Source organism: Taudactylus pleione, unplaced genomic scaffold, assembly GCF_031769625.1.
Source record: "Taudactylus pleione unplaced genomic scaffold, aTauple2 ptg000092l, whole genome shotgun sequence".
Taxonomy (NCBI): domain Eukaryota; kingdom Metazoa; phylum Chordata; class Amphibia; order Anura; family Myobatrachidae; genus Taudactylus; species Taudactylus pleione.
The window spans coordinates 7,631,530-7,775,708 of record NW_028284494.1 but is presented as its reverse complement, the minus strand read 5'-3'; the positions used below and the strand labels follow the sequence as shown (position 1 = coordinate 7,775,708).

The 144,179-nt window shown below is 45.6% G+C and overlaps 2 protein-coding genes across 2 annotated transcripts; both read left to right on the top strand.

The window, feature by feature from the left end:
- Positions 1-44,311: 44,311 nt before the first annotated feature.
- On the top strand, positions 44,312-114,734 carry LOC148527157 (granzyme A-like). The gene is made up of 5 exons (XM_088469417.1): positions 44,312-44,377; positions 64,479-64,620; positions 70,412-70,550; positions 92,695-93,021; positions 114,523-114,734. Exons 1-5 carry the CDS (start codon positions 44,323-44,325, stop codon positions 114,682-114,684), a joined length of 825 nt encoding a protein of 274 aa, XP_088325543.1. The 5' UTR covers positions 44,312-44,322; the 3' UTR covers positions 114,685-114,734.
- Positions 114,735-115,080: 346 nt separating this feature from the next.
- LOC148527156 (granzyme A-like) lies at positions 115,081-134,734 on the top strand. The gene is made up of 5 exons (XM_088469450.1): positions 115,081-115,135; positions 116,199-116,343; positions 120,577-120,721; positions 130,647-130,913; positions 134,582-134,734. The coding sequence occupies exons 1-5, from the start codon at positions 115,081-115,083 to the stop codon at positions 134,732-134,734; spliced, it is 765 nt and encodes a 254-aa protein (XP_088325576.1).
- The last annotated feature ends 9,445 nt before the right edge of the window (positions 134,735-144,179 follow it).

Sequence of the window (144,179 nt, the reverse complement as noted above, 5' to 3'; positions counted from 1 at the left end):
ACACCACTTAAAAATTGGAGAAAACGTGAACATAATCTAGAGAGGACACAAAGATATCATAGAGAAAGGACATACTCAAAAGATAGGAGAAGACGAAGTCCTTCACAGAATAACAGAAGACAAGTCTCTTTTAGTAGGAGGAGAAATAAGGAACGGTACATATCCACCTACCCATCAAAATATGGAATGGAGGTTTCCTCTCATTCCCCCAGGTGGAGATATGAAAACAACTTTATCAAAGAATGGAAATATGGAAGATCTAGATATGACAATCTTAAAGGGAAATATATACCCAGCTATGAAAAAAAACCCAAGATACAAGGGGCTCCAACTAGGATGGAAGATGAAACTTCCAGAATTTCAAAAAACCACAGAGATACATCAAGACTTCCAGAGCTATATGAGAGAAAAGGTGATACTCCCTCAACGTCACAAAGAAACTATGAGGGGATAATTCAGGAGTCACCAAAATTTTTGGAACTCCTTTCCCCTTCCTCTTCTCCTTTTCTAGAAGAAAGGATAGTAAGAGAGGTTCCACCGCTTATAGAAGAAAAATGGACCCGGAAGGGACAACGATTGAGAAGGAGTCCAAAGGCAAGACGAAGAATCTAAACAGTTCATCTCAAGGAATGCAAAATAAGAAGATGAAAAGAGTAAGAAGAGGATGTAGAGCTGGAATGAAAAAGAAACATCATATGAAGAGAACTCAAATACCAACAAAAAGTGGAAATGAGGGCACATCACCCCCACATACAAAAAATTTTTTAATTTAAGTAGCCAAATTTTAACTAAGGATGAAGAAAGGATTCTAGAGAAGGGTCTGAAGTATGCACCTACTTCTAACGTCAACCACTTTGAAAAATTTGTGGACATCCACAAATTTATAAGAAAAATTTGTCTAAGGAAATTTTTTCCTATAAAAGATAAGGAAAATGAGAAGAAAGAAATGGAAACAAAGAGAGACGAGATAACCCAGAATAAATATAAGAAAAAATCCACTTTTTATCCCACTCATATAAACGGAAATTTCATAGACACCTTCTCCAAAGTAGTATTAGAAGAATTGGATGCAATGAAAAAATCCAAAGTTAAATTTAATCTAACGAAAAAGGAGAGAGAAATCATAAAAAACCTTGGTGAGGATGAAAACATAGTCATTAAGCCCTGTGACAAAGGGGGAGGCATTGCTATTATGAACAGAGTTGACTATGTTAAAGAAGTGGACAGACAGTTGGGAGATACTTCCACTTATATTAGACTCAAAAATGATCCAACTCAGAGAATTAAGGAAAATTTACTCAAATTACTCAATGAACATCTGGAGAAAGGGGGTATTTCAAAGGATGAATTTGATTATATAAACATCGAGAATCCGATTATTCCTACCATATACATATTACCCAAAGTGCATAAAAGCATTACCAACCCCCCTGGGAGACCCATCATAGCGGGTATAGACAGCTTGACATCAAACTTATCATCATTTATAGATGAGATTTTACAACCACTAGTAACAGCTAACCCTTCCTATTTGAGGGATACAAGGGATATCCTGAAGAAACTAGATGACTGTACGTGGACAAGAGAGATGTGGTTAGCCTCAGCTGATGTCACATCTCTGTACACTTGCATTATACACGAGAGAGGATTAGAAGCTATTAAATGGACTCTAGAAAAAACAGAATTATCAATGGAGAGGAAAAATTTTATACAAACAGCCATTAAGTTTATACTGGATAACAACTATTTTTTGTTTAACGGTGAATTCTTTCTCCAACGTACAGGCACGGCGATGGGGACTAAATTTGCCCCAAGTTACGCTAACTTGTTTATGAGCTTCTGGGAGGAGACCAGTGTGTATAGCAGCGTAACTTGGGGCACTAACCTTATGAGATGGTACCGTTACATCGATGATATAATTTTATTGTGGAAAGGGACAGAGGACAGTCTCGTCCACTTCTTTTCAACTTTGAATGCTAATGAGGTCAATATCCATCTCACCCTGACGCATAGTCAATCTGAAATAAACTTTTTGGATCTAACCATTTATGTGGAGAAAGATAAAATACAGACTAAAACCTTTAAAAAACCAACTGACACTAACTCTTTCATCCCCATAGATAGTCAACACCATAATAACTGGCTTAGGAGAGTACCTAACAGTCAATTCCTAAGGGTAAAACGAAATTGCAGTAAAGAAGAAGTGTGCAATGATCAGGTTCTGCAAATGAAGAAAGATTTTCTGGCAAAACGATATCAATTGGAAAGTCTAAACGAAGTAATAGAGGAAACATCCAAAAAAGAGAGATCTAGTTTATATGGTGACAATAGGATGAACAAAAGTACCAAGAATAATGAAAAATTACAATGGGCAGTGATTACTGGTTATGATTCCCAATACAAAGTGATAGAAAAAATATTCCGCAAACATTGGTATCTTCTACAAAGGGATCCAACATTATGGGAAATCATTCCAGATCATCCCACATTTGTCTACCGGAAGTCCAGAAATTTGAGGAATATTCTAGTGAAGAGTATGTTACCCGTACCAAAGAAAAATCTCATACGCACAGAAGGCTTCCACAGATGTGGGATGTGTTTGGGGTGTAGAAACATTAAAGATAGTAATACAAAATATACTGAAATACAGATCAACAACATTGAATTTAAAATATGTGATTTTGTGACCTGTAATACCCCCAATGTTATTTATGCTGTGGAATGCACATGTGGGTTGACTTATATAGGGCGGACTACAAGACCATTAAAAGTCCGCCTATCGGAACACTTAAGGAACATTAAAAAAGGACTTGTCACCCACTCTTTATCTAACCATTTTAAAAATGTGCATCAATGTTCAATTCAACACATTAAAAGATTTTTAGGGTTAATACATGTGAAGCCAACTTGGAGAGATAAGAATGTGGAGAATAACTTGGCCAAGACAGAAATTAAAACAATTTTTAAACTTAAAACTCTTCAACCAAAGGGCCTGAATCAGGACTTTGAGTGGAAATGGTTTTTATAAGAATCAATCTTAATATACACGACATATCACCTTCTGCAGATTGTATTTTTTTAAATTGGAAATACACTGGTTTACATGTTAATTTAAATTTCTAGAAGTTTTCTGATATGTATTTTAAGATTATTTTACTGTGTGTACTGACACTACATTTCATTTAATAGAATCATTAAAGTTATCGATATCACCTGTGAAAAACATCAAGTCATAAGAAACTCCGTTTTATTAAGAAAAACTACATCCCCCAGAATCCTATGAGATAGGATGGTGACTTCCGGTGCTTTGTCGGAGAACTTAATTGACTTGAATCCTCTCACTGCACAGATGGGAGGGTCCGGCACTTACATCACCGGAGAGGGATATGAAGATACTGAAGAGCGGCCGACTGTTGTTGTTTTCATAGTGAAAAACGAACGGGGACACACAGCGCAGACCGGAAGGAGAGGAGACGCCATCTTTGAAAACATATGTGGATATGTATATAAACAGAAGAGTAAACACTCACCTTCATGCCTTGATAAAGAGAAGTTGTTCTCGAAACGCGTTGGCCTGGAGGGTGACTTTCTCACGGGGACCGCTGCGGTGGGTGTACACGCTTGAGGTAGGTGTTGGAGAATTGCATATTATGATCCAGTGTTTTGCATAAATTGGGATCCGGACCCCTTTTATCTCCGCACCTAGATTGCCTGAGTCTGTCACCACGCAGCTGATCCCTCTAGAGAACGTTTTTGTATCTATTTGTATTTATGGAATCGTTGTTTACATTAAATTATATTTATTTTTATAAACTACTCGTTATCCTTGGATTGCGGGAGGAATGATACATGTTCTACGCAAAGAAAGTTAGCAAGACATTTGGAATGAAAGATACCTTTATGGGTTGCTTACTACTAGAAGCTTTGTGAGTACCGGTACGCATTCTGCCTTCAAATTTCATCTTGGGTGAAAGATACCTTTACATACCTTTTCTTGTCATGAATATGTAAGTCTAGGTGTGTGTCCAGACTTGGTTCCATGAATTTGGGCTTTAAAATACCATTACAAAGAATATACCCATCTCTTATTCAGTGAGTTGGGGTACGCCTGCTTTTTATACACTATTGGATGATGTAGATACCCATATATAAAACTATCTGGAATGAAAGATACCATGATGTGGTGTTTTTAACCAGAAGTTTTGAGTTGTGTGCACTAATATTGGACGATAGAGATAACCATATAGGAGCACACCCATCTCTCAATCAGTGAGTTGGGGTACGCTTCAGTTCATACCTTTACCATTGTTCTTCAATGAGTATGATGTGTTCCATTATCTAATACATCATCACACTGATACTATATACACCCCCTATTTTTCCATGTGTCCACGGAGCCTCTGGTAAAAAAAAAAAAAAAAAAAGGGAAAAAAAGAACAATCATCTTAAGAGGGACATTATTAGCTCTGCATTTACGGATAAGTATCCAACCTTCTTATTTATTATTAATTTGTGATAAAGCAAGTAGCGCCATCCTTCAATTTTTTGTTTCTTCAGTTATTACCTGCACTGGCGAGAGGGGGAGCCCCACACGGAGACTGCACGTGGGCCTCTCCTTTCTTAAACCACCCCTGTTGAGGGTTAGGGTTTATTGTTAAGAGACTTCACCACTAGTTTTGATGGAGCAGCTGGTGTTCTGACTGTCATTTAGTTGTCAAGAAGGTCACACAGACTGAAGTCCTAAGTGGGAAGAAGCAGACCAGAAATAACCATACCTACACCATGAGACTCCCAGATCTTGGGCGGTATCGGTGGCTTGATGACAGGATTTGCACTGAATAGTAACTCGTCTCTCCCACTTTATCATTCTGGGAATCACAATTTTGTATAGAAGGGGTGGGACCATGATGATGCAATTGTAATACCCCGCTATGGGGCAGATTCAATTGGGCATAAGGTTTTGCGATGAAAAAACCTTGTGCCCCTCGTGCCCAATTTTGGAATACCGCGGGTATGTGCGCTCCCAATACCGGTGGTATCCAATGAAAAATAAAATAGGGCCCGCAGGGTTTTTCTGCTCTGAAAACCCTGCGCCGCGTGAAAAAAAATTATTCTTTACTCACCTGCCCGGGGGTCTCCGCGGCTCCCGGTGGCTGCTGGTAGGCTCCAAGGGCTGGTGGGAGGGGTAAGGGCTGCTGGGAGATGTAGTTCTCCCAACCCCCATTAAGGGGGGCTACACTAACACTGGGGGGGGCACATACACCGGGAGTCACACACACACTCACTCATACACACTTTACAAACACCACACACACTGACATACTCACTCTGCTACAGAAGAGCCGGCTCCCAATGCTGGATGCAGAAGAAGATGCAGAAGACAGCGCTGCAGAAGGTAATTATGGACTAATTAAGCCGGGGTCCCAGAGCAAGTCCCACTGGTTTTATCTAGAATTAATGAATTTAGGAAAAAAACCTCTCGGCTCACAAAAAAAAAAAACCAACACGCACCTTATTGAATAGCAAAAATCCCGCACCTACAGGAAAAAACTCGCAGGTGTGGGATTTTTGATATTCCCGCACCCAATTAAATATGCCCCTATGTGAGATATTATGTAGGACATGAGTTTGCATGAGTTTGTCACTTCACAGACAGCCCACAATTCCCAGCAGGTCATGAGGAGGTCACATGAGCAGTGTCATGTGGTGAGAGATGTGACAGATGGAGGCAGCGGTTGGTCAGGGCAGAGCTAAGGGTGTCAGGAGGCGCACTGAGGGTGGCCATTCCAGGGAGTCCTGAGGTAACGGTCCAGAGGTAGGAGCTGGGCTTTGGAGGTGCTGCTGGACACATCTGATAGGCAGAGAACGGCATAACCTGTCAGCCCCTGAACAGCACCCTAGACCTCAGACAGTCTGGAGCCACAGTATCTGTGGAGGAAGGTCTCTGTGAGTGACAGCAGCAGATGTAATAGCCGGCGGACCCGGAGGAGCAGCTGGGTGACCGACAGAAACCTGCACGCTGGGTAAAGACTAATCAGCAGGTCAAAGCGCAGCCTCCTCTATTTAAGTAGACTTAACTATAGCATAGCAACCCCTCAGACTGCATCCAAGCAGACAGCTAATTATTAGATAGAGCATTTCTCATCAAAATGACTCTTAATGAAAAGGAGCCTCCTCACTGCTGCAGACAGAGGTACAGCTGCATTATTCAAAGGGAGTCAGATACAGTTTACTAGTAGGCGCAACTTAGCCCTGAGTAAAGTATTTTTATGGAAGTACAGGGTACAAGGAAGAAATAAGGTGCAGTTGAGCTCTACAATTACCTTGGAATGGGGCTAGCCACTCAGCTGCAAGAGAAAGTATACAAAGTATACAAAACGGCCAATGATAGTAATCCTCAGCAGCAGCTCTAATTCATCTTGTTAATATTATCAGATACTGTTTCCAGATGATCAACTTATTAATAAAATTGTCCAAATATATTAATGACTGTTCCTCATCAGAGATTGCTAAGAGAAACCATAGTTATATACTTGCTGCTATCAGTTCCATGTTGCCAGCAAACTGTAGCCTCAAAGCGCTGCTCTTCAATTAGTAGAGACACCAATACAAGAGAAAAGGTCGGATAGCTTAATAATAATAATAATTTTATTTATATAGCGCTTTTCTCCTAAAGGACTCAAAGTGCTTTACATTTACAGTACAAAATACAAAACAAGCTTAAACAAGGGACATTAGTGAAATGCTTGGGTGAATAGGTGAGTCTTGAGTCTATTTTTGAAGGATTCTAGAGTGGAGGCCTCTCGAGCTGTGCGGGGAAGTGAGTTCCATAAGGTTGGAGCCACAAAACTGAAAGCTCGACCCCCAGATGAATTCCGTGAGATTCTAGGTACTGTTAATAGTCCTTTGTCAACGGATCGCAGTAATCGAGTGGGACAGTAGGGAATCAGAAGCTGCTTCAGGTACCCTGGGCCATGGTCATGAAGGGCTTTGTAAGTTATTAATCCAATCTTGAAAGCAATTTGCCATCTGACAGGCAGCCAGTGAAGGGAGTAGAGAATGGGTGTTATGTGGCTGGAACGGGGCTGGTTGGTTAATAGCCTGGCAGCTGCATTTTGTACCATCTGCAAGCGGTGTAATTCTTTTGCTGGGAGACCGAGGTAAAGGGCGTTGCAGTAGTCTAGGCGTGATGATATAAATGCATGTATGACTTTAGGCAGATCTCCTGAGGGAATTAAGTGCTTGATTCTGGCTATGTTCCTCAGATGAAAGAATGAGGATTTGATTGTGGCTGATACATGATGTTTAAGTGTCAAGCCACTATCCAGGACAACACCAAGATTCCGCACATGTTTAGTGTTTTGTGATTCTGAACCCCCAAGCATAAGTCCTGTTGGTGGGCTATGCTGTAGCCCTGTCCTGTGACCTATCATAAGAACCTCTGTTTTATCAGGGTTCAGTCGCAGCCAACTGGCACTCATCCACTCCTGAAGCTCAGATAGGCAGCCATTTAGGGTTGCTATTGGGTCATTTGTACCTGGAGCAAAGGACAGGTACAGTTGTGTATCATCTGCATAGCAGTGGTAAACCAGGCCATGACGTCTGATTATTTCACCCAGAGGCTGCATGTATACTGCAAAAAGCATGGGAGATAGTATAGAAGTGACACTGGTGATGAAGAGTTTACTCCAGAAGAAACTCTCTGTGACCTGCCAGTGAGAAATGATTTGAACCATCTAAGGACTGTGCCATCCAGTCCACAGAAATTTTTCAGGCGCTCAAGTAGAATCCCATGGTCCACAGTATCAAATGCTGCTGAGAGATCCAGAAGGATTAAGATTGAACAATCACCTCTGTCTCTTGCCATCAGAAGATCATTAAGCACACATACCAGGGCTGTTTCAGTGCTATGTCTTCTCCTGAATCCTGACTGGAATGGATCATAAATATCAGGTGGGTTTCCAGTTGCATTGCCACCACTTTCTCAATGAACTTTCCTAGAAAAGGAAGGTTTGATACTGGTCTATAGTTGGTCATGCAGTCGGGGTCTAAATTAGGTTTTTTAAGAAGTGGTCTAACAATTGCTTCCTTTAGTGGTTCTGGAAAAATGGCTGTTTGCAAAGAGCATTCAACTATTTTTGCAATTACAGGGCCAATAATGTCTATACACCCTATGAGAAGCTTGGTTGAGGCAGGGTCCAGATCACAGGTGGTGGGTCGCAACATTCTGATAATTTTAACAATGTCTTTTGCATCCATTATGTCAAAGCTGTTCCAGGGAGACTGGTGGCTTACCTTGGCAGGCTTGGTAGTTTGGCACTCCTTTGATGGAACTGTGGGGATTCCAGCCCGGATGGAGGATACTTTATCTGCAAAGAATTTTGCAAACTCATTGCATCTTGACTGGGAGAGGGTTTCATCATGATGCAGGCATGCTGGTTTGCAAAGCATCTCCACTGTACTGAAAAGCTGAGCCGGCCTATTGTTTGCTGCCTTGATCTCATTTGAAAGGAACTCTGTTTTCTTACGGGTGACTGTTGATTGATATTCTCTTATATGTTTGATTAGTGTTAACTTATCCTCTACCAGGTTCATCTTCCTCCATCGTCTTTCAAGTCTACGCCCCCTTTTCTTGAGTTCACTAACACTATTGTCAAACCAAGGGGCTTGACGGTGTGGTATGAGGGGTCGTATACGCACAGGGGCAATTATATCCATTGCAGCTGTCACATCCCTGTTATAGTAATGGACAAGGGAACAAGGATCTTCACAGGCCCCCATTACCGCAGAAAGATCCAGGTTTGCTGCAAGAGCCTGGGAGTCATGCCCCTCCTTGGACGATACCTTGTCAACTCCATGGATAAAGTTCTATTTTGAGGGGTTGCAACGGAGAAGTGAATTGAGTGGTGATCTGACCACGTGACTGGATTTATATTTAGGTCAGAGACATCTAATGATACTAAGTGTACCAGAGAGCATCATTCTTCAGCACAAGAGACCTCAAACCATATATTAGGTGCTGTTTCTAGCAACTATATGTGTACAACAGCTTCAAAGACACATCTGGTCTTTGTTAAATATATTAGGTACTTTCAATATCTATAGTAGATGAAATGTGATTTCATTATATAGTTTGTTGTTAGCTGTGTTACTATTTTCAGACATCTTTTAAATTATTCATATTTGCATGGATATTAGAGATGTGCGCCGACCCTCATGTTTTGGTTTTGGTTTTGGATCTGGATCTCCCCTGGTTTTGGATCTGGATTGGCTTTGCCAAAGCCTCACCTCCGTGTTTTGTTTTCGCGTTTTGGTTTTGGTTTTGGATCTAGATTTTTTTCTTGAAAAATAAAAAAAAACAGCTAAAATCACATAAAATGGGCCTTTTTTTGTTCCTACAGTATTAATAACCTCAATAACATTTATTCCCACTCGTTTCCAGTCACCTCACAGCTCACAAGGGGACCAGGAAGTGTGCTTTCCAAAAGTAAATAAACAATTGACTTAAATAATGCTTTGCAAATCTTCTATAAAGGCATTTCCCAACCTGTAGAGGGACATAAAAAAAAACATAGTTAGTTAGTGGCCTTCAAACTGCCATTGTTCCCACTGTCCACTTAACCATATGAGATATACTGTATATATTGTGAACAAGCGGAACATTTCAGACCTAAGGTTTCATTATTACGTTGTGTCTGCGCCATGCCTGCTTGCTGGGAGTTGATATTTTTCATCTCAGAAGGGGACCATGAAGCGTGCTTTCCAAAAATAAATAGACAATTGACTTAAATAATCCTTTGCAAACCTTCTGTTCTGTAACAGAATTTCCCAACCTGTACAGGGACATTAATAGACACAGAGTTAGTTAGTGGCCTTAAAATTGCCATTGTTCCCACTGTCCACTTCTCTTAGATATGTGACTGAATGTAGAAGGCCAAAAATTGGGTAGACCACACATGGCTTATTGCTCAACCATGGTGACTGGATTAGTGTCATAAGGAAGAGGAGGCTGCAAACTGGGTGTCATGTTATGATTTGGCCATATGGGGTATGTTGCTGTTAAGGCATCAGTCTGGTTATCAGTGGACACATTATAGTTGTTGTTATTCTGGGTTGCCATCTCCTGAAGGGTGTTTACCAACATACAGAGACTACCTACCTTTCAGCTCAGGCCTCAGGCATAGACAGTTCCTGAGGAACAGAGCTCTGTTCTCTGGACAGAAGCCAAATAGGTGGGAGCCCCTGTTCCAAGTCCAACATCTGAAGCTCTTATCTCTCCACATCATCTATGATAGAAGAAAAAAAATGTAATTGGGGACATCTAGCTCCTCTTTCTGTACCCTGCTTACCCTTTTGGACAGGAAGTCCAGGATGGATGGTTTGGAAGAAGAAGGCCTAGCAACAGATGGGGATGGTCATTATCAAGACCTGGTCCCACCAGTGGGTGTAGTCTGGGAGGTATTGGTTGGCATGCAGGCAGCGGAATAACAAAGGCTTCCATGTTGTCTGTGCTTACTATTCCGTATTTCAGTTTGTGATTTAGGTAGGAATAAAGTCGGCTACAGAATACAGTGACAGAATCACTGGATGTCTTAGTGCATTCAGGCCAAATATGATCCATGAATTCCCAGACAGATTCCAGACAGATGAATCATTTGCTTGTAATAATCTGAGGCTATCTATAACACCCACCTTTGCCAGTAATTACCATACACTTTGAAGGCTGTAACTTTGAACTGCTTTATAGAAAACATCTGAATGAAACCTTTCCACACTGCAGAACATGATGGAGAAATCCCTTGAAGTTCAGCACCTAGAGCATCTTTTTTCATGTTCTCTGAGGCCTCTCCTGACTGTGAAGAAAGATTCTCCACACTGTAGTCTTCCATTGTGACTTTTTAATGGTGATTTCAATGTTGTCCACTGGCTGAGATCCATCTCATCTGAGGGTTGGGTTTTCCCCATGCAAATGAGACAATTCACATCCAGAAGGTGACTCTTATGTTTAGCCGTGGTGTCAGTCTCTCTTTTGGCAGAATTAGGCTTTAGTTTCTTACAAATATAGGCTTTAGTTTTTTAGAGCATATAACTTTATAAGCTGTTAGGATAACATTTCTGCCATGTTTAAGATTTAAAAAAAAACTTTTTGTAACCCAATAACTTAAAAAAGAAGTTTTCATTGCAATATTCACGCAGCCCCTTGACAGACAGCAGCACAGCACCCCTGCACATCTACGCCGATGACAGTGACAGCCAGGAGTAAAATTGATCATAAATGAATTTAAAAACAATTCATTGGGTGCAGCCCCTGGCTGTTAAATTGATCATAAATTAATTTAAAAACAATTCATTGGGTGCAGCCCCTGGCTGTTCAATTGATCATAAATTAATGTAAAAACAATTCATTGGGTGCAGCCCCTGGCTGTTCAATTGATCATAAATTAATTTAAAAACAATTAATTGGTTCCTAAACCAACCATAACATTAATTTAAAATGTCAGGCAGCAATGCCCCAACCAGCACATGATGCAAAGGAAAAAGGTGCAAAATGGAATAGTCCTTGGGCACTCCCACCCACCCCTATTTTGTATACGAAACAGTACAGTTTAACAAACCAATCATTTCAGTGACAAGGACTGTCAATTGTGGCTGAAATGATTGTTTTGTTTGGACCCCCATAAAACAAGCTGATCCCATACACAAACTGGCTTTACATTACAAGTTGTTCTTGTCCTCGTCCTCGTCATCCCCATCAGTGTGTACATCCACTCCTTCACACAATAATAATTCATCCCCGCTGGAATCCTCCATAGGCGCCTCTGTAATTTTTTTGTGTAATTGTTTGTAGAGGTCTTCCTCGTGGAATTTGTAATTAATTTTAATGAACATCATCTTTTCCACATTTTGAGGAAGTAACCTCCTACGCCGATCACTGACAAGGTTGCCAGCTGCACTGAAAACTCTTTCGGAGTACACACTGGAGGGTGGGCAACTTATGTAATGCAAAGCCAGTTTGTGTATGGGATTCCAAATTGCCTCTTTTTCCTGACAGTACTAAAAGGGACTGTCTGACATGTTTATTAGGATGTTATCTCTGAAATAGTCCTCCACCATTCTCTGAATGGAAACCATATCACACTTAGTCACGGTAGAAGACATGTCACTAGTAGGCAGTTCTCTCAGGCCTGACTAGACGTCATTTTTTGGAGAACAATCTGCATGACCAGCAGGCATTTTGTAAGGAAAATTGAGTTTTTTCCTGGCAGCTGTTGAAACTGTAGGAGGAGATGAAGGCATTTCACATGCGGCTGCGGCTGCAGTTGACAATTTTTTGACCAACAGCTCTTTGCAGAGTTTTAGATTTTGGTCTATTGGAAAAAAACTCACAATGTAGGACTTAAACCTAGGATCCAGAATGGTGGCCAAAATATATTTTTCAGATTTCAATAGATTGACGACTCATGGATCCTGGTGAAGTGAATCAAGGGCTTGATCCCCCAGTCCGACATACTTTGCGCTAACGCTCCATTTCAGAGTCTGATGAGGGGAATGACCTGACTCAAGCTGGCAGTGTCTGAACTAACTTCTTGTGTGGCAAGTTCAACGGGCTTGAGAACCTTGCACAGCACGGAAATTATTCTCCACTGAGCTTGAGTAAGGTGCATTCCCCCTCCATGGCCTATGTCATAGTCCATTATATAGGCCTTGATGGCCTTTTGCTGTTCCTCCATCCGCTGAAGCATATAGAGGGTAGAATTCCACCGAGTTGCTACCTCTTGCTTCAGCTGATGGAAGGTCAAATTTAATAGTACCTGCTGTTCATGCAATCTTCGACAAGCGGTCGCCGAATCTCTAAAATGTCCGGATATCTTGCGAGCAACCGGGAGCATCTCCTGCACGACCATGTCACTTTTTAAAAAATGTTGCACCACCAAATTAATTGTGTGAGCAAAACATGGGACGTGTTGGAATTCACCCACATGTAATGCTTTAACAATATTGGTGGCATTGTCCGAAATCACAAATCCCGAGGAGAGTCCAAGTGGGGAAAGCCATTTAGCAATGATTTCCCTGAGTTTTTCTAAGAGGTTCTCAGCGGTATGCCTCTTAGTGAAACCAGTTATACAAAGAGTAGCCTGCCTCTGTATCAGCTGTCTTTTGGGAGATGTTGCTGCTGCTGTTGCTGTTGAAGGCAATACACCTACCCAGTGGGCTGTCACAGTCATGTAATCCTTAGATTGCCCTGTCCCACTTGTCCACATATCAAGTGGACAGTGGGTACAACAGCATTTCTGAGGACATTAATAAGGTTTTTTTAATGTCCTTGTACAGACTTGGAATTGCTGTTCTAGCAAAGTGGAATCTAGAAGGGATCATGGCAACCGCGGACACACTTGCACTCTCCTCTGGGATTTGTGATTTCAATTTCTCAGGGCACACAGTTGGTTTTTCCAGAGCTGTCTTAACAACTTTCACATTTTTAATTGAACCACCACCACTACTACTACTACAAGCAGAAGAGCTATCAGAATCAGTAGTCTTCATAAAGGAAGAAGGCCAAGCCCTTATCCTTTCCTTGCCACTTTGTGTAATGAATGGCATATTGTACATTTTTTGTTTATCTAAAGGCAAATATCCTTTACATTTTTTTTTCTTAATTTCAGTAAAACTTGCTTTACCATATCGATGGCGTGACTTAAGCCCTGGGGCATGGGCCTTCCTAGAGGTCGAGGAAGTTGACGGCCTTGCACTGCTGGCGGCAGCTACAACATGTAGTTCTTGTCCTTGCTCTCCTATCATGTGACAGCCCTCCATATTTTTTCTGCAGTCTAGAAGCACTGTCACAATCACCAATAGTTTAGCCAAGGTGCGGTTACAAAATTCACACACTTGCAGTCGTGCGCACATACAAAAATATTAGAAAAAAAAACAAATGATGATTTTTATTTTTTGTCAGCTCCAGAAGAACTTGGCCCCAGAGTTTTTTTTGGAGCAGGACTGTAGTCGGGCAGCAAAAGGTTGCAACTTGCATTGCTGGCTGAATATTGTGCGCTACTGCCGTTAAGCCTAACATCCACGAGCACACAGAAGAAAAAAATATAAGACACTTTTATTGGGGTTTTTTTGGAACACGACAGTAGTCAGGCAGCACAAGGTTGTTGCAATGTGCGTTGCTGGCTGGATATTGTGCGCTACTGCGGTTAAGCCTAACACGCACGCACACACAGAAGAAAAAATATAAGACACTTTAATTGGGTTTTTTTTGGAGCACGACAGTAGTCGGGCAGCACAAGGTTGTTGCAACGTGCGTTGCTGGCTGGCTCTTGTGCACTACTGCGGTTAAGCCTAACACACACACACACACACACAGAAGAAAAAAATATAAGACACTTTTATTGGGTTTTTTTTAACATGACAGTAGTCGGGCAGCACAAGGTTCTTCCAACGTGCGTTGCTGGCTGGATATTGTGCACTACCGCGGTTAAGCCTAACACGCACACACACACACAGAAGAAAAAAATATAAGACACTTTTATTGGGTTTTTTTTTAGCACAACAGTAGTCGGGCAGCCCAAGGTTGTTGCAACATGCGTTGCTGGCTGGCTCTTGTGCACTACTGCGGGTTAAGCCTAACACCCATGTACACACGCAGAAGAAAAAAATCTAAGAGACTTTTACTGGGTTTTTTTGGAGCACGACAGTAGTCGGGCAGCACAAGGTTGTGGCAACGTCTTTACTGGCTGGATATTGTGCGCTACTGCGGGTTAAGCCTAATACGCACAAACACAGAAGAAAAAAATATAAGACACTTTTATTGGGGTTTTTTTGGAGCACGACAGTAGTCGGGCAGCACAAGGTTGTTGCAACGTGCATTGCTGGCTGGCTCTTGTGCGCTACTGCGGTTAAGCCTAACACCTACAAGCACACACAGAAGAAAAAAATCTAAGACACTTTTACTGGGGTTTTTTGGAGCACGACAGTAGTCGGGCAGCACAAGGTTGTTGCAACGTGCGTTACTGGCGGGATATTGGGTGCTACTGTGGTTAAGCCTAACACCCATGAGCACAGCAGACAGCACAGTGATAGTGACAGCACAGTGACCAGAGACCGGAATGGATCAGCAGACAGCACAGTGATAGTGACAGCACCGTGACCAGAGACCGGAAGGATCAGGAGACAGCACAGTGACAGCACCGTGACCAGAGACCAGAATGGATCAACACCAGCCCAGGACACAGCAGATAGCACCAGCACCTCTCCCAGCCCTACACTACCCACCCTCCCTGTTCAGTCTCCACAGCCAAAGTGGAAATGGCGTCCGTCGCGTGGTCCCTTATATACTACATTGATCATAGAGACGAAAGCTCGCGAACCGCGAGATTTCCGACTCTATGGTTTTGCCTCAGTTTCGAGATCCGAGTAAGGCGGGAACCTCCGAGCCTGCTTGGATCCAACTCGGATATGCTAAATTCGGGTGGGTTCGGTTGTCTGGGAACCGAACCCGCTCTTCTCTAATGGATATATATGTTTTGTGTTATAAGCACAATAGTATCTTTATTTGTATATGCTGGAATACTGGTGATGATGCATCTATTAATGTAATATTATTTTGTATGAATTACATGTAAATGTTTAAAGTTTGAATTGATGAGAAGCTGTTATTGGGACTGTGGTTATTCAAACTAATCGGAAAAATAATCTTTTTGAATAAAGTGAAACTTATTCGGAAACCAACTGTTCTAATCCTTTGTATCTGGAAAACATTCCTTAACTCATTGTTGCACCAATAGAGGCACAAGAACTTGCAAAGAGTGGTACATACCATCCGGTTGGAGCTTTACATTGCACCCCCTTAGCACCCAATTAGCGGGATATTACACAATCACTACTCCACACCCCCCCCCCCCCACACACACAATTCCCATCTGTCTGCAGCCCAAATATCAGTAAGTATTGAACATCCTAAGGCCTCATAGCAGTATCTGTTCCCCAGAGAAACCGAAGATCAGGATTTTCTTCTTCAGAGTCCACAGGGAGACAATGGGGTGTAGGTGCTACTTGGAAGACCGGACACCAACAGCAAAGCTTTTTTCTATCCCAGGATGCTCCGATGCTTTCCCCTATAACCCGCCCACAGCCTGAAGGCAATTCAGTTTTGTTGGTGTCCTCCAGGAGCTGGATCACTGTTAGAACAGTGGGACTGCTTTTTAGCAGCCCAAGCTTTATTTTATGATTTATTTTTATTTTCATGTTTTACTACAGAGCAAGCAGTGCTAGACAGTCCCCTGGACGTCTACACTGCTGCTCCATCACCCCTCCACGGAGCCACGACTCCAGCCATTGGCTAGGTACTCTCGGCAGATGATCTAGCTAGTAGGGCTCCTGTGACCCCAAACTGCAGTCAGGACAAGTAAGATGGGTCCCCGCTTGCGGGGCCCCATGTCTATATGTAGTCTTACCTCCGGTCTCAGGAGACAGACCGGAGGCGCTGATGTGGACACCGGTTCGTCCGGGACTCAACTAGACCACCAGAGCATAACCTATACTGGCGCAGGGGACATGAAATATCACCTGGAAATCATGTGTTGGAGTTTCAATAAAGGATTTATTGAAATCTATGCTGTTGAATCCTCTTTATGTGAGGAAAATTACAAGGTAACCTTAAAACCTGAAGGGGTATTAAAAAGTGTTTGTTTTAAACATATCAAGAGGTGTGTACCTTAAACATCAGGTGGATGGGACATTTCTATCAACACCTATTCTTGGATATACAAAATCCCTCACATTGGGTGGATCAACAATCTTTTAAAAATACTACACTATGATTGTTTCCTTTTGTTCTCATTATTTTCTCTGAGGTAAACATTAGGCTACCTGTACAGCCTTTCAACAAATGTTACAATAGGTGAGACCCTTACCTAGTAACAGTGGCATCCCTCCCCACGATGTCACCCAGTGTGGGGAGGGACGATAAGCCACACCCTCTTTTTGTAGCTCGCAAAAAGGGGGTGTGACCACATGAGAAGGGGGCGTGGCCATGTGGCCCAAACCCCCGTGCCTATTACTTGGGGGGAAATGGGGGTGCAGGAGGTCCCTGTGTGGAGTGCCGGCCGGCTCCCTCAGTGACAGGAGCCGAGTGCTGCACTTAATGCTACAGTGCAGCACCCAGCTCCTGTCAGTGAGGGGGAGTCTGCACCTTTGTGTCACCCCTCGGACCGCACCCACCTTGTGACGCCACTGCCTAGTAAACCTACTAAGTGTACTGTGTTATCTTCCCAGTCCACCCAGATTCCGTGTTATCATCTGGGGAGGCAGAAGACGCTGACCTCTCTTACTCTGACTCCCCCTCGGGAGAGTAGGAGCCCCCCTCTAAATTGAATATACCTGCACTTGTGAGAGATGTAAAATCTATTCTTCAAATAGAAGAGATGGAACCCACTTCTAAGGCAAAAGAGCCACTCTTGAAGCGACAGATGGTAGTTTTCCCGGAGTTTCCTCACTCTGATCAGCTATCTGATCTAATGAGTGAAGCATGGAATGTGCCAAATAAAAGGTTTCAGCTACCTAAATGCTTGATTTCTCTTTACCCTCTTCCAGCTACTGATTGCACTAAATGGGAAGTTCCCCCTGCAGAGAATTCCAACGTGACACGCTTCGGTAAGAACTATGGGTGTGCACCGGCCACTTTTCGTGTTTTGTGTTTTGGTTTTGGATCTGGATCTTTCTTCGTGTTTTGGATCTGGATTGGTTTTGCCAAAACCACCCCCGTGTTTTGGGTTCTGGGTTTTGTGTTTTGGATCTGTAATTTTTGAAAAAAGCATAAAAACAGCTAAAATCACAGAATTTGTAGGTTTTTCTGCTCCTATGCTATTATTAACCTCAATAACCTTAATTTCCACTCATTTCCAGTCTATTCTGAACACCTCACACCTCACAATAGTGTTTTTATGTCCAAAAGGTTGATCCGAGGTAGCTGGATGACTATGCTAAGCGACACGAGTGGGCGGCACAAACACGTGACCCATCTAGGCGTGATACTGCAGTGGCAGACAGGATGGCAGTTTGAAAAACTAGGCCCCAAACTGTACATAATGCAAAGAAAAAAAAGAGGTGCAAGATGGAATTGTCCTTGGGCCCTCCCACCCACCCTTATGTTGTATAAACAGGACATGCACACTTTAACAAACCAATCATTTCAGCGCCAGGGTCTGCCACACAACTGTGGCTGAAATGATTGGTTCGTTTGGGCCCCCACAAAACAAGCTGGCAATTAATCTGTCCCTGCACAAACTGGCTCTACGGAGGCAAGATGTCATCCTCATCCTCCTCATCCATCGATTCCTCACCCTCTTCAGTGTGTACATCCTCATCCTCACAAAGTATTAACTCATCCCCACTTGAATCCACCACCACAGGTCCCTCTGTACGTTCTGGAGGCTGGTCTCCCTGGAAGAGCTGATAATTCATTTTGATGAACATCATCTTCTCCACATTCTGTGGAAGCAACCTCCTACGCCTTTCGCTGACAAGGTTCCCGGCTGCACTAAACACTCTTTCGGAGTACACACTGGAGGGGGGGCAACTCAGGTAAAATAGAGCCAGTTTGTACAGGGGCCTCCAAATTGCCTCTTTTCCTGCCAGTACAGGTATGGACTGTCTGACATGCCTACTTGGATGCTGTCACCGATGTAATCCTCCACCATTCTGTCAATGGTGACAGTATCATATGCAGTGACAGTAGACATGTCAGAAATTGTTGCCAGGTCCTTCAGTCTGGACCAGATGTCCAAACTTGGTCCTGCCTGCCCTGCATCACCGCCAGCGGGTTGCTTAGGATACCTAAGTTTTTTCCTGGCAGCCCCAGTTGCGGGAGAAAATGAAGAAGGAGCTGTTGACGTGTCACGTTCCGCTTCAGCTGACAGTGTGTTCACCAGCAGGTCTTTGCACCTCTGCAGGCTTGTGTCAGCCGGAAAGAGAGACACCACATAGGCTTTAAACCTAGGATCGAGCACGGTGGCCAAAATGTAGTGGTCTGATTTCAACAGATTGATCACCCTGGAATCCTGGCAAAGCGAATGAAGGGCTTCATCCACAAGTCCCACATGCCGAGCGGAATCGCTCCGTCTTAGCTCCTCCTTCACTTTCTCCAGCTGCTTCTGCAAAAGCCTGATGAGGGGAATGACCTGACTCAAGCTGGCAGTGTCTGAACTGACTTCACGTGTGGCAAGTTCGAAGGGCTGGAGAACCTTGCACAACACGGAAATCATTCTCCACTGCGCTTGAGTCAGGTGCATACCCCCTCCTTTGCCTATGTCATAGGTGGATGTATAGGCTTGTATGGCCTTTTGCTGCTCCTCCATCCTCTGAAGCATATAGAGGGTTGAGTTCCACCGCGTCACAACCTCTTGCTTCAGGTGATGGCGGGGCAGGTTCAAGAGTGTTTGCTGGTGCTCCAGTCTTCGGCACGCAGTCGCTGAATGGCGAAAGTGGCCAGAAATTTTTCGGGCCACCCAAAGCGTCTCCTGCACGCCCCTGTCGCTTTTCAGAAAATTCTGCACCACCAAGTTTATTGTGTGAGCAAAACATGGGACGTGCTGGAATTTGTCCAGATGTAATGCCCGCACAATATTGGTGGCGTTGTCAGATATCACAAATCCCCAGGAGAGTCTAAGTGGGGTAAGCCACTGGGCGATGATTTCCCTCAGTTTCACTAAGAGGTTGTCGGCGGTGTGCCTCTTACTGAAACCGGTGATAAACAGCGTAGCCTGCCTTGTAACGAGCTGGCATTTCTGAGATGCTGCTACTGGTGATGCTGCTGCTGTTGCTGCGTAAGGTGATACATCTACCCAGTGGGCTGTCACAGTCATATAGTCCTTAGTCTGCCCTGTTCCACTTGTCCACATGTCCGTGGTTAAGTGGACATTGTGTACAACGGCATTTTTCAGGACACTGAGGACACTTTTTCTGACGTTTCTGTACAGTCTCGGTATCGCCTGCCTAGTGAAGTGGAATCTAGACGGGATTTGGAACCGGGGACACACTACCTCCATCAATTGTCTAAATCCCACTGCACTAATGGCGGATACCGGACGCACGTCTAACACCAACATACCAGTCAAGGCCTCAGTTATACTTTTTGCTTCAGGATGACTGCTGTCGTACTTCATCCTCCTCGCTAAGGACTGTTGGAGGGTCAATTGTTTAGTAAAAGTAGTGGTGTTCCTACTTCCTCTCTGGGATGATGAACGACTCCAAGCAACAGCAACAGCAGCAGCGGCAGCAGTAGGCGTAGCAATGCAGGATCCTCCGGAGGAGAGTCAGTCATGCCAGTGACATGGCCTGCAGGACTACTTCCGATCCTGACTAAGGAGGAAATTGATGAGGAGGGAGTTGACGGTGTGGTTTGCAGGCGCTTGGATACAACAGGACAACGGGATTTAGGTGTCCCTGGACTGCTTACGGTCTTAGCCAAAGTTTCTGAACTTGACAGTAACTTTTTATGAACGCGCTGCAGGTGCCGTATAAGGGAGGATGTTCCTAGGTGGTTGACGTCCCTACCCCTACTTATTTCACCTTTACATATGGCACATATGGCAAGACAGTTGTTGTCCGGATTTGGATAGAAATATTGCCAGACCAAAGAGGTGGAATGTTTGGTCTTCTGCCCAGGCATGACCGTGATGGGCTTTTTCATCCCACGGACAACAACTGTCTCCCCCGGAGCCTGATTTAAACAAACCACATCACCATCAGAATCCTCCTCGCCAACTTCCTCCTCAGCGCCAGCTACACCAGTATCCTCATCCTGTTGTACTTCAACAGTGACATCTTCAATTTGCATATCAGCAAGTGGACTGTGGATGCTCCTTTCAGCACTTGCAGGGGGCGTGCAAATGGTGGAAAGAGCCACCTCTTCCCGTCCAGTGCTGGGAAGGTCAGGCATCGCAACCACCACCACACTTGGACTCTCCTTGGGGATTTGTGATATCTTCTTAGAAAGCACAGTTCTTCGCTGTGCTTTTGCCAGCTTAACTCTTTTGATTTTTTTAGTGAGAGGAGGGCTTCCATCGTCATGTGAAGCTGAACCACTAGTCATGAACATACTAGGGATCGACCTTAGCCGTTCCTTGCCACTCCGTGTCGTAAATGGCATATTGGCAAGTTTACGTTTCTCTTCAGCTGATTTAAATGTTTTTTTCAAGGTCATTTTCCTGAACTTTGTCATTTGGGATTGTATGTGCCCTCTATTATGACATTGGGCATCGGCCTTGGCAGACGACGTTGATGGCATGTTATCGTCTATGTCATGACTAGTGGCAGCAGCTTCAGCACTAGGAGGAAGTGGTTCTTGATCTTTCTCTATTTTATTTTTATCGGAGAAAGTTTGGTCCTCCATTTATGTTATATCGATTTGATATATACGTGCGGCTAAACACAGAAAATATTTCTTTATTTTTGCTGGAGAGTAGTGCACTTTGTGGGTTACACCAGCCTTTAAGAAATGAGCCAGCTGGCTCTTTACTTATGGGACACAGGCGCACGCTTGGCGCTGCTCCTTTGTTGATGCACGTGCGGCTACTGCGCACACAATTCACAAACACAGAAAATTATTTTTTTTTTGGTTTGGACTGGAGTGTACTTTGGGGGTTACAGCACCCTTTAATGGTCAAGCCAGCCGGCCCTTTACTTATGACACAGGCACACGCTTGGCACTACTTTGTTGATGCACGTGCGGCTACTGCACAAACAATTCACAAACACACAAAAAATATTATTTTTTTGGTTTCAACTGGAGTGTACTTTGGGGGTTACAGCACCCTTTAACGGTCAAGCCAGCCGGCCCTTTACTTATGACACAGGCGCACGCTTGGCACTACTTTGTTGATGCACGTGCGGCTACTGCGCACACAATTCACAAACACAGAAAATAATTTTTTTTTTGGTTTGGACTGGAGTGTACTTTGGGGGTTACAGCACCCTTTAACGGTCAAGCCAGCCGGCCCTTTACTTATGACACAGGCCCACGCTTGGCACTACTTTGTTGATGAACGTGCGGCTACTGCGCACAAAATTCACAAACACACAAAAAATATTATTTTTTTGGTTTGAACTGGAGTGTACTTTGGGGGTTACAGCACCCTTTAACGGTCAAGCCAGCCGGCCCTCTACTAATGACACAGGCGCACGCTTGGCACTACTTTGTTGATGCACGTGCGGCTACTGCGCACACAATTCACAAACACACAAAAAATATTATTTTTTTGGTTTGAACTGGAGTGTACTTTGGGGGTTACAGCACCCTTTAATGGTCAAGCCAGCCGGCCCTTTACTTATGACACAGGCGCACGCTTGGCACTACTTTGTTGATGCACGTGCGGCTACTGCGCACACAATTCACAAACACAGAAAATAATTTTTTTTTTGGTTTGGACTGGAGTGTACTTTGGGGGTTACAGCACCCTTTAACGGTCAAGCCAGCCGGCCCTCTACTTATGACACAGGTGCACGCTTGGCACTACTTTGTTGATGCACGTGCGGCTACTGCGCACACAATTCACAAACACACAAAAAATATTATTTTTTTGGTTTGAACTGGAGTGTACTTTGGTGGTTACAGCACCCTTTAACGGTCAAGCCAGCCGGCCCTTTACTTATGACACAGGCCCACGCTTGGCACTACTTTGTTGATGCACGTGCAGCTACTGCGCACACAATTCACAAACACACAAAAAATATTATTTTTTTGGTTTCAACTGGAGTGTACTTTGGGGGTTACAGCACCCTTTAACGGTCAAGCCAGCCAGCCCTTTACTTATGACACAGGCGCACGCTTGGCACTACTTTGTTGATGCACGTGCGGCTACTGCGCACACAATTCACAAACACAGAAAATATTTTTTTTTTTAGTTTGGACTGGAGTGTACTTTGGGGGTTACAGCACCCTTTAAAGGTCAAGCCAGCCGGCCCTTTACTTATGACACAGGCGCACGCTTGGCCCTACTTTGTTGATGCACTTGCGGCTACTGCGCACACAATTCACAAACACAGAAAATATATTATTTTTTTGGTTTGAACTGGAGTGTACTTTGGGGGTTACAGCACCCTTTAACGGTCAAGCCAGCCGGCCCTTTACTTATGACACAGGCGCACGCTTGGCACTACTTTGTTGATGCACGTGCGGCTACTGCGCACACAATTCACAAACACAGAAAATTATTTTTTTTTTGGTTTGGACTGGAGTGTACTTTGGGGGTTACAGCACCCTTTAACGGTCAAGCCAGCTGGCCCTTTACTTATGACACAGGCGCACGCTTGGCACTACTTTGTTGATGCACGTGCGGCTACTGCGCACACAATTCACAAACACAGAAAATAATATTTTTTTTGGTTTGGACTGGAGTGTACTTTCGGGGGTTACAGCACCCTTTAACGGTCAAGCCAGCCGGCCCTTTACTTATTACACAGGCGCACGCTTGGCACTACTTTGTTGATGCACGTGCGGCTACTGCGCACACAATTCACAAACACAGAAAATAATTTTTTTTTTAGTTTGGACTGGAGTGTACTTTGGGGGTTACAGCACCCTTTAAAGGTCAAGCCAGCCGGCCCTTTACTTATGACACAGGCGCACGCTTGGCACTACTTTGTTGATGCACGTGCGGCTACTGCGCACACAATTCACAAACAGAAAATATATTATTTTTTTAGCACTTGGGGGAGCACCCCTGATGGACAGAGCACCCCCTGGACAACACTACAGCACCCCTTTAGGACTGGGACACTGCACAGGACTTTGGAGTGGACACAGCCCCTATGGAGAACTGACTGCACAACACAGTCCAGCCAGCCCCTATGGACTTTGAAGTAGTGGACACAGCCCCTATTAACAACAGCAGCACAGCACAACACAGCCAGCCCCTATGGACTTTGAAGTAGTGGACAACAGCAGCACTACACTACACTACACAGCCCTAACTCCCACCCTCCCTCTTCACTGTCCACAGCCGAGTGAGAAAATGGCGCCGACGCGGGTACCTTATATAGGATCCAAAACCCGCGAGACTCGGAAGGCGGGATGATGACGTTTTGCCTCGATTTCAGATCCGAGTCAGGCGGGAAAAGTCGAGCCTGACTCGGATCGGACTCGGATCGGGGGGGCTCAGGGGGGTTCGGATTTCAGAAATCCGAACCCGCTCACCCCTAGTAAGAACGCTACCTTTCCTATCCATAGAGCAACCTCCTTAAAGGAGAGTACGGATAGAAGGATTGAAGTTTGCCTGAAGTCTATATACTCTATTACAGGAGCTATTACTCGGCCTGCCAGGGCTACAGCCTGTGTGGCAAAAGCCATTGAGAGTTGGGCCCAGGCCCTAGAAAATACATTCCCTCTGATGCTTCGAGGGAACAGCTGTCCTACATCTCTCACATTAGTGATGAAGCGGCTTTGGATACTGGTCTCCTAGCTTCCAAGGCATCTGCTACTTCCGTGGTAGCCAGCCGTATCGTTTGGCTTAGCTCATGGAAGGCAGACTCGGACTCTAAAAAGGTTTTGGAGTATCTGCCTTACTCTGGGGAGATCCTGTTTGACCCAGAATTGGACAAGATTGTGTCTACCTTGGCAGCTTCTAAGACGGTGTTCTTGCCCTCTGCATTTACTATGAAGCCTCTGATGTCATCCTTTCATCATCATGGGAAAGCTAAAGGTTAACCCTTTCCACGGCAGTCGGCATCCACAAAGGCCTCCAAGCCTCGGACCAAACAGGCCTGGGCTACTAAACGTCCACCTACCAAATCTGAGGACAAACCTTCAGCCTGATGGGGTGGGCCTCTCCTTGGGGGCTCCCAGGGTGGGAGGCCAACTTCTTCAGTTCGCCCAGTTCTGGCATCAGACCACCACAGATGCCTGGGTACAAGAAGTGGTCTCCCATGAATACGCCATCTCATTCCTGAAGCGGCTCCCCAGCAGTTCTTTTGCACAGGATCTCCAACGTACCCAAGCAAAGCCCTGCTCCTCCAGAAGGCCATTCAGTCCTTGCTGCTCTCGGGTGTAATAATTCTGGTCCCTTCATCACAGCGAGGGACCGGTTATCATTCTAACCTTTTCTTGGTTCAGAAACCCAACGAGTCTCATCGACCTATTCTCAACCTCAGGTCTCTGAACAAGTTATCAGGGTGCCCAGGTTTTGTATGAAAACCCTATGCTCTATTGACCTGGCTATTTAGCCTGGGGACTTTATGGTGTCTCTGGATATTCAGGATGCTTACCTACATGTACCTATAGCACCCTCTTATCAGCAGTATCTCTGGTTTGCTGTCCTACAGCAACATTACCAATTTCAAGCAGTGCCATTTGGGCTTTCTACAGCTCCTCTGGTATTTACAAAGATCATGGCAGTTATGGCAGCCTAGCTTCTTTGTCAGGGGATCAAACTACTTCCGTACTTGGACGATCTCTTACTCTTAGCAATTCTTCACCGCCATCTACAAGTAACAATTGCCTTTCTACCAGAGTGCACAGGTTACTCCACAGTCGCTGAGTGTCAATTCACTCTGCAATGCAGACCTTGGGATCCATGGTGTCTACCTTCAACATGGTGATCATTCAGTTCCACACCAGGTGCCTACAACACCTGATCTTCTTTAGGTAGAATGGGCTACCCTATCTGCTCAGATCCCAAATGATGGGCCTCTCTCCGGAGGTTCGCCTGTCCCTATCCTGGTGGCTAAAGATGTGCCACTTATAACAAGGGTCACCCCTTTTGGATCCTGGACTGGGCAATCCTCACCATGGAGGCAAACCTCTACAGGTGGGGTGCAGTGACCAGCAAGCACTCCTTCCAAGGATGCTGGACTCAAGCCGAGGCTATCTTACCAATCAACATCCTAGAACTCCGAGCCATCTACAAAGCTCTCACTCTGGCTCAGGATATTCTTCAGTGCAGGCCAGAACAAGTACAGTCTGAAATCGCCATGGCAGTGGCCTACCTCAATCACCAAGGAGGCACTCAAAGTTGGTCAGCAATGGCAGAAGTGTCATGCATTCTCACATGGGCCAAACACCATCTCCCAGCCATCTCCTGTTCATCCCAGGGATTCTCAAAACATATGCTGATTTTTCTCAGCCACCACGACATGCATGCAGGGGAGTAGTCTCTAAATCCAGAAGTCTTTCAGCTCCTGGTGGACAAATGGGGTCTTCCGGACGTGGACCTTATGGCCTCACGACATAACCACAAGCTTCCAGTGTACACGGCCAGGACAAGGGACCCTGACGCAGACTTTGTGGATGCATTATCTGTGATGTGGACCTTCCATTTGGCGTACCTCTTCCCTCCGGTCTCCCTTCTTCCTCGGGTTGTTCAGAAGTTCATGCAAGAAGGTTGCACGGTCTTGTTGGCAGCTCCGGCTTGGCCCAGATTCCATTGGTACTCTGACCTTCAAAGTCTCTCCATAGACGCTCCTCTCCAAATTCCTCTATGACCAGACCTGTTGTCTCAGGGTCCCTGTCAACATCCGGACCTGGCCCATCTGTCTTTAACAGCTTGGCTCTAGAGACATCCCTCCTAAGGTCTAAAGGGTTTTCTAGCTCTGTGGTCCAGACCATGCTCAGAGTGCGTAAACCGGCCTCTGCCAGGATTTATCACCGGGTGTAGCATACATATTTCCAGTGGTTTGCTACTAGAAACTATGACCCTCAGGTTTTTAGGGTTTCAATAATCCTTGCCTTTCTTCAAGCTGGATAGGATCTCGGACTCTGTCTAGCCTCTCTAAAAGTGCATGTCTCTGCTATGTCCATCAGGTTCCAGCACAGAATTGCTCCTCTGCCAGATGTTCACCCCTTCCTGCAGGGTATTCTCTGTAAACAACCTCCCTCTGTCCCTTCTGTGACTCTGTGGGATTTGTCAGTGGTTCTCCATGCACTCAGGAACCTCCATTTGAACCCTTGGATTCAGTAGACAACAAATGGCTCACTGCGAAGGCTCTTTTTCTTCTGGCTATAGCATCTGCCCATAAGATATCGGATTTAGGGGTGCTCTTCTGTCGCTCCCCATTTCTGATATTTCATCCAGATTGGCTTCCTTCCCAAGGTGGTCTCTCATTTCCACCTTAATGAGGAAATTGTGGTTCAGACTGGCCTTCCTGTGCCGGCTACAGTATCTCCTCATTCTACTCGCTCTGTGGGTCCCTCATGGGTAGCCCGCTATGTTGCAGCTGCCGGACAATTAGGCAAGGCGGCCACGTGGTCTTCTGTCCACACCTTTCTTAGGTTCTATGCCTCTCATACATTTGCCTCTCAGGATGCTTCCTTCGGGCACTGGGTTCTCCTCTCTGCTCAGGAGCATCCCCATCCTTGAAAAACTGCTTTGGGACATCCCCATTGTCTCCCTGTGGAGCCCTATGGACCCTGAAGAAGAAAAGGAGCATTATGGTAAAACTTACCCTTGTTAACTCTCTTTCTTTGAAGTCCATAGGGTCCACAGGGTACCTGCCCTGACGCACCTGGCTTCTATGTATTAATTTTCTTGGTCACTTGTTTCCTTCTCTGTGTGAGTGTGAATCCTCAGTGTACCAGTCTTCCTTCTCTCCTATCCTGCTCCTGCCTTGGGCTTGTTAACAAAACTGAGTTGCCTTCAGGCTCTGGGCGGGATATAGGAGGAAGGACCGGAGCATCCTGGGGTAGAAAATATTTTTGCTACACCCCATTGGTTTCCTGTGATCCCTATAGACTTTGAAGAAAGAGAGCTAACAAGCGTAAAGCTGCCCACACACATAGCGATCTGCACACGATCAGCCGATGTGTACGATTTGTGTACAATTTCCCTTGAAACTCTCCCCAGCAGCTCCGCACACGATCACCACACGATCTGCACACGATTTGGTGTCCAATCTTCAAACGATCTCTCCTGCATCCAGACTTTTACATTGTATCACCTCCTAGATTGTCAGATCTGCCCTACTGCACGGCAGATCTTACGATGCGATGTGCGACCAGCGGGGATGCGCATTGCATCATGAACGTGAATGGGGACTCACAATTTTCTCACGATTTGGCCATATTTTACATGGTCTGTCATTCCAATGCGTCGGAATCGGCCAGATCGTGTAAAATATCGATATGTGTGTGGGCACCATAAGTTTTTCCATAACTCTCCTTATTTCACAGGATGCCAGACAGCTGTTAAACTAAAACTAAACTTTACACTGATATATATAGGCAAAAGTGTATGTTTGTTCCAAATAGATTTAATTGTCTAATAGTGCTCTTTACATATATGTCTGGTTGCAGGCTGTGGTGAGTATCTTATAAACTGGTCATGTCACTGTTTGGGACCAATAGATACTAGGGGGTAAATTTACTAAAGCAACAGTTTTCAGAAGTGGAGATGTTGCCCATAGCAACCAATCAGATTCTAGCTATTATCTTCTAGAAGATGCTAACATCTCCACTTCTAAAAACTCTCAATTTGGTAAATATACCTCTAGATGGGAATTACAACATACCTGCCAACCCTCCCTCATTGTCAGGGAGACTCCCTGAAATAGCAGCAATCTCCCTGTCTCCCTGAAGAGTCTACCAATCTCCCTCATTTCACCTTACCCCCATTATGATACTGTTCTCTAAAAGAAAAAACAGAGACATATACATTCAAATGGGATCATTAGTATAATTTCCCTGCATTGGTTATAAGGCACAATGATCCCTATGGCTATACATGCATTTTCTGAGAAGTATCAGTATATTTTCATCAACAAGTAGATCTTACTAACTGCTTTGGGGCTCATTTACATGTGGATGTAATTCAATTTTATGACACGCCTCTCAGATATAGCAGTATACGCCCATATCTGAGAGCGCTCGTAGGTGTTGCTTTCACAATCTCCCTGAAGTGCTTTTTCAAAAGTAGGCAAGTATGAATTACAATAGTAATGACAAACAAACTGGTAACCATGCAGCATAAGAATTCTCATTCAGGGCCCAATTCAGATTTGGGAATACAGTTAGAGCAAGTAACTGTATATATGGATAACCCATGTGGCAATGCAAGGGGTGCAAATACAGACATTTGTTTTTGCATGTGGGGTAAATACTGGTTGCTTTTACATGTAGCCCACAAATGCTGGACAGCTTTATTTTTACACTGCAATTTAGATGACAGTTTGGACACGCCCCTCCCAAATCTAAATCTCTCTACATATTTTACATCTGCCCCACCTACAGTGCAGCATAGTTTTACCAAGATACACAGTTACTTGCTCTATCTAAAGGGGCATATCCACTAATAGACAAAGAAACGAGAGCACGATTATGACATTATTATTTATTATTATTATTATTATCCTTTATTTATATGGTGCCACAAGGGTTCTGCACCGCCTTACAAAGTACAGAAACAAATGAGCACACAAGACAACAGTTATTAACAGTACAGACAATGCAGGACAAGTACATGATTTATAAACAATGCTACATAACACCTAAATAAGCAGCAGGGTGTCAGTAACCAAGTTTTAGGTGCCATTGTAAATGAAAGTACATTGTAATCATGCTGTTGTTTCAGTCTGTGATGTGCCTACACTGAACGTTCAGTGATCATCAGGTTGACCAGCATGTACAAGCGATGATAGATGTCAAAAACGACCAGCAGGCACACGCATTGCTGGTCGTTTTTTACTTTAAAATGCCCGATTTGCTGCCGATTTGGGGGCGATTAACAAGCGAATGAACTATAATGACGTCGTTATCATTCAATTGGCCTGTTTAATCGCCTAGTGGATACGCGCCTTAAGGCCCTGATTCATAGTTTTCCCAACTTTGAATCATACCCTTAGCTGCATGTCGGTATGATCTGTACCACTAACGACTTGAAAGATGTCTTTCAGTGAAGTCATCCTGCCACATCTCTGAACGGGATGCAGTCAGGAAGCCGACGGTCGAAATGCCGACCATCTGCTTCCCGACTGTGCAATCCCGACAGGGGCTAGTGATAGCCGTCGAAATTCCGATGCCTATCATTATCCCTATGCCGGGAGTCTGATGCCCAGCATACCGAATGAAGGTAAGCCGGGCGGCGAGCGCGGACAGCCATGGTGGGGGAGGGTTAGGTTAGGGGATCCTGGGGGGACTTAGGGTTAGGCACCCCCATGGGAGGGTTATGGTTAGGCTAGGGGAAGGGGGGATTAGGGTTAGGCACCCCTGGGGGGAGGTCAGGGTTAGGCACGCCCCTGGGAGGGTTAGGTTTAGGCTGCGGGGAAGGGGGGGTTAGGTTTAGGCACTTACAGGGGGGTTAGGTACCCCTTAAGGTTCATTAGGGTTAGGGGGGGAAAGGTTAGGGATAGATAGTTACTTACCTCGTCATGATCTTCACTGCTGTCGGTCTACTGGCGTCGGGATTTCAACCGTCAGACATAGGTCCAGCGGTCATTTATACCGATCCCCTCTGTGCAGGCAAAGTTCACAATATCGTGCAAGTTCGCCTGCATGTACGGACGATCATGGATATCGTTATCAATCATGCGGGAATGCACATCGTTGGTCATTCGCTGCATAAAAATTAATGATATGAACGAAATATCGTTGAACGATATCATTCATAGATATCGTACCGTGTGTACGCAGCTTAAGTCCCTCAGTGGTATCTTCATTCTTTAGCTGCCTTGGTTGTGTTCAATATCTGATGCTGTAGGTCATTGGCCAACTCTTAATTATTTATAAATGGGGCATATCACCATTACTTTGATGCATTATTTTTTTTTCTCTTAAACTGACTGAAAAATACAGATATTTTTATGTTGTCCGATGATTAATCCTTCGATAGTGATCAGTATTTACTGTAATATTCTAATCTTGTTCTGCGATGTGGTATACTTCATGTTCCCCTATTTTTTTTAACACATTTAAGTAGGAAACCTAAGGATGACACACAGGTTTCTAATGAAGTACTCTATCTCACACGTTTTAGGGGAACATGATAGTGCCAGATATGGGCATTGCTTCTTCACACTGTGTCTTATATACTTTTATAAACTAGTAAGGTAAGGTAAAAGGTAAAAGTTATGTTTCCTTGTTCAAAAAGAAGGGCACAGTTTGATCTAGAGATGAGCAGGCTCGGAGCTCAGAGATCCAAACCAACCTAAACTTAAGAGATCCGAGTCAGATCCGAGCCGGCTCGGGTTTTCCCGCCTGAATCAGATCTCAAAACAAGGCAAAACGTCATCATCTCGCTGTCGGATTCTCCTGGGTTTTGGATTTTATAAAGGTCCCGCGATCAGCGCCATTTTTCATTCCGGCTGTGGAGAGTGAAGAGGGAGGAAACTGTGCTGTGCTGCTGTTGTGCATAATTGAGGTTGTCCTGTCCATAGGGGCTGGCTGGCTGTTGTCCATAGGGGCTGGCTGGCTGTTGCTGGCTGTTGTCCTGTCCATAGGGGCTGGCTGGCTGCTGTCCATAGGGGCTGGCTGGCTGTTGCTGGCTGTTGTCCTGTCCATAGGGGCTGGCTGTTGTCCTTAGGGGCTGGCTGGCTGTTTTGAAATTTTCCTGACCATGGGAGCTGGCTGTTGTCCATAGGGGCTGGCTGGCTGTTGTCTATATATTATTAATCCATATAAGGGCTGGCTGACTGTTGTCCTGTCCACAGGGGCTGGCTGGCTGTAGTCCATAGGGGCTGGCTGGCTGTTGTCCATAGGGGCTAGCTGTTCTGCTGTGTTGTCCAGGGGATGCTCTGCCCATCAGGGGTGCTCTTCTTCATCCCCAGTGTAAAAAAAATAAAAAAAAAATTTTGTGCATATTATCCACACCACCAGTGTGAAAATAAAAACTTTTTTTGTGTGTGCATGTTAGCCTGTCACACCACCAGTGTGAAAATAAAAATAATTTTTTGTGTGTGTGGTTGGTTGAGTGCATTAGCTGCAACGTAGCTGCGCTATAATTGCTTGATGACACTGCTGTAAAACTGCAGTGAGTATGGAGAACAGTCACATGACAGGAGAGCTAGAACCACATACCGACTGAAAAAAGATTAATAACCTAAGCGCTTCTAATGGGACAATCTTAAAATATCTTACTTGTCTGAGGTGAACTGCAGCAGATCTAATTAAACCCTTGTGGGAGTTCAAATCATGAAAATTTTTGATAAAGTCACGTGGTACGTGACGAAACGCCTCAAAGAACTCCCATACCACACGGCACTAGCCAAGCGCTGTCTGCACAAGTTTGACCCATGTTACAGGACCTGTGTTTCTTATGTTGGCCATGGATTTATATCAATAATCTCTCTCTATCAATTTGGGATTGTCAGTATATATTATACGTTTTTTTATCGTGCTGCTGCTGCTATTATGCTGACTGTGGTTTGCATACAAATAATTTCTCTTTACAACAAAAGAGGTTTCTACATCAATTTCACGGTTTGCAACTAATCCTGCTACTATCCTGTTTTGTTTAGTTTTTATACATTAGTTTTATATATTGCGGTCACAATTTATATATGTATGTGGTTGATATACTGTATTGTGATTATATATATGCATATATACATATACTTTGATTAAATATATCATAAATATTTATGAGGTTTTTGACCATTGTGTCCTAGTTATATCAACTGGCATCTTGCTTATTTTAGGTATTCAGCGCAGTTCATACATTTTAAGTTAGAACCACATACCAGTCTGGAAGCTGCCGGCAGCAATCATGATGACGATGTAAGGCCGTCAACGTCATCTTTGACGACCGATGTACCAGGGCTTAAGTCAGGCCAAAAAGTCAGGCTAAAAAAAAATCAACTTTTACCCTGTTAAAGAAAAAAAATCTAAAGCTGAGTCAGCTTTAGAGAAACAAAATATTGGCAATATGCCATTAACTACATGAAGGGGCAAGAAAAGGATAAGGCCTTGGCCTTTATTTATGACTGGTGGTTCTAGTTGTGATGATTTAAGCCCCTCTGCTTGTAGAAGAGGTATAAAAATTTAAAATTGTCTCTGAAAAGTCACAGATCCCCGAGGAGAGTCTAAGTGTGTCCGCGGTTGCCATGTGTGAGCCTGACCTTTCTAATATTGTACTTGAAGAGGATCATACTTCCAACATTTGTGTGCCCTCTGCAAATGTGGGGATGAGCAGCACAAGTCAACATGCTAACATAGAAATTGAAGATGCTTCTGTGGAATTGCACGAGGAGGATGAGAAGGATATTTTTGTAGTTGGCGATAACAACAAGGATGAGGAGGATGTTGATGATGATGAGGATGTTGATGCCGAGGATGTTTGTTCAAAAACTGTAAATCAGGCAACACTTGTTGCCCATGGTGGGAAAAATCCCATTGTTGGCATGCATGGGCAAAGGAGCAAAAAATCCACTTCTCATGTCCACGCAAATCCAGACAACCTTTGCCAAGCCCTTTGTAACCATTGCCATGTAACAGTGAGTAGAGGTAAGGACCTTAACAATATAGGAACCTCCTCCCTGTTACATCACTTGCAGCGCATTCATAAAATTGGAAAGGGTATTTAAAATTCTGAAACTTTGGGGACAAAAAAACAATCAGTCCAGTGTCACCTAGCTGCTCCCTTCTATGTGCATCCAAGCGCCTGCAATCTCCACCACCAACACCTGCATCACCATCAATATCCTCATTTGTGATCGGAAGTAGTCCTGCATCCAATTTCATAAGGACTGACTCCTCTCCTGTCAGTTTTTCCTCAGAAGGATCCTTGAGTGTTATGCCTGCTGCTTCTGTTACTATGAGTGGATCTTCATCCCAGAAGGGGACCAGGAAGAAGACTACTCCAGCTATGCTGGTATTAGATGTGCGTCCAGTATCTGCCATTAACGCAGTGGGTTTTAGACAGTTAATGGAGGTCCTGTGTCCCCGCTACCATGTCCCTTCTAGATTCCATTTCTCTAGAATAGCAATTCCCAATCTGTACAAGGACATAAAAAAACCTTATTAATGTCCTCTGAAATGCCATTGTGCCCACTCAGGGCTGGCGCTACCACTAGGCAAACTTAGGCAGCTGCCTAAGAGCGCCGGCCCTGCAGGGCGGTAGTGTGGACCACACATAAGTGCAGTCTGCACTACCTACTATAGGAACAAACACACAGCCGCCGGCGCCGGTAGCTGTGTGTTTGTTTTAACAGCCGATGAGAGTCAGACAGACTCTCATTGGCTGCTGCACCCACTGCTGGAACCGGGCTGGAGCTCATTCATGAGCTCCATCTTCCGGCTACTGCAGTGAGCGATGGGAGAGACGTCATGATGTCTCTCCCATCATGCAGAGCGCCCGCGTGGGGGACAGAGGAGCAGACGCCGGAGTGGGGATTAAGGTAAGTGGATTTTTTTTTCGTTATACGCGTGTCTGTCTGGTGTGGGGAGGTTACTACTGGGGGCACTGCTGGGGGGAGGTTACTATTGGGGGCGAGATCACTACTGGGGGCACTGCTGGGAGGAGGCTACTACTGGGGGCACTGCTGGGGGGGAGATCACTACTGGGGGCACTGCTGGGGGGAGGCTACTACTGGGCCACCGCACTACTACTGGGGGCACTGCTGGGGGGGAGATCACTACAGGGGGCACTGCTGGGGGAGGTTACTACTGGGGGCACCGCACTACTACTGGGGGCACTGCTGGGGGGGAGATCACTGCTGGGGGGGAGATCACTACTGGGGGCACTGCTGGGGGGAGGCTACTACTGGGGGCACAATTACTACTGGGGGCACTGCTGGGGGGAGGCTACTACTGGGGGCATTGCTAGGGGTACTATTACTGGGGGCACTGCACTGGGGGGGTTGGTACTGGGGGCACTATATAAGAGGCACTGCACAGGGGGGGACTAGTACTGGGGGCACTATATAAGGGGCACTGCACAGGCGGGGGCTACTACTGGGGGCATTATATAAGGGGCACTGCATAGGGGAACCACTACTGGAAGAACTGCATAGGGGGCCACTACTGGGGGCACTGTATAAGGGCTTGTGTAGCTATCCAAGGGTGGGGGGGGGCACAAGGCTGAAGAAATGCCTACGGTGCCAGGAAACCTTGCACCGGCCCTGTGCCCACTGTCCACTTAACCACAGATATGTGGACAAGTGGGACAGGGCAAACTAAATATTACATGACTGTGACAGCCCACTGGATAGGTGTAATGCCTCCAACAGTGCAAACAGCAGCAGCATGTAACAAATGCCAGCTCATTCAGAGGCAGGCTACTCTGTGTATCACCGGTTTCACTAAGAGGCATACCACTGAGAACCTCTTAGAAAAACTCAAGGAAATCATTGTAAAATGGTATACCTCACTTGGACTCTCTTTGGGATTTGTGATTTCTGACAATGCCAGCCATACTGTGCGAGCATTACATGTGGGTGAATTCGAACACACCCAATGTTTTGCTCACACAATTAATTTGGTGGTGCAACATTTTTTTTTAAAATGACAGGTGCATGCAGGAGATGCTCTCGGTGGTCTGTAAGATTTCTGGACATTTTCGGCATTCAGCAACTGCGTGTTGAATATTGGAGCACCAGCAATCTCTAATCTTTGACACGCAGATTGCCCTGCCATCAGCTGATGCAAGAGGTAGTAACTAGGTGGAATTCTATCCTCTAAATGCTTCAGCGGATGGAGGAGCAGTAAAATGCCATGCAAGGCTACACTACGGCCTATGAAATAGGGAGAGGAGCGGGAATGCACCTTAGTCAAGCTGTCAAAAACGGATAATTGGCAAAGACAGAATCTGTTTGCAATTGGAATCTGCGCAATGCTGTCTTGTAAAGAGCCAAGACTCCATCTTAGAAATAAAATCTCACAGCACTATTTTGTAAACAAAAGGTACATAGTCAGCCTTCCTCAAACACATGCAGACTAAACAGGGAGGCTCCGACAGCACAGCTGGAAGCCTCCTTCCTGTATGAGAATTAAATTCACTGCATAAACACATTTTGCAATTTGCAGTTTAAGAACATCAGAAAAATACATGTGTGCTTGTATATGTGTGTATATATATATATATATATATATATATATATATATATGTGTGTGTATATGTGGCCCATTTATAATATCACACAGACTTATATTTGAAAAGTAGCAAAATTCCCTGCAACTCATACACACAATGTTAAACAGAATACAGTCAGTTTTTTAGTGATCCTTCCCAAAATCATACTGGCATGGCCACACACAGACATAGATGCCCTTCCAGCTTAGTGCTGCTCGCTGAGTGCCCCACCGACCCTCAGACGCACAACGCAATTCAGTGGTGTTTTCCCCGCATACATACATTTAAAAGCAATGGTCCCGTAACGCAAAAAGGATAATTAAGAAATGAATGTTTTCTGTAACTATGGCTTAGTAAATGACAATTGAACTGTGTGTGGAACCGTACTGATCGACTCTGTTTCTACAGCATTCCGGTGACATCAATATGAAGATCAGAGCATGCGGCTATGAAATATGAATGTTAGAGAGAATATCTATTTGAAATGTTGTTTTCCATAGCAGCTTAGATTTGCATGTTGGGGGATACAAAAGGAGGTTGGAGACCTTTTGTATCCATTTGGAATTGTCCAATAAATGCCCTGTAACAGATTTCTCCAAAGGACTGGTTAATCCAGTCTAATCAATAGAGCTAGCTAGCTGAGAGTAGAATCTAATTAACAGTAGTTTCAGATAACCAAAAGGATACTCCCTTTCTGATGACCTCACAGGTAAAAGGGGGCGGGAACATAGCATGCACATCCTGAGAAAACACAGTTTAGCAGAGGCACTTGCAGATTTTAGAAGGAAGAGAGAGGTATACTCCCTCACCAGACAACGGAAGAATGGGTCTCAGTTCCTCTGGGTTGTTATAGCTGAGTATAAAATGTGCAATATTTATCCTATTTGGGTGTCTGTAGCTATGTTAGGTGTTAATCTGTTATTAGCTTAGCATGGTGTGTGGTTTGTAGTTTTAAGGATATTCATGAGTCTGTGTTAGCATACAGTGGATGATATGTTATCTAATCTGTACTCTTCATCTACACTGTAGGGTACAATAGTCTGTTGTTAGCATGCAGGAAAGGGATTGATTGTGGAATTGTTGTGATATTTGTGAATGATTGATGCTGGTTGATTGAGATCCTCTGATGTGTTCTGTGTTGGGGCCTGCCATGTGTTCTGTGTTGGGGCCTGCCATGTGTTCTGTGTTGGGGCCCTGCCATGTGTTCTGTGTTGGGGCCCTGCCATGTGTTCTGTGTTGGGGCCTTGCCATGTGTTCTGTGTTTGCCTTCCCATTTGTTTATGATTGATGCTGGTTGGAGAGATGAGCTTTGTGTGTGCTGTATACTCATGAATGTGATCATAGGGTGGTGTCAGTGTTGTATCGTGGAGGTTGAATTGATGGCAGCTTTGAATGGTCGTGGGTGGTTGCCGTGTGGTGTTGTGTGAGTCAGATGGGTATGTTGTCTGCGGTTTGTTGGAGATGGCTTGCCTCCATGTGGGGTGAACAAGGGAAATGGTGATTCTGCCCAGTTGTGGTGTTGTGTGGGTCAGATAGGTATATTGTCTTTGTTGTGGTTGTGGTCATTGATGGATGATTTGCGGAGTTGCAGCTTGGTGCAGGATGGAGTTTGCCTAGGGATCATGAGGCTTGCAAACAAAGGAAAAACATGTGCTTCGGCCCTTCCCCCTCCCCACGGTCTAGTGACTACTGAATGAGGTCTGTAGTAGGATGGTATTGTTGTATATTGGAATCAGCTTGTGTGGTACATGTTGGAATATTAAATGGTGCAGTGTTTGCCTGATGTGTTGGCATATGATATCCAGCGTGTATATTTAATTAACTATGGCATTATGGGAGATTTCAATGAGGTAGCTTCATAATGGAGTTTGTTTGTAGACCATGCGGTTTGAACAATAGGGCAGGAAGCATTCCCAACCCCCCCTCACACACAAACAAACACACATACACTCCATCACCAGCCATCTTGAACATGCGCTCTCAGCAGACATTGATATATCTCTCATTGTATTTTAATATGTCTCTTTCTCTCTCTCTCTCTCTCTCTCTCTCTCTTTCTCATATTGCTCATTGTATTTTGATCTTTAATAACCGTTTCATGTATTTTAACTGTACCTTATGACCTAATGTTTGTACAATTTATTTGCGCTCATTATTAGATCATAGCGTTGTAACATCTGTACTTTTACCTGAATAATAATCTTTAGCGCTTCGGACCGCTATTCAACTGTCTCGGTATTTCATTAATGGTATAATCAAAATAGCAACATCTTGTGGTTTTAGAAGGTATAGGCAGGGTTTTGTCTTAGAGGTTTTTAGGCAGGGTTTTGTCTTAGAGGTTCTAGGCAGGTAAATCTTAGAGGTTTATAGGAAGGAATATATTAAAAGGTTTATTTACGAAATTAACAAAGCGCAGTGGAGAATAATTTCCATGTTGTGCAAGGTTATCAAACCCTTTGAACTTGCCACATGTGAAGTTAGTTCAGACACTGCCAGCTTGAGTCTGGTCATTCCCCTAATCAGACTTTTGCAAAAGCAGCTGGAGAACATGAAGGAGGAGCTGAAACGGAGTGATTCCGCTAGGTATGTTGGACTGGTAGATCAAGCCCTTCACTTGCATCACCAGGATCCAAGGGTCATCAATCTCATGAAATCAGATCACTATATTTTGGCGACCATACTTGATGCAAGGTTTAAGTCATACCTTGTGTCTTTCTTTCTGACGGACATAAATCTGAAAAGATGCAGAGAGCTGTTGGTGAAAAAATTGTCAGCTCAAGTGGCACGTGACACGGCATCTTTTCCACCTTCAGTTTCTGCAGCTGCCAGGAAGAAACTACATTTTCTTAAGAGACCCACTGCTGGTGGTGATGCAGATCAGTCAGCAAAAACTAATGACACCTGGTTGGGTCTGAAAGAACTGACTACAATTAGTGGCATGTCTACCGTGACTTTGTCTTATATGGTCACCATTCAGAGAATGGTGGATGACTATTTTAGGGATAGCATCCAAATAGGCATATCAGGCAGTCCGTTTCACTACTGATTGGAAAAAGAGGCAATTTGGAGTCCTTTACACAAACTGGTTTGCTGTTCTAAAGTTGCCCACCCTCCAGTGTGTACTCTGAAAAAGTTTTCAGGGCAGCTGGGAACCTTGTCAGTGATTGGCGTAGGAGATTACTTCCCCAGAATGTGGAAAAGATGATGTTCATCAAAATGAATTACAAATTTCATGAGGAAGACCTTTACCAGCAATTAAGTAAAAAAAACTACAGAAGTATCTGTAATGGTGGATTCCAGCAGGGACGAATTAATATTGTGTGAAGAAGTGGATGTACACACTGATGGGGATGACAATGATGACATCTGATCTTACCTATGTTGTAAAGCCAGTTTGTGTATGGGATCATTGCCACCAATGTCCACTGCGCATTGGCAGCTTGTTTTGTGGGGGGTCCAAACAAACCAATCATTTCAGCCACAAGTGAAGTGATTGATTTGTTAAACTGTGAATGTCCTGTTTCATATATACAATATAAGGGTGGGGTTTTTTTAAAGAAAATTCTGAACCAATTGCTGCTTGTTGTGTCAACCTGGCGGCACAAGTCACACAACAGTGACATTCAGCCAAGGGTTCTCAGCCCTCAAGGCTGTTACACGGCGAAAAGGTCGCATCCTGCTTCACGGCCCAAAGGCCACCTGTTGTCACTCCTCACCAGCCCTCAAGGCTGTAACAGTCACAACTTGCCAAGAGATCCAGCCCTCAAGGTTGTTGCAGGACTGGTTCCTTCCTAATCATTGCTCTGTATTAAAAAAAAGGGGGGAATAGCTGTGACTCACGACCAGAGACCGCTGCTATGTGCTATCTCAGGTTCACCCCAACCTAAATACACAACCTTTATACAACAGGAGATAGTATCAGTAGCGCAGTCTCTATAGTAGGACGTGTGAGACGTCCACCTCTATCACAGAGAGTCTCTTCACTCCAATACGGGATTTTTTCTTTTCCACATATAATGGATAGAACTCACCATATGGTATATAATAACGTTCACTGAAAGGTTTCTTTTATACTTTCTCTCTCTTGAGGCACATCATACTTGTAAGGGTATATGGACAAACACTCACCATTTATCCCCCTTGGTTCTTGCACATATTGGTTTCTTTAAGGACCACTTTTCAGTTTTCATGGAAGATTGGAACAAGCAAGGCTTCTCATAAAAAAATCTTTAATTCCACTTGGAACCATAAAAAACAATCATCCATACAGAAACCTATAAAATATAAAATATCCACATAAAACAATGTAAGAGCTACAGGTGGCAATGAAATGTCCGCAATAAGGGCCTGATTCAGAGGCGCTCACTATTTGCGAGCGCTCGTTCTGAATCAGGGCGGATTTAAAAGAATAAAACTCTGCCTCCAGTCTGCTCGCATAGCTGTGGATGACCACCCACAGCTTGTGCAGGTGGCCTGGCGATGGTCGCGATTATCATGACCATCAGGCTTGCGACAAGACCCTTGTGGTAGGGTCTCGTCTGCCGCAAGCCCAAATCACAAATGATGTCAGTAGGGCCGCAAACAAATGGCAGGCGTTCCTTAAGGAATGCCTCCGTTTGTCCAGCCACCCCCCCTACCCGCCTACAAAACGGAGCAAGCTGTCAATCAACTTCGATAGCCGCCCTGTTTTGTAGCAAGCCCCGGAGCGAGTGAAGTTCTCACTCGCTCCGGGACCCACGCACATGCATTGCGCATGCTGCGGACATTTCATTGCCACCTGTAGCCCTTACATTGTTTTATGTGGATATTTAATATTTTATTTTTTTCTGTATGGACATTTGTTTTTTATGGTTCCAAGTGGAATTAAAGATTTTTTTAATGAGAAGCCTTGCTTGTTCCAATCTTCCATGAAAATTGGTTCTTAAATAAACCAATATGTGCAAGAACCAAGGGGGATAAATGGTGAGTGTTTGTCCATATACCCTTACAAGTATGATGTGCCTGAAGAGAGAGAAAGTATAAAAGAAACCTTTCAGTGAACGTTATTATATACCATATGGTGAGTTCTATCCATTATATGTGGAAAAGAAAAAATCACATATTGGAGTGAAGTAGACGTGAAGAGACTCTCTGTGATAGAGGTGGACGTCTCACACGTCCTACTATAGAGACTGCGCTACTGACACTATCTCCTGTTGTATAAAAATAGCTCTGTATTCTACTACTACTCAGCCTGGAGGCTGCATCAACAATTAACTATCAACTATCAATTCCTCAGCCAGTGTCTGCACCAATTATCAAGTGTCAACTCTTCTTTCTTCAGCCAATGGCTGCACCAATTATCAAGTATCTATTCTTCTTACTTCAGCCAGTGGCTGCACCAATTATCAAGTATCAACTCTTCTTACTTCAGCCAGTGGCTGCACCAATTATCAAATATCAACTCTTCTTGATTCAGCCAGTGGCTGCACCAACTATCAATTCTTCAGCCAGTGGCTGCACCAATTATCAAGTATCAACTCTTCCTACTTCAGCCAGTGGCTGCACCAATTATCAAGTATCAGCTCTTCTTAATTCAGCCAGTGGCTGCGCCAACTATCAATTCTTCAGCCAGTGGCTGCACCAATTATCAAGTATCAACTCTTCTTACTTGAGTCAGTGGCTGGTCCAACTATCAACTAACAATTCTTTTACTTCAGCCAGTAATTGTATCAAATATCAACTATCAATTCTTCAATCCTTAAGGGGTACCCCAATCATAATCTTTGCACAGTCCTCAACTCTATTTATCACTCAGTTTTGATTCCGCCTAGGAATCGTGACAGCCAGCTAGCTGGATGCAACCTTTTGGCCCTTAACCAGATGAAAAAATCAATATTGTGAGCTGTGAGGTGGTCAAAATTGACTGGAAATCAGTGAAAATAAATGTTATTTAGGTTAATAATACTGTAGGAACAAAAACAGGCATATTTTATGTGATTTTAGTTGTTTATGATTTTTTAAGAAAAAATCCAGATCCAAAACCAAAATAGAAAAACAAAACACGGAGGTGAGGTTTTGACAAAACCAATCCACATCCAAAACCAGGGGAGATCCAGATCCAAAACCAAAACATGGGGGTCGGCGTACATCGCTAATTGATTTACTGACCAGTTAGGCTAGCATCCTACTAAACTGACAACTATCTGAAGTGCCCATTTCACTCCATAACATTCAAAGGGATTGAGAAAGTGAGGCTATAGAGACTGGAGAACCTGGGCATCTCTGGGGGACCGAAACTGAAAGGAAGGCATAACCAGTTCTCTAATATGGCATGGCTACAACCCTCGTGGTATACGATTTTTCCTGAGGGCATCATAGTTTCATATGTGGCCATGTGCCACTAGTACTGACTGCCACTGTCTGTCCTGTTGGGCCTGGGAGCATAATCACTGTGCCGACGTAACAGTGGCTGGGGAAAAGACCTGCAAAAAACCATGAGACCTCCTCCTTTGCACAATGCGGGTCATAGTCAGTGTTGCAATCCAATGGGGGTGGGGGAGGAGTAAAGCATGCCATCCCACCTCCCTGCACTGGCTCCATTTTCAAAAGTAAATGGGTTCATATATGGATTATAAGAGACATGTGGTGTAGAGTTATTGCATATAAGGGTCATGTGCAGGGACCTTATGGCATAAAACTGGCATTTGGAGAAGTGTGATGGCATATAAGGGTCATGTGCAGGGACCTTATGGTATAAAACTGGCATTTGGAGAAGTGTGATGGCATATAAGAGGCATGTGGAGGGGTCTGATGGCATAAAAAGGACATCTGGAAGCAGAGCTGGATTAAGGCTTTGGGGGGCCCGGGGCACTTAAGACAGGGGGGCCCTAAAGTCTAAAATTAAATTCCTAAGGGATGGAAAACGGCACTCGGTGTTTATTTACAGAATTTGAAATATACAGCGAGCCGGGGTCGTATAGCAAGTTGTATATTTCAAATTCTGTAAATAAACACTTCGGAGTGCCGTTTTCCATCACTTACGCTGCATCTACTGTACCTGGCACCCTTGACAAAACTTTGGACACTGAAGTGCCCATTACCTCTATACGTATGTATATATATATATATATTAATACACTGTATATTGATTTTATATATATATATATATATATATTACATATATATATATATATATATATATAATACCCCAGGTTCCGTCCATAGTATTAAGCAATACACAGCAGGGAATGGTTGGTGGCACTTACAACATATATAAAAATAAGGTCCAACCGACCTATATAGTTAAACATTTCAGTCTTTATAGACTTTTTTTCTGGAACTGAAATGTTAAACTAAATAGGTTGTTTTTTTATATATGCCGTGAGTACCGCCAAACATTCCTTGCTGTGTGTGTGTGTGTATATATATATATATATATATATATACACATATATATACACACACACACACATACTATACATATGTGTATATACAGTATATATATATATATATATATATATATATGCACACACACACAACCACACATTCAAAGTAATGCTACCTGGAGCCTTAATTTATTCAATTTTAATTGATAACTAAAAAAAGTCACTACTCTCTGTCTTACTGTATCTGCTCTCTTGAGATGATGATCCCTTTTGCTGGCAGACAGCGACACAGAAGAACTGCACAGCGCGTTCTTCTTTCTCCTCCTCGGGTGATCCTCCATGTGCAGCTGTGCCCGTGAAGCCCCCTCCTTCCCTGCAGCCTGCACGCCGGCCGGCCAGTCCCTGAAAGCCTGCTGCCTGCACAGCCCTTTTCATTGAACGCGGCTACCGGCATCCCAGCAGCAGTGCTCTGCGTCGCCGCGCCGTCTGTATGACGGCTATCAGTACAGCTGCCGCTACTGGTGTACACTCTGCTACAGGCAGCGCTTCAGATCGGATCGGTAAAAAAGATCCGATCTGTGGCAGGGGGCCCTCTCAGAGAGGGGGGCCCGGGGGTACTTGCCCCCAGAGCCCCCCCCTTAATCCGGCCCTGTCTGGAAGGGTTAGATGGCTTTTTTTTTATGAAAATATGTATGATATACACACTGTATATTTCATAAACAAACAAAGCATTTTATTATATAGACGACTGCATTTAAAAAGAAACAAATAACAATTTCTACTTTCATATGGATGGTGTATTATCCTTTTGAATAATAGTGGGTGGTGTATTATCCCTTTGAGTAAGGATGATACATTGAATACTGACTGAAAGTGAAACCACTCCCTCTACTTATAGCAGATAAAGCTCTGGGTGTGTAGTCTGCATGTGTCTTTGCCCAGGCAGGAGAGCTGATGTGAATATGATTCTCTTCTGGATCCAACATCTTCTAGTAGCGTTTCTGCTCCTGCAGAATTGTAAGTTACAGGTGACTTTACATCACTTAATGATGGATATTGATTGTTCTTAGTTCAATATATTTTTTAAGGTTAATATGAATTTGCATTTATTAATAACACTGTCAATACACAATATTCTTTAGTGTAAACAACACTTCATTATAATATTACATTGTGTTCCAGTAGTGTAATGGGACTTTCATATTTACTACTAAAACTTTCAACCCATAACTCTATGTTTTCTCTACATTGTCATGTCTTGTACATGTACATTTACTACTAATATTTACTACTAACACTACTAAGACTTTCAACTAACAACTGTAAACTTTCTTTAAGTTATCATAGTGCATATATATGTATACTAGCTGAAGTACCCAGGGTTGCCTGAGTTTAATTCTTCAAGTTATTAAGTTATCAATGAGTTGGATGTAACTGTTAACATTTTAAAAATAATTAGCAGCTTAGCATGTCTTCCAACACACCCATGAGGAAGGTTCTGCCCGGCGCACTCTACTGTGAGGTCTGACCGAGACCCTAACCACTCCATTAGGCATCCCAGATCAATTGCTACCCTCTGTGAAGTTTTCATCCATATCCATCCAGTGGAAGGTCCAGAACAGGCTCCCCAGGTCAAAGTTCTGCTCAGTGTACACCAAGGGGAGGTCCAACCGGGACCTCAACCCCCTAGTATGTCTTCTGGGATCCAATGTTACCACTGTGAATTTTTCATCCAAATCCATCCAGTAGAAGGCTCAGAACAGGCTCTCCTGGTCAGAATTCTGCCCAGCGTACACCAATGGGAGGACCGACCAGGATCCTAAACCACCTAAAACCTGGCCAGGGTCCAACTGGACCACCTCGCATTGGTTTCATCCCAATCTGTGCAGGGGTGTATGAATACATAGCTGGACATTTAATTTTATTCTTTGTTCTTAGGAATGGGTGTGTAATTTATATATATATATATATAATATATTATATATATATATATATATATGTCCAAGGGTGCCGCACTCAGAGCATTATCATCAGATGCGTATTTTATTTATTTTTGAAATTATTTCTTTAAGGTCTTCTTGTATCTAAAACTAGTTATATAAATTGAGAATGATACAAAATTGAGTATCATCTGAAAAAAGCAATGTATACATATTTAATATACACAAAAACATAAAGGGCCTGATTCTGAGTTGGATGGACACAATGCGCCAACAGCTGCAACATGGAAATGTACTATCTTATGCTATTTCCATCCGTAGCCAGAACCAACATGCTTGACTGACAAATTATTTTCATCAAAACCGCACAGAAACTAATTAAGTTTAAAGATTATTTTTTAAAATATAATTAAATATTTAATTTTAAAAAAAATTTACCCAGGGGGTGTTATACACCCTCCCAACCCCTGTGTCCATAGGACCCCACTGAAATTTAATCAAAATATCCCCCCCAGTGTAAAAAAAAAATGCCCAGCAATATTAACCTCCACCCCCCTAGTGGTAATGGGACAGATGTATCAAAAAATGCAAAAAGATCCAGTTTCTTTCCGTCAGACATTGTGTATTTATCTAAAGGGGGAATGGTTGGACAGCGCTCACTCACCTGATCTGTTCGAGGCAGCAGCAGGGACTTATAAGAGGAACCTCTGGCTCTTATTAAGTATATAGTAAAGGGGGGGGTAGTGCCCGCGCTTGCCCACAGTTGATGGTATCGTATTCGTAATAAGTTTAGAATTCTGGAATACGCTCAAACACTGAGGTTGTATTCAAAAGGTATATTTAATGAAAATATTGCTATGACCTTGTGTATTACAAATACTAATAAAATCAATGGTGTTGGTAGCAAACAGACAGACACTTTTACTAGACAAGACAACACATAAACATATATACATACATGTATGCAGATGCATAATAAGACCAGAGCAGACTGGCAAAGAGGAAGAGGTGGAAAAGAGAAAAAGAGAGGGGGGGGGATTTGAAAGACCAAAAATGCTGTGATGAAGCACTTGCTTCTTCACACCATTTTTTGTCTTTTTTTTGGCTACCAACACCATTGATTTTATTAGTATTTGTAATACACAAGGTCATAGCAATATTTTCATTAAATATACCTTTTGAATACAACCTCAGTGTTTGAGCGTATTCCAGAATTCTAAACTTATTACGATACCATCAACTGTGGGCAAGCGCGGGCACTACCCCCCCTTTATTGTGTATTTATCACCATCTTTTCGCTTTTTTTATAGTCATATGTATCATTTATTTTCAGCAAAAATGGGAATTGTGATCATTTTTGCATTGTAGTTTTCGAATTAGATAATGGGAAAACTATTGTATACAGGTTGAGTCTCCCATATCCAAATATTCCGAAATACGGAATATTTCCGAAACACACAATTTTTTTTAGCATGACTGAAATAGTGAAACCTTTGCTTTTTGATGGTTCGATGTACACAACGTTTGTTTAGGCACATCATTATTAAAAAATTAAGTATACAATTACCTTCAGGCTTTGTGTATAAGGTGTATATGAAACATAAATGAATTTCATGTATATACACAAACATTGTTTGAGCCACAAAATTATTGAAAATATTGTATAAAATGACCTGCAGGCTGTGTGTATAAGGTGTATATAAAACATAAATGCATTCTGTGTTTAGATTTGGGTCCCATTCCAAAGATATTTCATTATGTTATGCAAATATTCCAAAATACGGAATATTCCGATATCCAAAATACCCCTGGACCCAATCATTTTGGATATGTGAGACTCAACCTGTAGTTGATTTTTTCATATTCAGATTAAAAAAATAACAACTGCGTATGCTGTATTTCAGTTTTGGACATGCGCAGTGAATGGAAGTTGGCATTCTGCGTGATTGACAAGTGGAACTTTAGTGGTTCTTCAAAATAAAGGAATCCCTTGTTACTAGATATCCCCTCCACTTTAGTTTCTCCTGACTTTACCTCCAAAAAACTTCTCCATCTCTTCCATGGGTCTCATATATATATATATATATATATATATATATATTTAAAAAAGCACTATTCCATGGCACTCACCATTCCTAGATTTGGGGTTCAACATGGTATGTGACCACATTGCTTAAATAGAAATCACAGGGGCTCTGCACTCACCATAATAACTAACAATAATAGTAAACAGTGGGGTTTTGGTTCACGAATTCATGAATTGATCAATGCATTTAAGCTTGCAATAATAGAGTAGGGACTTGCAGTAAAGTGAGGTCCCTTGACAGGGGCTGCAAGCCTCGAAATTTGACTTCATGCACCCCGGAGTGCCGTTCACACGGCATTCTGGGGCGTGATATTGGGAGTGATGTCGGCAGTCCAGTGGCGTAAGTTCATCCCAGACGCAAGTTATAATTTGGTGACCACCCCTAAAAAAAAAATGGAAAATAAATATGGTGCATATCTATCTCATAGGTATGCGTTCAGCATCCCGGCGGTCTAGATGCCGACGCTTACCTTACCAGCGCCAGAATACCAAAAGCCAGAATCCCAACCACTGGGATGCTGAAGGGTGGGGGGGAGGGTTAGGTTTAGGGGTAAGGGTTAGGCACTAGGGGGAGGGTTAGGATTAGGCACTAATGAGGAGGGTTAGGTTTAGGATGTGGGGAGGGAAAGGTTAGGTTTAGGCACTAGGGGGGAAGTTAGGTTCAGAAACCATGGAGGGAGGGTTAGGATAGGGAGAGTGGGAGGCTTAGCATACCGACTACCAAATGTCAGTATGTTAACCCTGTTGGGATCCAGGCGCCGGGATTCTCACCACCTGGATCCCATCTATCGGTATTACATACCGATTGCATCTCATATCTATCTATCTATACTAGGGGTGTGCACCGGCCACTTTTCGTGTTTTGTGTTTTGGTTTTGGATCTGGATCTTTCTTCGTGTTTTGGATCTGGATTGGTTTTGCCAAAACCACCCTTCCGTGTTTTGGGTTCTGGGTTTTGTGTTTTGGATCTGGATTTTTTCTTAAAAAATAAAAAAAAACGCTAAAATCACATAAAATGGGCCTTTTTTTGTTCCTACGCTATTAATAACCCCAATAACATTAATTTCCACTCATTTCCACTCTATTCTGAACACCACACACCTCACAATATTGTTTTTAGGCCAAAAGGTTGCACCGAGGTAGCTGGATGACTATGCTAAGCGACACAAGTGGGCGGCACAAACACGTGGCCCATCTAGGAGTGGCACTGCAGTGGCAGACCGGAAGTCAATCAGCGTTATGGTGCCCATTTGCATGTAGCACGAACCCGGGAGATCCGTGCTACATGCATCTGTGTGATTGGCACAGAGCAATGACAGGTCCGTGAGACCCGTCTGTGCTGCTGTGGTAAAAAAAAGAAAAAAAACCTGTGTAAAAAAAGAAAAAAATGGCGTGCACCCCCCCAAAAAAGAGCAACCAGCCCCGGGCATTAGTAACCCAGTGCTGGGTGTGCTTAAATACAGGGGACAAACGACGTAGGGGTCCTCTGTACTTAAGCACAACCAGCACCGGGCTAGTCAGAACCAGTGCTGGTTGCCAAAATACGGGGGACAAATGACGTAGGGGTCCCCCGTATTCTGCGCAACCAGCTCTGGGCTCTGATCCGGTCCTGGTTCTGGAAATACAGGGGAAAAAAATTAGTAGGGTTCCCCTGTATGTTCCAGAACCAGCACTGGACTTTTTCTAGCGGGGGGCTGATGCCACAGCCAGGGGAGCCCTTTCATCGGGCCCCCCAGCCGCAGCATCAGCCCTGACCGCTAGTCAGCCCAGGCCGGGGATCCCTGGAGAGCTGGGGACCCCCCCAATAAAGGGGTCACCCTCTCCAGGGCACCCCAGGCCCAGGCTGATAGCCCGGGGCTATCCCCGCCACCCCTGGTGGCGGTGGGTGGTGGGTTGATTGTGTGGTGTGGTGTAAATAAAGAATATCAAACATTGTCTTTACAAGTAGAACTGCAAGTCCCAGCTAGCCTGCCCCGCATGCTGGTACTTGGAGAACCACAAGTACCAGCATGCAGGGCATTAAGGGCCCACTAGTACCTGTAGTTCACCTGTAAAAAAAATGTTTAAAAAAACACAGGACACACACACCGTGACAGTATAAGTTTATTAAACATACATACACACACACACACACATGTACACATACTCACCTATGTAACCTGTAGCATCGGTCCACTTGTCCGGTAAAGTATCCATAGGGGACCTGTGAAAAAAAACATACTCACCATCTCCTATGCGAGGTTCTGTCCTCTTCGTTCCAAAGTAGGCATCCCCGAACTTGGCAAAAAAAAAAAACGAAAACGCGATCCACGAACTTAGTACCGTTCTATAGAACGGTACTTCCCGAATGAGAGCTTAGCGGCGGGGTTTCACCATGGAAACCCCGCTGCTAAGCGTTCATTGGCTGAGAGAGGTCATCTCCCGTCTCTCAGCCAATGAACGGCTCCCTCCATTGTAGTCAATGGTGGGAGCCACAGGGTAAACTTTAATAACCTTGCGGCTCCCACCATTGACTACAATGGAGGGAGCCGTTCATTGGCTGAGAGCCAATGAACGCTTAGCAGCGGGGTTTCCATGGTGATACCCCACCGCTAAGCTCTCATTCGGGAAGTACCGTTCTATAGAACGGTACTAAGTTCGTGGATCGCGTTTTCGTTTTTTTTTTTTGCCAAGTCCGGGGATGCCTACTTTGGAACGAAGAGGACAGAACCTCGCATAGGAGATGGTGAGTATGTTTTTTTTCACAGGTCCCCTATGGATACTTTACCGGACAAGTGGACCGATGCTACAGGTTACATAGGTGAGTATGTGTACATGTGTGTGTGTGTGTATGTATGTTTAATAAACTTATACTGTCACAGTGTGTGTGTCCTGTGTTTTTTTTAAACATTTTTTTACAGGTGAACTACAGGTACTAGTGGGCCCTTAATGCCCTGCATGCTGGTACTTGTGGTTCTCCAAGTACCAGCATGCGGGTCAGGCTTGCTGGGACTTGCAGTTCTACTTGTAAAGATAATGTTTGATATTCTTTATTTACACCACACCACACAATCAACCCGCCACCCACCGCCACCAGGGGTGGCGGGGATAGCCCCGGGCTATCAGCCTGGGCCTGGGGTGCCCTGGAGAGGGTGACCCCTTTATTGGGGGGGTCCCCAGCTCTCCTGGGATCCCCGGCCTGGGCTGACTAGCGGTCAGGGCTGATGCTGCGGCTGGGGGGCCCGGTGAAAGGGCTCCCCAGGCTGTGGCATCAGCCCCCCGCTAGAAAAAGTCCAGTGCTGGTTCTGGAACATACAGGGGAACCCTACTAATTTTTTTCCCCTGTATTTCCAGAACCAGGACCGGATCAGAGCCCAGAGCTGTTTGCGCAGAATACGGGGGACCCCTACGTCGTTTGTCCCCCGTATTTTGGCAACCAGCGCTGGTTCTGACTAGCCCGGTGCTAGTTGTGCTTAAGTACAGGGGACCCCTATGTCGTTTGTCCCCTGTATTTAAGCACACCCAGCACTGGGTCACTAATGCCCGGGGCTGGTTGCTCTTTTTGGGGGGGCACGCCATTTTTTTCTTTTTTTACACAGGTTTTTTTTTTTTTTTTTACCACAGCAGCACAGACGGGTCTCACGGACCCGTCAGTGCTCTGTGTCAATGACACAGATGCAAGTAACACGGATCTCCTGATCCGTGCGTGCATCTGTGTCATTGAAATACACAGCAGCACAGACGGGTCTCACTGACCCATCTGTGCTCTGTGTCACTGTCAGTTACACAGATGCATGTAGCACGGATCTCGTGAGTCCGTGCTACATGCAAATGAGCACCATAATGCTGATTGGCTGAGAGCCGTGACAGACGGCTCTGTCAGCCAATCAGCACTTTGCCCATTAAAGGCAAAGGCATTTTTTTTAAAATGGCCGCTCGAGGCAAAACCTCGAGATCCGACAGCAGATCTCGAGGTTTTGCCTCGGGAGAGGGATCCGGGGCAGACAGGGAGATCCGAGCTTGGGCTCGGATCGCCCCGGATCCCCGAAGTTCGGGTGGGTTCAGTTCTCAGGGAACCGAACCCGCTCATCCCTAATCTATACACATGCACAAAAACATTTAAATAGAATATATGAATTTGTTTCTTTTTAGGGCTATTTAGTATTTACAAAAATTTCAGGATATCCCCCCAAAACACCTTTTTTCGAAAGATACATTCAAGGGATTCTATAAATTTAAATGAATCTGCATTTCGGAGACTGGACCCGGTAGCTAACACTATCTCAAAGTGGTGTTAGCTGCCGTTGCCTATGGGCTACAGATTGCAAAAACTACCTGGAGAGGGGCGTATTTATAATGGGGGCCCACAGACCGCACACCCTGCACTTTATTAAATATACTTACCTCTCCATCGGCCCAGTGCTGGCTGCAGCTCTGCAGAACTCACTGGGAAAATAGCGGCTATTTCTCTGGTGATTTGCGCATGCACAGTAGAGATATCCCGTGAATGTGGCGTGGACGCTATGTTCCTGGAGACCTGCGCATGCGCAGTAGACTTTAGCACAATGCAAGAGTCTACTACACCGGCGAAGAGGAGGGGGCCCGATCGGAGCCTGCACATGGGACCCCTCCTCTCTTAAAGTGCCTCTGGATCCCCTAGCAACCCTCTTGGCACTCTCCACTCAGACCATGCATGGACAGTAGTGCTGAAGGAGAAGTGAAGGGATTGCATTAGGGCTATGTATAGATCCCCTTCAGTCCCTGCCGCAGTCACAGACTGCCACATCACTCCCAGGGGACCTGAGAAGGAAATCCATGCAGAATAGATTTCCTCTATTACATAAGGGGGATCCAGACATGCAGCATTAATGCATGAGATGCAAACCTGGCCAGGTAACGCACTCCTGGCTGCGGCCGCATCTCATACATTAGTGCCAGGCAAGTGGTTAATGTCTATTATTCCTGCATCCTGTCTTCATACATTTTGAAGTATGGCATCTGTGCTATTAATCCATTGTATAAACTTTTATGTGCAATATACTGACTGTTTTGCATGTCTCTCCTTACTGCCACATCATGGACTCCCTAGTCTACCATCCCTCCGCTGTCCCCCTTCTTCCCAATCCCACTTACCCAGTATCTCTGTCCACTTTGACCTACCTTGCCTTTTCTTTTCTCTGTAATCACCCACTGCATTTTACACTTCTATGAATGGCTCATCCTGCCCACTGTAACCTATGTAGTGCACCCCAGATGACCGCCCCACCTGGCACTTTCAAGGGCAGCAAACTTTTTTATTAATGCAGTGGGTATCTTGCCAGTCACTGTTCATTTTATCATTGTACAGATATGCTCAGCTATAGTGTTGCCGATGGCCCCTGTGGCGGTCACATTATGTTAATTTATCCAAGACTTACCTCTCATAAGGTAAGTCCTTAATAAACTGACAAAATATTTTAGTATTAGGGACGTTAGGGACCCATCTTATGGGGTTCACCTTGACATGGTGGATGGGCAAATAATTTTGGCCAAACTTGTACTAAGAACCTCACTTATACTCCATTTTAATTGTAAAGTTTATCAGGATTATTTTGACTATCATTGTTCTTAGTACTCAGAGTGTGCACCTATGTTCTTTGTCCCTTGTATTGTACTACAAGTCTCAGCATGGTAACACCTCTTATTATGTTTGAAATTAGGGTGTGCAGTCGAAGCCCTCTCCCCCTCTCCAATATCCATGGCATGTAATACACATCTTCACCACTGGGTGGCCAGTATTCCACTGATTAAAACTACAGTGGTGAATAATACAGCAGTGGATAGATATGGCACAACAGAATACAATACTACAGTAAGCCCTGACAGACAGGTCAATCACATACAGTACTGAACAGTGTAAGCAGTGTCTTTAATACAGTATACAGGACTGTAGTAATTCTGCACGGCGGGCTATTTTATGAAAGACTTCCCATATGATTACGGCACTGTAGACAGTGGTGTGCAGCACTCACACAGTGATGACATGCCTTGGAAATTAGTGGGGCCTGAGCAGCATCGTATGAAATTATCACATTACAAACTGAATTACAAACTGCTCATGCTTTTTATATGGCACACTTGTGCACAAGCAGTTTGTAATTCAAAGACACCTCTTTCTGGGCTGAGATTTGTAGTTCAGTGATAATGTCATACAGCACTGCTCAGGCCCCACTACTAATTTCACTGTGTGAGTGCAGCACATCACTGCAGAACAATGTGCACAGCGCTGACTTTTCTAATATGAGGTGTTATTGTGCTGATACGGGTATCTAGCATAATATACTATAATAATGATGGCAGAATGAATTTATAAATTGTTTTTCAAAAGTGCACACTGAATGATTTATTCCTTTATTACACACTCAATTACAGCTCTCAATCCATGACAACTATAGCGTACCGAATGATAGGTTCAGGCAGCCAATCAGTGGGCGGTACTACAGACGTCCCATTGTCTTTTTTTACGCATCCGCAGAGCAGTTTAGGAAAAGTGACATCTGGTGGAGAGAAAGTTGTATTAGACTCTCCGGCTTTTCCAGCGCTTCAGTACATTACGAAGTGACTCAATACGTCATGACACAGCGCGACTAGAAGGGCATGCTACATGGCATATGGAGCAAAGATGTAGCAGGTGTCATGACCAGGGTTTCTCATCATGGTGGTCGGCGGGTGATACCTGTGAGGATGCTGTGGCGGGGGGCATCTGGCGGTGGTGCTGGTGCCTGGCGGGGACCATTGACTGTGCGTGGTACTGTTTGGGCATATTGTCACTCTGTGCTGGTTAGGCCTGGCGGTGTTTCCGTTCCGCTTCGGCATGGGCACCCCCATCTTGCTTTCAGCCATGTGACCTAGTCGGCCAGTCCTGGCGTGTCACATGCTCACTCTCTGTCCAGTCACGGCCGAGCACTGGGTACTTAGGGGAGGTCAGAGCTTCCTTTAGTTGCTAGTGCAATGTGTTTCTCAGCGCAAGCTGAGAGAGAGTTCCTGAGCTTGTCCCCCTGCCTGTTGGATTTCTGCCTAAGCCTGCTTCTCCTAACCTGCTCCTAACCCTGCTGAATTCCCCTGCCTCCTCCTATTGCCTCTCCCATTGCCTGAGTACCTGTGTCAGCTGTTTACCCTGCACCCTGCCTCCACCTGCATTTTCCCTGGACATAATTTCTCAGCCTGCAATTCATTTCAGCCTGCAATTCACTTCAGCCTGCCATTCACCTCAGCCTGCAACTCACTTCAGTCTGCAAACTCATTTCAGCCTGCAATTCATTTCAACCTGCAATTCTTTCCAGCCTCACAAACCCTGGAATACTGGACTACCTTCTGTTATCACTACCTGGACTTTTTCCCATTGTTCACTACAGTTTCTCTAGTGAACTTTAGTGCTATACCCGAACTTTTTGTTTTGCCACATTCATGTCTGTTAAGCCACTCATTAAAAACTCCACGTTTATTTTTAAATCTGCTTCAGTGTCTGCTCCTTTTACCACCCCGGGCCCACAACTAAACCAGAACCTCACAGTTTGCACGGGCCCAATGGACTCGGCCACTGGACAGGAGTCTGGAGCGGATTTATTCCAGTGCATCGCAGGCCGTTTGGAAAACCTGGAAGCTATGCAACACCAAATGGCCCAGTTCCGGCAAGAAATGACTAAACGACAGGATAACACGTAACCGTCTCTGTCTACCCCTAATGTAACAGTTGCTACACACGCTCCTGTGTCTGAAAATATGGGGTACAGGGTATCCCCCCGGTTACACCTTTTTATGCCAAGTAAATTTGATAGCAACCCCAAGCTTTGTCGGGGGTTGCTGAATCAGTGTGATATACATTTCACCTTACAGCCTGATAATTTTCCCACTGCAAGAACTAAAGTGGCCTACATTATGTCACTGTTGTCTGGCTCAGTCTTGGATTGGGCTTCCCCACTCTGGGAGCGTTCAGATTCTTTGCTGGATAACTATACCAACTTTGTGTCATCATTCAGGAGGATTTTTGATGAGCCTGGGCGCACCGTATCAGCCTCATCTAGTATTATGTCACTGAAACAAGGAACCCGTCCTTTCAGCCAGTATGCCGTACAGTTTCAGATTTTAGCATCAGAGCTCCAGTGGAATACGGAAGCCCTCACCTCAGCTTTTTGGCATGGGCTTTCTGATCGACTAAAAGATGATCTAGTCACCCGGGAGCTACCTACTAATCTGGACGATATGATCTCTCTCTGTAACAAGATCGATCTACGCTTCAGAGAACGTCAAGCGGAAAAGCATAGTAATGATCGGCAAAGATCATTTACTCCTCCTTCTACAGATGAAGAGCCTATGCAGGTGAATCACACCCATCTCTCCAAAGAGGAACGCCAGAGAAGAATATTAAAAAACCTCTGCCTATACTGTGGAGAAGCCTAAATCAGGATGCCCGTTCCTAACTGACCCCGGGGACATCAAGTTAGGAGTAATGAGTCCGTCCCCAACCTGTAAAGATTTCGTATTAAACCTAGCCTTAGATTTCAAGTCAAAACCCGTCTTTGTTGCTGCTTTGTTGGATTCCGGAGCGGCTGGAAATTTCATGACTTCCAGTTTAACTGACAAACTACTGATTCCTTGTTCTTCTCACAAGCATTCGATTTCTTTGACCGCTGTAGATGGGCGGCCTCTGACTAATGAAGTTGTCACCAAAGAAACTCAGCCAGTACTGGTCCGTATTGGAGCACTGCATTCTGAGTCTATGAGATTCCTAGTGATTACTGAAGCCTCTCAAGATATCATCCTAGGGCTACCCTGGTTATGCCTGCACAATCCCAAGATAGATTGGTGCTCTATGCAAATCCTTTCATGGGGAGCTGACTGTCAGAAATCCTGTCTTCCTAAGATACAACCTGTAAGGAAAACAGTCTCTTTAACACCACCGGCAATTCCCAAAGAATATCAAATGTATACTGATGTTTTTTTCCGAACAACAGACTAACATCTTACCTCCTCACAGAAAATGGGATTGCCCCATCGATTTATTGCCAGACAAGATGCCTCCTCATGGTCGCAACTATTCTCTATCCTTTCCAACGACCAAAACTATGTCTGAGTACATTCAGGAGAATTTGGAGAAGGGGTTCATCCGTCCTTCCACCTCTCCTGCCAGAGCTGGGTTCTTTTTTTTTGCTAAGAAAGATGGAGGCCTAAGACTATCGGGGTCTTAATGTATAGAGGGTCTGAATGATATAACGGTCAAGAATCTGTACCCACTTCCTTTAATCACAGTGCTATTCGATAGAGTCAAAAGATCCATCATATTCTCAAAGCTAGATTTGCAGGGGGCATATAATCTCATTCGAATCCACGCAGGCGATAAATGGAAAACCACTTTTAATACCAGGGATGGTCATTTTGAATACCTTGTGATGCCCTTCGGATTATGTAATGCCCCTGCTGTCTTTCAAGGCTTTGTAAATTTAATTTTTCGGGATTTACTTTATATCTCAGTAGTTGTTTACTTGGATGATATATTGATTTTCTCATCTTCTCCAGAAGAACATCACAAACATGTGAAGGAAGTGTTATCCCGTCTAAGGAAAAATCATCTTTTCTGCAAACTGGAGAAATGTGTCTTTAGCGTACCCAGTGTGCCATTCCTTGGCTATGTCATCTCTGGTTCAAATCTAGAAATGGACCCCAAGAAGGTTCGGGCAATCCTGGATTGGTCCCAACCTCAAACCTTAAAAGCCATTCAGAGATTGCTCGGATTCGCCAACTATTACAGACATTTTATCAAGGGATTCTCCTCTTTGTTGGCTCACATCACGGCTCTGACGCGTAAAGGCGCTAATCCTGCTCTATGGCCACCTGAGGCAGAGACAGCCTTCCAGCTGTTGAAGCAAGTGTTTATTACAGCCAGTTCTAAGACAACCAGACTTGGATAGACCCTTCTTTTTGGAGGTTGAAGCATCATCAGAGGCAGTGGAGGCCATCCTATCTCAGCGCTATGAAGACAACCGAGTTCTTGTGGATTTTTCTCCAAAAAATTTTCTCCTGCAGAAAAAAAACTACACCATAGGAGAACAAGAGCTCTTGGCAGTAAAGTTGGCACTAAAGGAATGGAGATACCTGTTAGAAGGGGCTAAGTTTCCCTTTACTGTTTTCACCGACCATAGGAACCTCCTCTTCCTCAAAAATATCCAGTGTGTAAGTCCTCGTTTGGCCCAGTGGGTAATCTTCTTTGCTCACTTCCAGTTCACTCTGACCTTCCGTTCTGGAGCTCTTAATCAAAAAGCAGATGCTTTGTCAAGATCACTCTCCTGCAACAATAATTCTGAAATCTTATGCAGTACTCCCGTGCTGGAGTCAAGGGTGTTTGCCACCATACAAATGCAACCACCTACTGGGAAAACCATTGTGGCCACAGAGTCAAGGGAGCAGCTTCTTACGTGGTCTCACTCCTCACAGTTTGCAGGCCATTCTGGTACTCGGAAGACCCTGGAGCTTTTGAAAAGAGCCTATTGGTGGCCATCGATGAAAGCTGATGTCTTGGAGTTCATCTCATTATGTACCTCATGTGCCCAGCACAAATCCTCGCATCAAGCCCCAGCTGGTGAGTTGTTGCCCCTGCCTGTCTCATTGCGTCCATGGACACATCTCTCCATGGACTTTGTGACTGATTTGCCAAGTTCCCAGGGTTATACTACCATCTTGGTCGTGGTAGACCAATTTTTGTCCATTACATTCCCCTAAAGAAACTTCCTACTGCTTCGGATTTAGGTCATCTGTTCGTCCAACATATTTTTCGCCTCCACAGTCTTCCGGCAGAGATAGTCTCTGATCGTGGAGTCCAATTCATGGCAAGGTTTTGGGGAGCTCTGTGTTCCGTTCTACAAGTAAAATTAAACTTCTCCACAGCTTACCATCCACAGAGAAATGGATCCACGGAAAGAGTTAACCAAGACCTTGAAACCTTCCTAAGGATTTCATGTCATCCTCTCAAGACAATTGGTCTGAATTATTACCCTGGGCTGAATTTGCACATAATTCTTTATATCACTCCTCCACTAATCAAACCCCGTTCCAGATTATCTACGGTCTTCATCCCCGAGTCCCTGAGTTCCAAAGCCTACCTGCCTTTGAAGTTCCAGCTGTGGACGACACTGTACAGAGGTTTGCGTCAAATTGGGCTCAGGTACGTGCTAATTTAGAAAAGGCATCCTCTCATTAAAAGCTTCAGGCAGACAAGAAATGGAGAAAAGTGCCCTGCATGCAAGTTGGAGATCAGGTTTGGTTGTCTACCTGGAACCTACGGCTCCATAAAGTTTGCTCCACGTTTTATCAGACCCTTCTCCATCACCGAAATAATTAATCCTGTAGCTTTTCGCCTTCAGCTACCTTCATACTTAAAAGTCCCAAACTCCTTCCACATTTCCCTGCTCAAGCCTCTCAGAAAGAGGCGTGGAATTTGAGGTCTCTCAGGTCCTGGATTCCCGTGTCCGCAGGGGTTGTTTACAGTACCTCCTGGATTGGAGGGGTTACAGCCCAGTAGAACGCTGCTGGACTGATGCCTGAGACATCCATGCTCCCGCACTCGTCAGGAAGTTCCATGCTGCTTATCCTGAAAAGCCTGGTGAGTGTCCTGAGGCCACCCATAAAAGGGGGGGTATTGTCACGACCAGGGTTTCTCGGCATGGTGGTCGGCGGGTGATACCTGTGAGGATGCTGTGGCGGGGGGGCATCTGGCGGTGGTGCTGGTGCCTGGCAGGGAGCATTGGCTGTGTGTGGTCCTGTTTGGGCATATTGTTACTCTGTGCTGGTTAGGCCTGGCAGTGCTTCCATTCCGCTTCGGCATGGGCGCCGCCATCTTGCTTTCAGCCATGTGACCTAGTCGGCCAATCCTGGTGTGTCACATGCTCAGTCTCTGGCCAGTCACGGCCGAGCACTGGGTACTTAGGGGAGTTCAGAGCTTCCTTTAGTTGCCAGTGCAATGTGTTTCTCAGCGCAAACTGAGAGAGAATTCCTGAGCTTGTCTGCCTGCCTGTTGGATTTCTGCCTAAGCCTGCTTCTCCTAACCTGCTCCTAACACTGCTGAACTCCCCTGCCTCCTCCTATTGCCTCTCCCATTGTCTGAGTACCTGTGTCAGCTGTTTACCCTGCACCCTGCCTCCACCTGCATTTTCCCTGGACATTATTTCATTTCAGCCTGCCATTCACCTCAGCCTGCAACTCACTTCAGCCTGCAATTCACTTCAGCCTGCAATTCATTTCAACCTGCAATTCTTTCCAGCCTCACAGACCCTGGAATAGTCTACTACCTTCTGTTATCATTAACTGGACTTTTTCCCATAGCTTCACTACAGTTTCTCAAGTGCACTTTAGTGCTATACCCGGACGTTTTGTTTTGCCACATTCATGTCTGTTAAGCCACTCATTAAAAATTCCACATTTATTTTTAAATCTGCTTCAGTGTCTGCTCCTTTTACCACCCCGGGCCCACAACAAAACCATAACCTCACAGCAGGACACAAATGTATTTCCATGTATTGCCTTTATTTTTGGCATTGTGAAGAGGGGGCAGGGCCACGATGACACGACCGTGCGGTCATGGCCCTGGCCCCACCCCCAAGATTGAGTCATTGCCCGGTCACACACCCCGCTGTATGCAGGCATTCAGCTCCCTCCCGGAAGGAGGGAGCTGAATGTCGGCAAGTATGCATTGTACTGCCCTGTACTGTATTGTTATTTTATCCCTTGTATTTTAGACATTAAACATATTTACACTGGTTGTACAGTGCTCCCAATTTTTTTTACTTTGTTTCTACATTTGTCAGGGGTTTGCCACCCCCATTTGTTGAGCTGCGATTCTTTACTCTATAACAGACTAACAGGCAGCTGCCGAGAAATTTTATGCTGGGCTTACTGAAAGCAAGAAAATACGAACTATTGTACATCAGAATGCATAGAAGGCCACCAATAGGATCTTTTGATAAGTTCCAACGTCTTAACGCCTGTATGGCTGGGGAACTTGGATGAGCCCATAATAGTAGTAGTTCAGGAGAGAAGAACGTTTTCCCTAGAGGAGATGTAAGCACATCAGTAGCAGCAAACACAGTAGGCTTTAACATTGGATACTGTTCAGGAACTTCTGAGTTGTCCTCGGGGTTCATGTACTGAGATAAGGCGTCCGCCTTACAATTGCAAGAGCCAGGATGGAAGGAAATTTTAAATCAAATCGGGAAAAGAACAATGCCCACCAGGCTTGTCTGGGCGTGAGGCATTGGGCAGTCTTTAGGAACAGAAGATTTTTGTGGTCGGTAAATACAGATATTGGGAAATGGGCACCTTCCAGCAGGTAATGCCATGCTTCAAAAGCTAATTTGATGGCTAAAAGTTCTTTCTCACCAATGGGATACTTCTTATCGGCAGGCAAGAATTTCCACATGGGTGTAATTTTTCTTCAGATCTCTGTGATAACACCACCCCTACTTCTTCAGAGGATGCGTCCACCTCAAGGATAAAAGGTTGAGTGACGTCAGGTTGGCAGAGTACAGGAGCTGAAATGAAAGATTGTTTTAGTAGCTGGAAGGCCGACTTTGCTTCTGGGCACCACTGCGTTGGGTTGGCACCCTTACGGGTTAATGCAGAGATAGGAGCTGCCAATGTAGAAAATCCTCTAATAAATTTCCTATAGTAGTTAGCGAAACTCAGGAATCTTTGATTGGCTTTTAAAGAATTTGGTTCAGACCAGGAAAGTACTGCTTGAACTTTTTCGGGATCCATCTTGAGGCCAGTACCTGAAATAATGTACCGTAAAAAAGGAATGTCCGTACTTCAAACACACACTTTTCAATTTTACAGTAGAGCTAGTTAGCATCCAAATACACAACCACCAAGTGGTACAGAAGGTCACGGAATATTTCGTTCACGAAATGTTGAAATACGGCTGGGGCATTGTTCAGACCAATAGGGCATGATGAGGTATTCATAGCGCCCGTCTCTAGTATAAAACTCCATCTTCCATTCATCACCCAGGTGAATGCGGATAAAATTGTATGCACCCCTTAAATCCAATTTTGTGAAGATAGTAGACCCTTTCACTTTATCAAAGAGCTCTGTGATAAATGGTAATGGGTAACGATTTCTGATGGTGATTTCATTGAGCCTCTTATAATCAATGCAGGGGCGATGTCCACCATCTTTTTTTTTTTACAAAGAAAAACTTAGCGCCTTCAGGAGAGGATGATGGACAAATAAATCCATTGTCAAGATTTCTTGAATGTACTCAGACATAGATTTAGTTTCTGGCATGGATAATGGATAGATACGACCCCAGGGAGGTGTTTTTCCAGGTACCAATTCTATGGGACAATCCCATTCCCTGTGAGGAGGCAAAATGTCAGCCCCCTGTTTACTGAAAACGTCCATATAAAGATGGTATTGGGATGGTAGTTTCTTAGCCAGTGCAGTATCAGAAACCCGGATGGGGACCACTTTCTCCAGACATGCTTTAACACAGTTCTTACCCCAAGACAGGATATGCATGGTAGAACACTCAATCTGGGTGTTGTGTTTCTGCAGCCAAGGAAGTCTGAGTACAAAAGCATGGGTGGCTTTAGGAATGACAAAAAACTATATTTCTTCGGAGTGTAATGCTCCTACCTGGAGTTTAACAGTTGATGTGCAGTCAGTGATGGAGCCATTAGGAATCAGACTGCCGTCCACAGCAGAGAGTGATATTGGATGGGACAAAGTCACAGTGGGTTTATGATGCTTGATGACATAGCTTTGTGTTATAAAGTTCTCAGCAGAACCAGAATCCAGGAGAGCAGAAATAGAATAACGTTTATTGGCAAGAACAAGGATCACAGGAATCACAGAGTCTAGTGGTTGAGAAGAGGGATGTAGTCCTCCTAATCTTTTCCCTCTCTGAGAGATTAGGGGGTACATTTACTAGTTTTTAGAAGTGAGTTTTAGAAAAGATGTTGCCCACAGCAACCAATCAGATTCAAGCAATTATCTTTTAGAACAGTGGTTTTCAAACTCGGCCCTCAGGACACCACACAGCTCACTCCTGAGCTCTGGCTGGCACTGCAGAGAAGGAGCCGGGCGACCGCTGGTAACAAAATCTCAGTGGACGCTCGGCAAATAAATCATCCCTGTGGCGCCTGGATGAGGAGGGCCGGAGGAGGCGGAACTGGTTCTGTCTCCAAATAGAAGTGACGGAACCAGTTCCGCCCCCTTCTGTCCCATTTTAACCCCTGGATAGAACCATGAAATGTACAGTATATATAAGTTATTAAACTTGGTTTGCAAATAATAGAATAAACAGATTATAACTTCACGTGGCCAGTGATGCAATTAAAATGCAGAAATATACATATGTTCTGAGGAAGCCACTGATCGGAAAAGGGGGAGAAAGCGTGAAGTCACATCTGCGGACGCTGTTCGGCACATTTTTGCATCCAGCCACACAACCTAGAGATTGGTGCAGCCGGGGACCACGTTTTTGGAGTTGTAGTAAAACTGCCTATAAGTGGGAAGCTGGCTGGCTGTGAGTGGAGCAGCTGAGTCTGTGAAACGGAGACTGGGTCCCCACGTTCAGCAGTTTATACTGCAAACATAAGCTGATTGCTAATTTGCACATGGGACTGTTCTCCCTAAGCTGTGGGCTCTGTTATCAAGCAGCTGGGAGGTAAGAATAAGGACCTGTTTATGTATTTATAGTGCTGCGCTGCCCTCCTGTGGCGTTGCATAATAGGATCTCCAGCAGCCAGGAGGTGAGGATTACAGCAGTGTGTATTTATTTACTGGGACATCAACAAATTAACCAGTCCATAAGTAATACTAACAAGCTAATTACTAAGAGCTTCTACTAATACATTGTTGGACTCTGGCCCTGATTCAGACCCGCTCGCTAGACGCTCGCTGGGTTTGTGGGCCAGCCACTCTCTAAGCTGTGGGAGACCACCCACAGCTTGTGCGTGCAGCCAGGAGACCATCACGATAATCGCGACCATCGGTCTTGCGACGAGACCCTACAATCGGGTCTTGGCTGCCGCAAGGCCGAGTGGACTTCCTACTCTAATAGAGCAGGAAGTCCACTACTGACATCAGTAGTGATGTCAGTAAGACCTCCCAACAAACGCCAGGCATTCCTAAGCGCTCGCGAGCGGCTCTGCATCAGGGCCTCTGTGTGAACTGGGCCTATCTACAATTTACTTTTTAAAAATAATCTATTTACTAAAGTGAGTTTGGAGATGTTGCCCATAGCAACCAATCAGATTGTACTTAACCATACCTCCCAACATTAGTGAATATAAAAGTGGGGCATATCGAGCGCGACCAAAAAAGGTGGCGGGGCCTAGCGGCAAGGGGCGAGCTTATCGCGAGTGGGCGAAAAACGGGACTGTCCTGCCCAAAGCGGGACAGTTGGGAGGCATGCTTAACATTTAACTAGCACCTTCTAGAAGATAATAGCTAGAATCTAATTGGTTGCTATTTGCAACATCTCCACTTCTAAAAACTCTCACTTAAATTTACCCCGAAATCATTAATGGACTAATTACAGTATTGATTTCTACATATGGACTTGTACTAGCAACACTGAAATAATCAATTAATTACTGTTGTAATTGAATCGATATATGGTTGCTATACATGTATATTACTATATTTGCATTTTAATTGAATCTCTGGCTATGTGTAGTTATAATGTATTTTAATTGTGGTTTTCAATTGTGTTATTATAACTTATTAAATTGTTATCTGGATCCAGCACTTCTTTGTTTGTTCTATTGTTACCTCGTGGCGAGGGTTCCAGTAATCTCTCTGATTGTGCCAACAGTTTCCAGTTTAAATATCAATCAAAATTGATCAACATCGACAATCTTTAATTAGGTTTTTAGTAAATGTGTGATTTAGCCCCAGGAACACGTCGATGTTGATTTTAAAACCTAATTTTCGGGGGGGTTACCGCATTTCTGCTCTTAGTACATCCCGCCCACTTTCATGTAAGCCCCTAGTTACCATAATTTTCAGGGGAAAAAAATTACTCTGGCTACTTTGCATCTTATGTTATTCCTGTACGTTTTTTTTTATCTCTTTGCAGGTGAATGTGTTAAAATCATAGGTGGGAGAGAAGCTGCTCCTCATTCTAGACCGTACATGGCTCGATTGAAAACAGGGGGATTCTCGTGTGGAGGAACTTTAATAAAAGATGACTGGGTGCTAACAGCAGCTCACTGTGTAGTGTAAGTATTTATTAGTTAGAAGATTAATATTACCAATAAGTGCATCACATTTTTCACAGGGGTATGCAAGAGCAGTGGTGTCATTAGAAGGGTGCGGACCCCACTTTCACCATCTGAGGGGGTGACACCAAAATAGCAGAGCTGCTCTACTATGCCCTGAGAGGTTGGGGGATACCCAGCAGCTCCCAATGCACTGGGAAAGCCGCCATGCATGACATGAACGGGGGCGTGTCATGCGGTTATGCCCTCAAAATAGCATTGAACAGTAAGCGTGGCTTCGTAGGCATGAGGACACACCCCCTTTCACGTGCGCACCGAAGGCGCACACAAAGAATGCAGAAGTGGGGATGACTGGGTGGGTGGTCGCACTGGGTAACACCAATCCTAGTGACCTCACTGTGCAGGAGTACTTCTGTTACCAACTATAGCAAGCACAGGAATATATTACATGTGCCCAGAATCCCACTAAAAAAAACAGGAATAATATTTGAATATTAACACACACTGCAGAACAGCTGTTTCTAGCAGCTTTTACAACTCATTGTATAGTATAATAGTTACACCTTTCAGTACTAATTCAGAGTTATTATTAAAGCCAGCTAGAAGGTGCAGACATGTTGCAGAGCAAATCTAAAATGTGCCCCAAATGTATAGTTGGTAGGGGACGCATAGTGGCTCAGCTCTAAATTGCAGTGTAAAACCAAAGTTGTCTATTATTTACGATGTAGCTGTGTTTGCTCCTAGCTGTAAATGAGGTCCATAAGGGGGTACATTTAATACAGCAATCATTAGCCTGAGCTGCTGTGTGCTGGGCTGGGCTGCAGTGGGAGACCAGGAATACTGCTCTGAGCAGCAGCAGTCTCCTCTCCTCTGCCTGTGGGGGGAGCGATCACACTGAATGTGCCCCCCCTCCGGATTTGTGTCAGGCTGAGGGGCTCACAGCACCCCCTCCCCAGTGCTTTGCACTGGAACGTTTTGGACTCAAAATCACAAATTTACTAAGCAGCATATTGTACTGTCTATGTAGATCCATTGGTGATACTCATCCGTTTCTTCTGTGTGCGATTTCAGCCAGATTGCCCCCTTTACGATAAACTCCGCAGCCAAATAGAATTATGAATCTGCTGAAAGCCAGCAGCGGATTCAAAGCACTGCACGGATCAGTGTGCCATAATGTAAAACCAGCCCCGGACTCTGCAGGAAGGGAAATGAGTTGTGTAACTGTATTTGTTTTTATTTGCTTGCAACATAAAATAGTAACGGTCAGGTACCCATTTAGTATACCTACTATACTTGTAATTATTACAGTACAACCATGCCTGCTTCAGCTTTATACTTAACTTACAGGTACTTTTGTTAATATGGGGTCTATTCATTATCACATAAAATTAGGTTTAGAAATCGCATTGAGGGCCTGATTCAGACCCGCTCGCAAGCACATAGCGCTCGCAAGCGGGTCAATGGTGGCCCAGTGTGCACGTGCATGCGCGAGCCCCATAGCGAGTGAGAACTTCACTCGCTCCGGGGCTCACAACAAAACGGGGTGGCTGTCGATGTTGATCGACAGCTCGCCCCATTTTGTAGGTGGATATGGGGGTGGCTGCACAAACGGAGGCGTTCCCGAAGGAACGCCTGCTGTTTGTGGGCGGCCCTACTGACATCACTCGTGATGTCAGTAGTGGACTTCCTGCTGTATTAGAGCAGGAAGTCCACTCGGCATTGCAAGTGCTGAGACCCTACCTTAGGGTCTACTCGCATTGCCGATGGTCGTGATAATCCACCCATAGCTTTGCGAGCGGGCAGGAGGAAAAAAAAAAAAACGCCCTGATTCAGAGCGAGCGCTCGCAAACAGCGAGCAGCTCTGAATCAGGCCCTGAGTTCTACCTAATTACTGGAGGAATTCATCATTCCTGCTCTCCATAAGTATCTCTTCTGAAAAGCTGGCATTTTTGTGATGACAGTTTTAAGTAATATAGATACTTTTCCTTGTCTGCTCCTGTATCACCGCAACTGTAATCAGTTCTGCGCATGCGCCGCTTCCAAGAGAAACAAACCTAAAAGCTATTTTCTAGAAAAAACGGCGCATAAATGTAATGTAAATGAAACAATAAAAAGGAAAACCAACATATATAAATGTATCAATTAATAATAAATAAATAAATACTGTGTGAGCGATCTATACAAATATTTACAAAACAAGTTTAATAAACATAATATGCAATCCAAATGTTATAACAAACACAAACATTTGGCTCGCAAGCGGGTCGATTGTTGGGCAGTGCGTGCGCAAGCCCCGAAGCGAGTGAGAAATTCACTCGCTCCGGGGATCGCTACAAACGGGGCGGCTGTCGATGTTGATCGACAGCCCACCCCCTTTTGTAGGCGGGTTGGGGGGGGGGCTGGCCAAATGGAGACGTTCCCGAAGGAACGCCTGCCATTTCGGGGCGGCCCTATTAGAGCAGGAAGCTCACTGGGGCTTGCGGCAGATGAGACCCTATTGCAAGGGTCTGGTCGCAAGCCCGATGGTCGCGATGGTTGCGACCATCACCTGGCCGCTCGCTAAGGCAGCTTTGCGAGCGGCCAGGCGGCTGGCTTTTAAAAAAAAGTGGCTGCCCTCATTCAGAGCAAGCGCTCGGTTTTTGAGAGCGGCTCTGAATGAGGGCTATAGTTTTAAGAAGAAATTATGTAGAATGAGTATTTTAAAACACCAGAGATATAGACCAATCCCTCTTTTGCAAAAGCATTGTGAATAGTCAATGGAGGCTCCAAATAAAATTACCGGGTGCCTGCTCAGTCCAATAGGTGCAGTAGTAAAGATCCAGCAAGGTTGGAATAGCCTGCAGCTCGAGCGGGCCCTCCAGCCGCAGCATCAGCCCTGACCATTAGTCAGCCCAGGCCAGGGATCCCTGGGGAGCTGCTGACCCTCCACCCAATAAAGGGGTCACCTTCTCCAGGACACCCCCTGCCTAGGCTGATAGCCCAGGGCTATCCCCGCCACCCCTGGGCGGTGGGTGGCGGGTTGATTGTGTTTTGTGTTGTGTAAAATTAAGATTGTTCATCATTGTCATTGCAGTGGAACTACAGGTCCCAGCCAGCCTCCGTCGCATGCTGGTACTTGGAGAACCACAAGTACCAGCATGCAGGGCATTAAGGGCCCACTGGTATCTGTACTTCACCTGTAATGAAATGGTTAAATAAACACACAACACACCTGTAAAATAAAGCTTTATTACATACATACATACACATACATACTCACCTGGTTCCAGATGTTCACGTCCACTTGTCATCGTAAAGTATCCAAAGGGAATAACCTGTAAAAAAGATTCAATACTCACCTTTCTGTCCCACGACGTTCTCCGCAGAATTCCACGTTGGGCACCGATACAGTGTAACAGCATGCGCTACTGTCTGCTCGTGGGAGCGAGCAGACGTCGGTCGCGTGCTGCCGGCCAATCAGCAGTGGCTTATATTAGCGGCCGATCATTGGCTGGGACCCACGTTTGTTTAGCCAATGAGCGGCTCCTCCACGTGGGTCCCAGCCAGTGAGCAGCCGCTAATGTTAGCCGCCGCTGATTGGCCGGCGGCCCCCCTTTGAAGTCTGCTCATTCCCACGAGCAGACAGTAGCGCAGTGTAACACCATACAGAAGCATGCTGTTACACTGTATCAGGGGCCCGTATTGGATTTCTACGGAGAACGTTGTGGGACAGAGAGGTGAGTATTGGATCTTTTTTTACAGGTACTTCCGAATAAATACTTAACGATGACAAGTCCACGTGAACATCTGGAACCAGGTGAGTATGTATGTGTATGTATGTATGTAATAAAGCTTTATTTTACAGGTGTGTTGTGTGTTTATTTAACCATTTCATCACAGGTGAAGTACAGGGACCAGTGGGCCCTTAATGCCCTGCATGCTGGTACTTGTGGTTCTCCAAGTACCAGCATGCCGGGGAGGCTGGCTGGGACCTGTACTTCCACTGTAATGACAATGATGATCCATCTTAATTTTACACAACACCAAACACTATCAACCCGCCACCCACCGCCCAGGGGTGGCGGGGATAGCATGGGCTATCAGCTTAGGCCAGGGGTGCCCTGGAGAGGGTGACCCCTTTATTGGGGGGGTCACCAACTCCCCAGGGATCCCTGGCCTGGGCTGACTAGTGGTCAGGGCTGATGCTGCGGCTGCGGGGCACGGTGAAAGAGCACCCCTGGCTGTGGCATCAGTCCCCCATTAGAAAGGGTCCAAGGCTGGTTTTAAATATACGGGGAACCTCATGTCATTTTTTTTTCTCCATATATTGAAAACCAGCTCTGTCCCTGCTGCCTTGTGCTGGTTCTTAAAATACAGTGAAACCCTACACAAAAATGATCTACTTTTTTTTTTAGGTTTAGGGTTAGGCACTTAAGATGAGCCAGTTTCCAACGTCATTCCCTACCATCAAATGTCATTCCCTACCATCCAAGTGAGCATGGAGGGGAAATAAATCCGTGCCCGCAGCGTGGCGAGCGAAGCGAGCCCGCAAGGGGCCGAAAGGTATTTACGCAAAAAAACATAAAAAAAATGTGTCGACCATTTTCGTGTTGACCTTTTCCATGTCAACCTTTTGACCCTGTCGACCATTTGCACCCGTCGACCTTCTTACATGTCGACCTTTAGTGTGTCGACCTTTTGTACCTGTCGACCTTTTGTACCTGTCGATCTATTGACTGTCTAACAACTGGGGTCGATCTAGACATTGTCTAACTAATTTTTGTCTATCTCTTATACCACACCCTCTCTGATATGTGCTGGCTGCTAGGTCGGGAGAGATTTGCAGAGAGAAAATATTGCAATCTCGGGTGATTAATCTCCTGCAAAACGAGTTACTCGGGAGAGAGATCTCGTTCTGCTTCACCATCGGCAAACTCGTTTAGCTTCAAATCTCCTGTTGGTAAATTTGGTAAAAGAAAAGGGCTTAAATAACCCGAATTTTAGTGAATTCCAGCGAGTTAAATCACTTTGAAAATCGGGACCATCTCGAATCTTAGTAAATTTACCCATAAAATTTGTTTTAGCACTGCAGACAGACTCTTATTGGCTGCTGCACCCAGGGCCGGAGCTGGGCTGGAGCTCACTCATGAGCTCCACCTTCCGGCTCCCGCAGTGGGTGAAGGGAGAGACGTCATGACATTTCTCCCATAGTGCCGGGGGGGACCGGAGGAGCGGACATAGGCAGAGGCAGGAGCGAGGGTTCAGGTAAGCATAATTATGTGTGGCTGTATGTTTTATACGTATGGAGCACTACTACTGGGGGCACAGTATAAGGGACACTACTGGGGGCACTGTATAAGGGGCACTACTGGGGCCACTGCATAAGGGTCACTACTGGGGGAACTGTATAAGGGGCACTACTGGGGACACTGCATAAGGGGCACTACTGGGGGAACTGTATAAGGGGCACTACTGGGGCACTGCATAAGAGGCACTACTGGGGGAACTGCAAAAGGGGCACTACTAGGGGCACTGTATAAGGGGCACTACTGTGGACACTGCAAAAGGGGCACTAATTGAGGCCCTGCATAAGGGGCACTAAAGGGGGCACTGAATAAGGGGCACTACTACTGGGGGCATTGCATAAGGGGCACTACTACTGGAGGCATTGCATAAGGGGCACTACTACTGGGGGCATTAAGGTGCATATGGAATGGAAAGGAATGTTCCCAGAGTGACGAGAAACGTACAGTAACACCATCAAATTCTGAAAATACATAATATTTTGCTATTTCTTCTTTCCTTCTCTAAGTAATGCTTCTACTGAAGTTCATCTTGGTGTCCATTCTATATCAAGTCCAGATCAATTTTTCCAGCAATTTAAGGTCTCAAGGTGGATTAAACACTGTTACGATACAGAAACATTGGACAATGACATCCAGCTAGTACAGGTAAGAATACTCCAGTGTACATCTGTCGAGATTCATTATTTTGGGGCTGATTCAGATATGGGCGCTAATCCCATTGCATTTGCAATTCAATATGCATTGGTTCTGTGAAAATACGCAAATGATGCCTCCGCAGGAATTTTTACAGAGATGCCCACAGGCGGCGTCTTAAATCTGCAGCTACAAAGATGGACCATCGGTCGCACATTCGATCTTCTGATCAGCCACTGATGGTATAATATCGATGGCTGAGCCCGATGGTGAAACACAAATGCTTTTTAAACAGGCACTGACTGTCCATGTGCAAAACCATTGATGGTTTGTGTTCAATAGTTTAAAACCAACGACAATCGTTGGCAGAGCTGTTGATGGTCACCAGTAGAGTGACCTGCTATTTGATGTTTTGTGACTGTTAAACCTGTGGAACTACAAGTGCTGGATAAACTACATTTCCCAGGAAGCATTGCAAGCCTGCAGGAGAGGATAGGAGAGTTAATTATTTGTGATGGCGCTACACAAAGCCAGAAAGACAAGGAGTGAGAGATAGTTATGGCCATTGATGGTCGATGGTTTAAAAGCATCAGTATATAACTATCGATGGCTAAATGCTGAGCATGCACAGACCTTGGCCATCGGACCTGCGGCGCCAGTGTTTTTACCATCAGTGCTGCGACATCAATGGCAAAAACACCTGTTATCAGCCATAGACCATCAATGGTTACAAAACTTTGAGTAGTGTCAATATCTGCACTGCAGTCACAATCCTTTGAAGTTGAGGGTATATCAGAGTGTGAGGTAAAATTCCCTTCAAGCTAATTGGAGGGTATAGGCAGTATTAGTAAGCCTCCCGATTACCAGTCTCCATAGTATTTTGCAAACGTACAGCACGTGTAGATGACCAGCTTGCCATGTGCATGATAGTATGAAGAGGTAAGACTTTGAAGCAGTTTTAAAGGCAGCACCACCCAGTAAATAAAGCCCCTTACATTGAGAAATAGTAATACTAGCCGCTATCATGTAACAAACTGCATCCAGTAGACATAGAGGGTTTAGCTGTACAGTGAGGTTTTCTACAGGTGACAAATAATTTCAGTATATTTTAACTAGGCATGTGCAGGCTTGGATTAGTTAGGATTTTCCCGCCAAAAATCGTGTTTCAGAAAGAGGCAAAATGTCATCTTTCATGGACAAACATCATCTTTCTTGGACTTTTGTCCAGGAATGATGATGTTTGTCCATGAAAGATGACGTTTTGCCTTTTTGTGAGACACAATTTTTGGCAGGAAAATCCTAACTAATCCGAGCCTGCACATCCCTAATTTTAACAAGAGAGGTAAGAGCGAGGTGAGTAGACAGTGGCATGATGAGGGGGGGGAGTGCGCGGGTGCGGGCCACACCTGGGTGTCACCCATGGAGGGGGTGACACCAAAATGCCGGCTCCTCTGCAGTGACAGGAAGGGCTGCCATCAGAAATCGTGGGGCCCGGTACTGACAAATAAGGCAGGGCCCCCCTGGGGGATGGCGCAGAGGTGGGTGGAGCTGTGTATAATGTGGGTGGAGCTACACAGGGGGGGTTAGCCGTCAATAGTGCATGACCCAGTTAAAAAAAATTCTCAAAGTTTGGGGTGGGGAAGGCAGGATGGGAATGGGTGGCACAGGATTGGGAAGGCTGGACTGGGAGGGCACAGGGAAGGTTGGACTGGGGGTGCACAAGGCAGGGAAGGCTGGACCTTAATTGGGGGGGCACATGGCAGGGAAAGCTGGCTGGACTAGGGGGGGCAGGGAAGGCTAGGTACACTAGGGAGGAGGCACAGGGCAGTGAAGGTTGGACTGGGGAGGGGGACAGGGCAGGGAAGACTGGCTGGATTAGAGGGGGCACAGGGCAGGAAAGGCTTGCTAGACTAGGGGAGCATGGGTCAGGGAAGGCTGGCTGGACTGGCTGGATTAGGGGGGGCACATGGCAGGGAAGGCTGGCGAGACTAGGGGAGCATGGGACAGGGAAGGCTGGCTGGACTGGCTGGATTAGGGGGGGCACAGGGCAGGGAAGGCTGGCGAGACTAGGGGAGCATGGGGCAGGGAAAGCTGGCTGGACTAGGGGAGCATGGGGCAGGGAAGGCTGGCTGGACTGGCTGGATTAGGTGGGGGACAGGGCAGGGAAGGCTGGCGAGACTAGGGGAGCATGGGGCAGGGAAGCCTGGCTGGACTAGGGGAGCATGGGGCAGGGAAGGCTGGCTGGAGTAGAGGGTTAGGGCAGGGAAGGTTTGCTGGTTTCTTGCAGCAGGTGGTGGGGCACAGGGCAGGGACTCCTGCTACCTTGTTTCTTCAGAGGGCCCGGGCCGGGAGACAGCAGTGCAGAATATATGAATCAGCAGCCGGGTAAACACAGCGCAGCCAGCAGTAATTGAAATATGATGCTGCCCGCGAGCCAATCACAGCTCGCGGACCGACAGCCAATCAGGAGCGGCTGCAATGGCTGCTCCTGATTGGCTGCCGGTCCGCGAGCTATAATGTCTTGCGGCCGGCACCATATATCAAATGCCGCCGGCGGCGCTGTGTCTTCCCGGCTGCTGATTCATACATTCTGCACTGCTGTCTCTGGGCCCGGCAGTCCCCCCCTGACGGTGGCCCTGGTGACAGGAGTCGGGTGCTGCAGTCAGTGTGACATTCTCATGCAGCACCCAACTCCTGTCATAGAAGAGGAGCCAACAGTGCTGACAGCCCAGTCTCCGGGGGCAGCCCTGCATCTCCGGCGATGCTGGGCTGCCCCCTGAGTGAAGTCATCGGGTTCCCCCACGAGGCCATGCCCCTTTATTTTAGGTCGTGCCCACTTTTCAGACGCGCCACCGCCATGCAGGGATAGTAAGAGTGCGCATCGGATGTCACCAGACCCGGTGATGCCTCTGTAAGTAGAAAATTGGAGACAATGTAAAAGTTTGATGTTAATAAAGAATTCTACATAAGAGATGTTTCGATATGAGCCTTGGGAATAATTTGGTACACTTCCGGGGGTTGAGAAACCATGGGTATAGGAAACTTAATAAGGAAATTATCTCTCTGTTGGCAATGTGTGCACAGGTGGTGGTTTTAGTGAAATGTACACACCAGGGGATTGCAAGATGACCCAAGAGCCAGTCCAGTGTAGCTTACCCAGACAGTGTGGTTTATTATGCAAGCGGTGGTACAGCCGTACTCTAAAGGTGGGTACACACTGCAAAGATCTAGCTGCACATCGAGTGATCTGCAGTTATACATGTAGGTGATGGTCATTCATATACACTGACTGACCATCATCTTCTAGGCAGCGGTGGGCCGGGGGTCATGCCATGACCCCCTCCCCACGGCTGCCGCTGTATGTGTTTGGGCGATCGGCTGATCACACTTGCCGATGGACAGATATGTCTGCAGATATATCGGTCCATTGGCTGTGCAGCACAGCCAACGCGATATGCCTGTGAACGACGTCGTTCACAGATCACCAGCCGATGACTGTCTCAGATATGCGGTAGTGGTGCAGGTGCTGGAACAGCGGTCAATGTGAGTGAAAGGTCGCAAGTCTCTACAGCTAAGGTGGAGACGTCCATCTCCCACTGTCACTCATGCACAGTAAGCAAGATGGCATGCGCTGTAACAGTACTGACGGTCATCCAGGGGAGCCATATTGATGGCTGCGCAGTAGCACTCTCCACTTCTACAAGCTCAGCCAGCTGCGACCCTTCTGCATGAGGGGGGATGCTGTTGCTGGTCCAGCCGGCAAGGCCCCGGCACCTGCACAATGGATCTGGTAGGCGCTGGAACCCATGTGGGGCTGCCTGAAAGGCAGAGCAGCGGCTTCCACTGGAAGATGCTCTTGGCTGATCACAGATAGAAGCAAGTTAATGAGAGACGTCCTGAAGATGTTGTCCCATATGTTGCTGGGTTGCCTCTTGTGCCTCCAGAAGAGACAGTAGAATCTGGAGGACTCCTTTACCCTGTGACCCAGCGGCTTCCATTTGGTCTGTGCAAACTGTCAGGCCCTGGTATAGATTGTCCTCTGCTTTGTAGTCAGTGGTCGGGGGGCTAGGGTGAACTGGTAGTAGAAGATGGGGAAGCAATATATCAGTCTTCCTCATAGGCTACTCTCAGATGTTGATGAGATATACTCTGAGGCGCAGAGTCTAATCCACTTGATTCGCTGCACCAAGTGAACAGGTCGGTGCCTCCAGAGTAGGTATCTGAGAGAAGCATAAAGACAAGGACAGAACTAGGAATGTACTGGAGGAATAACAAGGAGTATCAGCAATGATGAGGAAGATGCTAAATAACGATCGGTACTGCTCTGGTGATTTTGACGCTGTATAGCAAGGATTGGTTGCTGGGTATCCAGATGCTGAATAGCGTTAGGTATAGCTCTGGTATATTTGATGCCATACAGCGAGGATAGGTTTCTGGGTATCCAGACGCTGAATAGCGATGGGTAACACAAGGAATCCCAACTAGAAAGTGAACACTAGAAAACAGTGTGGAGCCTAGGATGAACATTAGAGAAGCAAAGTTGCACAGGCAACTTCCTGTTCCAAGAGTCAAATTGAAATAACCCTATGTAGCTAGTCATTGGCCAAAGAAAGCAGCTGACCGACCGCAGGTTACCAGTGGAGGATACCAATCAGATGACACGAAACAACATGGCGGCGCCCAAGTCTACACTCGTGGCAACCAAGACGCGCACACGAAGGTTCTAGCAGACCCTGGGGAGAATACTCAGCCACTAGGTTACTATGTCCGAACACTTGGGAGCTTGAAGACGCCGGCAAAGGTAAGAGTAGTGGCCGATCCCCTAGTCTCGCCAGCCTTCCCTGCCATGTGCCCCCCCTAATCCAGCCAGTCCAGCCAGCCTTCCCTGACCCATGCTCCCCTAGTCTAGCAAGCCTTTCCTGCCCTGTGCCCCCTCTAATCCACCCAGTCTTCCCTGCCCTGTCCCCCACCCCAGTCCAACCTTCTCTGCCCTGTGCCTCCCCCCTAGTGTACCTAGCCTTCCCTGCCCCCCCTAGTCCAGCCAGCTTTCCCTGCCCTGTGCCCCCCCAATTAAGATCCAGCCTTCCCTGCCTTGTGCACCCCCAGTCCAATCTTTCCTGCCTCCTGTCCATCATGCCAGGATTGATCTGGATTGGCTCCTGCTTCTATTTTCTTCTAGTGCGAACGCTGCTCCGATGCCGGTGAAAGCGTTTCACGTGTTTCTGGTTGTGGTCAGTCTCCTGTTGTTTCCAGTCGAGTTCCAGTGATCCTGGCAGCTCTATTTCTTGCCTGCCGTTTGTACCATCGAGGCGGCATGAACCCACTCCAGTACTTTGTTTTCTCTGCCTGACACCTGTTTCCAGCCTTGCTAATTGGACTTTGTTTTCCTGCCAACACATTTGTTTTCAGCCACACATCACTTGGACTTAGTTATTTCTGCCAGTTTATATATTCATCACCATTTCATGAATTATAATACTTCTATTAAACCTGCTGCATTTCAATACTGCAAAGTGCAAACCCATTCCAGTTTTTTCTTCTGCATCCACCCTGCGTCAAAAAAATAATCCAAACATGACAGCATTGTTCCATTGTACTGCGGTCATTTGGAATGTTACTACAAATTGGCCTACAGTACGAGAATACTGTCGAAGCTGTAGAAGATCTGAGGAAGCTGAAATTGATCTGCCTGGCTCAACGAATATATGTAGAATATATCTGCCACCTGCCGCTTGTGTCACCTAGGTGACACGGTGTGCATTCCAGATCCTTGCCGCGTGTGTCATCCAGGCGGCACGGAGTGCACTCGCTGTCTTGAGTGCGCAAACCTGTGGGTTCTTCTCACGAAGATTCTCTCCTGCGGAAAGAAATGACATCATTGGGGACCAGGAGCTTTTAGCTATAAAAATAGCTTGGGATGAGTGGAGGCATCATCTACAGGGGGCTGAGTTTCCAGTTACCATAATTTCAGACCATAAAAATATTTTGTATTTAAAAGCTGCCCAAAGGCTCAACCAGCCAAGGTTTCCAGCCCTCATGGCTGCTACATGGCCCAAAGGCTGCATCTTGCTCACGGTCCACAGGCTGCAACCTGCCAAAGCATACCAGCCCTCAAGGCTGCTACACGGCCCAAAGGCTGCATCTTGCTCATGGCCCTCAGGCCGCAACCAGCCAAGTTTTCCAGCCCTCAAGACTGCTACACGGCCCAAAGGCCACATCTTGCTCACGGCCCACAGGCCACAGTCAGCCAAGGTCACCTGCCCCAAGGCTGTAACAGCATAACCCTCCTAGACTAAACCTTCCTAACAGGATCATATCTTCCAAATCTGTACCTATTGTTCTCTCCATTGGTGCGCTTCTACAGGAAATTATTGAGTTCTTTGTTCTACCCAGTTACACTCATGATTTAGTTCTAGGTTTACCGTGGTTGAAAATCCATAATCCAACTTTCGACTGGACCTATATGCACGTGTTGGCATCGGGATCCAATTGTCATAACAAGTACATGCCTAAAGTTCTTCCTGTATGGTCCATTCCAAGTTGTATACAAAAGTTGAAGTCTTCATCTGACTTCATTTCTGTCCCACTACCTGAACCATACCATGATTTCACAGATGTCTTTTGTGAGAAGGCAGCGGATAAGTTACCACCCCATCGCAAATGGACTCCTCCTCAAGGCCGTATCTACCCTCTCTCTGTACCTGAGACCTCTGCTATGTCTAAATATATCCAAGAAAATCTGGAAAAGGGGTTTATTCGACCATCTGGTTCTCTGGCTGGGGCTGGGTTCTTAAGCCCTGTATTGATTACAGAGGTCTCAATGACATTACTATAAAAAACCGCTACCCTATACCTCTCATTTCTGAATTATTCGACAAGGTGCAAGGAGCCACTATTGACCTTCGGGATGCATACAACCTCATTCGTATATGTGAAGGAGATGAGTGGAAGGCTGCTTTTAACACCAGGGATGGGCACTATGAGTACTTGGTAATGCCCTTTGGGTTGTGCAACACCCCAGCAGTCTTCCAATGGTATGTCAACTAAATTTTTCGAGACATTCTTTATCATTTTGTTGTTGTATATCTTGACGACATTCTAATGTTTTCTAAGGATCTTAAATCTCATCATCTGCATGTCAAATAAGTTCTCTTTCGGTTCCGAAAACATAATTTATACGGAAAGTTCTCTAAATGCATTTTCGAAAAATCTTCTGTACCTTTTCTGGGTCACATTATCTCCGGAGAATCCCTACAAATGGATTCTGAAAAATTGAACGCCATCAGGGAATGGCCACAGCAAAATTCTTTGAAGGGAATTCAATGATTTTTAGGTTTTTCTAACTATTATAGAAGGTTTATCCATAATTTTTCAACTATTGCTGCCCCCCATTATGGCTTTCACGAAAAAAGGTGCTAATCCCGCTTTCTGGCCTCCTTCCGCCATGATATGCTCATGGAATCTTTTGTGTCTGTACCCATCCTTAACCAGACAGATTTAGAAAAACCATTCACGGTGGAAGTTGACGCATCCTCTGTCAGAAAAGGAGCAATATTGTCTCAAGTGGCCGCAGATGGCCGGAGTCATCCTTGTGGGTTCTACTCACAAAGATTCTCTCCTGCGGAAAGAAATTACATCATTGTCGAACAAGAGCTTTTAGCTATGAAACTAGCTTGGGAGCAGTGGAGGCATCGTCTAAAGGGGGCTAAGTTTCCTGTTACCATAATTTCAGACCATAAAAATATTCTGTATTTAAAAACTGCCCAAAGGCTCAATCCCAGACAAGCAAGATGGTCTTTTCTCATTTTGAATTTAAAGTTGTGTTTCGCCATGGTAAGCTAAATAAAAAAGCAAATGCTCTGTCAAGGGCATTTGTGTCTGTCGGGGAAGATGTAGATCGCTGAGTCTCAAACCATACTTCATCCAATGTTGTTTGCTCAAACCCAATTAGATACTCAACCTACAGGTAAAATCTTTGTAATCTCTGGACTGTAGTCTCTGACTCCGGAAACAGCTTCTTACGTGGGCCCATGCTTCTTTGTTTTCTGGACATTTCTGTGTCTTTAAAACTCAAACTATTACAACGCTCTTACTGGTGGCCATCTATGGCTAAAGATGTAAAAGAGTTTATCGCTTCTTGTGTCAAATGTCCTCAGTATAAGAAAAATGCTGTAACTTCTACTACCTCTACTTATTCCTACTAGGCCATGGTCCCATGTCTCCATGGATTTTATTACTGAGCTGCCTGCCTCTAAAGGTTGTAACACTGTTTGGGTGGTCGTGGACCGGTTCTCCAAGATGGCTCTATTTATCCCATTGCTTGGATCTTTCATCTCCATGGTCTACCATCCGAAATTGTGTCCGACAGGGGTGTGCAGTTTGTGGCTAGATTTTGGCGAGCACTGTGTTACTCTTGTGGAATCAAGCTGCAGTTCTCCTCTGCATACCACCCTCAATCTTTTGGGCAAACCAAGCGGGTGAATCAGGAACTGGAAACATTCATAAGGTTGTTTGTGTGGTCTTCTCAAGATGATTGGCTGGATCTACTACCCTGGGTGGAATTTGCCCACAACTTCTGATACCATACTTCTACAAAGTCTACACCTTTCTTCGCAATGTTTGGTAGACATCCCAAGGTACCAGAGTTCCAAGATCTACCCTCTTTAGAAGTTCCAGCGGTTTCAAAACTTCTTGAATCATATTCTGGAATTTGGAAAAAAGTTCATGCCTCCTTATAAAAAAGTCTTGCAACTCCAAAAAGTTTGCTGACCGGAAACGTATGGCCATTCTCCTGTTGAAGCCTGGTAACAAAGTCTGGCTCTCTACTAAAAACATCAAAATGAAGGTGCCAAGCATGACATTTGCTCCACTTTATAGCTACTGGATATATTGAGTTTCTCTATCTAATCTGTTTATTAATATTTGAATATCTAACTTACTAAATTATTTTATGAATGCATAAGGAGTGGAAAGTTCTCTGCTGTCTGTGTATAACTTTTAGAGGCTATTAAGCCCTTGTTTGAGATGAGGGATTCATTGCATTAATTATATTATATTACCAATGCACTATTGCATAGGATACTTCTTTGGTAGACATATGCATGCAATAACAATATATGTAAATTGTGCAAATGTACACAGCAACAATATGTTTGATTTTTGGATTGAAGCATTCTGATCAGAGAGGAGACATATGCGATATATCTTGGCTGGGTAACTTTTCAACCAATGATCATCAGGAAGTTAATGGGAGCTGGTATTAGATGTTGACAGGTTATCATTTCACTATTCAGACAAATTATTTACAGTGCAGTGACTTGCGGATATAATTATTGAATAGACTGGCTCAATTGTATGTGCATTGTGATACTGTGTGTTTCTATAAATACATTGTTTCCAATGTGCAATGATTGTAATGATTTAATTAATTCGCTAATCACATGATGGGATTTGTATTAATATCTGCTGCGAATTATTGATTTGTCACAGCAGGTTACTGAGTTCATATAGGAGATCGTTCTTATATGTATTTAAATTTTAGGTTTGCATGTTGTATGTTCAACCATGTTTTAAAGGTATATTATTAAAGATTATATTTTAATACTTTAAATAATTACAATTAAGAAGTGCCCACAAAACAAGAGTCTTCTTTTTCTCTCAAATTTATTGATCCTTGCCTGACTCTGGGGAGCACCACCAACATATAAGGGTTTCCATTTGTGGCACAAGTGTACATAGTTGGTTTAATTTATATTTATCTTTTTCCACCTCTACCAATCCCTAGGGATTTGGGAGAGGTTAGTATATAGTCCTGTGCGTTTCTCACCCTCTTCTTTCTTTGTAAATATCTTTCTATCTCAGTGGAGACACATCTGATGTTACAGTTAAAATCAGGAGGGTCTAACCGAGGGCTGTAGTCAGGATACCGGCAGCTGCTATCCTGGCCACCGAAACCCCGACACTAAAAGCCCGACATGGGACTAAAGATAGGCATCGAAATTCAGACGCCTATCATTAGCTCCACAACGAAATCCTGACACCTGGCATACCGAACGAAGGTAAGCCGGGTGACTTAGGTTCTAGACGCGGGGGGAGGGTTAGATTTAGGGACAGGGTTGAGAACCCCCCTGGGAGAGTTCGGGTTTGGCTAGGGGAAGGGGGATGGTTAGGGGGTGTTCAGTTTAGACATCAACGGGGGGAAGTTAGGGTTAGGCACCACTAAGGGAGGGTTAGGGGTAGGCCAGCTAGAGGGGAGGGTTAGGGTACTTACCACCCCCAGTCGGGTTTTTCGAGCCGTCGGTCTTCCGCTGTCTGTATTTGATCCAGCGGCTATTCAGCCACTGGCATTACAAACGATTCCCTAACAGAGGCCTGTGTATACCAATTGGACATCTCCCATATGACATCATAGTACATCATTCTCTGTATTAACTGTATTAATGTCTGACCATTTAAACAGCGTTTTTATGGTTGTGCATAAATTAGCCATCTCTACGTATCCAGGGCTGACGAGATCCGTGCCTGGCCCAGATGGCAGGGGGCGTGACCTAATCGTGGGAGGCATGGCCACGCCCCCTTAGACAATTTTTTTCTTAGATAAATTATATTTTTTTTAGCTTCGCAAAGCGGTGCTGGGGATGGGGGCTCTGTGTGCCCCTCAGCTCAGCGCACAGCCAATGGGGGCACAATCAGCATAGGAGACTGCTCCGGCTGGTGCTTTAGCAGCCACGAGCAGTCTCCTAGTGCAGCCTAGTGCAGTGTGACTCAAGAGGGAGGGGGAGCAATGCCAGGCCGGACCCCTGCAGTAAGCCCGGGTAATTTTTAACCGCCCCCCCCCCCCCAGCGCCCCTGTGCGTGTCAGGAGAGACGTTGTACCTGCTCCCCTCCCCCTCGGCACCCCTGTGCGTGTCAGGAGAGATGCTGTGTTTGAGACAGGTCAGTGTGCTGGTGTGCTGCAGGTGCACGGCTGTTCTGATTGGTCTAAGGAGGTCAGCGACCGGAGTGTGCAGCTGAGGTTGGTTCTTGGTCGTGCCGCTGGTGGTGCAGAACCAGAGGTGTGGATGGGTTAGCCGCTGGGAGGCTGGGTTGCGGCGTGTGTGCTAGGACCACCCCTGGGAAGGGGGGTGGTCTGCCTGGGATACTGATTGGAAAAGGCTGGGGGGAGGGGTGGATAAGGAGGGTGTGACCGGGATGGAGCTTGACACTGGCGATGCTGGCTGTGCGGACTTGCAGCCGGATGTGCAGGGTACTCTCTGCACTGACGGTCCCTCGTGGAAACGGGGATCAACGGTGGAGGCAACCCTGGCCAGGAGCCAGTTGTTGAGCATGCCAGAGAGGGGGGTGGGGGGGCTGGGGCTGGGGGAGAGGCTGGTCCGGGGTGGAACCGGTCACTGGAAGTGTGAGCGGTGGTGCGGACCAGCGGGTGGGTGAGCTTTCTGCACTGGCGGTCCCTGGTGGGGATGAGGATCTTCAGTGGAGGTCAGCCTGGATCGGTGTCGGGTTTGATGAGAGGGTCTCCAACGCATTTCGGCACAGGTGCCCCTTCAAGGAGGTGTGAGGAGAGACGTTGTACCCACTCCCCCACCCCCCTCGGCGCCCCTGTGCATGTCAGAAGAGACGCTGTGTTTGAGACAGGTCAGATCTGCATTAATATTACCAATGTCTGCGCTGCTGTGTGATGTCCAATGGATATGAGAAGGTAGCAGTGGACGTCCTTATGCTCTGATAAGCTTTGGAAACATTAGCATATTTTCGCAATTGTGAACTGTGCGAAATCGACTATACCTACCTACTCTCCTGGAACTGTCGGGAGCCTCACGAACATCAGGTGCTGCTCCCCCCCCCCCCCCCCCGGAGGAGTGGGCTAAGTCTCCCGACCAGCACCATCCGCCTGCGCCCCCTCCAGCCAGCATCCGCTTCCCCCTTGTACAAGTGGCTGGTCCGTGAAGAACCAATGACACAATTCACGCTGAATTGCATCATCGTGGTCCCACCCCCAACTGCACAATGTGTTTGATTTCAACTTATAACACATTTTTATATCGAAACAGAATTTGATGGCAGGTAAGAACCATTTGGCCCATCTAGTCTGTCCGTTATTTAATACATGTTATAGCTTAGCTAATAACTATATAGAAAGTGTTCCCCCAAAGGAGTTTTTCTTTTGCTTTCAGTGGTTAGTTACAACTGCATATTTAACTATAATGAGCACCACCAACAGATATACCATATACTATACGTGTTCTATGACTCTTTAACCTCTTACCTGGCATGGTCACATCCCAGATGGGCTTTCACTGATATGGTTGCATCTTAAGTGGCTGTGTCTCTTGCTCCGCCCCCCGTCATTCTCAGAGGGGATCCGTTCTGCACATATTTGGATCACCTCCTTCTCTTCCAGTCCCCCAGCAGTGATGTAATGGTCTGTGACTGCTGACATCGCCGCCTATATTGCTCCCCAGGAATCCATACAAATGCTATACTGGATTGCATGTGCAATGTTAAATTTATGTGCAAAAGAGGGGTACAGAAGATCCACTTTGAGCAATGTTGCTGATCTCTGTACTCCAAGTGCAGAGATCAGCAGGGGGTTTGATGGGATAAGCCCCCCTTCCTTCCTCCCCCGGTGAGCCGCTCTGCATGTGGGATCAGAAAATTAAATTTCTTTGTCTGCTGCCCACCCTGACCTTGACTTATTTGTTGTGTCCTATGTCAGCAGCTTGGGTGCTCCAGTACTTGTGATCCCCTCAGATCCTTGCCAGTACTTGGGGAACTTTTGCAACAAGTGGCTGTGGACATAGTAGGTCCCCTGCCTGTGCCCTGTTGTTTGGAGAAAAGACGCATCCTCACCTGGGTTAATTATGTCACATGGAACCCAGAGGCTGGTGCTCTGAGAATACCCAGGGGGAAGAGTAAACCCACCCAGTCACAGATATTCAATAAGTGTTGCATAGTGTGGGGAGGCAGGGTTAGACCTGGACTACTGAAGGTAGAGGCAACCAGAGACAGAACCCTGAGTGCAGATGGAATATCTTGGCAGGGTAACTTCCAGTAGCTATAAGATTCTGTAGGATCAAAAGCCAACTCATGGGGACATGGCCTGCTGGTGGCCTACATGAACAGGGTAGTTTGTGGACATGTACCTGAACCATGTGGCTATGAGGGCCACTACAGCACAGAAAAGGTTAAACTTCCTGTGTTGTGGCACCATCAAGTGGAAAGATCAGCACTATGCACCTATTGTGGACTGAATTTATAAGGATGTTTAAAATCAAATAGGTACATGTTATATTTAATTGGTAGCACTGTCACACCACTGCTTTACCTCCTGCCAATATGTGTGTGAAAATATTTAAGGGTATCTGTGTAAGGGAGCCTATAAAAGATTCATCCAACAACTAGGATGGGCTGTACATGAATTGATCCTTACAAGGTTGAATTTGAGGTTGCAGGCCCATCTGACCCATGTGAATATAGCAAGGACTCATCATTGCTATTCTACATACAATTGTATCTGGAGTAACCTCGTGAACTGGGTTCAAGACATTTGGGTCCTAGATTCCAGTCAAGTTGGGTTTGCCGAGCCTCTGGAAACAGCAAGACATAGTGGGGGAGATGTATGAACCGCCGAAGTGGCATCAGCGCACATGTATGATTGGCAGAGTGCCACTGTCGGCATAGGGACAGGCTGCCGGCTCCAAGGTTGCACGTGAGATCTTGCGATGTTTGCAAGATCCCACGCATGCTGAGGGGAGCTAGCTGGGACTGAGACACAGCGCATCAGCACTAGGCTGATGCACTGTGGTCTCTAGCAGGGATCGCCAGAGGGGGGAGTTATCAATCCCCTTGTCCGACCGAAGAGATGGTAATACATCTCATCATTAGGGCTTCCTGCTTCATCTCGGTAAAGAGACATAGCAGAAAGTGTTATAACAACACGATAAGTCCCGCTATAATACATCTCCCCCAGTAACCGGAGGGTTGGGTAAGGGATGCTGGTGCTCGGGATCCTGGCGGTCAGAATCCCGATGTTGGCAGCATGACAGATTTCAAATATCGACACTTACACACTTAGGGGGTCATTTAGACCCGGTCGCAAGCACCAATGTGCTCACAACCGGGTCGATGGGTGGCCCTGCGCACGCGCAGCGGCCGCACTGCGCGTGCGCAAGCCCCAGAGCTAGAGAGAAACTCTCTCGCTCCGGAGCTCGCTACAAAAGGGGGGGCGGCTGTCGATGTTGATCGACAGTTCGCCCCTTTTTGTAGGCGGGCCGGGAGGTGGTTTCCAAAACGGAGGCGTTCCTTAAGGAAAGCCTACCGTTTTGTGGGCGGCCGCATTGACATCATCAGTGATGTCAGTGGGGAGCTTCCTGCTCGATCAGAGCAGAAAGCTCCCTGGGGCTTGCGAGTGCCCAGACCCAACCTTAGGGTCTGGTCGCAAGCCCCGATGGTCGTGATGGTGATCACCATCGCAACCATCACCCTGGTCGCTAGCTAAGCTGTGGGTGGTAACCCACAGCCTAGCTTGCGACCAGGAGGCCGCACCAAAAACCCAGAAGCGGCCGCCCTCATTCAGAGAGAGCGATCGCTTCTTTGCGATCGCCTCTGAATGAGGTCCTTAGTGCCTAACCCTAACCCTCCCCCTAGTGCCTAACAGTAACCCTCCTTCTAACCCAGCTCCTTACCATCAGGATGATGGTTGTCAAGATTCTGGCACCGGCATTCTAAGCGCTTGCATCCGACTGTTGGGATGTTGACCGAATCCCTAACCAGACATCGTAATATCTACTTAGCTATTCTATTGGGCTCTAACAAATTGCTTTACAACCTTGTGGGAATATTACCAATGACTTGCAATTGAATTTGACATCTTTACTATAAGGACTATGCTATTGTTGATGGTTGTTAGCGATTAGTGCTCCTGGTGTAGAGTTAAGTTGTTGTTATAGTTTCGAATTTCTGAAACCTACCAGGCTACTCGTTCCATTAGGGTGTGATAATTATTGTTGATTTATATGTTACTTGTGATATGTAATAAGGATATTGTTGTATCCTTTCCTATGCCTCCTTCCTTCCTAGTTACCGAAATACAGATGTGTCCTCATTAGGGGTGTGCACCGGCCACTTTTCGTGTTTTGTGTTTTGGTTTTGGATCTGGATCTTTCTTCGTGTTTTGGATCTGGATTGGTTTTGCCAAAACCACCCTTCCGTGTTTTGGGTTCTGGGTTTTGTGTTTTGGATCTGTATTTTTTTTAAAAAAAGCATAAAAACAGCTAAAATCACAGAATTTGTAGGTTTTTCTGCTCCTATGCTATTATTAACCTCAATAACCTTAATTTCCACTCATTTCCAGTCTATTCTGAACACCTCACACCTCACAATAGTGTTTTTATGTCCAAAACGTTGCACCGAGGTAGCTGGATGACTATGCTAAGCGACACGAGTGGGCGGCACAAACACGTGACCCATCTAGGCGTGAAACTGCAGTGGCAGACAGGATGGCAGTTTGAAAAACTAGGCCCCAAACTGTACATAATGCAAAGAAAAAAAAGAGGTGCAAGATGGAATTGTCCTTGGGCCCTCCCACCCACCCTTATGTTGTATAAACAGGACATGCACACTTTAACAAACCAATCATTTCAGCGCCAGGGTCTGCTACACAACTGTGGCTGAAATGATTGGTTCGTTTGGGCCCCCACAAAACAAGCTGGCAATTAATGTGTCCCTGCACAAACTGGCTCTATGGAGGCAAGATGTCATCCTCATCCTCCTCATCCACCGATTCCTCACCCTCTTCAGTGTGTACATCCTCATCCTCACAAAGTATTAACTCGTCCCCACTTGAATCCACCACCACAGGTCCCTCTGTACCTTCTGGAGGCTGGTCTCCCTGGAAGAGCTGATAATTCATTTTGATGAACATCATCTTCTCCACATTCTGTGGAAGCAACCTCCTACGCCTTTCGCTGACAAGGTTCCCGGCTGCACTAAACACTCTTTCGGAGTACACACTGGAGGGGGGGCAACTCAGGTAAAATAGAGCCAGTTTGTACAGGGGCCTCCAAATTGCCTCTTTTTCCTGCCAGTACAGGTATGGACTGTCTGCCATGCCTACTTGGATGCTGTCACCGATGTAATCCTCCACCATTCTGTCAATGGTGACAGTATCATATGCAGTGACAGTAGACATGTCAGAAATTGTTGCCAGGTCCTTCAGTCCGGACCAGATGTCCAAACTTGGTCCTGCCTGCCCTGCATCACCGCCAGCGGGTTGCTTAGGATACCTAAGTTTTTTCCTGGCAGCCCCAGTTGCAGGAGAAAATGAAGAAGGAGCCGTTGACGTGTCACGTTCCGCTTCAGCTGACAGTGTGTTCACCAGCAGGTCTTTGCACCTCTGCAGGCTTGTGTCGGCCGGAAAGAGAGACACCACATAGGCTTTAAACCTAGGATCGAGCACGGTGGCCAAAACGTAGTGGTCTGATTTCAACAGATTGACCACCCTGGAATCCTGGCAAAGCGAATGAAGGGCTTCATCCACAAGTCCCACATGCCGAGCGGAATCGCTCCGTCTTAGCTCCTCCTTCACTTTCTCCAGCTGCTTCTGCAAAAGCCTGATGAGGGGAATGACCTGACTCAAGCTGGCAGTGTCTGAACTGACTTCACGTGTGGCAAGTTCGAAGGGCTGGAGAACCTTGCACAACACGGAAATCATTCTCCACTGCGCTTGAGTCAGGTGCATACCCCCTCCTTTGCCTATGTCATAGGTGGATGTATAGGCTTGTATGGCCTTTTGCTGCTCCTCCATCCTCTGAAGCATATAGAGGGTTGAGTTCCACCGCGTCACAACCTCTTGCTTCAGGTGATGGCGGGGCAGGTTCAAGAGTGTTTGCTGGCGCTCCAGTCTTCGGCACGCAGTCGCTGAATGGCGAAAGTGGCCAGAAATTTTTCGGGCCACCCAAAGCGTCTCCTGCACGCCCCTGTCGCTTTTCAGAAAATTCTGCACCACCAAGTTTATTGTGTGAGCAAAACATGGGACGTGCTGGAATTTGCCCAGATGTAATGCCCGCACAATATTGGTGGCGTTGTCAGATATCACAAATCCCCAGGAGAGTCTAAGTGGGGTAAGCCACTGGGCGATGATTTCCCTCAGTTTCTCTAAGAGGTTGTCGGCGGTGTGCCTCTTACTGAAACCGGTGATACACAGCGTAGCCTGCCTTGTAACGAGCTGGCATTTCTGAGATGCTGCTACTGGTGACGCTGCTGCTGTTGCTGCGTAAGGTGATACATCTACCCAGTGGGCTGTCACAGTCATATAGTCCTTAGTCTGCCCTGTTCCACTTGTCCACATGTCCGTGGTTAAGTGGACATTGTGTACAACGGCATTTTTCAGGACACTGAGGACACTTTTTCTGACGTTTCTGTACAGTCTCGGTATCGCCTGCCTAGTGAAGTGGAATCTAGACGGGATTTGGAACCGGGGACACACTACCTCCATCAATTGTCTAAATCCCACTGCACTAATGGCGGATACCGGACGCACGTCTAACACCAACATAGCAGTCAAGGCCTCAGTTATACGTTTTGCTTCAGGATGACTGCTGTCGTACTTCATCCTCCTCGCTAAGGACTGTTGGAGGGTCAATTGTTTAGTAAAAGTAGTGGTGTTCCTACTTCCTCTCTGGGATGATGAACGACTCCCAGCAGCAGCAACAGCAGCAGCGGCAGCAGTAGGCGTAGCAATGCAGGATCCTCCGGAGGAATCCCGGATAGGAGAGTCAGTCATGCCAGTGACATGGCCTGCAGGACTACTTCCGATCCTAACTAAGGAGGAAATTGACGAGGAGGGAGTTGACGGTGTGGTTTGCAGGCGCTTGGATACAACAGGACAACGGGATTTAGGTGTCCCTGGACTGCTTACGGTCTTAGCCAAAGTTTCTGAACTTGACAGTAACTTTTTATGAACGCGCTGCAGGTGCCGTATAAGGGAGGATGTTCCTAGGTGGTTGACGTCCCTACCCCTACTTATTTCACCTTTACATATGGTACATATGGCAAGACAGTTGTTGTCCGGATTTGGATAGAAATATTGCCAGACCAAAGAGGTGGAATGTTTGGTCTTCTGCCCAGGCATGACCGTGATGGGCTTTTTCATCCCACGGACAACAACTGTCTCCCCCGGAGCCTGATTTAAACAAACCACATCACCATCAGAATCCTCCTCGCCAACTTCCTCCTCAGCGCCAGCTACACCAGTATCCTCATCCTGTTGTACTTCAACAGTGACATCTTCAATTTGCATATCAGCAAGTGGACTGTGGGTGCTCCTTTCAGCACTTGCAGGGGGCGTGCAAATGGTGGAAAGAGCCACCTCTTCCCGTCCAGTGCTGGGAAGGTCAGGCATCGCAACCACCACCACACTTGGACTCTCCTTGGGGATTTGTGATATCTTCTTAGAAAGCACAGTTCTTCGCTGTGCTTTTGCCAGCTTAACTCTTTTGATTTTTTTTGTGGGAGGAGGGCTTCCATCGTCATGTGAAGCTGAACCACTAGTCATGAACATACTAGGGATCGACCTTAGCCGTTCCTTGCCACTCCGTGTCGTAAATGGCATATTGGCAAGTTTACGTTTCTCTTCAGCTGATTTAAATGTCTTTTTCAAGGTCATTTTCCTGAACTTTGCCATTTGGGATTGTATGTGCCCTCTACTATGACATTGGGCATCGGCCTTGGCAGACGACGTTGATGGCATGTTATCGTCTATGTCATGACTAGTGGCAGCAGCTTCAGCACTAGGAGGAAGTGGTTCTTGATCTTTCTCCATTTTATTTTTATCGGAGAAAGTTTGGTCCTCCATTTATGTTATATCGATTTGATATATACGTGCGGCTAAACACAGAAAATAATTTTTTTTTGGGTTTGGACTGGAGTGTACTTTGTGGGTTACAGCACCCTTTAACGGTCAAGCCAGCCGGCCCTTTACTTATGACACAGGCGCACGCTTGGCACTACTTTGTTGATGCACGTGCGGCTACTGCGCACACAATTCACAAACACAGAAAATAATTTTTTTTTGGTTTGGACTGGAGTGTACTTTCGGGGGTTACAGCACCCTTTAACGGTCAAGCCAGCCGGCCCTTTACTTATGACACAGGCGCACGCTTGGCACTACTTTGTTGATGCACGTGCGGCTACTGCGCACACAATTCACAAACACAGAAAATAATTTTTTTTTTGGTTTGGACTGGAGTGTACTTTCGGGGGTTACAGCACCCTTAACGGTCAAGCCAGCCGGCCCTTTACTTATGACACAGGCGCACGCTTGGCACTACTTTGTTGATGCACGTGCGGCTACTGCGCACACAATTCACAAACACAGAAAATATTTTTTTTTTGGTTTGGACTGGAGTGTACTTTCGGGGGTTACAGCACCCTTTAACGGTCAAGCCAGCCGGCCCTTTACTTATGACACAGGCGCACGCTTGGCACTACTTTGTTGATGCACGTGCGGCTACTGCGCACACAATTCACAAACACAGAAAATAATTTTTTTTTTGGTTTGGACTGGAGTGTACTTTCGGGGGTTACAGCACCCTTAACGGTCAAGCCAGCCGGCCCTTTACTTATGACACAGGCGCACGCTTGGCACTACTTTGTTGATGCACGTGCGGCTACTGCGCACACAATTCACAAACACAGAAAATAATTTTTTTTTGGTTTGGACTGGAGTGTACTTTCGGGGGTTACAGCACCCTTTAACGGTCAAGCCAGCCGGCCCTTTACTTATGACACAGGCGCACGCTTGGCACTACTTTGTTGATGCACGTGCGGCTACTGCGCACACAATTCACAAACACAGAAAATAATTTTTTTTTTGGTTTGGACTGGAGTGTACTTTGGGGGTTACAGCACCCTTTAACGGTCAAGCCAGCCGGCCCTTTACTTATGACACAGGCGCACGCTTGGCACTACTTTGTTGATGCACGTGCGGCTACTGCGCACACAATTCACAAACACAGAAAATAATTTTTTTTTTGGTTTGGACTGGAGTGTACTTTCGGGGGTTACAGCACCCTTAACGGTCAAGCCAGCCGGCCCTTTACTTATGACACAGGTGCACGCTTGGCACTACTTTGTTGATGCACGTGCGGCTACTGCGCACACAATTCACAAACACAGAAAATAATTTTTTTTTTGGTTTGGACTGGAGTGTACTTTCGGGGGTTACAGCACCCTTAACGGTCAAGCCAGCCGGCCCTTTACTTATGACACAGGCGCACGCTTGGCACTACTTTGTTGATGCACGTGCGGCTACTGCGCACACAATTCACAAACACAGAAAATAATTTTTTTTTGGGTTTGGACTGGAGTGTACTTTCGGGGGTTACAGCACCCTTAACGGTCAAGCCAGCCGGCCCTTTACTTATGACACAGGCGCACGCTTGGCACTACTTTGTTGATGCACGTGCGGCTACTGCGCACACAATTCACAAACACAGAAAATAATTTTTTTTTGGTTTGGACTGGAGTGTACTTTCGGGGGTTACAGCACCCTTAACGGTCAAGCCAGCCGGCCCTTTACTTATGACACAGGCGCACGCTTGGCACTACTTTGTTGATGCACGTGCGGCTACTGCGCACACAATTCACAAACACAGAAAATATATTATATTTTTAGCACTTGGGGGGAGCACCCCTGATGGACAGAGCACCCCCTGGACAACACTACAGCACCTCTTTAGGACTGGGACACTGCACAGGACTTTGGAGTGGACACAGCCCCTATGGAGAACTGACTGCACAACACAGTCCAGCCAGCCCCTATGGACTTTGAAGTAGTGGACACAGCCCCTATTAACAACAGCAGCACAGCACAACACAGCCAGCCCCTATGGACTTTGAAGTAGTGGACAACAGCAGCACTACACTACACTACACTACACAGCCCTAACTCCCACCCTCCCTCTTCACTGTCCACAGCCGAGTGAGAAAATGGCGCCGACGTGGGTACCTTATATAGGATCCAAAACCCGCGAGACTCGGAAGGCGGGAAGATGACGTTTTGCCTCGATTTCAGAATCCGAGTCAGGCGGGAAAAGTCGAGCCTGACTCGGATCGGACTCGGATCGGGGGGGCTCGGGGGGGTTCGGATTTCAGAAATCCGAACCCGCTCACCCCTAGTCCTCATACACCTAACCTCAATACACCATATGGCGAGTGTCCATCAGACCTAACCACATGCCACTAACACCTCCCTACATGTCACGTACATGCCATCAGTCATTCATACATGCCATCAAACATACTCCACATGCCATCAGATTACTCCCATATACCACCAACCTGTTTCTACATAAAGTCATACCCCTTCCACAAGAAATCAGACCCCGCACACACATGCAAGCCTTCACCTACATGCCATCAGATTCCCTTCACTTTTCATCAGATTCCCTCATAATCCCACCAGATGTCCTCCACTTGCCACCAGATGTCCTCCACATGCCATCAGACATCCCCAGCCTCCTCCTGTATCAAGATAATACCATTCAAAATTTAGGTTTTTCATAGGCTGCAGGGCTGGCAAAAGGTCCATGGGTTCTGTAGGTGACAATCTGCAGCAGAGCAGGCAACCTCTGATGAGATCATTTCCATGAGGCTGCTGATCATCTCTTTCAATAGAGCTCAGAACATGTTCTGTGGGCCCAAGGTGCTTTGTCTCATAGGAGTCAGTCATAGTGTGTGAGAGCTGCATTGTGTGTACTAGTGCAGCAGACAGTAGCAATGCATTCTCTTATGCACACATGCCAGTGCTACCTCACCCCTTCCCTTTGTCAGGCACCGACTGGCGCCTCCATGTCTAGCACTGGGGCACATACCCCACTAGCCCCTTCTGCATCTCCCCTCTTCCAATCATATGTCAATTTACACTGTATTATACTTATGATTGGTCAAGTTACACTGTTAGTATATATATTGCTTGTACAGTGCTAAGGGCACTTTGTGGCACCTTAAAAATGTAAGATAATAATAACACAAATAGTGCTTTGTTTAAACTTGTTGAAAATATTTTCCTGTTTTTCGTAACAGATTTGAAGATGATAATTATAATTTTATTGTTATCGTGATTATTATTATTATTATTATTATTATTATTTTACAGCTTTCTCGCAAAGCACAGCTAAACAAAGCTGTCAAACCCCTGGCATTACCCACAACTTTCACTGATGTCAAAGGAGGGACCGTTTGTGAGGCTGCAGGATGGGGTAGAACCAAAAACATCGGTGTCCAGAATCCCGACAAGCTGATGGAAGTCAGTGTTTCCAACAAGCTGATGGAAGTCAGTGTTCCCGACAAGCTGATGGAAGTCATTCTTGCAGTCCTAGACAGAGAGACATGTAAAGCCAAGATAAAATCTCTGTGGTCACTACAAGTTACAAAGAATATGATGTGTACCAGTGAAAAACGTGGAGGAAAGGATGTATGCAATGTAAGTACAGTATGTGACTATAATAAAGGAGGTGCATCACCATGATTACATACCTATGGAAAGAGATGGAGACATCCAAGGGCAGATTACAATATATGAGCTTCTGGCAGGGCAGACACTCCTGAACTTACATTTCTCACCCAAACCAGTTACTTTCCTTAATATAACTCCTACTACATCCTACTGTATCTGCACAACTTAAATACATGGAAATGATTCATCTCTAAGACCTCTATTTACTACAATCCACATTCGTATTGAAAATGTAGGAATTATCACAGGGATGTATCAATTATCACTTGCAGGGACAGAGCTTGTGATAAAGCCCCCTGTCCCTGCGAATGCCCTCCGCACATATCTCACTGTATTTAATTTTTATTAATTCTGAACAGATCACATTTAGGGGTAAATTTACTAAGAATCGAGTCTGGGAGAGTTTGCTTTTTTTTCAACTCGATTAGCTTCACCTAAACTCGGGTGATTTGAAGCTCCTGAGACTCTCAAATTTACAAAGAAGGGAGTTTAGCTGAGAGTGAGATGTCCGATGGTGAAGCAGAACAAGATTTCTCTGCCGAGTAGCAGGTTTTGCAGGAGATGACTCACTCGAGATTGCAGCGTCTTCTCTCTGCAAAACTCTCCCGAGCAAGCAGCCTGCACATATCAGTGAGATACGTGTAAGCTGCTTGTGTTGTACCTGTTAAAAAAACGGGTTAAAAGTGGTTAAAAAAAATGACATAGGGCCCCCCCCCTAAAGCTTAACCAGCCCCAGGCTTGCCAGCCTGTCCTGGTTTCTAAGATTACGGGGAACAAAATGTGTATGGTTCCCCCGTAATCTTAGAAACCAGGACAGGCTGGCAAGCCTGGGGCTGGTTAAGCTTTAGGGGGGGGACCCCATGTTATTTTTTTCTGATATTTAAATTTATTTTCTGTATTTACAGGCAGAAACATACATGGATCACAGCGATCTGTGTATGTTTCTGCTAAACTCTCAGATCACAGGCAGTTGTATTTTTTGCACGCGTTTTTGCAGGAGAGTTTGCCCATCTCATGAGAGTTTCGAAACTCTCTGCTTGGTAAATTCCAGAATTCTATCTTCACCAGTGAAAAGGTTCTCAAGTTTTGCCGATAGTGAATTGAAGAGAGTTTGCTAACTCTCCTGTATTTTCCCGTAGCAAAGGAGATCTCTCTCCCGAGTTTGACATTAGTAAATTTGAGAGTGGGAAAAAATGCCCAAACTCTCCAGAGATTGCTAACTCTCCCAAACTCTCAGCTTGGTAAATTTACCCCTTAGTAGTTTCCATTGCAAGTATGAGAAATGAGATCTGTTTACTAAAAATATGCAAAGGGCTTGGAGCATTTTTTCATGAAAACTGCTCCAATAAGCCCTTTAATACATTAATGTGATACTAAAACAATGTGAAAAGGGCGCGAAAACACCTTTTTTCACATTTATTTTTTAAATACAGGTTGAGCCTCCCATATATAAAATGCTTGGGACCAGGGGTATTTTGGATATTGGAATATTACGTATTTTGGAACATTTGTATACCTTAATGAGATATCTTGGGAATGGGACCCAAATCTAAACACAGAATGCATTTATGTTTTATATACACACACCTTATACACACAGCCTGTAGGTAATTTTATACAATATTTTCAATAATTTTGTGGCTCAAACAAAGTTTGTGTATATACATGAAGTTCAATTATGTTTCATATACACCTTATATACACGGGGCCTGATTCAGATGCTTTCACAAGCTGCCGCGCGCTCGTACGCGGCCGATGTTTTTCAATCTGCGCATGCGTACTCTTCGTATTACGCGTGCACGAACTGGTACGAAGATGGGGAAACTCTCGCTAGCCAAGCTTAGACAGCCCAGCAGAATGAGTGACAGGTCAAGCCGTTTGTGGGTGGTAACAGGGGCAGGCCACTAGAAATGGGGGGAGTGGAGCTGCGGCCGCAGAGGTGTGCAAAATTAACAGGCAGCGTCATAGGACACGTCATTTGGTTGATTTAGATACTGAAGTACTCGCAGTGCTTGCGGCAGTGTATAGTCAACCTCAAGTGCTGCGATCGCTTCCGATGGTGATCGATGTACCAATGTTTCATACACTTCCGGGAGATAATGTACGCAAGTGGGAGTCTTAAGACAGGCTGGTGGGCATCTACAAATATAAAGTGATCACTCGCCCAGACATAGTGGGCGTGCTTATGACTTGCCTTGCGAGCGGCTGCCTTGACGTCACTTAGCCGAATTTCCATACGCTGGGAGCAAGCGGCCGCATCTAGCGAACGGGTCTGAATCAGGTCCACAGCCTGAAGGTAATTTTATACAATATTTTTGCTAATTTTGTGCCTTAAACAAAGTTTGTGTACACTGAACCATCAAAAAGCAACGGTTTCACTATCTAAGTCATGCTGAAAAAATTCTGTATTTCATATTATTTTTGGATATGGGAGACTCAACCTATAATATTGATAAATAGGGTCCTAACTGAGCTAAAAGTTAACATTTTGAAATAGGTAAATAATTTATTCTATATGAAGTAAGACATGTGAAACACTTTTGCTCCAATATTTGCATCCACTTCCTGGTCTATAGAACCAGCCCTATAAGTAGGAATGCAACTCAATATGTGGCCTGTGTCCAAAAATACGGATGGTGGGTTCAGTAGAAACTTCACATAAAAGTCAAAACCTACTTCAGCTTTGGGTCCACCAGCAGCAGCAAGCAGTCTCCCACTGCAGCCCAGCACACAGCAATGTGTGCTGGGCTGCTAATAAGTAAGAGGGAGGGGGCGGCGCACCCTCCCTCCCGGCGCCCCTGATCTTATCTGCCCCATCCACCTGCTCAGCCCACAATATCATCAACGCACCCTCTCTGAATACTGCCTACATTATAAACGGGCCGCCAAGAGCAGTGATGGGCCCGGGTACTGGGGGCATGGCCAAATCAGGGTGTGTGCTGGACTGGAGTGTAAGTCATCTCTCTCTTCTCTCTTACCATCCGATATGCATCTATCTATTATGGGGGGGGAGACATAAGTGGGCCCCTACCAGGCCCCTCCAACCATCACGAGCCTGGATAAAGAGTCTCCTCACTTCCCCCTTGGCACCCCTGCTTCCACCTCAGCTGCCTACTCTAGCTTCTGTTGCAGACGCAGAACAAAACCATGCAAGATGCACATCACAAAAGGGCAAACTTTTGACTCCGCATCAGCCCTAGAGCCTATACGAAAATCCTGTGCTCACGTCTGCTAAACTTTGCAACTTATTACCAATGGCACAGAATTATTTGATAGAATATGGTTATGCAATGTCACTGTGTACCAATAGTCATGTCACTTTCTACCAATATGACTGTGTACCAATAGTCATGTCACTGTGTACCAATATGACTGTGTACCAATAGACATATCACTTTGTAGTTTGTACCAATATGACTGTGTACCAATAGTCATGTCACTGTGTACCAATATGTCTGTGTACCAATAGTCATATAACTGTGTACCAATATGACTGTGTACCAATAGTCATGTCACTGTGTACCAATATGTCTGTGTACCAATAGTCATGTAACTGTCTACCAATATGACTGTGTACCAATAGTCATGTCACTGTGTACCAATATGACTATGTACCAATAGGAATGTCACTGTGTACCAATAGTCATAATACTGTGTACCAATAGTCATGTCACTGTGTACCAATATGACTGTGTACCAATAGTAATGTCACTGTGTACCAATATGACTATGTACCAATAGTAATGTCACTGTGTACCAGTAGTCATATCGCTGTGTACCAATAGTCATGTCACTGTGTACCAATATGACTGTGTACCAATAGTAATGTCACTGTGTACCAGTAGTCATATCACTGTGCACCAATAGTCATGTCACTGTGCACCAATGGTCATGTCACTGTGCACCAATTTTCATGTCACTGTCCACCAATGGTCATGTCACTGTGTACCAATAGTCATGACACTGTGTACCTATAATCATGTCAACATGTACCAAAAGTCAAGTCACTGGATACCAATATGACTGTGTACCAATAGTAATGTCACTGTGTACCAATAGTCATGTCACTGTGTACCAGTAGTCATATCACTGTATACCAATAGTCATGTCAGTGTGTACCAATAGTCATGTCACTATGCACCAATGGTCATGTCACTGTGTACCAATAGTCATGTCACTGTGTACCAATAATCATGTCACTGTGTATCAATACCAATATGACAGTGTACCAATAGTCACGTCACTGTGTTGTCACTGTGTACCAATAGTCATGTCATTATGTACCAATAGTCAAGTTGCCATGTACCAATATGGCTGTGTACCAATAGTCATGTTTCTGTGTACCAATAGCCATGTCACTGTGTACCAATATGACTGTGTACCAATAGTCATGTTTCTGTGTACCAATAGCCATGTCACTGTGTACCAATATGACTGTGTACCAATAGCCATGTCACTCAGTTCCAATATGACTATGTACCAATAGTAATGTCACTGTCTACCAATATAGCTATGTACCAATAGTCATGTCACTGTGTACCAATATGACTGTGTACCAATAGTCACGTCACTGTGTACCAATATGGCTGTGTACCATTAGTTATGTCTCTGTGTACCAATAGTCACGTCACTGTGTACCAATAGTCAGGCCCGCCAAGAGCCGTGGCGGGCCCCAGTAATATTGGCCGTGGCCTAATCGCGTGAGGCGTGGCCATGCCCCCTTGCCGAGAAACTGGGGAGGGGGGGCGCTCTGAGCCCCCTCAGCCCGGCGCAAAGCCAGGGGGGCGTGATCAGTGTGATCGCTCCCCCGCACAGGCATGGGAGACTGCTGTGGCTGCTGCTCAGCAGCCACGAGCAGTCTCCAACTGCAGCTCACCACACGCTGTGTGCTGGGCTGCTGTGAGGGGGGGAGCGGCGCCGGACCAGGGCCCCCGCCGGGCCCCTCTGGAAGCCCGGGCCCGGGTAATCTGTACCCGCTCCCACCCCCTCTCAGCACCCCTGCCAATAGTCAAGTCACTGTGTACCAATAGTCATGTAACTTTGTACCAATATGACTATGTACCAATAGTCATGTCACTGTGAACCAATATGACTTTGTCCCAATAGTAATGTCACTTTGTACCATTAGTCTTGTCACTGTGTACCAATAATCATGTCACCGTGTACCAAAAGTCCTGTCACTGTGTACCAATATGACTGTGTACCAATAGTCATGTCACTGTGTACCAATATGACTGTGTACCAATAGTCATGTCACTGTGTGCCAATATGACTGTGTACAATAGTCATGTCACTGTGTTGTCACTGTGTACCAAGAGTCATGTCCCTGTGTACCAATGGTCATGTCGCCATGTACCAATAGTCATGTCACTGTGTACCAATAATCATGTCACCATGTACCAGTAGTCATATCACTGTATACCAATAGTCATGTCAATGTGAACCAATAGTAATGTCACTGTGCACCAATAGTTATGTCACTGTGTACCAAAAGTCATGTTACTGTGTACCAATAGTCATGTCACTGTATACCAATATGACTGTGTGCCAATAGTCATGTCACTGTGTACCAATAGTCATATCACTGTGTACCAATAGTCATATCACTGTGTACCAATAGTCATGTCACTGTGTACCAATATGACTGTATACCAATAGTAATGACACTGTGTACCAATATGACTATGTACCAATAGTAATGTCACTCTGTACCAGTAGTCATATCACTGTGTACCAATAGTCATGTCACTGTGTACCAATATGACTGTGTACCAATAGTAATGTCACTGTGTACCAGTAGTCATATCACTGTGTACCAATAGTCATGTCACTGTGTACCAGTAGTCATGTCACTGTGCACCAATGGTCATATCACTGTGCACCAATTTTCATGTCACTGTCCACCAATGGTCATGTCACTGTGTACCAATAGTCATGACACTGTGTACCTATAATCATGTCAACGTGTACCAAAAGTCATGTCACTGGATACCAATATGACTGTGTACCAATAGTAATGTCACTGTGTACCAATAGTCATGTCACTGTGTACCAGTAGTCATATCACTGTATATCAATAGTCATGTCAGTGTGTACCAATAGTCATGTCACTGTGCACCAATGGTCATGTCACTGTGTACCAATAGTCATGTCACTGTGTACCAATAATCATGTCACTGTGTATCAATACCAATATGACAGTGTACCAATAGTCACGTCACTGTGTTTTCACTGTGTACCAATAGTCATGTCATTATGTACCAATAGTCATGTTGCCATGTACCAATATGGCTGTGTACCAATAGTCATGTTTCTGTGTACCAATAGCCATGTCACTGTTTTCCAATATGACTATGTACCAATAGTAATGTCACTGTCTACCAATATGGCTGTGTACCAATAGTCATGTTACTGTGTACCAATAATCAGGCCCGCCAAGAGCCGTGGCGGCCCCAGTAATATTGGCCGTGGCCTAATCGCGTGAGGCGTGGCCATGCTCCCTTGCCGAGAAACTGGGGAGGGGGGGCGCTCTGAGCCTCCTCAGCCCGGCGCAAAGCCAGGGGGGGCGTGATCAGTGTGATCGCTCCCCCGCACAGGCATGGGAGACTGCTGTGGCTGCTGCTCAGCAGCCACGAGCAGTCTCCAACTGCAGCTCTGCACACGCTGTGTGCTGGGCTGCTGTGAGGGGGGGAGCTGCGCCGGACCCGGGCCCCCGCCGGGCCCCTCAGGAAGCCGGGGCCCGGGTAATCTGTACCCGCTCCCACCCCCTCTCAGCGCCCCTGCCAATAGTCAAGACACTGTGTACCAATAGTCATGTCACTGCGTACCAATAAAACTATGTACCAATAGTCATGTCTCTGTGTCCCAATAGTCGTGTCACTGTGTAATAAAAGTCATGTCACTGTGTACCAATAGTCGTGTCACTGTGTACCAATGGTCATGTCACTGTGTACCAATAATCATGTCACAATGTACCAATTTTCATGTCACTGTGAACCAATATGACTTTGTCCCAATAGTAATGTCAGTTTGTACCAATAGTCTTGTCACTGTGTACCAATAATCATGTCACCGTGTACCAAAAGTCCTGCCGTGTACCAAAAGTCCTGTCACTGTGTACCAATAGTCATGTCACTGTGTACCAACATGACTGTGTACAAAAGTCATGTCACTGTGTTGTCACTGTGTACCAATAGTCATGTCATTGTGTACAAATAGTCATGTCCCTGTGTACCAATGGTCATATCACCATGTACCAGTAGTCATATCACTGTATACCAATAGTCATGTCAATGTGAACCAATAGTAATGTCACTGTGCACCAATAGTTATGTCACTGTGTACCAAAAGTCATGTCACTGTGTACCAATAGCCATGTCACTGTGTACCAATATGACTGTGTGCCAATAGTCATGTCACTGTGTACCAATAGTCATATCACTGTGTACCAATAGTCATGTCACTGTGTACCAATATGACTGTGTACCAATAGTAATGTCACTGTGTACCAATATGACTATGTACCTATAGTAATGTCACTGTGTACCAGTAGTCATATCACTGTGTACCAATAGTCATGTCACTGTGTACCGATATGACTGTGTACCAATAGTAATGTCACTGTGTACCAGTAGTCATATCACTGTGTACCAATAGTCATGTCACTGTGCACCAATAGTCATGTCACTGTGCACCAATGGTATTGTCACTGTGCACCAATTTTCATGTCACTGTCCACCAATGGTCATGTCACTGTGTACCAATAGTCATGACACTGTGTACCTATAATCATGTCAACGTGTACCAGTAGTCATATCACTGTATATCAATAGTCATTTCACTCTGCACCAATGGTCATGTCACTGTGTACCAATAGTCATGTCACTGTGTACCAATAATCATGTCACTGTGTATCAATACCAATATGACAGTGTACCAATAGTCACGTCACTATGTTTTTACTCTGTACCAATAGTCATGTTGCCAAGTACCAATATGGCTGTGTACCAATAGTCATGTTTCTGTGTACCAATAGCCATGTCACTGTGTAACAACAGTCATGTAACTGTGTTCCAATATGACTATGTACCAATAGTCATGTCACTCTGTTCCAATATGACTATGTACCAATAGTCATGTCACTGTGTTCCAATATGACTATGTACCAATAGTAATGTCACTGTCTACCAATATAGCTATGTACCAATAGTCATATCTCTGTGTACCAATAGTCATGTCACTGTGTACCTATATGGCTGTGTACCAATAGTCATGTCACTGTGTACCAATAGTCAGGCCCGCCAAGAGCCGTGGCGGGCCCCAGTAATATTGGCCGTGGCTTAATCGCGTGAGGCGTGGCCATGCCCCCTTGCCGAGAAACTGGGGAGGGGGGGCGCTCTGAGCCCCCTCAGCCCGGCGCAAAGCCAGGGGGGCGTGATCAGTGTGATCGCTCCCCCGCACAGGCATGGGAGACTGCTGTGGCTGCTGCTCAGCAGCCACGAGCAGTCTCCAACTGCAGCTCACCACACGCTGTGTGCTGGGCTGCTGTGAGGGGGGGAGTGGCGCCGGACCCGGGCCCCCGCCGGGCCCCTCTGGAAGTCAGGGCCCGGGTAATCTGTACCCGCTCCCACCCCCTCTCAGCACCCCTGCCAATAGTCAAGTCACTGTGCACCAATAGTCATGTCACTGTGTACCAATATGACTATGTACCAATAGTCATGTCACTGTGTACCAATATGACTGTATACCAATAGTAATGTCACTTTGTACCATTAGTCTTGTCACTGTGTACCAATATGACTATGTACCAATAGTCATGTCACTGTGTACCAATATGACTATGTACCAATAGTCATGTCACTATGTTCCAATATAACTATGTACCAATAGTCATGTCACTGTGTACCAATATGACTATGTACCAATAGTCATGTCACTATGTTCCAATATAACTATGTACCAATAGTCATGTCACTGCGTACCAATATGACTATGTACCAATAGTCATGTCACTATGTTCCAATATAACTATGTACCAATAGTCATGTCACTATGTTCCAATATAACTATGTCCCAATAGTCGTGTCACTGTGTACCAGTAGTTATGTCACTGTGTACCAATAGTCATATCAATGTGTACCAATGGTCATTTCACTGTGTACCAATAATCATGTCACCATATACCAAAAGTCATGTCACAATGTACCAATTTTCATGTCACTGTGAACCAATATGACTTTGTCCCAATAGTAATGTCACTTTGTACCAATAGTCTTGTCACTGTGTACCAATAATCATGTCACCGTGTACCAAAAGTCCTGTCACTGTGTACCAATAGTCATTTCACTGTGTACCAATATGACTGTGTACAATAGTCATGTCACTGTGTTGTCACTGTGTACCAATAGTCATGTCATTGTGTACCAATAGTCATGTCCCTGTGTACCAATGGTCATGTCGCCATGTACCAATAGTCATGTCACTGTGTACCAATAATCATGTCACCATGTACCAGTAGTCATTTCACTGTATACCAATAGTCATGTCAATGTGAACCAATAGTAATGTCACTGTGCACCAATAGCTAAGTCACTGTGTACCAAAAGTCATTTCACTGTATACCAATAGTCATGTCACTGTGTACCAATATGACTGTGTGCCAATAGTCATGTCACTGTGTACCAATAGTCATATCACTGTGTACCAATAGTCATGTCACTGTGTACCAATATGACTGTGTACCAATAGTAATGTCACTGTGTACCAATATGACTATGTACCAATAGTAATGTCACTGTGTACCAGTAGTCATATCACTGTGTACCAATAGTCATGTCACTGTGCACCAATAGTCATGTCACTGTGCACCCATGGTCATGTCACTGTGCACCAATTTTCATGTCACTGTCCACCAATGGTCATGTCACTGTGTACCAATAGTCATGACACTGTATACCTATAATCATGTCAACATGTACCAAAAGTCATGTCACTGGATACCAATATGACTGTGTACCAATAGTAATGTCACTGTGTACCAATAGTCATGTCACTGTGTACCAGTAGTCATATCACTGTATATCAATAGTCATGTCAGTGTGTACCAATAGTCATGTCACTGTGCACCAATGGTCATGTCACTGTGCACCAATGGTCATGTCACTGTGTACCAATAATCATGTCACTGTGTATCAATACCAATATGACAGTGTACCAATAGTCACGTCACTGTGTTTTCACTGTGTACCAATAGTCATGTCATTATGTACCAATAGTCATGTTGCCATGTACCAATATGGCTGTGTACCAATAGTCATGTTTCTGTGTACCAATAGCCATGTCACTGTGTTCCAATATGACTATGTACCAATAGTAATGTCACTGTCTACCAATATAGCTATGTACCAATAGTCATGTATCTGTGTACCAATAGTCACGTCACTGTGTACCTATATGGCTGTGTACCAATAGTCATGTCACTGTGTACCAATATGACTATGTACCAATAATCATGTCACTGTGTATCAATAGTCAGGCCCGCCAAGAGCCGTGGCGGGCCCCAGTAATATTGGCCGTGGCCTAATCGCGTGAGGCGTGGCCATGCCCCCTTGCCGAGAAACTGGGGAGGGGGGGCGCTCTGAGCCCCCTCAGCCCGGCGCAAAGCCAGGGGGGGCGTGATCAGTGTGATCGCTCCCCCGCACAGGCATGGGAGACTGCTGTGGCTGCTGCTCAGCAGCCACGAGCAGTCTCCAACTGCAGCTCACCACACGCTGTGTGCTGGGCTGCTGTGAGGGGGGGAGCGGCGCCGGACCAGGGCCCCCGCCGGGCCCCTCAGGAAGCCTGGGCCCGGGTAATCTGTACCCGCTCCCACCCCCTCTCAGCGCCCCTGCCAATAGTCAAGTCACTGTGCACCAATAGTCATGTAACTTTGTACCAATAGTCATGTCACTGTGAACCAATATGACTTTGTCCCAATAGCAATGTCACTTTGTACCAATAGTCTTGTCACTGTGTACCAATAATCATGTCACCGTGTACCAAAAGTCCTGTCACTGTGTACCAATAGTCATGTCACTGTGTACCAATATGACTGTGTACAATAGTCATGTCACTGTGTTGTCAGTGTGTACCAATAGTCATGTCACTGTGTACCAATAATCATGTCACCATGTACCAGTAGTCATATCACTGTATACCAATAGTCATGTCAATGTGTACCAATAGCTATGTCACCGTGTACCAATAATCATGTCACCGTGTGCCAAAAGTCATGTCACAGTGTACCAATAGTCATGTCACTGTGTAACAATATGACTGTGTACCAATAGTCATGTCACTGTGTTTTCACTGTTTACCAATAGTCATGTCATTGTGTACCAATAGTTATGTCCCTGTGTACCAATGGTCATGTCGCCATGTACCAATAGTCATGTCACTGTGTACCAATAATCATGTTACTGTGTACCCACTATGTACCAATAGTCATGTCATTGTGTACCAATAGTCATGTCCCTGTGTACCAATGGTCATGTCGCCATGTAACAATAGTCATGTCACTGTGTACCAATAATCATGTCACCATGTACCAATAATAATGTCACCGTGTACCAATAATCATGTCACCGTGTACCAATAGTCATGTCACTGTGCACCAATAATCGTGTCACTGTGTACCAATAGTCATGTCACCATGTACAAATACTCATATCACTATGTACCAATAATCACGTCACTGTGTACCAATATGACTGTGTACCAATAGTCATGTAATTGTAAGGCCGTAACTAGGGTAGTGCGACCACTGCCATGGCACATGGGTACCACGGGACAGGGGGCGCTGTTTGGCCTGTCAATTTTCCTATTTATTATCATTCTCACTTGTAGCTTCCTCTTTTATCCCCAGCATCTCCTGGCCTCCCCTATAACTTTCATGGACCTTTCCATGTGGCCATGGCCCTTTTTCAGGTGCACCTCATCTTATGTCCCTATTTAAAAAATGTAGGGGGGGCGCCAATGCTCTCTCTGGCACAGGGCACCAAAAGGTCTAGTTACGGCTCTGTGTCATTGTGTACCAATAGTCATGTCACTGTGTTGTCACTGTGTACCAATAGTAATGTCACTGTGTACCAATGGTCATGTTACTGTGTACCAATAGTCATGTCACTGTGTACCAATGGTCATGTTACTGTGTACCAATAGTCATGTCACTGTGTAGGAATAGTCATGTCACTGTGTAGGAATAGTCAAGTCTCTGTGTACAAATAGTCATGTCATCGTGTACCAATGGTCATGTCACTGTGTACCAATAGCCATGTCACTGTGTAGGAATGGTCATGTTACTGTGTACCAATAGTCATTACACTGTGTACGAATAGTCATGTCATCGTGTACCAATGGTCATGTCACTGTGTAGGAATGGTCATGTCACTGTGTAGGAATGGTCATGTTACTGTGTAGGAATGGTCATGTTACTGTGTACCAATAATCATTACACTGTGTACTAGGGGTGAGCGGGTTCGGATTTCTGAAATCCGAACCCCCCCGAGCCCCCCCGATCCGAGTCCGATCCGAGTCAGGCTCGACTTTTCCCGCCTGACTCGGATCTGAAATCGAGGCAAAACGTCATCTTCCCGCCTTCCGAGTCTCGCGGGTTTTGGATCCTATATAAGGTACACACGTCGGCGCCATTTTCTCACTCGGCTGTGGACAGTGAAGAGGGAGGGTGGGAGTTAGGGCTGTGTAGTGTAGTGTAGTGTAGTGCTGCTGTTGTCCACTACTTCAAAGTCCATAGGGGCTGGCTGTGTTGTGCTGTGCTGCTGTTGTTAATAGGGGCTGTGTCCACTACTTCAAAGTCCATAGGGGCTGGCTGGACTGTGTTGTGCAGTCAGTTCTCCATAGGGGCTGTGTCCACTCCAAAGTCCTGTGCAGTGTCCCAGTCCTAAAGGAGTGCTGTAGTGTTGTCCAGGGGGTGCTCTGTCATCAGGGGTGCTCCCCCCCAAGTGCTAAAAAAATAATATATTTTCTGTGTTTGTGAATTGTGTGCGCAGTAGCCGCACGTGCATCAACAAAGTAGTGCCAAGCGTGCGCCTGTGTCATAAGTAAAGGGCCGGCTGGCTTGACCGTTAAGGGTGCTGTAACCCCCGAAAGTACACTCCAGTCCAAACCAAAAAAAAATTATTTTCTGTGTTTGTGAATTGTGTGCGCAGTAGCCGCACGTGCATCAACAAAGTAGTGCCAAGCGTGCGCCTGTGTCATAAGTAAAGAGCCGGCTGGCTTGACCGTTAAGGGTGCTGTAACCCCCGAAAGTACACTCCAGTCCAACCAAAAAAAAATTATTTTCTGTGTTTGTGAATTGTGTGCGCAGTAGCCGCACGTGCATCAACAAAGTAGTGCCAAGCGTGCGCCTGTGTCATAAGTAAAGGGCCGGCTGGCTTGACCGTTAAAGGGTGCTGTAACCCCCGAAAGTACACTCCAGTCCAAACCAAAAAAAAATTATTTTCTGTGTTTGTGAATTGTGTGCGCAGTAGCCGCACGTGCATCAACAAAGTAGTGCCAAGCGTGCGCCTGTGTCATAAGTAAAGGGCCGGCTGGCTTGACCGTTAAAGGGTGCTGTAACCCCCGAAAGTACACTCCAGTCCAAACCAAAAAAAAATTATTTTCTGTGTTTGTGAATTGTGTGCGCAGTAGCCGCACTTGCATCAACAAAGTAGTGCCAAGCGTGCGCCTGTGTCATAAGTAAAGGGCCGGCTGGCTTGACCGTTAAGGGTGCTGTAACCCCCGAAAGTACACTCCAGTCCAAACCTAAAAAAAAATTATTTTCTGTGTTTGTGAATTGTGTGCGCAGTAGCCGCACGTGCATCAACAAAGTAGTGCCAAGAGTGCGCCTGTGTCATAAGTAAAGGGCCGGCTGGCTTGACCGTTAAAGGGTGCTGTAACCCCCGAAAGTACACTCCAGTCCAAACCAAAAAAAAATTATTTTCTGTGTTTGTGAATTGTAGTGCGCAGTAGCCGCACGTGCATCAACAAAGTAGTGCCAAGCGTGCGCCTGTGTCATAAGTAAAGGGCCGGCTGGCTTGACCGTTAAAGGGTGCTGTAACCCCCGAAAGTACACTCCAGTCCAAACCAAAAAAAAATTATTTTCTGTGTTTGTGAATTGTTGTGCGCAGTAGCCGCACGTGCATCAACAAAGTAGTGCCAAGCGTGCGCCTGTGTCATAAGTAAAGGGCCGGCTGGCTTGACCGTTAAAGGGTGCTGTAACCCCCAAAGTACACTCCAGTCCAAACCAAAAAAAAAATTATTTTCTGTGTTTGTGAATTGTGTGCGCAGTAGCCGCACGTGCATCAACAAAGTAGTGCCAAGCGTGCGCCTGTGTCATAAGTAAAGGGCCGGCTGGCTTGACCGTTAAAGGGTGCTGTAACCCCCGAAAGTACACTCCAGTCCAAACCAAAAAAAAATTATTTTCTGTGTTTGTGAATTGTGTGCGCAGTAGCCGCACGTGCATCAACAAAGTAGTGCCAAGAGTGCGCCTGTGTCATAAGTAAAGGGCGCGCTGGCTTGACCGTTAAAGGGTGCTGTAACCCACAAAGTACACTCCAGTCCAAACCCAAAAAAAAATTATTTTCTGTGTTTAGCCGCACGTATATATCAAATCGATATAACATAAATGGAGGACCAAACTTTCTCCGATAAAATAAAATAGAGAAAGATCAAGAACCACTTCCTCCTAGTGCTGAAGCTGCTGCCACTAGTCATGACATAGACGATAACATGCCATCAACGTCGTCTGCCAAGGCCGATGCCCAATGTCATAGTAGAGGGCACATACAATCCCAAATGGCAAAGTTCAGGAAAATGACCTTGAAAAAGACATTTAAATCAGCTGAAGAGAAACGTAAACTTGCCAATATGCCATTTACGACACGGAGTGGCAAGGAACGGCTAAGGTCGATCCCTAGTATGTTCATGACTAGTGGTTCAGCTTCACATGACGATGGAAGCACTCCTCCCACTAAAAAAATCAAAAGAGTTAAGCTGGCAAAAGCACAGCGAAGAACTGTGCTTTCTAAGAAGATATCACAAATCCCAAGGAGAGTCCAAGTGTGGTGGTGGTTGCGATGCCTGACCTTCCCAGCACTGGACGGGAAGAGGTGGCTCTTTTCACCATTTGCACGCCCCTTGCAAGTGCTGAAAGGAGCACCCACAGTCCACTTGCTGATATGCAAATTGAAGATGTCACTGTTGAAGTACAACAGGATGAGGATACTGGTGTAGCTGGCGCTGAGGAGGAAGTTGGCGAGGAGGATTCTGATGGTGATGTGGTTTGTTTAAATCAGGCTCCGGGGGAGACAGTTGTTGTCCGTGGGATGAAAAAGCCCATCACGGTCATGCCTGGGCAGAAGACCAAACATTCCACCTCTTTGGTCTGGCAATATTTCTATCCAAATCCAGACAACAACTGTCTTGCCATATGTACCATATGTAAAGGTGAAATAAGTAGGGGTAGGGACGTCAACCACCTAGGAACATCCTCCCTTATACGGCACCTGCAGCGCGTTCATAAAAAGTTACTGTCAAGTTCAGAAACTTTGGCTCAGACCGTAAGCAGTCCAGGGACACCTAAATCCCGTTGTCCTGTTGTATCCAAGCGCCTGCAAACCACACCGTCAACTCCCTCCTCGTCAATTTCCTCCTTAGTCAGGATCGGAAGTAGTCCTGCAGGCCATATCACTGGCATGACTGACTCTCCTATCCGGGATTCCTCCGGAGGATCCTGCATTGCTACGCCTACTGCTGCCGCTGCTGCTGTTGCTGCTGCTGGGAGTCGTTCATCATCCCAGAGAGGAAGTTAGGAACACCACTACTTTTACTAAACAATTGACCCTCCAACAGTCCTTAGCGAGGAGGATGAAGTACAACAGCAGTCATCCTGATGCAAAACGTATAACCTGAGGCCTTGACTGCTATGTTGGTGTTTAGACGTGCGTCCGGTATCCGCCATTAGTGCAGTGGGATTTAGACAATTGATGGAGGTAGTGTGTCCCCGGTTCCAAATCCCGTCTAGATTCCACTTCACTAGGCAGGCGATACCGAGACTGTACAGAAACGTCAGAAAAAGTGTCCTCAGTGTCCTGAAAAATGCCGTTGTACACAATGTCCACTTAACCACGGACATGTGGACAAGTGGAACAGGGCAGACTAAGGACTATATGACTGTGACAGCCCACTGGGTAGATGTATCACCTTACGCAGCAACAGCAGCAGCGTCACCAGTAGCAGCATCTCAGAAATGCCAGCTCGTTACAAGGCAGGCTACGCTGTGTATCACCGGTTTCAGTAAGAGGCACACCGCCGACAACCTCTTAGAGAAACTGAGGGAAATCATCGCCCAGTGGCTTACCCCACTTAGGACTCTCCTGGGGATTTGTGATATCTGACAACGCCACCAATATTGTGCGGGCATTACATCTGGGCAAATTCCAGCACGTCCCATGTTTTGCTCACACAATAAACTTGGTGGTGCAGAATTTTCTGAAAGCGACAGGGGCGTGCAGGAGACGCTTTGGGTGGCCCGAAAAATTTCTGGCCACTTTCGCCATTCAGCGACTGCGTGCCGAAGACTGGAGCGCCAGCAAACACTCTTGAACCTGCCCCGCCATCACCTGAAGCATGAGGTTGTGACGCGGTGGAACTCAACCCTCTATATGCTTCAGAGGATGGAGGAGCAGCAAAAGGCCATACAAGCCTATACATCCACCTATGACATAGGCAAAGGAGGGGGTATGGCACCTGACTCAAGCGCAGTGGAGAATGATTTCCGTGTTGTGCAAGGTTCTCCAGCCCTTCGAACTTGCCACACGTGAAGTCAGTTCAGACACAGCCAGCTTGAGTCAGGTCATTCCCCTCATCAGGCTTTTGCAGAAGCAGCTGGAGAAAGTGAAGGAGGAGCTAAGACGGAGCGATTCCGCTCGGCATGTGGGACTTGTGGATGAAGCCCTTCATTCGCTTTGCCAGGATTCCAGGGTGGTCAATCTGTTGAAATCAGACCACTACATTTTGGCCACCGTGCTTGATCCTAGGTTTAAAGCCTATGTGGTGTCTCTCTTTCCGGCCGACACAAGCCTGCAGAGGTGCAAAGACCTGCTGGTGAACACACTGTCAGCTGAAGCGGAACGTGACACGTCAACGGCTCCTTCTTCATTTTCTCCCGCAACTGGGGCTGCCAGGAAAAAACTTAGGTATCCTAAGCAACCCGCTGGCGGTGATGCAGGGCAGGCAGGACCCAAGTTTGGACATCTGGTCCGGACTGAAGGACCTGGCAACAATTTCTGACATGTCTACTGTCACTGCATATGATACTGTCACCATTGACAGAATGGTGGAGGATTACATCGGTGACAGCATCCAAGTAGGCATGTCAGACAGTCCATACCTGTACTGGCAGGAAAAAGAGGCAATTTGGAGGCCCCTGTACAAGCTGGCTCTATTTTACCTGAGTTGCCCCCCCTCCAGTGTGTACTCCGAAAGAGTGTTTAGTGCAGCCGGGAACCTTGTCAGCGAAAGGCGTAGGAGGTTGCTTCCACAGAATGTGGAGAAGATGATGTTCATCAAAATGAATTATCAGCTCTTCCAGGAGACCAGCCTCCAGAAGGTACAGAGGGACCTGTGGTGGTGGATTCAAGTGGGGACGAGTTAATACTTTTGTGAGGATGAGGATGTACACACTGAAGAGGGTGAGGAATCGGTGGATGAGGAGGATGAGGATGACATCTTGCCTCCGTAGAGCCAGTTTGTGCAGGGACACATTAATTGCCAGCTTGTTTTGTGGGGGCCCAAACGAACCAATCATTTCAGCCACAGTTGTGTGGCAGACCCTGGCGCTGAAATGATTGATTTGTTAAAGTGTGCATGTCCTGTTTATACAACATAAGGGTGGGTGGGAGGGCCCAAGGACAATTCCATCTTGCACTTCTTTTTTTTCTTTGCATTATGTACAGTTTGGGGCCTAGTTTTTCTAACTGCCATCCTGTCTGCCACTGCAGTGTCACTCCTAGATGGGTCACGTGTTTGTGCGCCCACTCGTGTCGCTTAGCATAGTCATCCAGCTACCTCGGTGCAACCTTTTGGACATGAAAACACTATTGTGAGGTGTGAGGTGTTCAGAATAGACTGGAAATGAGTGGAAATTAAGGTTATTGAGGTTAATAATAGCATAGGAGCAGAGAAACCAACAAATTCTGTGATTTTAGCTGTTTTTATGCTTTTTAAAAAAAAAATACAGATCCAAAACACAAAACCCAGAACCCAAAACACGGAAGGGTGGTTTTGGCAAAACCAATCCAGATCCAAAACACGAAGAAAGATCCAGATCCAAAACCAAAACACAAAACACGAAAAGTGGCGGTGCACACCCCTACTGTGTACCAATAGTCATGTCACTGTGTACCAATAGTCATGTCACTGTGTACCAATAGTCATGTCACTGTGTACCAATAGTCATGTCACTGTGGGCCTGATTCCGCAAGGAACACTAATGAGAGAATGCACGCACTGAGCCGATGTTTTCTCACTGCGCATGTGTATGCATCGCACAGCGCAGGCGTGACATAGCCTGTGCGATCGGGTAAGCGTACATAGACCACACGCAGCGAGTACGCAGACCCCTTCCGATAATGTTTGACAGGAAGTGCCATTTGTGGGTGGTGACAGGGGATGGTCGGGCAAACACAGGTATGCCTGTACGCTTGGACACCGTTTCAGGGGCATGCATAATTAATTAACCAGTGCGGCGACGTACGCTGTGATGAGATTCCGTGCACACAGGAAGTTGCCAAGATCCTGAGCGAGGTCTGGTCACCATTATTATGCAAATGTGGTCGATGGTTCTCAATGTTACCGATGTTTATGCTAGATTGCGTACTCATCAGGCTGTGAGTAAAGGGAGATGGTCGGCCTAATATGAGGCTGGGTGTCTGCATCTTGTGCTGCTGCAGTCTCCATGCATATGGATTCATTAGCATATACTTGCAGCAAATGGGTGCGTGCGTCTGCTAGCGTGCTTTCCTTGCTGGACTAGGCCCTGTGTACCAAATGTCATATTACTGTGTACCAATATGACTGTGTACCAATAGTCATGTCACTGTGTACCAATAATCATGTCACCATGTACCAAAAGTCATGTCACAATGTACCAATTTTCATGTCACTGTGAACCAATATGACTATGTACCAATAGTAATGTCACTGTGTCCCAATAGTCGTGTCTCTGTGTAATAAAAGTCATGTCACTGTGTACCAATAGTCGTGTCACTGTGTACCAGTAGTTATGTCACTGTGTACCAATAGTCATATCAATGTGTACCAATGGTCATGTCACTGTGTACCAATAATCATGTCACCATGTACCAAAAGTCATGTCACAATGTACCAATTTTCATGTCACTGTGAACCAATATGACTTTGTCCCAATAGTAATGTCACTTTGTACCAATAGTCTTGTCACTGTGTACCAATAATCATGTCACCGTGTACCAAAAGTCCTGTCACTGTGTACCAATAGTCATGTCACTGTGTACCAATATGACTGTGTACCAATAGTCATGTCACTGTGTGCCAATATGACTGTGTACAATAGTCATGTCACTGTGTTGTCACTGTGTACCAATAGTCATGTCACTGTGTACCAGTAGTCATATCACTGTGTACCAATAGTCATGTCACTGTGCACCAATTTTCATGTCACTGTGCACCAATGGTCATGACACTGCGTACCAATAATCATGTCACCGTGTACCAATAGTCATGTCACTGGATACCAATATGGCTGTGTACCAATAGTAATGTCACTGTGTACCAATAGTCATGTCACTGTGTACTAATAGTCATGTCACAGTGTACCAATAGTCGTGTCACTGTGTACCAATATCATGTCACTGTGTACTAATAGTCATGTCACTGTGTACCAGTAGTCATGTCACTGTGTACCACTATTCATGTCACTGTGTACCAGTAATCATGTCACTGTGTACCAATAGTCATGTTACTGTGTACCAATTGTCATGTCACTGTGTACCACTATTCATGTCACTGTGTATCAGTAATCATGTTACTGTGTACCAGTTATCATGTCACTGTGTACCAATAGTCATGCCAGTGTACCAATAGTTGTATCACTGTGTACCAGTAATCAAGTCACTGTGTACCAATAGTCATGTCACTGTGTGCCAATAGTCATGTCACCGTGTACCAATAATCATGTCACTGTGTACCAATAGTCATGTCACTGTGTACCAATAGTCATGTCACTGTGTACCAATAGTCATGTTACTGTGTACCAATTGTCATGTCACTGAGTACCAATAGTCATGTCACTGTGTACCAATAGTCATGTCACTTTGTGCCACTGTTCATGTCACTGTGTACCAGTAATCATGTTACTGTGTACCAGTAGTCATGTCACTGTGTACCAATAGGCATGTCACTGTGAACCACTATTCATGTCACTGTGTACCAGTAATCACGTTACTGTGTACCAATAGTCATGTTACTGTGTTCCAATTGTCATGTCACCTTACACCAATGGTCATGTCACCGTGTACCAATAGTCATGTCACTGTGTACCAATAGTCATGTCACTGAGTACCAATAGTCATGTCACTGTGTACCACTATTCATGTCACTGTGTACCAATAGTCATGTTACTGTGTACCAATTGTCATGTCACTGTGTACCACTATTCATGTCACTGTGTATCAGTAATCATGTTACTGTGTGCCAGTAATCATGTCACTGTGTACCAATAGTCATGCCAGTGTACCAATAGTTGTATCACCGTGTACCAATAATCATGTCACTGTGTACCACTATTCATGTCACTGTGTACCAATAGTCATGTTACTGTGTACCAATTGTCATGTCACTGAGTACCAATAGTCATGTCACTGTGTACCAATAGTCATGTCACTTTGTGCCACTATTCATGTCACTGTGTACCAGTAATCATGTTACTGTGTACCAGTAGTCATGTCACTGTGTACCAATAGGCATGTCACTGTGAACCACTATTCATGTCACTGTGTACCAGTAATCATGTTACTGTGTACCAATTGTCATGTTACTGTGTACCAATTGTCATGTCACCTTACACCAATGGTCATGTCACCATATACCAATAGTCATATCACTGCGTACCAATAGCCATGTTACTCTGTACCATTAGTCATGTCACCATATACCAATGGTCATGTCGCTGTGTACCAATATTCATGTCACTGTGTACCAATAGCCATAGTCGTGTCACTGTGTACCAATATTCATGTCACCGTGTAGCAATAGTCATGTTACTGTACACCAGTAGATATGTTACTGTGTATCAGTAGTTATGTCACTGTCAAATTATTTTTAATTCACTTTTAAACATCTTTTCATGGAAATGGGAGAAACTCTTATGAAATAATATTGTGTGTATTCTAGGGTGATTCTGGAGGACCATTAATCTGCAAGAACATGTTCAGGGGTATTGTTTCATTTGGTCCAATCCCATGCGGAAAAGCTGACTATCCAAGTGTCTACACATTCCTCACTCTTGACTACGTCAAATGGATTGAGAAAGAAACAAAGAGAAACAAGATTTAGCTCTTCTTCTATATGATTACATCATGTTTATCTCTTTCTATTATAGTAAAGCGTATCCAGCTATCTGTACCTAATGTCCAATCTGCTATTCACCTGCTACAAGAATAAATCTTTCATCTTCTTTGACTCATCACATGTTCCCTCCAATAAAGCATTACTAAAACCACACACTGGTGTCAAAAATGTATATTCTCCATTTGATTAAGTCTGTAAAGCATAATTGTAACACAGCAGATGTTCCCATCATGTGATCATACAGTCAGAGTGAAGAAAACATAAAAGTAACCTAATAATCTATAGCATTACACCAAAACCACATCTCAACAAGCCCTTTATTATAGCAAGTATACCACTACGCCATTCAGATCAGTTACAAGGGGCAGGCAACTGAGCAACATGAGCCTACTAAGGATTCCATTAGTTGTAGCAATAATGTTGCAGATCCAAAATTGTAAGTATCTCTATTACATCTATTGCTTCGGACATACTAGTGACATTAGTCATTGATTATATACATTATATACACTTAAAATCTGAAATACTATCTCAACAAATGATGTTGGTGCTCTGTTGAGTAGAATGTTATCCTCAGTGTATTTTGTGTTTCCTGAAATTACAAGAACTCAATTTAATCACTGAAAATAACAATGGTTCCAACTTCATTTTATGAAGCTATTAGTATTAGTAGTAGTATTAGTAGTAGTATTAGTATAGTAATAGTACTGCTATTACTTCTACTACTATTATACTTTTTATATCACCAGCATATTCAAGAATGTGTAAGAAAAGGAGGGATATATTGATCAAAAATAACAATACAAGGAATACTGGGCCTGATTCAGAGCCGGACGCTCTTTGAGAGCGCTCGTTCTGAATCAGGGCTTCCACTTTTTTTTTTAAGTCTGCCACCCACAGCTTTTGCGAATGGCCAGGTGATGGTCGCGACCATCGCGAACATCGGGGTTTGCGACGAGACCCTTGTGGTAGGGTCTCGCCCGTCGCAAGCCCCAGAGACCTTCCTGCTCTAACAGAGCAGGAAGCTCTCCACTGACATCACTAGTGATGTCAGTGGTGCCTCCCACAAACGGCAGGTGTTCCTTCGGGAATGCCTCCGTTTCTGTAGCCACCCTCCCTCCCCGCCTACAAAACGGGGCAAGCTGTTGATCAACATCGACAGCTGCCCCGTTTGTAGCAAACCCCGGAGCGAGAGAATTTCTCTCTCGCTCTGTGGCTTGCGCATGCATGCGGTGTGCTGCGTGCGTAAGCAGTACCCCACTATCGACCCGCTTGCGAGCGCTATGCACTCACGAGCGGGTCTGAATCAGGCCCACTGTACATTATATAAAGAAATAGAAGAAAGAGGGTTTTATTCACTTTACTATGCTTTCTAAATTTGTCAAAAGTCTCCCAGACACATTTACTGAATTGCTATATTGAAAACACATTATAAGCATTGAACAGGGTTACAATCCTCATTTTCATATTGATTTACAACAGAAATATGTGATTTCCAGGTGATACTGCAGAAATTATAGGAGGGAAGGAAGTGGTTCCTCACTCCAGGCCGTACATGGCTCTAGTGAGAACAGCTGGAAAAGCATTTTGTGGAGGAACACTGATCAAACCCAACTGGGTATTAACATCAGCTGATTGTATAGTGTGAGTAACATCTCAATTATTATACTGTATATGTGTGATCTGGATTCACTTACAATGGTCAACACGTGTATATGTCTCTGTGAGTTTGATGGAGAGAGAGAGATCAGTGTCTATTTTGGAAATGTATGTCTCTCGTCGTATATGGGTTGGGCCTATAATACGGCCTGATGCCGTTTGCAAGATACGAGTTTGCATAGTGTACAGTATACTGCATGAAATGGGTGTAAGCATTTGCGTCTATGCAGGCTTGCATGATAAAAGAGGAGCACTAATGTAGTTTTGGTATAGTAAGGAAGTGTGTATGCAAAATCGGCTCATGAAGACCTGTAGTAGAACCATACATACTGTATACACGTTAGTAGGAATTTGCACCAGCTACAGTACAGGCACAAATACACTGTGATGATGATAACTTGTCTTAAATCAAACGCATATGCTGCCAATGTAAGGACTAATGCATCTCATGTTGTGTACGGCTCTTCTCACAGGCAGACGTATATTATTTTTCCATGCTTATTTTAAGAATACTTTTTTATGTCCATTTTGCCAACAACTCTGCATTAGAGGTGCCGAGAGGGTGAGGCGCGGAACAAAATAGGCAGGTCTATCTGTGAGCCTGTCAGTGCACCATGGCATGGCCACACTGTGCCCGTTTCTGTACAATGGGCAGCTTCTGCACAAAGCCCCTACCAGGTGTAGCCACACACCCCTCACTTGAAGTGTAGACAGCTCAGCATATGTTTGAAAATGTGCTCTTTTCTAGAAAGATAGCGAAGCAGGAGTCTCAGAAGGGAGACCAGCCCCCCCCCCCCATCCCCTTAGCATCTGCATCCCTTCAATGCCGGACTGCCAACCATCGGGGCTTGCGACAAGACCCTTGTGGTAGGGTCTCATCTACCGCAAGCCCCAGTGAGCTTCCGGCTCTAATAGATCCAGAAGCTCACTACTGACATCACTCGTGATGGGAACGCCTCCATTTGGCCAGCCACCCCCCCCCCTGACCCGCCTACAAAACGGGGAGAGCTGTCGATCAGCATTTTGTTTGTAGTGAGCCTTGGAGCGAGAGACTTTCTCTCTCGCTCCAGGGCTTGCGCACGCGCAGTGCGCATGCGGCATGTGCGCACTGCCCGCCAATCGACCCGCTTGCGAGCGCATAGTGCTTGTGAGCGGGTCTGAATCAGGCCCTCAGTACAGTACATTTCTTTAAACAATGATTTTAAAAAAACCTGCCACAGCCACTCAATAAATGCCACCCTGGCCCTAGCCCATCCAGCTCCTGGTGGTTTAAACGTACAGATTCTTCATGTGACTGGCAGGGCTGCATATACTGTATGTCATAAACAAATATACAGCTCTGTGATGTCCTAAGGCTGCTGGCGGCTAATATATAGACTTATACAGAATAAAGGTAATCCTACAGCAAATCACTCATGTTTTGTATTCAGTAATCCATTAACCATTAATGAGCTGGAATATGCTGAGATAAGAGGTGTATAGTGTGTGGACAGCAGTTACAGGAACTGTGATAATGTTCCCCATTTGTACATTTAAAACAAAAATGGTGAAAATGTGCTGATATGAAACATCCTGAGTTAGAAGTGAGACTTTTCCTGTTACAGGTGTGAAAACACAAGATCAGATACCAGCAGTCAAACAAAAATAACACTTTTCTCTCAAAGCTCCTTAAAGAAAAATTAGCTGATGACCTTTTTACAATTATTCAGATGTATAAGCATATTGGCGTCTATGTACTTAGGCAAATATGGGGAAAAGACTAGTAGATTTTCCACTCTTACCTCCATACTTCCTTTGGGATGTAGTTAATACTGACAAGGAAATCCCGACAAGGGACTTAAGATAGGCGTCGAAATACTGACACCTATCTTAATCCCGACACCAGAACGCCAGCCCGAATGAGGTAAGTCCGGGGCGCCCTTAGCGTTAGCCGTGGGGGGAGGGTTAGGTTTAGGGAGCGTAACGGGGTTAGGGTTAGGTTTGGGGGTTTGGGGGGGTAGGGTTAGGCACCCCTAAGGGGGAGGGTTAGGATCAGGCATCCCTGGGGGGAGGTTAGGGCTAGGCACCCCCCCCCCGGGATGGTTAGGTTTAAGGTGCGACAATTCTGTTGGCTCTCATGATGATAGTGAGCTGTCCCCACATTACAGCAATGTTAGGATGAGAGGTGAATGTCCTCTGTAATAGTTTCCTCAGTGAGGATAAATTCCCTGCTGGTCCGGGCTGCAATGAAATTGGACTTTTGACTCCAGCACTTTCCTCAGATCTTAAGTCCCCAGAACATATGTTGGAATTATATTCAATTATTATAACTAATGGATTCAGTGACAGTATATCATCTGGAAAAGCTTAATACCATTGCTCTGGTGATCACCATGGAGCATGTTTTGCCTTAGACTTACATATCTAGGTTATATGTAGTATCTAACTTGGTCATTGATATCTGATTATCACTATGGGTCTGATTCAGCAAGGAACGCAGTTGCAAAGACTCACGCAATCGGTCAATTGTTGTGTTCTGCATATACATCGCAGTGCGCTTGCGCAAACTGACAATTGCAAACAAAATTGCAATTGCATACCCACAGCAGTGATTGACAGTAAGTGCCGTTGTGGTGGGTGGTGACGGGGGGGGGTGGTCAGGCGAACGCCGTTGCAGGGGCGTGCATAAATTAAGCAGCCATAGCACTGATAGCATGCGTGGATATTAGCAATTTCTGAATAAGGTCAGGGCTTGTGCAAGGGGATGTAGTTATGAGACCGGTTGCCGCATGGCGGCCGGTCTCAATCCCGATACTACAACCCTGCAGGGGATTTAATATAGGCATCGAAATGCCAACGTCTATGTTAATCCTGACGCCGGGCCCCCGACAGGACGCTGGACCGATCGTAGCGAATCAGGTCCAATGTAACAAATTTTAATTTTTTTGTTTGTCCTTGCGTTTGAAGTGTAACTTCCTAAGTGCCTTTGGCCCAAGAGTATAGAAAATGACAATTATTTCCCTCAAACTATGCTTTCGAGACCTGGTCAGAGATGTTCTTATTTCAACATGGTGGGATTCATAATGGGTTTCCAAGGCGGTTTTACCACGTTTACCAGTTTCCTTTGCCTTTGGGACAGCAGGGACACCAAGGGCAACTACAACAGAGAACACTGGCCACTGTGGACAGAGTTCTGTGTGGGGACGAATAACATCAAGTGGGAGCCATTTATGGATTCCTGGAAGGTGCTGATGCCGCCACTACACATTGAGTTGAGCCTCATGAAACAATTTGTTAGAGCTCTAGATAAAGATTTAGCAGCCTTCAAGTACTTCTTCCTTAAGCTATCTGAGGCAAAGGTCAAAGCCAGTATTTTTATGGGACCACAGATCAAGAAGATCCTGCAGTTCGCTCAGAAGGAGCTTGGACCAGCTTTATCGCGGTGGCTCGCAGCTTCCTGGGCAACCACAAGGCTGAAAACTATTCAGAGTTGGTTGAGACTTTGTTGAGGAACTTCGGCTCAAACTCCAGAAAGCACTCGCCTTGGTCCTCTGAGTACGCTCCCATGTTCTGCTTGAATTTCTCAAGATGAGCATCTAGAATATGGACTTTGAGGGACCTCATTGTGCCGAAGTTCCTCAACAAAGTCTCAACTAACTCTGAATAGTTTTCAGCCTTGTGGTTGCCCAGGAAGCTGCGAGCCACCGCGATAAAGCTGGTCCAAGCTCCTTCTGAGCGAACATCTTTGGGAATTCCTTGCACTGCAGGATCTTCTTGAGTACCCATGTTGAAGTCCTGACTATAGGGAGGTGTTTCAGCTGTGCTGGTATATTTCCTATATGCAGGTATTTGAATAGACAGTTACTATGTCTGATGTACATTGCTGTAATGCTCATGTTGTTAGGTTTTGACATCTATGCTGCAAAACATGGAACTTTGCATGTAAGGTACATATCTCATTATAAATAAATGTATTATGCAGTTTATTACAGTATGCTTTTGGGAAATTTTCATTCTTTATATTACTTTGGAAAATGAATATTGCATTTGCCAGTGCTTTGCATATGCTCTAACCTCATGTTCATTTAACTGTTTTGTATTATTTTAAAGTATTCACTTTGCAGCGCTAAGGCACCCAACGCTAACGTGGCTAACTTGTTCCCTATGATGTCACTACAGGCCTGGAAAGGAAATGTCTGTGCATACTGTATATTAGACAGTTTTCTTTTGTGTTTGTAGGGATAAGACAACTACTGTTGACCTCGGTGTTCACTCTATAAAGAATACCAAAAACAGCCAAAGACAGCATTTCACAGTTATACAAGCAATTCCACATCCAAAATGTAATAAAGAAAAACACATTAATAATCTCCTGCTTTTAAAGGTAAATTCCCAATTTATTATCTACTACATGGAATCATGTGTGCCTTTATAGAGCATATTTGGTTGTTTTTGTTTCATTTTCCAGGAAGATGTACATCAATTAATATTGTATGTTTGTTTATAGTGTACCAAAATGTGCCAAGTGCCGGACAGTAGGGAAAACAGGGTGTACATAAAGCATGACACAAGGACATACAAGGGGAGTGTTACGATCCAGTGCTTAGGGCAATATACAAGTGTATCGGGAGCAAATTCAACTGCAGACATCCAGTCTCTTAGTAATATAACAATGATAAACAGTTGTTGAAGCTCTAGCACCTTGGTGTGTCTACTTATGGTATCAGATGTTGTTCAGGAAGATTGCATATATGTGTATGGTGTGTGTTTATTGACATAGGAAGTGTAAATGATATACTCTTTCTTTATTAATGAGTGTCACAGTGTTTTGGTGTAGTTGTGAGGACCCCCTACATGGCCCAATTATGGTATGGGACCTGCTGCGGATATTTGGTAGCTTGAATTAACCGAACGAGCCACTAAGGGCTGTGTGCAGGGGTGTGGGTGCGGGTCCCATACACAATGCTGCACTTAGGTAAAGTCCACTTGCTTCCCAGTCATCTGGGGAGTTAAGTAGATTTCCTCCATACCACAGTCAGACTTTAATGTGGGACTGTATCATACTTGCCTACCCTCCAGGAACGGCCGGGAGGCTTCCAAAAATCAGGTGGCGCTCCAGGCCTACCAGAAAAGTGGGCAAGTCTCCCGGCTGGCCGCCACCTGCCCGCATACCCCTGCACCCCCACATACACACACCCGAAGCACAGGGGGGCAATGACGTGATTCGTGCTGAATCATGTTTTCGTAGCCCCGCCCTCTGCTTCACAATGCCGGCAATCTCTGCATTTTGCAGTGGTGACAGGGCCACGATGACATGATCGTGTGGTCATGCTCCACCCTCACTGCCGGGTAATGGCATATGGTCACGCCCCCATATGCCACATCACGCCCCCTGCTGTGGCGACCTAGATACCCGATCCAGGAAGGGGCAGCCAGAATGTCGGCAAGTGTGGTCTGTATGCGTTGATCTGTGCTGTACCGAAAACTCCCTAAAGGAGTAAACCTGACATAGGTTACAACATGCAGAGGATAGAGAGCACAGGGGGCCTAAATCAGCAAGGAACGCAAGGGAGAGAACGCACGCTTTTGGCTAATGTTTTTGCACTGCGCATGCGTATGCAGTGCCCTGTGCGTGTGCAATCTAGTCAGTGCAAAAGGGTTATGGTACACAGACTACACGCTGTGTGTTTGCAGACCCTTTTTAAATTGATTGACAGGAAGTGCCGTTTGTGGGTGGTGACGGGGGGTGGTCAAGGGAACGCAGGCGTTATAACGCCGTTATAGGGGCATGCATAATTAAGGCAGTGCGGTGACATATGCAGCCATACAGTAAGGTGTACACAGGAAGCGGCCATAATCCTGCGTCAGGTCAACCACTATTATGCTAATGGCTCCAATGGTTCTCGATGTTACCGATGTTTATGCTATCTTGCGTGCTGAGGCTGTAAGTAAAGGGAGATGGGCGGCTTAGTATGGGGCTGAGCGTCTGCATCTTGTGCTGCGGTCTCCGTGCGTATGCATTAATTAGTATATTCTCGCAGCCGATGGGTGCGTGCGTCTGCTAACGTGCGTTCAGGCCCTGTGACTCTCATAAGGAGTATTTCATTTACACCTGTTACATCTCCATCATCAATAAACACACGTCATACACATATATGCAATCAAACATTAAACAATATCTTAGACAAACAAACAAACAAATAGACACACAAAGGTGCTGCTAATACTAATACTGCTAATACTAATACTGCTAATACTAATGCTGCTAATACTAATGCTGCTAATACTAATACTGCTAATACTAATGCTGCTAATACTAATGCTGCTAATACTAATGCTGCTTATACTAATGCTGCTAATACTAATACTGCTAATACTAATGCTGCTAATACTAGTGCTGCTAATACTAATGCTGCTAATACTAATGCTGCTAATACTAATGCTGCTAATACTAATGCTGCTAATGCTAATGCTGCTAATGCTAATGCTGCTAATACTAATGCTGCTAATACTAATGCTGCTAATACTAATACTGCTAATGCTAATGCTGCTAAGAAATACATTGGTTTATTGCTTCTAACCCTTAACAACCTTGTATAGCTTACTTAACTTAAACTAATAAATAACGACACAGACAACAAGAGCTTGGCTAAAAAAGGTCACAGCTTTTATTTATAATGAATTAACCTAACCAGGGTGGCAAAGAGACGCTGCAGACTCAGTTCTAGCTTTTACTTTGCTCAAATACTCGGGGAACGACTGACACGTCCCCCCTCTAGACGCACTAACGCTGCGAGGGTCCCACTTCCCTCCTGGGCCAATCCGAGGCGCTTCCGTACCAAAAAGCGCCCGGGTCCCCCCGTGCGGAGCAGGACAAATTCGCCAGGTTCATCGAGGGCAAGTGCCCCCACAACGTATCTTACGCCACATAAAGCCACTGAGCTGCAGCGTACTCCCGCCAAAGCCAGACTCCAAAGGAAACTGGCCCGCCACCCAACACGACCTAGCCCAAAACAAGAATTCCTAAATAAAGAAACTGAATCCAAGTCATCAAGATGCCCTCAATCAGGATTGAAAAATACCGAGTTAAATCTCCAACTAAAAGCTATGACTCACAACCAAGCCACCCAGTGACTCCGCATGACAGTCTTCTGACACCTTCACCTTCTTCTTCGTCCTGTCTAATGCACCATGCTTATACACCACTCTCCAAGTCAAACTATGCACCAGCCAGATCATACATCCTCCCATTTGTCCGTAAGCCCAACAAAACCTCTCACCACGAACGATCATCCCGCACCTTTCTGCTGTCGCACATCGCTGCCCTGACGGGCAACCCTCCTAGTCAGGCACATCCTATTTAGTCACCGAGGACACAAGAAAACCAAGCACGAAAATCTACATCAAACCGCGCACATCATTCACAACCCAATTGTCAATGCTGCAATCCCAGTGAGCAACAAAGTTCCGTACCATGAGTATCGCACCAAACCCAAACCATCCCGACACAACTTTAAGAAAACACATAGCAACTAAATAGCAGGGATGCATAAGAGGGGAAACAAATAACCCGGGTGAAGGGGAAAAACTAAAAAACCTACCCGTGAACCAAATTGGGCCGGATCAAGGCTCCCGGGAGGAAAAATTAAAAAATCCCTTCACCACCCCCCAATTGTTGAATGCTAGTCGTTCAACGATTGGTTGGTAAACAACGTTTCAGGTTGTCGCCAGGTGCGCAACTCGTTCTAGTCGCAACTGAACATGTCTCATAGGCAGCCATTTGCACGCCCTAAACTCTGCAGGAAATGCCACCGCAATCGCTGCGCCAATTAGAAGAAATTAAGTACTAGAAACTGAAGCATAGAAACTGCCCCAATCAAAACTATGACCAAAAACCGCAGAAAACTAAAATGTAGTGCGTAGGATAAAATTGGCCTGTACACCACCCTCGTGCTCTAAGTGAACTGAAGAAATGCAGGGTAAGATTGGCATGTAAACTCTCCTTGCATTCACTAGCAGGACGCCCAACTGTAATGCACCGCGAGGCGTACCGGGCAAATGAACCTCTGTATGTTGAGAAAAAGAAACTATCCACCCCCACCTGTATGGTCTGAACTGCCCAATGAACTTGCAAAGCACCACTAATCTCCTGAAAGACAATATCTTAAACCAAATCCCTAACGAAACTAAACACTCCAAAATTGCCACTGGAAAGTTCAAATGTAAAAGCGAGGCCTAATATCCTCCTTGTAAACTCTCCTTGTGATCACTAGCAGGGCGCCACATCTGTAATGCACCGAAAGGCGTACCGGGCAAATGAACCTCTGTATGTTGAGAAAAAGAAACTATCCACCCCCACCTTTATGGTCTGAACTGCCCAATGAAAACTTGCAAAGCACCACTAATCCCTGAAAAACAATATCTTTAAACAAAAACCCCCACGAAATGAAACACTCCAAAATAGCAGTTGGAAAGTTCCAATGCAAAAGCGAAGCCTCACACCCGTCAGAAAGTCACCTGTCCGTAACCACAAGCAACGCATAAAAAAACGTACATCAAAAAACCGCCGGGAGACAACGCGAACGGGGAAACCATTCACCCAACATGTAATAACTGACTGGGTATGTACATGAATACCTTCAAGCCAACAATAGATGAGCTCCCCGGTGGCGCCGCCACCGCAGAGGCTTTGGAGCCACTCCGCTATGAATGGCTCCAAACAAAGAAGTAAAGGCAATATTGAAAAACTTACCCTCCGTAGATGGCTGGGCCTATAAGCTCGCCAAAATTGCCAGGCAGACGATTACCTCCTTGGTATCATTGGGACAAGAAAACGAAGCTCAACTTGTATGTAGAAATTATTATTATTATTATTACTACCAGTTATTTATATAGTGCACACATATTCTGCAGCGCTTTACGAGAAGATCTGGAAATTCACATCAGTAATATAATATTCTGAAACTAAACGTACAAAACTAAATGACAACGCAAACGCAAAAGGACCGAGTTTCGGTCATAGATGGCATGAACTGCACCCTATTGAGTAGATTAGAAAATAATTAAACCTCAGATGCACTAACCAGCAAATTTGGCCATGAAAATTGGGAACGGCTCCAACAGCAACAAATACTCGAAAAACCTGCATCGTAAAAAACCATGCTGAAAAATTTCCCTAAAACTGAAAAACCCAAAAAAAACCTGGCCAGCCAGCCTCATTGGTAAACAAATTGCAGCAAAAATTGCCGCTGAAGTACAAATTAGTTCACCGTCAAATTGAACAAGAAACTTGACCAACAACGAAATGCTTGTTCAAACTGTGTAAACCTATAAATCCGCCGCCTTTAAGCAAACAACTTACAAACCCCGTACATAATTATTATTTATTTATTTTATTTATTTATTTATTTATTTTTAAAATGTTTCCACTGAGGCTCAAAACCTTAAATGTCTAGTGTGATATGTGATCCATTTCCCACTACGCTACAAAAACCTACCAAACAACCATAACCGACAATCATGACTATCTCCTTCTCCAACCTACCAACAGGACACAAAACCTACAATCATATCACGCGCAACTGGAACACCCAAAACACGGAAAAAAGGTGACTGCCCCCAAGAGGAGGTCCAAACAGACGTCACTCCTTCCCGCACCCATGAAGAGAAATCAATACGGACGATGTGTTACACCGACCTGGTCAGTGCCGTCCTGAACATGCGAAAGTAAGAAAAATGGATTTCCCGAAATAGGTGCCGGAAACCGCACCGCCCGAAGGCAAACATTCACCTGAATACCACTTAAACCCCATGCATTGAAAAAGAATACATGGAGGAAAAACAAACACAGGAAGATATCAGACCAAGGTGGAAACCGAACCCACAATCTCTTCGCTGGGAGGGAGGAACGCTAACCACTGCACTACCTGTGCTACACAGCGAAAGACAGCCAAACAAAATGGTGACTGAGCCCAACTAGCTCCCTTGGAGTTAACCCCTGAGTCAGGAGGTAAACCCACCTATACCCATAGGCTATCCTTGGACAGGAGCCACCTCCGCAAATGCGGCATGAGGGCAAACGAGAGCCCAACCTACAACACATCGAGGATCATAACTGGCGAAAAATATGCCTTAATAAACCAGGATTACCCCGTTTCGAAGAGGTAATGCGGAGGCAGCCCCGTGACCAAGGAAAGTCGACGTTGCTGCGTGCCTATAAACAAATTGAAACACCCTTTGTACACAAAAGGCATAACCACCCTACCGTCATGGTTCCGCCCACCTTGGGCATAAAATCCCCCCATGCCAAATTTCTAAACTAGACAAACATGTAACCACAACACAGATGTATAATGAATCCACCCGTGTTTCGCCCTCTGTTCGAAAAATAGCCATGGCACAGAGGAGCCCCTTGTTTCCTAACCCCCAGGACTGCGTCATAAGCCTCCCTGTAATTACCACCTAAACCCCCTGTCTAACCTTTGCGCAACCCTCCTGTCAATCTAACGCGAGCGCGCCAGGCAAACATTAGAAGAAAAACAAAAACTGGAGTCATAACAAAATTTGTGACACAATCATACTCGCCATCACCCGGTGGACTCAGAACCTCCTCTACAATGCTTCTGCGAGGCGCCATCTTTGATGTTTTAATGCGGCGGAGCCGCCAGCTCGACCGCCATAACCAGCTTGACCGCCATGACCGTCTCAACACGCACAGGATCACTTGCCACCGCACTGGAACATTAGCCGCACGAACTACTGCATCATCTTGAGGTACCCACAGAGCCAGGCCGACCTGTAACTAAAGGAGAAAGGTGAGCAGGAGAAGAGGGTGCAAGACGAGGGGGGGGGGGGAGGACAGGGGTGTATGCAGGGAGGGTACATGTGACCAACAGAGGTGAGGATGGTGGATAAAGGGGAAGATGGGGGTACAGGAAGCAGATCCAAAGAAAAGATGAAGGGAGCCATAAGAGAAACAAATTATAAGGAGGCATGGATGAAGGTGTACAGAAGGATAGCCAGGGAAGGAGGGGCAGCAGATAATAATGACACATGAGGGGGGTACAGAAAGGAAAACAATGAATATGAGGCCGGGGGAGGGGGGGTGAGGGAGCTAAGAAAAAAAAAAAAAATTGAAAGGGGGGTGGGGGAGAGAGGGAAGAGGGCTAGTGGAGGTAGCAGGGGATAATAAAAAGGAGTGCAACTAAAGCTGCTGGCGCAGCAAGAAGAGGCAGAGGCTGTAGGCTAAATGTTGGGACTACAAAAATGGCCGCCACAGAAAAATGGCCGCCGAGCCTGCCGCATGGGCAAAGAAGATGGCTGGTGCTGGAAGGGAAATTTTAGGGGGGCGCTGGAAGGAAAATTTAAGGGGGGACCCCCCCCAGACCGAGGGGGATCTGTCGAGCGGGGGGGGGCGGGTAGGATGGTGCCGCTCTCGCGGCGGGGTGGCCGTGAACCGGCAGGAGGTGAGGGAGAGGTGGCCCCTGCCGGAGGGGTGAAAGGGGGGGGCTAAAGGGGGTGACCAGGAGCGCCCGTGGGAGACGCGGAAGAACAGCTGGTGCAGGGAGGCACCTGTGGTGCTGGGACTGGGCACCGGCGGGAGGCGCTGGAGCGTTCACCCCCGCCGGTGGTAAGGTGAAGCGGGCTGTAGGGCAGACGCCGGAGCGCCAGTGGATGGAGATGGAGCTCCCGGTGGCGCATAGAGGCGCTAGCGCCGCCGGGGACTGAGAACCGGCAGGAGGCGCGGGAGCGCTCACCCCCGCCGGAGAAGGAGGGGGGAGGGGGGGCTAGAGGGCAGACAACAGTGCACCAGCGGGAGGCGCGGAAGCGGGAGCTCCCACTGGCGCGGAATGACACATGCTGACTCGGGATGAGAAGGGGACCTGCAGCCATAAGGGGGACCAAACAAGTGGAGGTGGAAAGGGGGATGCCTGGTGCAGGTGAGCGGTGCTTGTGTGCTAATGAGCCCGGTTGGAGGGGGGGGGGGCAGGATGGCATGGCCGGGCTATGCATGGACAGGAAACAGAGGGGGGGGGGGGTTGCAGGCCAGCATATACAGGGTATGTAAGTAAAAGGATGAACCAGTGAGAAGATATGAAAAAGGGGGGGGGATGCAAGGTAATAACTGGGAATGAAAAGGTAGTAGGATTATACAGAAAAAGGGAAAACTACTCAGCCTGATAGTGTTTCAAAGATCCAGGAACCAAGAGGCTGTCCATGCTCACACAGCCCAATATATACTGATCATCTGACCACTCCTTCAAGCAATATCATTGGCTCACCCAACCAGCTGACCAGACAGCCTTATAATCTGCCCAGCAACAAGGCTGTCATCAACAGCCAAACAGCAAAAAACATAGTATTCTTAGTTATACTCACGCTTATCCTGCCTTCGTATACTATAATACTAATGCTGCTAATACTAATACTGCTAATACTAATGCTGCTAATACTAATACTGCTAATACTAATGCTGCTAATACTAATGCTGCTAATACTAATACTGCTAATACTAATACTGCTAATACTGAATTTAAAATCCACTAAATAGATTTTGAAAGAAAGTAAGAAGCCAATAAGTCTTTATAATCATATTTTCAGTTTATTACTAAAGGATACAATAAACTGTAAGTTACCTCCCTGGTTCTAACTTCTTATATTAATATGAGAGTTTCACTGCTCTGATGTACAATAGTCATGCTACAGTATGGACTGGCAGTAAGAGTAATAGTGGGGCCTATTCATCATACGTTAAAATGGCCCAGTAACCATGCAGAAACACTAGTTTCCACATATTTAAGTTACCGGGCCATTCATCATCAGGGGTCTGAGAAGGACCACCTCATATTCAGCAAAACCTGAAAACTGAAAGTTTTCGAGTTTCCCTGCGAGAACATGCGCCAATGTCAGATGGCGCTTGTTCTGTAGCCACGCTCCGAGCGGATCCCTCCGCCACCTGCTCACTGACTCTACGGCGGCTTTGCGCATGCCTCCTCTCTGACTTTCCCGCCACCTCCTCACTGACTCTCCGGCGGCTTTGCGCATGCCTCCTCTCTGACTTTCCAACAACTGCTCACTGACTCTCCGGCGGCTTTGCGCACGCCTCCTCTCTGACTTTCCGCCACCTCCTCACTGACTCTCCGGCGGCTTTGCGCATGCCTCCTCTCTGACTTTCCGCCACCTGCTCACTGACTCTCCGGCGGCTTTGCGCATGCGTGACCACAGAAGGCGGCCTTGGGGAAAGGAAAGTAACACAGCTACTTCTCTAACTGCGTAACTAATCATGGGGACAGCAGCTTTCCGGAGCAGCTATCCTATCCCCGTACCGGAGTGTATGCTGGGGGGCAGTAAGGAGGATACTAAAGTACCTCAGGCCCCTGATGATGAATAGGTCCCAGGAGTTACACTTGGGGGTATACAGTATTACCTAAGAATTATGTCTTGCTGAGATTTCATTTCCGTGCGAGTTTTCCCTGATTTTGCAACTTGGAGATTTACTTAAAGCAAACACGAGTGCAAAACACAATTCCTCACTGAAGTAGATGACAAAACACGCAAATAGAAGTCAATAGACCATGGAACCACACATGAGTACTTTTCATAGACAGAAATACAACTCATGTATTTACTAAGAATCATGTTAAAAACACAATAGAACATGGAGTAGAAGAAATGAATAGAAGTGCCTGTGAGCTGCGTGTTGTGCCGAGGTACTGCACAGATCAGTCTAATCGGTGCAGTGCTTCTGTGTGTAGTGTAAAGAAAGGGTTAAAGATTGGAATAAAAATCAGAGTGGTCCCCCACCCCACGAAAAAAAAGCATAACCAGCCCTGGTCCTCTGAGCCCGTTGTGGTACAGGAAAATCGGGGGGGGGAACTGGTGCGGTGTTCTCTCTATATTCCTATAACCAGAACTGGACTGAACCTGCAGAGGTGGTGTTGCCATTACAGGGAGACACAAAGTGTGGGGTCCCCCTGACAAAGCATTAAACAGCCCAAACTGGTCAGCCCAGGGCAATCCTCAGAAAGTGGGGACCCCAAATATAAAATGTCTAACTTTAATAATAATAATTGTAAATATCATATTAATACATAATTAATAATAATTGTAAATGTAATAATAATATGGAATTAATAATAATTGTTCAACCATTTTGTAGGTAGCAATAGATGAATGAAAGGGCGGTCTATGAATGATGGTATATTTTCACACTATATACCATTAAATTCAAGCCACCAATATCTCATGATTTGATAAGGCTTGTTGCGTTAGATTAAATACCTAATGTAAATTTGCTTTTCCTTTTACAGCTGTCGGCTAAAGCGAACTTAACGAAATCTGTGAAAACTGTTCTGTTTCCTGAGAAATGTACTGATGCTAAGCCCGGCAGTGTCTGTGATATAATCGGATGGGGGGGAAATGATAACAAAAAACCTGGCACGTCAGACAAGCTAATGGAGGCCAGAGTGACCGTCCTGGACAGGAAGGTATGTGCCGCACAGTGGAGGCCAACAGTGAGAATCACTAAGGACATGATGTGCACCAGCGGGAAAGAAGCAGCTAGGGGCTTTTGTAATGTGAGTATCAGATCAATACACTGTGAAATAAATGACCTTAGATAATCTGATGTCACTACCACCTTATCAATGAGAGAGAGAGGGAGAGAAACGGAAACAGAAAAAAAACAACTAGTGTAGTATGTTCCAGACGGAATCGGTATGATTCCGCCGGCTGAAATCCCGACAGCGGAAGGCTGGGTGGATCAGAATTCCGGCAGTGGTGGGTAAGTAGGCTAACCTAACCCTACCCCCCTAACCCTCCATTGGCGGTGCCTAACCCTAACCTCCCTAGGGGGTGCCTAACCCTAACCCCCCCGTAGTGGTGCCTAAACCTAACCCCCTTCCCCGCACCCTAAACCGAACCTTCCCGTGGGGGTGCCTAAACCTAACCTCTCCACAGTGGTGCCTAACCCTAACCCCCCTTTCCCCTAGCCTAACCCTAAACCTCCCGGGAGGTGCCTAACCCTAACCCGCCCCACAGAGGTGCCTAAACCTAACCCCCCCTTCTCCAGGGACTTTGCCGCTACATACCCATCCGGACAATCAGGATTCTGCTGCTTTGTGATGCCGGTGTCGGTACCCCATTTACTGTCGGGATATCGGTGTACCTCTACATGTAGAAAAAAAAGTACCATAGAGTAGTATTAGAAACAAAGATTATTTATTTTTACAATGATATAAAATGCCCATACATGGATAAAACAGTTAAAAAGCTTGTCTGAGATCTGGTTGTAGATTCTCTGGTCAAGAGGGGTCTCCTACCAATCAATAATCCCACATAATTATCCCCAGAACAGTGTCACTAGGAGCAGCAGCCCCAGGGTACATTTTATTTCTCAAGCAGCTTAATACCATTCCAAAGGCAGGGGCGGAATGGGAATTTAAAGTGGCCCTGGAAAAAACTGTGAAAGTGGCCCTATGTGCACACGCCTGGGGTGCGTGCCCATAAAAGTGGGTGTGGCATGGTGTCAAGGGGTGTGGCCTAATGTGAAATGCCATGTCCGCAAGCCACGCTCCCCGTCTCCCCAGTGGCATTATCCTGCGTCTTCCCAGCACCATCTTCCTGCCCTAGCACAGAATAGCCCCCTCCCCCACAGACATATCATCTCCCTTTAGCGCAAAATGATCTCCCCCTAGTATAGCAGATCCCCCTCCCCCACAGACAGATCATATCCCCCTAGTTCAGCAAATCCCCCTTCCCCCTTAGACAGATCATCATGTCCCTCTCCCTCTGACCCTCCCCCACCACAGACAGATCATCTCTAATAAGTACAGAATAACCCCCCCTTCAGATCATCATTAATCATTCCCCCCGAGTGCCCCCACCCCAGACATCCCCCCTGATACAGATGAGCAATATTTATAGTTCTCTCAGACCCCATCTTCCTATGATCAGCCCAGCCCCGACCTGTCATGTCACCTGACATGCAGTGCTGCTTCTGTAGGTCTCCCAGTCCCAGCCCCAAAGCAGCCAGCCCAGCCCCGTTGTCATTGGCATCGTTCTTCTCTGGCCGGGGATGATCTCATGAATTTTAATTTTAAATAAACCCCCAGCCCAGGTTTTCCTGCTGACCCTCTGGTGGCTAGCCTACCACTGCTACTACCAGGTACTGACTGCAGCCAGCCCAATTGTCTCCTCTCCACTCTGCCCCCTCCCCAGGCTGTGAGGTTAACTTCAGAGTCAGAGCCTGCCAGGCTGTGAAATTAAGCTCCACACTTTACAGCCTGGGGAGCGGAGAGTGGAGAGGAGACAATCGGGCTGACAGACTGCCTGTGCGGCCCCCTTGTCCCGCAATTTACCCGTCACGGTCACCCACGGTCCCGCGCCTGCTGGTGTGCCCTCGATGGCACTGCGGCATGTGACACAGATGGCATGCTGGGTGTGGCTTTAATAGCTTGGCTTCTTTTCTCGCGAGAGGCTTAGCCATGGGCAGGCACTGACAGGCAGCCTGGCTGCCTGTGTAACACTGTATTTTACATGAGCCGGGTGACGCGATTTGGGGGGCGGTGCCACAATTGAAAAGCGTCCCCACAACCAATCGGCCCACCGGGATTTAGACTGCAAAATATAACGGCCAATCCACCCCTGTTCAAAGGTAATTGGAGCACAAATCTATTATCAGGAATCAATACCTGTCTGAAATATACTACAATATTGTTGTTTATTTTGGTTTCTTTGGTTTCTTTTTTATATAAATTTTTTTTGTGGGGGGTTATGAAGGGGGGGAGGGTCATGCACCTGACAAGAAGATACTTCAGAAATAAAACCATCCAAATTTACTCAGTCATGTAGAGAGGGGATGTAGTTATGAGCAGCCGCCTGTCTCAAACCCCACAGTGTAGTCCCGGGAAGGGATTTAACACAGGCGTCGAAATACCGATGCCGGAACTCCAAGGACGCCAGACTGATCATCCTCTCTGCCGGGTAAGTATACACTCAGCCCGGGGATGTGGGGGATAGGTTTAGGGATCCCCGGGGGGGACTTAGGGTTAGGCACCCCCCCTCCCCCAGGGCAAGGTTAGGGTTAGGCTTGGGGAACGGGGGGTTAGGGTTAGGCACTAGAGTGGGAGGTTAGGGTTAGGGTGCGGGGAACTTATTATTGCAGCATTTTAAGTCCCTATAAATGTCCAGCCTGAAGGCAAATAACCCCTGAGGAAAGTCTGCATACAGACTACAATGTTTGGGGGCTTGATGGTGCCAGTCACAGCTAAATGTGTCATCATGGCCCTGCCCCCAGCTGCGCAATGACACAAATAGCGGCACTGCATAGTGGGTGTGGGGGCAGGTCTGCAATTACACAGTTCATGCCACGCCCCCTGCACCACCAACTTATACCTCACCTCAGGGATCTCAATGGGGAGGGACCATGTAAGCGTAGGTATGTGCTGACATAAAATCACTTACCTCTGTTTTTCCCAATCTCTTTAGTACTCAGAACCCTACATTTTTAATCAAATCTCAAAATGAAATTAATTGAATGCAGCCGCTACTGTATATGGATTTGAAAGTACAATTATTATTATTTCCTGAAAGTAACAGACTGAATAGGCAGCAGTTATGGTGACTTCTTCTCATTAAGGCCCCTATTCATCTTCGCCCGTTTGATATAACGCAGCTATGGAAGTAGCTGCGTTACTTTCCTGTCCCCCATTGCCGCATCTACACAAAGCCACCAGGGAGTCAGTGAGGAGCCGGCAGAGGGATCCCACTTTGCATCCCCAGAGCTTCTTCTCATAGGAAAATTGTTCTCGCAGGCTTGTTCTCGCAGGCAAACTCCGAAAACTTTCAGTTTTCAGAGTTTGCTGAATATTAGGTGGTCCTGTTCAGACCCCTGAAGATGACATGGTTAACAGGCCATTTTAGGTATGATGAATAAGCCCCATAGTGGCATATTTACCAGCATTGTGAATTTTGCCCTATCAAATAAAATTTCATATGACCACGTATCGTGGTAATACAAAATGATAAAAATATTACATTTATCCAATGTCTTCTGCCAAGATATGGGCGTCGATAAGAATTTAAGAACCAATACCGGCAAAGAGTTAGAAGCAATATTTATTTCTAGGTACGGATCCGGCAAGCCTCATTTGCATAAATATGCAATTTAACAGATGTGCCAAACTGTAAGCATTGGTAATATAATAAAATATATTAGTGATTAATAAGAATCTGTTCATTCCAGGGTGATGTTGGTGGGCCGCTAATTTGTGGAGGATTCCAAAAAGGTATCATTTCTTTTGGATCAATACTGTGTGGAACTCCCAATGGAGCAGATGTCTACACGCGTCTCACTAAAGAATATGTGAAATGGATTAATAAACAAATAAAGAAATAACTACAGATACAATACTATTTTCTTATTGCTATGCTGTCTTTATTGTGTTTTGTACTTGGAAAATAGGGAATGTGAAAATGTTCCGGATTTGATTTGTAAACTACTGTTGGTCATTTGGTGGCTCACATACTGAATACAATTCACATAATAACTGATGATTTTGCATGCATTATATGTAACTTAGAAATATATTGTACTAGCTGTTTATGGAACTGAGGGCCTGAGCGAGTCGATGTTTTGCCACTGCGCATGTGCACGCCGGAGCCGGCTCCGACGTGCGCATGCGCGAGACCCGGCTAGTGACGGGCGCTCCAACGCTCCGGGTCTCGCACCAAAAGGTGGCGGCTGTCGATTTTGCTCGACATCTCGCACTGTTTTGGAGGCGGGCAAGGGGGTGGATGGCCAAATGGAGGCGTTCCCGACAAAACGCCTGCCCTTTGTGGGCGGCCCCACTGACATCACGAGTGATGTCAGTGGTGAGCTTCCGGCTCTATTAAGAGCCAGAAGCTCACTGGGGCTTACAGGAATGAGACCCTACCGCAAGAGTTTTGTCGCAAGCCCCGATGGTCGCGATGGTTGAGAACATCGCGACCATTACCTGGCCGCTCGCAATAGCTGTGGGTGGTCACCCACAGCTATGCGAGCGGCCTGGAGGCTGCACCAAAAACAAAAAAAAACCTCCCTGATTCAGAGCGAGTGCTCTTTCAGAGCGTCCAGCTCTGAATCAGGCACTGAATACATTCTCTATATGACACAAATACATTATCAAAATTTATAGGAGAAATGGTACAGAGTAGAGATGAGTGAAACTTTCAAAATCATTGTGTGAAATAGTTGTTTAATTTCAAATTTGTTTGTGAAATTCCACTTTATCTCTCTCTAAAACCTGATAAATCTCCCCATAAATCTTGTTTTTGCCCTACTGCATAAACTAGAAAAATCATTCCACTTACTCAATGGTATACTTTGCAAGAAACGTCTCTGGCCTTCAGAAGATTTGCTCCGCTCTCTTGGAGTGCTTCAGTGATGCCATAGATGGTATACCCAAACGTGAAACAACACTCCCTCTCCCTGCTGCTTCTTACAGAAGGCTGGAGAGGGGGGAAGGACGACAACATTTCCTGTTCCCTTAAGACCAGAATTGTGGCAATAGACAGGGACATCATGGGATGCAGTTTGTAGACCGGCGGACTAAATGCTGCCGGTCTATATCCTGACAGGAGAAGCCCGACGGGAGACTTAAAATAGGCATTGAAGTACCGATGCCAATCTTAATCCCGACATCGAAACGCCGAAGGACGACAGCCCGAACGAGGTAAGACCATGGCGTCATTAGCATAAGCCATGGGGGGAGGGTTAGGTTTAGGGAGTGTAGCGGGATTAGGTTTAGGATTTTTTAGGGGGGGTTAGGGTTAGGCACCCTTAGGGGGAGACTTAGGGTTTGGCAACGCTGGGAGTAGGTTAGGGTTAAGCAGCCCACGAGAGGGTTAGGTTTAGGGTGCGGGAAGGGGGGGCTTAGGTTTAAGCACCTCCAGGGGGGACTTAGGGTTAGGCACCATCCCCGGAGTTTTAGGGTTAGGCACCCCTAAGGAAGGGTTGGGGGAGGGGGGGTTAGGGTATTTACCAGCCGGCGTCAGGATCTCCTCCTGTCGGGATATGAACCGGCTGCAAAACAGCCGCCGATATTTCATACTGATCCCAATCACATTCCCCAAGCCACCACTGACATTGAATGACTACTTGGTGCTGCGCCTCCATGTCACTCATTCAGTGCTTTAGGTGCACCATAAATATTGGCCTGCCAGGCAACCAGCTAAGGGCCTGATTCAGAGCCACTCGCTCTTTGCGGTCTGTTCACTCCTCTAGGTCTGAACGAGCGAACAAAACTTGCGGTCGTTTTTTGAAAAAATACGCCCCCTGGCGGCTCGCATCCTACGTCATGTCCGCTATTTATTAGATTAATCGAGTACATCGACCAGGGTATGAACTGCTCGCTATTCTTGGGGTTGGTTTTTGCTACCACAAATTTGCGAGCAGTTCTGGCTATAAAATAACCCAGTGACGTGGTCAATGACGCTGCTGTTTTAATTATGCACACCCATAAAACGCCCGTTTTGACCTTTAAGCACGCCTGCGTTCTGATCTCCACTCCCCGTTTTCGAGCACCTTCCCCTGTTACCACCCACATACGCCTACTCCTGTCACTCAAATTATCAGGCATTCGCTATTTTGCGAGCACATGAATTTCGACCACACTGACTGGTTCACGCATGCGTATAACGATCCGTACGCATGCGCAGTTGGGCAAACATCGCTCGGAACGAACGAGCGGCCGCTTACAAGCGGCTCTGAATCAGGCCCTAAGTTCGCCTAATAGTAGGGCCAGCCCTGTAGCCACTAGAATTAGTAGGATGGAAAAATATTCACACCAGTCAGCATCTCTGTCCAATCAGATTCCATGTAACTACTTTCTACACAATTTAAAATCCTCCATGCAGTTATAGGCTAATTCCTTTGTTAAGCAAAATCCAAAATAAAGTTAATGTTTGTCTGAAACAATCCAAAACATTGGCCCTCATTCAGAGCCACTCGCAAACAGCAGTACGCTCGTTGCGTTCCGATGTTGAATAACCGCGCATGCGTCGGTGTAACACTGCGCATGTGCGTACGGCAGATTGCGAGTTTTTTGGGTCTCGTTCGTCAAATACCGTACAGGAAGTGACATGTCAAATGTGATTGACAGAACAGGGCGTTTTTGGGTGTTGACGGGGGTGGAGATGGAAAAACGCAGGCGTGGCGAGGCGTTTTTGGGGCGTACATACATTAGCAAATGCGAGCGTAAAATGTGTTCGGACCGACTCATACGTCACTGGATGATCCTCTTTCCCTTCAAAATGCTCGCACAGCTTAGGGTCTGGATTACTCGACCACATTGGCGATGGCCTTCTCCTCCGTCCCGGGACTCCACGATGTTGCGATTAATCGCGGGAGGGCTGAAAAGCAATTAGTGTTGGATTGAAAACCGGCTTGGTATGTGTTTTGAAATCAGTTTTTTGGGATAGCACAAAACCGTACGCAGGTGGAACTCAGAGCTGCTAATGTCAGGATGACACAATCAATTTGAGTACATTTGTGGGGGTTTATTTTGCCCTCAATTTGGTGGTTAGGGCCTATTGTAACAATAATGTCATCATGTTTTAATTTTCGCACCATTTTATTTTTACCTCTTGAATTTGCCTCGTTATATGATTTTTTAAACGTTCCTTAAAGAGCCCATTTCTTTTTTTTTTTAATTTTCTTGTTTTTTGCCAGTTTTTGCCTTTTGGTCCAGGATTAAATGTAACCCATTTGTACAATAATTTCACAATCCAATGTCAGATTTTTTGTTTCAATTTATTGCTCAAACAAAAAAAAAAAAAATAAAAATATTGGGGACATCTTTTTTTGCCAAAGATATGTCCCAAAATCAAACAAATTGGCCCAACATAACTGTTGACATAAACATACATCCAAAATTTAAAAACATTTCACAAGAAAGGAGAGGGAAGTTTTGACCAGAAAGGAATATGAGCCAAGCACAGAAGGATTGTGGGAAAAGTCACCATTGCTGTCACCGTTTTTTCACCCGTTTGGATGGGGGAGGGAGGGCGCCAGACCGGGTCCGGGATGTCATCGGGCTGGCCTGTCCAGAGGCAGATGTTGTGGCCTCTGGACTAGGCACAGGGCTAGGCACATTTGGAGGATTGGCTGATGTTGTGCCAGAGGTGGAGGATCCTGATGTTCCGGCAGGAAGGGAGGTCGGCTCCACCATGTGCTGGCGAACGAGCTGCTCCAGGGCATTGGCGATGCGGATGTTGGCCCTGGTATTTTCCGCCAGGGTCTGACCAATGGTCACGTTGGCCGCAGCATTTTGCTCCAGGGCCTCAGCCACCCGTACCAGACTGGCGTCCATCCTCTGCAGAATCTCCGTATGGAAATCCGATTTGAAATTGAGTTCTGTGAGGAGGGACACTGCCTGCGAGGGGGATTGCCCTGGACTGGCTTCTGCAGGGTCCTCAGCCGGATGTACTGGTTCCTCCCCTGCCGAGCCAGCAGAAATTCGGCGGCCAAGGCTCCCCTCTGGAGCAGACTCATCCGCCTGTGTCTCTGTTAGGAAAAAAGAGAAAAGCCTCACATTAGAATCTACATATTGGCACAATAACATTTCAGAGTTGATGACATCAAAAGATTTACCTGGGACAACATGAGGAGCCGCAAAGTCTGGCATGTCCGTATCCATGTTGGACACGCCAAACACCTCCACAGGCTGCACACACCCCTGTGCCAGCTCTTCTAAATCCGTCAACTCCAATGACACAGGGGTGGGACCCCCACCTGTCCCCCTTGCATGCCTAGCCCTGTCCGCGAGTTTTTGCTTTAGGCGATATTTGAAGTCGCCCCATCTGTGGGAAAAAATGGAAGCCATTATCCTTTTGTTTAAAATGGTGTTTGTTTTTAGGGGGGGCAAGTGTTTACTTACCGCCGTTTGACATCCCGGGCTAGACGGACATAATCACCCACCCTATTGACAGCAACGGCTACCTCTTCCCACATTCTCCCCTTCTGGCTTAGACTCATATTCCTGTCTGCCTGTGGCAGGATGTCCACACACTTCTGTATCAAAACCTCCATCTCCTTTCTTGTGAAATGTGGCTGCCTTTTTTTTTTGGCAGCTTTGGCCGGAATACTGGGCCCAGCAGCCTCTTCCATGTCATCCTCCTCACCTATTTGTGTAAATATTCAGATTTCACAAAATCACAACTTGCCCAATCTTATGTTTCAAATTAATCATTGATACAAAATGCATGAAAGACTTACCGCCTGACTCTTGGGCATTGTTTCCCTGGTCTGTCGCCATGTCTGAGGTCCAAACAAGAAATACACCAGAATTTTAATGTGTTTTCGTGACGTATTTATGCATGCGTCCTTATTTTGCGGCCGCATCATTGATTGTGCGTTCCTATGATCCCTCCTTAATTTTTGCGGGAAACGAAACACTATTTATGGCTTGGTGTGTCTCGAGTCGAGGTGGCGTTTTTGGATTGTTGGAGGTTACCTTGGCTGGAGTGTATTGTTTGCGTATAAAGGAGTTGGCGGTTGGAGATTATTTTGTTTGGTAGATTTGCGTTTTTATTTTCCGTTCTCTTTTGTGCTTTTTATTTTTTGGACCTCGTTTCTTGATTTGGTAAGTTTTGTGAAGTCTAACTTTTGATCAATTGTTGTTTCATTGTGTTTCTTCGTTTTTTTAAATTTTGGATCCCTATTTTCATCTATTTTAGCTTTTGATTAATTTCGGACCCAAAGACCTTTTGATTTGGACTCTTATATATTTGCTCTTGGTAAGTCCATTTTTTATCTTGTATTTGCGAACTAATTAGCGCATTTTTACTACTTACTATTGTGACTTGTATTTGCGAACTAATTAGCGCATTTTTACTACTTACTATTGTGACTTGTATTTGCGAACTAATTAGCGCATTTTTACTACTTACTATTGTGACTTGTATTTGCGAACTAATTAGCGCATTTTTACTACTTACTATTGTGACTTGTATTTGCGAACTAATTAGCGCATTTTTACTACTTACTATTGTGACTTGTATTTGCAAACTAATTAGCGCATTTTTACTACTTACTATTGTGACTTGTATTTGCGAACTGATTAGCGCTTTTTAAAATGCTTATTAATCATTTTTATATTTTTGAGGTTGCCCTTTCGCTTTTTGTGCAAACATTTCAACCCATTTTGATGTACTGTGTGCAATGTCGTTTTGCACTTTTGCCAAATGTGTGTTTCGCATATTTTAAGTTTGGTCTAGCACAAAATTTAGAAACAAAAATGCACAGAGTGAAATTTGTAAAATATTTTTTGTGATTAATTTCAGTTTGGACGTATCATGACAATACCCCGGCATGTAAGCAGCAATGGATGGTATCATCAAGCTAAGTTGTTTTGAATTTTCTTTTGGGGTGGGTCCAAAGCCTTACATTCCAATCTTGCCATTTCAGGTTGATCTAGGGCGGATTGTTCTGGCCATGCTCCCGGAAGCCGACCAACCTCAATCTCGTCCCAGGCGTAGGCATCGTAGGCGTGCAAGGCCCCAGATATTTCGAACACGTGTCACCCTTTTTGGAATGCCCGATGATGAGGTTTTAAGACACTACCGTCTTCCTCCCAAAATCATCATAGACACTCTCTCATTAATAGAGAGTGATCTTGAGCGGCAAATTGACAGTCCTACAGCAATACCACCACTTACGCAATTTATGGCGGTGTTACATTTCTGTGCCTCAGGATCGTTTCAAACAACGGTGGGAATAGTGGCGGGCATCTCACAATCCTCCTTTTCCCGGATCCTGAGGGCAGTGATGGAGGCACTTTTCAAGCACCTCCATCATTTTATTCAAATGCCTTTGGATATGGGTGCCCTTAGTGTGGCCAAGGCCAATTTTTACCAAATAGCTGGCTTCCCACACATCATAGGGGTTGTGGATGGTACTCACATACCACTTCAGCCTCCAGCACGGCTGGAGGCCATATTTCGAAACAGGAAACACTATCACTCCCTGAATGTAATGGTGGTATGTGAGGCCTCCCTCCAGATCCTGTCCCTGAATGCAAAATTACCAGGAAGTGCACATGACTCCTTCGTCATCCGGCAATCAGGGATATGGCACAAATTAAACAACCTACAAGCTGGTGATGCGTGGCTTCTGGGTAAGTGGAGACCTTTAGTACATAACAATGTTAAGCTTGATACACAGTGATCCTGATGTTGTCTATTCTTTTTCACAGGAGACAGTGGATACCCTTGCATGCCCTGGCTGCTCACTCCTTACTTGGCTCCCACACCAGGTCCACAAAGTGAGTTTAATACCGCACTTACAGCCACCAGGCAAGTGGTGGAGAGCTGTATCAGCCTTTTAAAAGGCCGATTCAGATGCCTCCACCGCTCTGGTGGCGAGCTCATGTATTTGCCGGATATGGTTTCGAAAATTGTGGTCATGTGTGGGATATTTCACAACATCGCCATAAGGAGTGGTGTTCCAATGCAGCCAGAGGATGCCTTACCTGAGGATGGCCCCCCCGAGGTTGGTCGGAGGTCAGTATGTGGGGGGGCCATACGCGATGATGTGGTGGACCGATATTTTAGGTAATTATTGATCAAACAACAGTGTGTATACCCAATGTGTTCCGTTTTTTTAACGTTCATCTTTTTTTATATTAATTCTTGCACCATCTTCTGTTTGTTTGCATAATCTTTGGCACTCCCACGATGACTAATTCCTGCTACCCTTCCAAAACCTTTCTGTGGAAACTTCGGGAATATATTCTGACACCAATATTGCAACGCCATATTTTTGAAATCATGTGGACATGGACCTTCGTCAACCAGTTCTTGATTTGTTGTGTGTTTGTTTAGTTTTTTTGGTATGTGGAGTTTTTCTGATTATCACTGTGTGTTTTGTTTGTGAGTGACCACTTTGTATTTTGATTACTGTTGTGAATAAATATTTGGAGAGTGTAATTTGTTTCCTTTTTGGGCACGTTAGAAGCAAGTGTAAACAAACTCCCAAACGTTAATTTTACCTAAGGGGTAACCCAGTAATGAAGCAAGTGGAGCTAAAATGTAATATGTTTTCGGGGTACTAACCAACACAACAAGGAATCGTGTACAATCAGTTGCCTTCGTAAGATTGTCCTGAGCAGTTTGGCCACCAAATAGGAACCTGAAAAATGGTGTAAACTATCATGTTGACCACCACAAAAAAGGAAAATGACATTGGTACTGGGAGGTGTTTCTTGTGCCTGTTTGCATTCGAAATACAACACACAATCTGTAGTGAGTTTCTGGGGCAAACCTTGCTTTAAGAGTCTACTTATGTCAGTGTAAAGAATCTTGGATTTACTCCAAACGCATGAGACAGAGCTTGATTTTAAACAGATTTATTAAGAAACAATTTGTAAAAAAAAAAAAAAAAAAACTAATTCCTAAGGAGGACCAACAGATGCTCAAGGCCCTGCATTAGCCCGGTGACCTGCTCCCGCATACGGCCCACACAATTCAGAATCTCTTCCCGACGCCTCTGCTCCTCTGTGGGTGACAAAAGTTTGGGGATTAATAAATCGATAATGAAGCAACATTGTAAAAAAACAAAAAACAAGCAAACACAAACTTACAAGCTTGTGGGCCAAAAAAAAATTACACGGATAAAACCCAGAACCCCAAAATGTCGTATGGCAAAAATACAAGGGCCCTAAAAAAAGGCACACAGGTGTGATATGTGTATGGTGACATCAGCAGGAACAGGTATAGACAACCCCCAAAAATACCCTAAGGCGAAAAAAAGTAAAAAAAAATGGGGACGACACATGATTACATACAAACAGTTTGTGGTGTCCAAAATAAACTTTAAAAACATACCGTTCTCCAAAACGAGAGAGCCAGAAGCCACTCCCTGGACCACCTCGGAGGTGGCTAAATTCCCCAACCCGAGGGGCAGGGTGTTTTCTTGATCCTGGGAGGGGGTATTTGGAGGAGGGACGGATGGAGGAGAGGGGGAATTGGGCTGGAGGGGAAGTAGTACAGAAATATCGGCCACAGGGTCTGGGGAGGAGGGGGGAATAGAGGAATTGGGGGTTGGAGAGAGGGGCCGGGACCGGCGTCTTGTGTGGCGATGCCGCCGTAGTGTTTGCTGTGCCCCTAAAAAATGACCAAAAAATTGTTGTTAGTTTCAACAGGAAACCAAAAAAAAAATAAAAAAAAAATAGGACAGACATAAAAACATGCACATGCAGATATGACTACAATGACTCAATAGGACAGACATGTAAACATGCACATGCAGATATGACTACAATGACTCAATAGGACAGACATGAAAACATGCACATGCAGATATGACTACAATGACTCAATAGGACAGACATGAAAACATGCACATGCAGATATGACTACAATGACTCAATAGGACAGTCATGAAAACATGCACATGCAGATATGACTACAATGACTCAATAGGACAGACATGAAAACATGCACATGCAGATATGACTACAATGACTCAATAGGACAGACATGAAAACATGCACATGCAGATATGACTACAATGACTCAATAGGACAGACATGAAAACATGCACATGCAGATATGACTACAATGACTCAATAGGACAGTCATGAAAACATGCACATGCAGATATGACTACAATGACTCAATAGGACAGACATGAAAACATGCACACGCAGTTAGGGCCCACAAGAAAAACTTGAAAACCACAGTCCAGAACACTTACTTTCCGCAATCTGCATGCGAAAGCATGCCAGCAAGCGGGGCGTCCGCCGGTGCAGGTCCGACCACCTGCGCTCCAGCTGGCCAATATGTCGGCGTGAGCCGAAGGAGCG

Excerpts from the sequence above, each read along its gene's own strand:
- LOC148527157 (XM_088469417.1), top strand. The coding sequence starts at position 44,323 with ATGATTCTCTTCTGGATCCAACATCTTCTAGTAGCGTTTCTGCTCCTG. Across the intron at positions 44,378-64,478 it reads GTTTCTGCTCCTGCAGAATT|GTGAATGTGTTAAAATCATA; the intron begins GTAAGTTACAGG and ends ATCTCTTTGCAG. Across the intron at positions 70,551-92,694 it reads ATGACATCCAGCTAGTACAG|CTTTCTCGCAAAGCACAGCT; the intron begins GTAAGAATACTC and ends ATTATTTTACAG.
- LOC148527156 (XM_088469450.1), top strand. The coding sequence starts at position 115,081 with ATGAGCCTACTAAGGATTCCATTAGTTGTAGCAATAATGTTGCAGATC. Across the intron at positions 115,136-116,198 it reads AATGTTGCAGATCCAAAATT|GTGATACTGCAGAAATTATA; the intron begins GTAAGTATCTCT and ends TGTGATTTCCAG. Across the intron at positions 116,344-120,576 it reads ACATCAGCTGATTGTATAGT|GGATAAGACAACTACTGTTG; the intron begins GTGAGTAACATC and ends TTGTGTTTGTAG.